Here is a 144,179-nt window from a genome sequence, read left to right as displayed (position 1 = left end):
AATGGAACATTGAAGACTTTTTTGCATCACAGTGCCTTCAGAGGTGTTAAAATGATGCTGATCACAGGTGATGATTTAGTTCCATTTCAATTTTTCTCTGATTAATGTATGTGTAATAATTATCTATGGCAGAGATCTCCATGAAACAGACTTTATTTGCTTCCCTAGACTTAATGAAAATCATGTGCATGGTATGTTTTGCTGATATCTTGTCCTTTATAATTTGGAATTTATACAGGTAATGGTGCATAATAGAGCAGAACAGATTGATGTATGGATCACAAAACTGTAATGGCCTATTCCCTGGAGAATATAGAGGTCATCTGCTCTTCCAATTTATATATCAAATAATTGAGAAAATAGATTGTTCTATATTGAGAAATTAGTATGTAGTGAATGGACAATATAAGATGAGATTAGTGGGTCATGTGAATTGAATACATTTTTTTGACGCTGAGCAGCGTGTCTTCATGCTTTTGTTGCACTCTTCAGCCTCTGGCCTGTAAAACTTGTGGTTTCAATCTTTGTTTTCACAGTGAAAGGGCCAGTTAGGAGAACAAATTCAGAACTGATAAGGTGGTTTTGACAATTTTAAATAAATGTAAGTAGGATTAATAGAACCTCATATTACTTGGAAAAGGGTCTAGTAGGTAATTCTGATGCACGGATCTGTCCTACTTTTTAAGATTTTTCTGAATTTATATGGGGTAACTGAGTACAAAGATCACAGATTGCAGCCATGAGACAGGGAGCTTGCTATCTGGCAGAGTTGTCTGTAGCCTCTGCTTCCCAAATGACAGGCACAATGATTAGGCAAAAGGAATAGGATGAATTTTGTAGGAAAGAAGGCACTGTAAGTTATGTAAAGAGCAACTGATTAATGTAAACTTATTTTAAATAAATGATTGATTAATAAGCATGACTAATACATGAATTAAGTAATATTTTTCAGTTGCAAACACTATGGTCTCACATTTTAAAACTGTATAATTACAGTGATTATTCATGCAAATCAGATAATGACACAAGTAGCCACTTAGATGCACAACTGGCCATTTGCATATAAAATTTGCATGCAATCACATTATAGACTCACTAAGTACAGAACTTTGATTAATTCTGTGGGCACTGTCATTCTTTGAATGAGGTAGATCCTCAGAGAAAACTGATATATGACCATACAGTTTAATAAGGTGCCTAGACATATGAAAACAAATTTAGAGTTATACAGGCAACCCTCAATGGTAACATTTTCTAATCTCTGCAATGGTTAATTTTGCAGACTTCATGTTTTTGAGTTTCTTTAACATTGCTTTTAAATAGTGTAATTAGCATTCAGATTGAGCCATATGAAGAGGACACTGAGGGGAGACCTCATTGCAGTCTACAACTTCCTCATGAGGGAAAGAGGAGGGGCAGGCACTGATCTCTTCTCTATGATGACCAGTGATGGGACCTGAGGGACTGACCTGAAGCTGTGTTAGGGAGGTTTAGGCTAGATGTTAGAAAAAGGTTCTTCAACCAGAGAGTGTTTGGGTACTGAAAGAGGCTCCCCAGGGAAGTGGTCACAGCACCAAGCCTGACAGAGTTCAAATGTCTAGACAATATTCTCAGACACATGGTGTGAATCTTGGGAATGGTCCTCTGCAGGACCAGGAGTTGGACTCGGTGATCCTTGTAGGTGCCTTCCAACTCAGCATATTCTGTGATTCTGTGATGTAAACATTAATTTTTATATCTAAACAGATTTTTAAGGTAAGATCACTGTCCTTGTGATTTTGAAATCTAATGTTCTTCAGGCTACTGTAACCAGACTGGGTTAATTAATTAATTAATTAATTAATTTTCAAAAAGGGTGGCCTTCTCAAAAAAAATTTGAAGCCTGTTCGATTTTCACAAGGTGACTTAGTAATTTAAAATCATAGTCCCATAGACTGTCACTGGAGTTAAGAATCTTCAATCACTTGCGCGGATCTGGATGTACTATCCAAACCTCTGTTCCAAAAATGTTTAAGGAGCATATTTTAATAGTTGAATAGTTACCTAAAATATTTCTGGGTGGTAAATGATAATTTAATATTATTTTCTTATTTGATGTATAAGTTGCTTATGGCTACCTCTGTCTCTATCTAAATGTCTTTGCAAATCTGGCCAAATCACTTCTGAGAAAATTGTGGTTTAATATTCCAATTAACTTGGGTACTTTACAATGTTGACTCAATATATTAACTCTCCAGATTTTAGTGTTTTTCATCAATCATCCATCAAAAAAATAAATAACAAATTAGTTTGAAATCTTGATCTTTAATCCTCACAGTAACCATCAAGACCTTTGGGGAAAGTCTGGAGAACCAAGAACTGAGTTTCTAATTGATTTTTCTTTAATCCATAAATATTCCCCATTGTCTTTGATTGCAAAGTGTTATTGTAGAATGTAAAGTGTTATTGAAGAAGAGCACTCCCTAGGTTCTCAAAGACACCTGCAACTCCCACAAATAATAATCTGTAGGTTAATCAAGTGCCACTTTCTCTTTTTAAGTACTTTTATGACAGATTTGATTTTCTCTCATGCTTGTAATAAAATTTTTTAGTCTACAGTAAAGTGAAAATCTGTGAGACTTCTACAGGTGCCTGCAGCTATTAGTTTTAGTGTCATGTCGGTTTAGATATCTGTGCCTCTGTTAACAATTAGAAGAGGCTACTGGATCAATAGTCTTTCAGGGTTCACAGCTGTGATATATAATGTCTGAAGCTCAGTGAACCCTAAACCCTCTTTGCCAGCTGTTGCTCTTAAAAAGCCTTCAAAAAGAACATCACATTTAAAATCTGAACAGGCAGCTTTGTTACCTTTTAACGGTAGAATAAGACTGAGAAGAATAGAACAAATTGTCTCTGTGAACTTTTTTCTTTAAGTATATCCCTGGTGAATGTCTCATCTTTTCACAAAGAAGAGCACTCACATCCCTTTGTTTTAGTCCATGAAATATTCAGACAGACCATATAGTTTGGTTTTCTTTCAGACTTGAAAGACTGATTGCCTTTGAAAGGAGGCTCAGTATTTGTAAATATCACTGAGTCACAGTACAGCTGAGGTTGCAAGGGACCTCTGGAGATCATCTAGCCCAACAGGGGTCATCTAGATCAGGTTGCTCAGGGCCATCTCCAGTCAGGCTTTGAGTATCTCCAAGGATGAAGACTCCAAAACCTTTCTCGGTAACCTGTGCCAGTACTTGGCCACATTCATAATAAAAAAATCTCTTCCATAAGTTTGAGTGGAATTAATTTGTGCCCATTGCCTCTTGTCTTGTCACTGTGCACCACTGAGAAGAATCTGACTCTGTCTTTTTTACTATCCCCCCATCAAGTCCATGTAAATGTGGACAAGATTCTCAATGAATACCCTCTTCTAGAATTTAAACATCCTTTCTCAGTCAGTTGACTGTTAGATGCTTCAATTTCTTAAATCCCTGCAATTGTCTTCATGGTCCTTCATTGGACTCACTCTAGTCTGGCCTTATCTTTTTTGTACTGGAGACCCCAGAGGTGGACACAGCAATCCAGAGGTGGCCTCACCAGTGCTCAGCTTGGCAACATTCTCCCTAATGGCAGCCAGGATGCCTCTTGTTTTCTCTGATGAAAAGATGCACCAATGGCCCATTTCTCCTGCCTGTTGAGGTCCCTCTGAATAGCAGCACAACCATCCGGTGTATCAGCATTTCCTTCCAGTTTTATATCTGAGCATGTACTCTGTCCTGCTGTCCAGTTCATTAATGAAGCTGTTAAACAACATTGACTCAGCACTGACCCTCAGGGTAGTCTGTTAGTGGCTGGCATCCAGATGGATGAATAGATACAGTTTTGGAATTAAACATTATTGTTAGCAATGACTTTTAAGCTTATAAAAATTCATATTATCCCCATATGCAGTACAGGAAGAAAATACCTGAAGCTTTTAAAGGAGACATAGATGGTTATTTTACTTCTTATAGATATCAGCCCTTAACAGAAAACAAATGAGAATCATTTGAAATGCATTTCATATAAGGGTAAAATACATGTATAATAAAGAAGATCTCTTCTGTAATAAGCTCTTTGGAACAGGACTCTAAATATGTTTGAGGTCATACAAGACGTTGGATATTTTAATGGCAAAATAGAAACTAAAAATGTTGGCAGTAATTAACACTAAACATCCACGTTAATGCGTGAACTGAGGAAAATCTTGAAAGCTCCATAGTGATCTCCTCCAAGTCATTTCCTTGTGCTCCACATACATATGTACACGCAACCTACATTCAATATGTAAACTACACTTACATATATCTTTATGCTCAGTTCCAATGACTTATGAAACCTATTTTTCCCTTTCCTATGTGTACGGAACTCATACATTCCTGAAGTGTTCTAATAGTTCCTCAATTTATTTAAATGACAAGGTTTTATTTAAAGGTATCCATTGTATAATAAAGGCTAATTTGCATTAATATAATGAGGTATTTAGTCTGAATTATTCTAGTGAGAGTAGCTATGAAAATTGTTTTGAAGGATTTATTTTCCCCTTACAAGTTTCTTTCAAATGAGGATTACATACTCAGAGGAGAACAAGTAATTGATAAAAATAGCTTTTTGCCTTTCAATAATATTTTCACTTCCATTATCTTGTTCTAGAATAAGATGTTAAATCTTTACAATTTGAGACAATGAAATAATAACCATCCCTAAATCCTTACTCTACAGTCAAAGAGTTTTAAATTGTACTATAAAAGTCACCTAACCTAGTTGTTCAAGGTTTCAGAATTTTCTTTTCTGCTTTGTTCAATTGTATGGAAGCAGTTCCCTTTGATTACAGTATACAATGAAAACAAATCTCTGGATTTGCCACATGCTAGTGCCTTTGTTAATATTGTAATAAAGTAATGTACAACCCAGTGGTGGAGCTTGACTACTGATGAAGAGTCATAAATCTGAAGCAAACACAAAAAGCAGGTGTTTTCTGAATGTATGTAGTGCTCCTTGAGTGCCTCCATGTGCAGTTTCGCCCACATCAGAGCTGGAGTGCATACTCTACTTTTTCTGCCATCCACCCTGCAGGTACCACACAGGAAGAAAACTCTGGATGAGATTAGTGGTGCAGGTTAGAGAGGAGAAAAAATATTTTCATATTTTACCCCCCTCCCCCTTAACCATAAAATGTAACAGTATTTCTTTTGTCTTAGTATAAGTGAAGGTGAAACATAAATTGTTCACATCTGAAATTCAGAATAATGAAATTGGTTTAATGCTACATTGTATCTGGTGTTATGAGCTAATTAACATTAGCATTTAGAGAAATAATTTATTTTGGGTCAAGCTTTCTAAAATGAAGTGGCCAATTAAAGAGTGCAAATAGGAAAACTTCTTTGCCCAGATTGTGTTTTGCTTTAGTCTCCAATCAAAGAAACACTTTCTTTTTTTTCATTAATTGTCATCTATTTACGGGAAAAAAGCAATTAAATGCCATCAGCAGCAAGAATATATGAACTTGGAAAAAACTTTTTTTTATTATTATAATGATGTTTTTCGCGTAGTTTATGAGCTACCTGTGACTGTTTGGCCTTGGCGTACAATTTTGTCAGCTGGAATCACGCTTGGTTGGTACATGACCTAGGAACATATGTATCCATCATGGAAAATTTCTGTTTCCAAATAGGTCGATATTAATCACCCAGTAGGCAGTAGCCTTTTGTCTGAATTTAATGTGGAAGAAATCACTGTGATGTCCAGGTTTTCAACCTTCTAATTAGTAGAGAAGTAGAAGCTCAACTCTAGGTAAAAAATAAAGTTTTATATTATTCTGGCAAGAGTTCAGTTCTAAACAATCTAGAAACACATAAACTAACTTATAATATCTTCCTAAACTTTGCATTCCTACACTGAGTATGTAAAATACTGTTATGTTGATTTTTTCTTTTATTTAAACCAATGCTTCAAATTTGAATGTTTTCTAATGGGAAGCAAAGAAAGTTCCTCAGACTTCAAAACATATGCTTAGAAAGAGTACAGCTTTCCATTTAAAACTCAGAAGAGTTTAGCAAAAAATCTTCAACTTCTCAGGACCTTTTTAGATAACTTATATACATGCATATATAAAAATACTGTATATTTTTCAGGAAAACTGTTTGCAAAGAAGTATTTTATTATTGTGCATCTAAGTTGGATTAAATAGGCTATTTATTGTAATCCAGAAGTTTCTTGGGTATTTCAAATTTAACATTATTGCTAAGAATTCTTTTCTTGGTATCCTTGGAAAAACTGCAAAATTTTCTGTGGAATCTAGGTTATACTTCATCTCAGTTTTGTAGAAGGAACAACAGATACAGTTCTGGGAAGGGCTAAATAAAGTGAAGAGTTTTGAAGACAAATAGAATGTCCATTTTGGAGAAAGGGATTTCTGAACTTTGGATGAAATCCAAACATAAACCATTTATTAAGTGTCCTAGGGATATGTAACAGGAAATTACAAACTGCTTAGTTTATCGTCAGTTGTAAGAAAAATTGAATCTGACTCCATTACTCTAAATATGACTATTTTTATCTAACAACTAAAAAGATTAATATAGAGGATCTTCTTTAAATATAGTTTTATTGCCATCGAATGGCCAATATTGCACAAGGAAAACAGTCACAGCTTTTCCATTTAGAAGAAGATTTTATGTGGATAGAGTCCAAAACAGAAAAAAAAAAAAAAAGCTTTTTTCCTTCAGAAATGATTCTGTATAATCTTAATATTATGTTAGTATTTGAGTACAAAGTGTTAATTTTACCACGGAAAAGAAACAGAAATAGAGGCTGTAATAGTTTCTGACTGTTGTGTGAGCAGAGCTGTAGTGGGAATCTGGGGAAGATTTCTAGCTTTGTTGATGATACCTATCAGAGCCATGGTTCTGCTGCCAGGAGGTCAGACAGGGCCATCATCCAGATCTCTTCAGCATCATTGGTAAGCAATTCTCTTTCCCTCAATGGAACAGTTCCCAAGTCCGTACAAGGAACTGAATGAGGAAAAGTACTACTTCTTCCTTCGTGACCTTCTCTACATATGCTCGTCAGATTCTTCAGGGCCCAGATATTTCCAAATAACAAGAAAATTCTGTAAAACTATCAATCAGTAATGGTCTTAAAATATTCCTATTTTTTTATGTTTTATAATATTTCATTCAATCATTTTCTGATTATCTGACTGCCAGATTTATTCAAAGGCTTTGTCTGCAGTACTCGAGAATCATCAGAACAATGTCGTAGCTCTTCTTTTTTTCCTGAAAATTATTTTTTCTTAGTGGAATATACTGTAATTTTACATAATAACTTTACTGTAGTCTGTATAATTTAAAATGATAAAAAAGTCCTTTGTCCGAAAATATTCTTTGAAGAGAAAATTGACTTAATTGTGGAGCTTTGGGTCCATTGTGAGTCCAACTTCAAGAGAAACTTTTACATTGAATCATGTCTATGTAAGTGTGCTAGCTACACATCAAAACCAAAATGATTCATAGTAATAGGTCTGTTGCTTAGAGGCTTTAGGTATGATCATGTAGGTGACTAAAACTGGAGAGAAGATAATTGTGATATTATTATGTAATAAAACAGTTGTTAAATGTATGCATTTTTTTTTCCTCTGAGCATGTTTGAAAAGGTGGCTTGAGTGCCTGAGCTGTAGTCTTAAGTAGCAGAGGAGTAGTGTTTCACAGTACCATTATAAAACTACAGTGGGAGAGAGTGTTGCCAGTAGGGATACTCTGAGGACCTGACTGACAAAATTGGAAAGAGTCCTTGTTGTGAGTACATTGCTGAATTAGGAGCTGGGATACACCAACTAAATTGAGGTCAGTCCACTGGTGTTCCAGGCAATCGTCTTTCACAGTTCTACTCAGAAAACTTATCTAGACACGTCTATTTAGAAGCTTAAGTGTTGATTTTTTTTTAGCTAACGAGAGGTTCACTCCCACCAAAGCTTCCTCTAGTATAGTCCCAGTGCAGCTACTTTTACTCCCCTTTGTGGTCTAATTCATCAAATTACCAACACATTTCTGACAGAACTGGCTTTTTGCTTCTATGCTGTGTATCTGCAGGTCACCTAACATATGTGACTGTAGACAAATAATAGATTTTTGGGGGGATATTTTTGCTCCTTTTTATTAGACCCAGTGCATTTTTCTACACTGCTTGCATTAATTCTAAATCCTAACTAATCGATGTTAAAATATTTCTGGGTGAAAGTCACACTTTTGCCAAAGCAATCCTATTTTGAGTATTTTAACATTGTGTGTGGATTTTAGCTGGCCTTCAACAGAAAAGATCTCTGTATTTAGAAAGGGTGTTCTACACATAGATAAGTTACCAAAACACCCAATGTGTGAATATGTGGTCACCTAAAACCAGCTGGGTTTTGCAATTTCCATTGGGAATTCAAACTAAGTATCTGTAATTGAGTAGCGTGAGAGCTACTAATGTTCTGTGGGATTTAAACTTGAAGGTTATGAATGTGCTTGAAAAATTTGCTAAGAGTTCCATGAAATATGCTGTCACTAAATAGAATAAAGTAACTAATTATCAAGAGCATTTTTTTTCTGGAATATGAAGCATTGTATAATAAACTGCTAATCCAAGTGAAAACTGTAATTACTTAAAACTGTTAGCTTCCAAATTTCAAATGTCATCATAGCCCATCTTTGACCATATACTTGGTTATCTGGTATTTTTGCCACAGAATGATGGTCAAGGCTTATGAAAAGATGACTCATTTACCAAAGGGAAAATTAAATTAAAAAAGTAGGAATTCATACAGTCCCTTATACTTCAAAGATGAAGTGAAACTATTTCAGTGCTTTTAAATAGCTAAATTATTCTCACCTCAGTTTTTACTGATTCTTTATAATTTCATTTGTGAGGTTTACATTAATCATAGCTAGAGAGTTAAGTTCTGAGATGTAGCTATGCGTGGAAGCATAGAGTTCTGAGGCCAGTTCTTCAAACATTTAATTCTACCCTGAAATAGTTGACTAGCCTCTTTCTGTAGAGTTGAAATGCTGCAGTGGGAATCCATTTGACATATTTTAGGTAGCTGTTGGGGGTGGAATGTAAGGACTGGGACATGTAGTACCTGTCCCTTCCTACTGACCTGGAGAGAGTCCAGGAAGTTTGCTTATAATATAACTTACAGTTACTGCAGATTTAGCATGAAATAGTTATACAAAGTTATAATAATCCCTCACAATTTGAATAACATTCACCTTAGCATCTCCAAAGGGCCTTTGGCTATGCTTCTGCAGATGAAACATATTTTCTTACTTATATTTATCCCCTGTTCTGCTTATATATATATATATATATATATATATATATATATACACGGATAGCAGTATAACTTCAAGTCCACACAAAGAGATGTGGTATTTTTGTCTGCTAAAGGATCAGTAGAATACAAGAGAAGATTTCCCTGAACCTGGCTTGTCACCTCTCTTTCTCCCTGTTTTCTTGAGTCAAAGCCACACTTGAGTCATCATTCTGCTTACATAGGGGTTAGAAGGATAAATAGCTTTTGCTATTCCTTAAGAAACAGAGTGTGGATACAGACAGGATATATTAAACACTGCATGTCCTTGTTCTCAAGGAGAAAGTGATAACTCTTTTTGCAGGAAGGTGTGGCTTAGATTGCTTGATGTCATGAAATATGTAACCTGAGTCAGTACTGAATTCCACAGAATTGTGGAAAATAATGCTAATTCAGTACAAGTCTTTTCTTTAAAAGCTGGTGGGTTGCTCAGCGATAAGGAGAAGACTGCCTGCTGGACAAGGAAAATATTGCCAGAAATATCAAAGTATTTGTAAACAAAACAGAACTAATGAGTTATAGAAGATATAGAATTTAAAAGATACATTTACCCTGAATAGCTCATCTCTTTCTGTGAAGGTAACGAATAATATTTCACATTGACATGGAAAAGATTTTTTAAAAAAAGCAAGTAAGAAAGCATAGCATTTTCTCTACCTCTACAAGGGGAGATTTTTAAACTACTGCTCCTGTCCTGCTTAGTTTCTTTCTGGGCTTACAGAGATGAAGAATCTGTGTAAGTGAAAATTTTCTTGAATGGAAGAAAATGACCTGGATGTCAGAGTCCTCTGACCTATGACTCAGTGTTCTTTCTGTGACACTGACTGGAATTTGAAACAGATAATTATGATTTTTCTATGGTTTAAAAATTTTATAAACCTATGAGACTGCGCTCACATGATAACCTGCTGCAGTGTGGGTTTGTCATCCTGTATTTACAGTAGAGAGGTAGCACAGCTAGGTATTAAACATGAGTAGCCATAGGCAGTATGGTAATTTTTCCATCTATCCTGTGAAAATGCTGCTGTGAACAGCAGTTACACTATGTCAGGAACAGAGAAATTCTCCTGGACTTACTGTGTGTTAGAGGATCATGTTTTGTATATTGCGATCTATCTGCTAAACAAGATGCTTCCTATTTCTGCTATTTAGTTTTTCATGGACAGTATAGACAAATTTAGGAGGTGGGGAAAGGTCTGTGGAGTTATCTCTGCATGCATTTGCTTTGACGATTAGTCTGGCTGTTCAAGAGCTGTGAGCAGGCTGCTTGCTGCCTCTCCTGGTGACTGGATCAGTGACAAATCAGTCACTGCTTGACTTCACTGGACTGTTTAGTATAAAGTGTTTCTTGTGCTTCTTCAGTACTTCTGTACAAAAAAAGCAAAAAAAAAAAAAGCAGCAACTGAAATCTATAGACAATTTTTTTAAAAGATAAAGATGTGTCATCCTATTCGTAAGACACTAATGTATATCATAAAAAAGCAAATACAAACATAATAATGAATTATTAAAATGGAATATAGAGACAAATGGCTATTTTTAACCTATGCATACCATGTATTTCTCATTGCGTAGTGGGCAGCCTGAAAATCCTAGGCAAGGACTTCTGACTTCATGTCTGAGTTTGGTGCTTGTTTTCACATCTCTGCTTAGAAGGTATACAGTTGCTGTCTATGCCAGCAGCCAAGCTGTTAATTCATCCCAGTGGCTCTGCTCTATTAGCTGGAAATCTAGGAGGAAGGCAGAAATTTTGCTAGTAAGGAAATTCACACACCAGAAGACATCTGTACTGTCTTTTCCTGACGCATAGATGAACAGAGCTTTTCTCCTGCCTTCTCCAGGTTCTTTCTAGCCCCCACATGGTCGCCTTTCAGTTGATAGAGAAATCCAGAAATCCATGTGACCTAACAAACACTTTGGGGTCATCTTCTTGGTTGCAGACCAAGCAATCTTAACAGCAGCATCTGCACAGGTCTCCTACCAGAAACTATAGAGCACTATGCTGAAATCTCAAAAACAATAGAAATTTAGTTGCCAAAGGATGTGACTTGGAGTTTTAGATGTGACTAAGAGTTTTAAATGGATTTAAAACAAAGTAAAAGTGACAGAGCAGGACAGATTCATGTGATAAAATGCAGATGGCTTCAGCTGAGCTAGTCACAGAGGTCTTTTTTCACTGTCAGAAAAGAGATATGGACCTGGCTGATCTGGGGCGATCTAAAAGCCTTTAGTTCTTCCTCATGACTTTAAATTATCTGAAAACAAGTAGCTCAGAAGGAAGTGTGTATGTTTTAGTAATCTAAAGTTAGGCAATGTGAATGTCACACACTCTGTCCCACCTACAGTAAATTCTAGTCTGCTTACCACAAACTTGGGCATCTCAGACTTTCTGGGCTGATGGCTGTTGTGACAGAGGAGTCCCTCAAAATCATTCCCTTTTGTAGTTGCCATATGGAAACTAACAGTCTTCTCCTTTAAAATAATTTACTTATCAAAACAACATATGTCCGTCTGGATAAATGAGGCATTTTCTAATTAACAGGTTCTCCTTTTTTCTTTTTTTCTCCAAGAACTTTCATATGCAGTATAGTTTTGTCTCCTTCTTGACCTCTTCTACCTGTTCTCCTTCTTGACCTCTAGATATGGCTCTGTTACAAATTTGTTAGTTTTCTAATAAAAAACCCCATACGGATGGGTAATGCAACTTTAGTTTGAGAAAATTTTCCCACCTGGATCCACAAACCAGAAAAATATATTTCCTATTTTTGACTGAGTAGTCTATGGCATACTTAATTGTAAGCAATTTAAATTCCCAGTATACCATTGTAAATATATTTTGCTTTCTTGTCACCTTTCCAGTTATCTTTTTATACTTTAGCAATAAAGAAAAATTTTAGTGCCCCTGCATAACTGGTTCCCCTCACACATTTTCAACCACTGGGAGCAATTACCGATACTAAAATTATTAAGGAGTGGGTGCAATATGTGTTATAATTACTGCAACAGTTTTACTGCTTTTAAAATAAAAAAGCCAACATAATAAACTTGTTACATTTCCTTTTCTCTTATATCTGTTTGCAAACTATTACATGTAGTTGTTTTAAAATCTCTTTAGTCCTATATTTTTTGGCCTACTTGTCATCCACTGTTTTTAATACTATATCAGTTTATATGTCATTATCTCCATTTTTGAAAACAACTCTGGCAGCACTAAATGATAATTAGCAATTAGGAAAATCTTTCTCATAAGCTAGGACACAGAGGTTCCTTTTTAATATCTTTGCTGGATAAGAAAAGGACCAGAGTCTTAATTTGTTTTCTTTGGTGTCCATTTGTGTGGAATTTTTCTTTCTAAGTATTTCCATAAGCAGAAGTGATGTCTCAGTGCACATAGGTCTTGTCATCATCTTTCCTTTTTACAAGTTTTATTTAGAGCGGCTTGTTCAAGCTGGTGTTAGTGAAACTTGCTGGAATGCCTCTTCTCAGAATTATATATATATAAAAAAATGTATATCTGAGCTCCATCTTTCGAGAGACTGTGACTTAAACCCTGCTTCATTTTAGCAATTAACTCTGTGTTTTCTCCAAGTGCAGAAAGCAGTAGAAAACATGTGCCTCTGAAGATAATACTTCTAGAGAATGTAGTGATGGGAGAACAGAGAACCTGCCTTCCTCTCATGAGAGTTTCCTTTTTAGCTTGTGAAACGGGCAATTTGGAAAGAAGTTGTTCATTAAAATCATGAAAGAATTACTTGATATTGAGTATTTTTTTTAATCCTCTGTATTACTTTTATTTCTATAGCACTTAGTATCTGTATCCATAAACAGACACCTGCATATATGAAAACCTGCACAAACACAAATTAAAAAAAATTAAATGTCTCCTTCACCCACATATTTCTATATCAGAGTAGAAGGAAAGGCAGCAGATGACTGCAAACAAAGGTATAGTGCAGAAACAAAGTCTCTCTTGCTCAGCATCACAGACTTTAGCAGAGGTTGAAACACACTGGCAGTCTAATTAGTGTCAGGCACGTCTAATGTATAAAAATCCCAGTAAAGGAAGGATTCGTTGGAGAATAAGGAGGTGGTTTTGTGGCTTTTTACACGGAGCTCCTTCCAAGTATGGTGTGTAGAGTAGGAGAACGCAAGATGCTGTTTGACTTGCAAAAAGCTGCAGCCAGTTTAAGACGTTGATCAGCACAAGGCTATTGTGCCTGTCCTATGAAATATTTAAAGTATGTTCTAAGATGCATAAATAGTCACAGACTTTGCAAAAGCATGTGTAAATCAGATGGTTTATTGAGCATATTGAGTTTAACAGGAATTTTTCTGTCCTTGATTGGAAGGTCAAATCTGTTTAAAGGGAGATGTTGAACTGATCTGTCATTATTTAAGTACTGATAGGGAGAAAGATTGCAGTTGTTCTGATTCATCTGTTAACATATAAACCAAATGTTGTATTATTACTTCCAAAAAAGCATGTATATTTAACTGAACGTTTTAAAAGAAACCATTAAATACTTTGACCCCATTATGTTGTGCTGACCTGGTTTTTCTCCTTGCCTTGGTCCACTCTGGTGCAGTGGTACTGCTGTCTGCCATTTACTTCAGGTTCTTAGCACCCCAGTCCCAAAGCAGTACAGAGCTGCTGGGAGGCAGCAGCTCCCTTCTCTGGCAGCAGTGGGTGGCTGGCTAAAGTAGAAGCTTTCTCCATGATATCTCTGTTCTTCTTGTCATGTCCCTGCTGATGTGCCATGTTTTCTTTTGCACTGGGAAACCAAATGGACTTGTGAGGGAGACACGCTATTTGAATTGTGCTCTTGTGCTGTGCTCATGCCTCATTTCATTTGTACTGGTCATGCTGAGCAAGACAAAGTCTTAGGCACAGGGTAATTCTTCAGCAGGATTTTGAAAATAAATAGTGCTTTCTATGCCGCAAAGATATATTTATGGTCTCCTCTATAATGTTTCTTAAATAACACAGAATTTGGAGAAATTCACTCATGTCCCTGGACTATCTGAAGCTACTGATGAGGAAAGATAAAATGAATGTATTTGCATGTTTCAAAATGTCTCCATTAAAACAACTCTGCAAAGGTTTTCCTTCTGAGGAACACAACACTCCAACAGAACAATGGTTCCAGAGAGAAAAAAAAAATAGTTTTTCATATTTTGTCCTTGCTGATGTTTCAATTCTATTACAGTGGCAGTTGTTAATTGCTAAATAATACAAGTCACTTGTCAGGAGTTTCTATTAGCATGTTATTATCTCTGCAGAAAAAGGGAGATTAGCTTGGCACTTCAGCTACAGGACCTAGGCAGGATTTCATACAGAAAAACAACAATGTTCAGAGCACAAAGTTTTCTCATAAGGCCAGATAAGTATGGGAATTTTTGTTCTGAGTGGTAATATGAAACAGCATCATAATATAAATACAAAGTCTTCAGTGCCAGAACATTAGCTATAAAATTATCAAATTCACAAATTAGAGATCTTTATTTTCTTTTAAATAAACTTCAATAGAATATTTTGTTTACTCTTTTTAAAATGTTCGATCATGCAATGAAAGCTCTCCATTTTCTGATACTATCTGGTTACTAGATGAAATTAATGTTTGAATAAAATTTCTTGTCAGACACACAGTACCAACATTATGTTCAAAGCAACATGTAATTAGAGTGTGTCCCTTAATGGTAATGGAAGATTTCATGGATCATGAAGTCATAATAAAAGAACTGTTGTCTGTGCTATTTATTTGGCAGGTATGAAGTTTTCTGCTATTTTTCCACATTTTGTAAACATTCAATTACTCTGATTGAAAAAAAAAAAACCTGACTGCAACACTGGAAACACAAAGTCCTGCCCTGAAGACTTTATAGTCTCAAAGGTAGAACACTAGAAAGAAGATTAAAGCACACAGTTTTCTGTGTGAGTAATTATGGTTCATGTCTTTAATGATGGTGTCTTTTTTAGATTCCTATCCATCAGGTTTTCCTATTTTTTTCTGTGTATCCTCAGTCTTTTTTACTGCATCTCTCATCTACCTGTTCATTCTCTACTAAGACAGACTTAATCTCCGTGATGTATCCCCAGCTTTCCAATCCTTTAATCCCCAACTTCCCTACCTTGTCCTGCTTTTTGAATAAAACATAACCAAAACCAAAACATACCATTAGAGGGAGACCAATTTTGATTCTGAACATGAAAATGTTTTTTTTTTTTTACCTAATAATTCAAACGAATGTCTTTTCTTCACTTGATAGCTGTATGCAATGAAGATTTGTTTTGGGGCAAAAGCTATGGGAAGCAGAGAGGGGCTGTCCATAGTGAGTGAGACTGCTTGTTGACCCAAGGTTATGAGACTCATTTCCCAGAGACCAAAGAATCTGAAGTTTCTTCCTGGTATGCACTTCTGCAAAGGTGGACCACAGACTGGCCATCTGACAGTGACATTGCCACAATGGCATGATAAATGGCTTCTGTTCCCAAGTCTGAATGAGAGGCAGCCCTCAGAATAGCAAATCCATACAGAAATCATGAACTTCATATACAAGAGGTTTTACACTTTTTACTGTCACTTTGTCTGTCACTTTTGTCACTTTTATTCAATATCAAAAAACATACAAGGCTTTAATTTTTAAACTGCAGTCTCCTTTTTAAAATAAACTCACCAACTCAGCTGGAATAGATTTCCTAGATATTTCAGCAACCAGCAACTCTCATTCTCATGCTCACTGACAGTCAGAAGAGCTTAGCACTGAAGATAAGATCTCTTTAGTCATTGCAGCCAGTTCTCTGCCCTTGCAGGTAAACCAGATACACAGATTTCCTTCATAAAATTCTTTATTTCAATTCTAAGCATGTGAAAATATTTTGTTCATGTTACTCTTTCTGGAAAGTTGTTCCAAACAGGTTTGTGGATAGATTTATATTGGTAGCTTCAGTGTTAAAAGATACTTGTGTTCAGTTTATTAATCCCAGTTGTTCTTGTTCAAGCATTGTTCTTTAGCACAAACAGTTTTATTTGCTCTTAGCATTTAACCCAACATGTATTTATTAACAACCATAAATTTTCTTAGCCTGCATTTTGCCAAACCAAGCAAACAAAGCCTTTCACACTCTGGCTGATCCTGGTGGTGCTATTCTGCACCTTTTCCAAGTCAGAAGTCACTCTTCTTGAGCACTGGTGACAAGCATTATGTGTCATACTGAAGATGAGGTGCCATGAGCACCTTCTACAACAGCAGTGATGCTTCACTATCTTTACAGCAAACATTGCCTAGTGTTGTATTTTATTGTTTCATAAACAAAAAATGAGCTATTGTTACTTCTCCTCGTGATCATTTTCATTCATTACTTTTTAACTTACAGCACAAGTTCCTGTTACCTATTTTTCTTAGGGCTATGTGCTCCTTATGTAGTCCATAAAGAGATGTAATTGCTTCCAGCAAGGAACAGAGCAGGATCACCCTGTTAACATGCCTTTTTCTGTTCTCCTTTCATTGGCTTCTGGGTAACAGACCTCCTAAGTAGCAGAAGTGAGATGCCTGAATTAAAGGTGATACATACATATCTCCATATGTGGCACCTAATTCATTCCCTGAGATCCTTGTCACAGAATCACAGAATCAATTAGGTTTGAAAAGACCTCTGAGATCATCAAGTCCAAGCTATGACCAAACATCACCATGTCAATTAGACCATGCCACTAAGGGCCACGTCCAGTCTTTCCTTAAATGCCTCCAGGGATGGTGATTCCATCACATCCCCGGGCAGCCTGTTCCAGTATCTAAACACTGTATCTGTGACAAATTTCTTCCTGATGTCCAACCTAAACCTCCCCTGCGCAGTTTGAGGCTATCTCCTCTTGTCCCATTGCTAGTTGCCTTGGAGAAGAGACTGATACCCACCTGGCGACAATCTTGTTCCAATCCACTTAGATGCAGAGGGGAACCATTCCCATAAGCAAGATTAAGGCAAAAATGAGGCCAGATGCTGGATCCCAAAATGATAATTCAACTTTATTTTGTAATACAACAGAGCAGAGAGAAAGAAGGAAGATAGAAAAGTAGAGAAAGCTAAGCATAACTGTTAAAAGCACTGGAGTTACCACCATGAAGTGCTGCTGGCTTGCAAGCTGGTAGATCTCTACAAGGCTTCTTCCCTGGTCTCCTTGTAGCCTCCAAGGAGCGAACCGGCAGGCGGAGTAACAGAGTGGCAGCAGCTCCTCCAGTAGTCCTTCACGTCCCCTAGCAGTCCCCTCAGCAGTCACCCCATTCACCCTGGCCACTGCCTTAAATATCCTTGCTGTGGTAGATCCTGAGTGTCCATTGGCTGGTTCCCCAGTATCCAAGTAAGATCTGCCTGACATACCTTACGGAAGAGTAAGTCCTTGCGTTCCTGATTGTAACAACTCTTTATCTTTTGTACTAAGAATAGCTTGTCTCCCGACTTATAGTTTGCCAGGTACCTCCTGGGGCTTTTGCAAGTAGCTCAGCTCCTGCAGCAGCCTAGCTGGTGCATCAAGAGCTTTTAGCTCCATGCTCAAGGCACTGGCGAAGCAGACTCCACCTTTAATCAGTTCATTACAAACCTCCTTTCATGTAGGTAGAAAGGGAAAAGGTCCCACTCAGCCTCCTTTTCTCCAGGCTAAACAACCCTAGATCGCTCAGCCACTCCTCACAGGACGTGTGCTTCAGACCCTTCACCTGTTCCATTGCCCTTCTCCGGACACACTTCAGGACCTCAATGTCCTTTGTGTAGTGAGGGGTCCAAAACTGAACACAAGTACTATGAGGCGTGGCCTCACCAGTGCCAAGTACAGGGAGACTGTCATTGCCCTTGCCCTATTGCTGACTCAGGCCAGGATGCCATTGGCCTTCTTGGCCACCTGGGCATACTGCTGGCTCCTGTTCAGCCACTGCTGACTGACACGGCCAGGTCCTTTTCTGTTGGGCCACTTCCTAGTCACATTCCCCCAGGCTGTAGTGCTGCATGGGGTTGTCATGGCCAAAGTGTGGGAGCTGGAACTCGGTCTGGTTGAACCTCATGCCGTTGGTCTTGGCCCATCTATCCAGCCTGTCTAGATCCTCCTGCAAAGCCTTCCTGCCCTTCAGCAGGTTGACATTCCAGCCCAACTTGGTGTCCTCTGTGAATTTGCTACTGGTAGATTCAATGCCAACCTGCAGATCATCAATAAAGTTGTTAAACAGGACTAGACCCAACACTGATCCCTGGGGGACACCACTAGTGATCAGAAGCCAACTGGATGCAGCCCCGTTCACCACCACTCTCCAGGCCCGGCCATCCAGCTAGTTCCTAACCCAGCAGAGAGTGCCCCTGTCCAAGATGTGGGCTGCTAATTTTCCCAGGAGAATGCTGTGGAAACAGTGTCAAAGGCTTTGCTGAAGTCCAGGTAGATTACATCCACAGCCTTCCCTCATCCACCAGGCGAGTTACCTGGTCATAAAAGGAGATCAGATTGATCAGGCCCTTCCTAAACCATTGCTGACTGGAGTTGTCCTGTATGTGCCATGTGATTGCACTTTGAATGATCTGTTGCATAACCTTACCAGGCACCAAGGTCAGGTCTGACAGACCTGTAGTATCCTGGACACTTCTTCCAGTCCTTATGCAAGGCCATAACACTCGCCAACTTACAGTTGTCTGAGACCTCCCTACTTAGCCAGGATTGGTGATAAATGATGGAGAATGGCTTCATAAGCTCTTCCACCAGCTCCACCATCAACCTAGGATGGATCCCATCCTGGCCCCATAGATTTCTAGCATCTAAGTGGCTCAGCAGGTCACTAGCTACTTCCTCCTGGGTCCTGCTGTAAGTGGTGAAGAAACCCTTGGTATCAGCTGCACCCCTTCATTTTACATCATTCAGCATAAAATGTGCTGTTTAATTCATAGAAACAAAATTGATAAGGCTGAGATGTAATCAACAGCAGTGTCAAGGATTCTGTTTGCATATTCCCTTTCAACACTTTCCTGCTGCCACCTCCTCTTAACATGTGCCCTTGATATCATCCAGCTCTTCATCCCACAGTGACCCAGATTATGTTTTTCAGTCCTCTTAAGTATGGGTAGTACTTTTAGTACCCTCTAGACATGTGGGACACCACTCTCCAGACAATGGATATGAAACACTGGGTAACACTATCTAGTACTTTTAATTTTCAGAAGCAGCATGTAAGATGTTTATTTCAGAAGGACTTGCAGAACAGCTACTACACATGTGACCATGCCAACTGTACCATAGAAAGCATAGAATGATTTCTTATTACAACTCTAAGACCTGCAGTAAAAGATAAAAGTCAGTGTTTTTTAAGTGCAACAAAACAAATCAGAGGAAACAAACTACCAAAATCAGAGGAAACAAACTACTAAAGTCCTGGGTTTTCCTTTTTGTTCAACATGGTAAACATTTGTTAAACAAGGTATTAACAGCAAGCAATATAATGTTAGAAAACCTGACTTCAGAATCTGCAAGTTGATATGGCAGTTCTTACAAAGCTTTAGTCAAAATTCACCAATATCTTGGGGATTTGCTTCTGCTTAAGTTGAGATAATTTACATTCGCATTATCGGTCCTGCTTTGACCCCAAATTCAACATCATTAACTGTATTGACAAGTGAAGCAAGTGCTCATTTAGTTTTGAGGACCTTTCAAGATTGTCTTTAATCTTGACCTTCTCAACAAATTTCTTTTTCCTTGCTTTATTTTAATTAAAATGTTTGAGAAATGTTTGCTACTATGTCAAATAACCTTTGAAAGCTCTAGCAGAGCTTGACTGCTGTCCTCTTGAACTCTTGATATATGGCTGTTTATTCTAGCATTTCAGTGGGAGTTGAATGCTAACCTCTTCTGAAAATCTAGCTCCAGGAATGAGTTCCAAACTCATAAAAATTCTAGTCTGAATCCTTAAGTATTTTAAAAAGCATGCAAGAAATGAAGAAGGTTAATTACCGGTGACTTCATGTAAGTAATTTAGATACTTTTGAAATTCTTTTCAAGGGTGTAAAAAGTGTCAGTCACGTAATACAAATCTTTTGTAGTTGGCTCATTTTGTGAACAATGAAGAACAACTAATTTATAATTCTGTATTTTCTAGTGTGAAAAGAAGCAGGTTGCCACATTGTACTATGATCAGTATCAGTTCACTGCATAAGTTCCTTATTTACTATTTCACACTTTTGTTTTGTGTTAATACAAAAATTATGACATATCAGCTTGTAACATTTTCACTTGATGGTTTATTTAAAATTTGTTAACATTTGTTTATTACAAATTAGTAAAAATTATGATCTTTTAGAATCAAGAGCTGAAAAGATCAAAACTTCCTAATAAATCTTTTCAGAATTTGTGCTAACCATTATATTGTTCCATCAAACTATTTTGAGGCATTGTGTAAGGTAAGTTACTGTTTCATGATTCTATATTCTGGATTATTACTTGGAAACCAGCTGCAAATGCCCTGTCCCTTTCAATACAGACAGTATTTTTTACTTCTGTTTCATACATGAACTCTGGAGATTTAAAATGCTTTTTAAAAAGAAGTCTCTTGGTATTTGTCATAGAGTTTATACAATTAATGATTCTGACAGCTGGATAAACACTAAATAGACTCTTTCCTAAAATACAATAACCTTATAGAAATTAGAAAGTGAGAATCTGACATACTCTTAAGGTTATATAAAGACAAAGCAATTACCTACTGGGATTATACACGTAAAAGAAAGACTTCCTGGTCCTAGACACAACCTGCATATACTGGAATGAAGAGAACAGATGATTATTCTGCCACTACCAACACACATGCAGGAGATACAAATGATAAAGTATTACCCTTATGGCAGGAACAAATCATTACAGTTTGGGTCACTGATCCTCCACCCATTGACATAAAACAAGAGTGGCACAGAAGACAAGATGTTAGTTCAAGAGCTTCCATGTTGTCTGGGAGTCAAACTCAGGACTGTAATGGTTATTCTATGAAAAACTAACCATTTCTGCACAAGCAGAGAAAAGTTTCCTGTGCAGTTCTGTTTTTATTTGGCAGTATGTGACAATTATATTTGTCATCTATGACATATGAGAAAACTGCCCTGTGCTGCATTTGGGAGATGCCCTGTCATTCCCAAGCCATGGGATATGTTTTTTGTGTGTTTATACTCCTGACACCTCAGTCTGCTTGGTGAAGATACAGCATGCTAGTCTGGCACATGACAGGAGTGGCTGTCCCTGCTTTGGCTGTCCTGTAGTTCTTGTGCCATGACTATACTGATTCCTTTTAACATACTCTACCCTGTGAAATCGTGAGATCTGATTATTTATCCAGGTTGAAAATTTAATTGTGATACCTACAGTTAGCCCCATGAACACCACTGAATTCAAGTAGTGTCCTTCTGTTTCCTATGTCCACACAGGAACTTGAAGTTTGGTAGCAGTATAATTATTGGTTTTATTCTTTATTTTATGTAAAATTCTAGGCACTTCATGCAATTCAAACAAGTGTTATTGTCTTGGTTATCCAATACCACAGAAGTTCCTTCTAATATTCTCGTGTTAATAATTTAAAATTTTTTAGGGATGCAAAAAGCTTTCAATTTTACCGCTTTTTATACTCTTTAAGAATGTGGCTAACAAATTTGTGCTATGAAATAACCACGAAAAGAAAGAAAACCAGCAATGGAATAAGTGTTTCATTCCTTCTGGTATTTTACTCCGAAAAAATAATATGAACCACTGGAAAATGTTATAGTGTCTAACCTCACTGAATAGTAATTTACAATGCAAATATATGTAATTTTCCTTAAGCATAGTAGACTCGGGGAAAAAAAAAGGTATACAGTCCTGCTCTGTAAAAACATGAAGAAAACTGCCCCTGAAGCTGCTATTCCAGTCTTGGTTTTCTTTATCAACTCTATTTTCATTAAGTTTTTATTACATTGTTGGTTTTTAATGACTGTTCTGGCATTCTAAACAGTCACAAACACTAACAACTCTTAAAGTAGATCTCGAAAAGCAGAAAATAATTGCTTCCTTTCAACAGACCTTTCAGTCTCGGTTCCAAAGGAATAGGCTTATATTGTCTCCCGTGTTTTAAGCCCTGGTGAGGAACATACGCGCAGATAGTTGAAGGTCTCAATGTCTATCCCAGCAGAATGACAGCTCTAGGCTCTTTTGTGTGTTTGCTATGAAGTGGTAGAAGGAAGGACGAAGGATGAGAGGAGAAGTGGTTAGGTCCGTGTTTGTGCTTCCCTGATATCATGTGAAAGAAACATGGCTGTAGGAGTAAACTGTGAAATATATTTTTTTACCAGCCTCCTTTCCCTGCACATGGAGCATTCCTCATCTCTAGCTGGCTGTATGGAAGAAATTGGGAAGCATTTCAGCAAAAATATTGCAGTCTCTGAAATTTTTCTTGGTGATCGGGTTAATTTTTCCCTTTCACCGTTCACTCATCATTAGTGCTAGCATATATCTTGACTGTGGCATCTCTCAGACTTTAGAGATTTACAGAGTGATGTGAAACCTAGTATTGGCACACTGAGTAATAACCCAATAAAGCTTCTCTTTGTTCTTTTCAAACCTAAGGCAGATACTACCAGTGGCCTTCGTCCCATTCAAAGCCTGTGGCTTCATCTCCGTTAGGGCTTTGGGTTGCAACAACAATGTGAACTTGAAGGAAAGTCCTGAGTGTCCTCATTCCCCTTGTGTTAGAACCTGTAAAGCAGTTCTGGGAGTTGGAAGTGAATTTCTTTTGGAGGAAACTCAATGGGAAGCTCCCCTCCTGAGTGCATTGCATGCACTGCAGTCACAAAGGCACACAGGTATAGGAAGCAGACTGGCTCTTCAAACAGCTTCAAGCTGTGTGTTTGATGACCAGATTAGATACAGGATATCAGACTATATCTAAGCAGATTATATCCATGAGCCACAGGTTATGTGGGGTTAGGGGGCCCAGTATTACCTCTTTTGGTCTACTAATCCACACATTTAGTGTAAAATTAGGTGCTTGCATAGATATACCCTGAGTTTTTACAGCTAGATTCCCCTCTTCTTAGAGGAGCCATCATTTATATATATGTATACATATATATATGTATACAAAAAAATACCGAGTGTAAGCACAGGGACTATCAACAAAATTAAAATAAAATATTTTTCTACTTCCTAAAAATACTTTAGTTTTATCAATGGAAATACAATGCTTACAGAGTGTGATTTTCAGTGAGAATGTTATTCACTGTTTTCCAGAGGAACTGATTGATGGTGAGTGGGTGGCAATCAAGTCCCTTGCCATGGGCACACATTGAGTCATTGCTTTTCCTAAGACTGCGGCCCAGCATCTTGCTGACTAGCAGTCCTGCTTAGTAGAAGCATACTCCACCTGTTAAAAATTACTAGAAATGACCATATAACTTCCAGCCACTGAAGGAAAATGTAACAGAATTACCTGGTCCTCACATTAATGAATCTAGTTTTCAGGTGAATACTACACAAAGGCAAAACCAGTTCTGTCAGCTGGGTTACTGAAGGGCATTTTCTTCTGTGATGATCACAGACACGTTATTTTGTTGGCCAATTCAACGTGCCCAATGCATATTTAGGGTACATTCTAAAATACTTTTAAAAAATATTAATAAGTATCGAAAATTGAAAACATAACCTTGTGCTTTTTTTAGTCCTGACCTGCTTTGGAAAAGAAGAAGATTTAAGTTGCCCTTTGTACATTATAATATATAGAAGAGCAACTGTCTTTAATCATTGCTTTTTGTCATGAAATTGTTTCTTAATGCTGCCTCATCTCCTGCTGTTCAGGTATGCTCTTTTGCTCCATATGAAATCTATATGTGAAGAAAATTATATTCTTTGCCATTCAGACCAGAGTAACTGAAGTGTTTTTCTTTTCAGTCAGAATTACGGGAAATATTTCACGCCACTTAAGTCTTCCTTGTGTTCAGAATCATGAACTAAGTGGATGAGAAAAGGGTGGAAGCCTGTAAACATGTTAAGAGAAAATAATTATGAAATGCTTGATTATGTCACTCAGTGGCAGTGCAAGCATACTTCGAAGGTAAGTATCAGCCTAAGGTTCCAAAATCAGGGAGGATGCATAAAAAAATGAAATGATCTCTTTCAAAGGTAGAAGAAAACCATGAAAATAAAAAGTACTTGACACAGCTTATAATTGTTAAATAGTTTAGATTAAAAAAAATGTTGACAGAAAAAGCTTTCCCATGTTAAAAAAACTTAGTTCAAGCATAGAATAAAGTAGCCACTTAAAGTGTTAAAAATATTAGTATTACTTTTACCTACATGATATACATTTTTTGTTTACTAATTAAAACCAATGTTTTCAAATGCAAATATGCATGTAAGCAATGTATCTCTCAATTAAATTAACAAAATATGGTGTTCAGTCAATGATCTTTGGAAATGCTAACTGTAAAACATCCATTTGCCTGATACTCAAATCACTGCACTGTGTAGTCACAGCGAGGTGAGTTGACTCTGGCTGGACACCAGGAGTCCACCAGAGCCAATATGTCACTGCCCTCGTCAGATGGACAGATGAGAGAAAATATAACAAAAGGCTTATGGGTCAAGATAAAGGCAGAAGGAGATCACTCTCCAATAACCATATTGGGCCGAACTGGGGAAAATTTATTTAGTTTATTACCGATCAAGTCAGAGTAGGATAATGAGAAATAAAACCACATCTTAAAAACCCTTTCCTCTACCCCTCCCATTTTCACAGACTCCTGAATTCTCTACCTCCTCCCCATGAGTGGTGCAGGGGGACAGAGAATGGGGACTGCAGTAAGTTCATCACATGTTGTCTCTGCTGCTCCTTCCTCATCAGCAGAGGACCCCTCACACTCCTTCCCTGCTCCAGCCTGGGGTCCCTGTCACATGGAGACAGTTCTCCATGAACTTCTCCTCCATGAGTCCTTCCCACAGGCTTCAGATCTTCACTAACTGCTCCAAGCATGGATCTTTTCCACGGGACAAACAATTCCAGTGTGAGTCCCTCATGGGGTCACAAGTTCTGCTAGGAAATCTGCTCCAGCATGGGCCCCTCCCTTCATGGGGCAACAGGCCAGTCAGGAGCCTTCTCCATTGAGGGCTTCCCACGTTGTCACAGCTTCCTTCAGGCATCCAATTGCTCCAGCTTGGGATCCTCCATGGGCTGCAGGTGGATCTCTGCACTCCTATAGACCTCCATGGCTTCAGGGGCACAGCTGCCTCACCATGGTCTGCACTACGGGCTGCAGGGGAATGTCTGCTCAGGCACCTGGAGCGCCTCCTGCCCCTCCTTCCTCACTGACACTGGTGTCTGCAGAGCTGTTTCTCTCACATATTCTCCCAGCTTCTCCAGCTCTCTCCAGCTTCTGGTGCTTCTTTCCCCTGTCCTTTCTTTTGTCTGTTATCCCAGACGGCTGGGCTGGGGCTTGGCCATCAGGGCATCCACCTTGGACCCAGCTGGCATTGGCTCTGTTGAACATGGAGGAAGCTTCTGGCAGCTTCTCACAGAAGTCACCCCTGTAGCCTCCCCGCTACCCAAACACACATAAAAAAATCATTCACAAAGGAACAGGTTGTGCTTGACTGGTTTTGAACATCTACCTGATAAGTAAATCCCTACTAATAAGCATCTCTTTTCTCAGTGTTCTATTTTAAATTCAAATTACTGAGAGATATTTTCTCAGAACAAGTGTTCTAAGTAACTAATATCTCTCCTGTTCCCAACCAAGAACAAAGTATTTTCTCATTACTCCAAGAGATCTCTAGCACATCTTTGAAACAGATGATTTAATGTTAGCTATTATGCAGACTCTTCTTTTGCATCACTCCTGAAATTTACTTTGCTTATTCCTAAGGAGAATTCTTATGCATTGAACAGTTTTCACAATTCAAGACACGCTCTGTAAGTAACATCGTCACTTTAGAAATGCCACCAAAAACCAACCAAAATTTAGAAGAATATGGTAATGCAAGCAGTGCAGGAAAACCTACACAAGTTTCAGACTAGCTTCATCCAAGGGATCTTTCAGACACTACAATGGAGTGTTCCTAAACAGCTGTGAATGTATGCAGTTTTATCAGTTTCAGCTAAAGCTAATCATCTGAGAGACTATCCTCTTAGGAAGATGAAAACATAAAACCAGACTTCCCCCCCCCACAAACCTCTCTCTCTTGGGCTGCCTATCCGTACAGGAACTACAGAGATGTCTCTAGCTCCACAGTCAAGAGAAGGATCAATATAGCTGCTTTACCAGGAAATCTTTGTACCTGCTGTGAAGAGCCATGCATTTTCCTCATCATTCACACCAGTGCTTCACCTACTGAAAGTCTGGGGTGCTTTCAACTCATAGCAAATGTGTTGCTGTATTCAGAACTGCTTTGTGTGGACAAAGAGCAGACTCAGATGCATCAGAGAAAAGCAAAAGTGAGGAGGCCAAGAATTTTCAGTACTGTTTGGGAATATTCTGCTAGTCATCTGTAGTCTAACCAATCCAAAAAACAGTGTACCTAGTGTGCCAAAGCATTGTGTGCTTTGCTGCAGCCAGGTACCTAAATCTGTAACAGGATGCTTTACAGTTTTTACTGGAGCCTTTGTTTCTTTTCCCACAAATAGATAAACTAAAACCCGTTCCTATTAGCAAGTACAGATAATTTATTCATTACTGTAGCTAATAAATATGAATAAGTTCATGTAAAGAGTTAGCAATGAGAACCTCACCCCCAAAGAATATTTCAGTAGAGCAAAAGTAGCCTGTCGTGTGTGAATTAAATAATCTCCCAAAACCAAGCATATCAAAACAGCTAGTGAGAAGCAAGAAGTTTGGTTTAAGTGATACTTTTCACTGAAGATCTGTGATATAATCTTGCATCATGCCTAAAAGACTAGTAGTCTCATAAATCTGAGGCAAATAATATCATTTACCAAACACATAGTTATTAGGTACAGCCTAATGGGATGCTCTGAAGAACACCTGAAAATGCATTATTGTTAATGTAGATAATGTTGAAAAATAGTTTAAATGAACCAAGTTGCTTGAAAAAGATATATTCAGATTCTGAAAACTTTCCAGAGCTTTGTTCGTTCGAAGACAATAGTTGGCAGGCTGCCTAAGAAAGGGAATGTGATAAAGAGAAAACTATTATATCTGGCACTTCTGCAGGAAACTGTAACTCCTATGTCTCATTTTTCTGCTCTGCTTGATAATGTAATAATTCTCATGAAGGGAATGCACAGAAATATAATGAAAAATGATATTATTGCTCGGTGAAAGATAAAGCAATTCGAATGGTTGTTTCAAACTACTGCACAGTGCTTTAGCTTGTCCATTGAAATCAACACAACTCATTTGCCTCTAAGTATTCACACTACCTTGAATATTGAGTTGAGTTCGTTTGAGTCTTAGTCTCTGTCTACCTGGACATATCTCTAGGTCAGTCATTTCTGCCTCTGTGCATGCATGGAGCAAGTGCCATGGAACTGCATCTAAATTTTACTTTTAATTGCAGGCAAGGCCCATTGTGTGTGATGCTCCATGCTCAACTCCTCTTTCCTTTACCTCAATAAATTTGTGCCACATCTGATTCTCTTTTTAAAAAAAGAAATATGAACATATACAAAATATTTTAAATAATATAAAAATACAATCTGCAAATGATATTGGGCTATTGTCACTAATGCTGTTGTCATTAATCAATCAATCAACTATAGGCAAACTGCTCATTTACTTGTAGTTATTTCTGGGGAATAATTCATTCAAAACTTAATCCAGATTGTACTAAGATCACCAGCAGGTTTTTTTTTTATTCACTACAGCAGCCAGCTTTTAAACAAACCCTTGACATGTCCCATTAGGTGAGTACACTGAGAATTTGATCTACCTGATTTCTTAAAAGAACCGCTGAGCAATTTATTCTGACACTGTATCAGCAAGTAGCATTCAAATCTGGAAAATATCATCACATGTCATGATATCTCTATCTCTCAAAACACAGAAGCATTTGGAAACACTTGAAAGCCTCTATACTAATGAGGACAGAGTGCTCTTTGCAGGCAAAGTGTCACTGTGGGGGAACTGAGCCTCCTGCGTGCTCCACAGTGGGATGTGCTGCCCAGTCTCCTCCTGTGGGTAAATAAAATTCTCCCACTGGTTTGCAGGGCTGTGTGATGAGTGAGGTGCTGCAGAGTCAGAGATAAACAGAAGGAAGTCTGAGAGCTGCATTGTACTCCTGCCATAACAGAGCACAGGACCTATGTTCAAGTGTCAAAGATTGATTTCATTTAGACACATCTTCGTAGTACTCAGAATACAGAGCAGCCTCAGGGTAAAGCCCTTCAAAACAAGTGCTATCTGCCACTGCACCCAAACAATGCTCTTCAGGAGATAAACCAAGTGTCTGTATTGTTGTGTCATTATAGCTACTAGATTCATTTTAAGCTATTATGGAAAGTTCTGAAAACAATAACAAGGAGAAAAGATCAAAGTCATTTAAAGGCATTCCTGAATCCATAAATAACAGTACAGATAGATGGCACTTAGGACCTAAGTTAAAAAGATCAAATCAGCATCACTAATATATGACCCCAGGGAGTAACAACTCAAGAACTTATCCTTGCGGGACTGGTTCAAGGCTATAAGCAGCTTCAGATCACCCATCTTCAAAAAACAGTTGCTTTATGAGGACCTGATTAATAACACTTCAGCCAGGCTAAGGCCTGTTCTTATACATGCTTATCCTATTGCTGTCAGCTGAGCATCATAAAGCAATCAAATAAAGAAATATGTTTCTCTGTGAACATCTGTTATCTTAGGATGAAAAACGTCAGTCAGAAGGAGCGGCAAAGATAATGCAATGTGGAGATGTAAGTCAAAATGTTGGAACATTAGAATCACATTGGTATTTGTATTAGCAGTACAGTAAGTTATAGTATGGAAGCACTTTACAACTGCCAGTAGAAAAGAGAGAGAGAGATCATTGCAACAGAAACAACAGCCTGACCTGGGACAGCACATCCATCAGCATCAGCTGGACAAGTAAATAGGACAACTGGGAAACTACAGTTATATGAATAACTTTATTTTAAAGCTTAAGGTTAAAGAAATTTGTGTTTTTTGTAGAGGTAGAGATTTAGAAAAAACACCTCAGTTCAGAGGAAAGGTAAAGACACAGTATGTAATGACTAGGAGTTACAAAAAAATCTCACTGAATAAGGAACTCTTAGTCATAAAATGAGTGAGAGTTGTGGAATCCAGCTTCATGTAAAGCAGTGGAATCATCTTAAAAATTATAATTCACAATTTCATCGTAACTATAATGAAATGTGAGCTTGCAGATCAAACAAACTCCTCATTAAAAGCCATGAATCAAAGAAGCAATAAAGCAAAGATATATTTGATAATCTGTTGGAGATACAGAAATTGGTATTGGGCTAATTAAAATGTTCACTGTAATACAGAACATTTCAGATATAGAAATGTTATCATAAGCTACCAAAAAGAAAGATTTAAAAAACTGATAAAGCAGTTCCATAAATGACTCAAATCTCCCACAGTATCCTTGTAGGGTTTTGGGGTTTACTTCAAACTCTGCATACTGTTTAGAACAGAATAAGAAGCTGCTTGAAAGAAGATGTTTATTACAGATATTGGTTTCAATAAATCATAAAGTGGTACAGTTGGAAGGGATCTCTTGAGATTGCCTAGACGGGAGCAGAGTCAGATAGATTAGGTTGCCCAGGATTGTGTCCAGTAGAGTTTTGAATATCTCTACAGATGGAGAAGGCACAACCTCTCTGGCAACCTGTTCCAGTGCTTAATCATCCTTACAGTAAACAAAGAAGTTTTCTTGTGTTTGGATGGAATTTAATGTTGTAATTTGTGTACTCTTTTCCTGTCACTGGGCACTACTGAGTAAATTCCAACTCCCTTATCTTAATTCCCTCCCAACAGTTATTAATACGCATTGGTAGGATCACTCTCTGTTCTCTGGGTTTCCTTTTAAGCTGAGAAGAAGAAAATTTTTTTTTTTTTTTTTTTTTTTTAAATTCATCAGGACACTGGGTAAATCACAAAAAACTTTGTGACCCCACTGCCCTGCCCCCGCCCCCCCCCATTGTTGATCCACATGGGATTCCCAGAGTTTGTTCCATCCCAGATTTTATAGGGCATTTTGAGAAATCTCTGAGAAACTTTCTGCTCTTGGCTCTTTAAATGAAATAAATTCTAGTGAAAAACTGTGAGCATCGTTAAATTCAAAAGGGTTGGTTTCCTTTGCTGAAGAGAAGATCCCAAATAATGTCTCTTTTTAGTGATGTGTCTGTCAGCAGAGCAACATTCTACTCTGAAATACTGGGACAGATCTAAAAACATAAGTCTATAAATAAATGAGGTTATAAGCTAATTTACCAGAGAGGCGATAACTTGGCCTTTGATTATACTCCCACAAAAAAAATCTAGTATCAATCATTTGAAGGAAAAAGTGGATACTGCTGTGTATAATATGAAGGAGCAATTTATCTTTTGTTCTGTAGTTCAGAGATTGGGAGTTGTACCACATTTAAATTCCAACATTTATGTCCTCAAATAACTGCTTGAAAAGTGATACGTGCAATTAATTTCAAGGCTTGCAAACGTTTTGGACCCATGCGGCCATTTCCCAAGTGCAGCCATGAGCTGAATGAGCTCCTAGTTCACAGGAGAACTGAAAGGGGAAGGCTGTCCACAGGGATCTGGGTGGTCTCCAGACGGTCTTGTATCCCGAGGATCTCCCTTGCAGCTGACCCTACTCAAAGTATATAGTCAAGTGTCTTCTACTGCAAAATGTTGTGTGGGAGTCATGTTCAGAAAGGTAACACAATGCCCCAGAACCCTTATATAATTTTGGAGATACCTTGGACACCCATTCAGAGTCCTCTTAATAAGTAGTACTTAATTGTCACTTGAAATTATCTTGATTTGAAAACTGAAGAATTCTAGGAAAAAAAGAAGTATAGTAGCCTTCTTCAGTGATTAGAAAGCAATTAATATTCTGCAGATCTCAGCACTGAATATATGCTGTGTTTTCTCTGTTTTCATAAGAAATTTAAAAAAGTGAACATCCTGATGAAAAGATGAAGCAGTGTGTGCTGGAAATACCCTTTTGTTGGAGAATTTACCTAACAGTTTATTCAGCTGCTTTCTTGGCAGGCAGAATACAATGATGATATTTCAAGGTGGCTGAAAAACAGTCAGAGCAATATTGCATAGCTGAGTATTCAGAACGAGAAAACAGAAATCTTGACATTTAAATCTGTGAGCATATTGATTGTTTTTATTTTTGACTGCATTATTATACGTAAAGCGGCCAAAGCTAATAATTGTAAGAAACAAAGAAGATCTGTTTTGGACAAAATTAAAGACTTAGGAACACTGAATACATTCTTCTGTATGCCTACACACCTGTGTAGGCAGCAAACAGTTTAATAATTATTAGGAATAGTACATGGTCACTTAGTACATTAACTACAATGTCTACTCAGTGTGAATATAGTTTGCATCAACTGCAGACATACCAGGGAAGATTACCCAGGGAATAGAAATCACATTAATTAAATGTGAAGATGATACCAATCTCAGAGCTGTTCTTAATATTAGAGAAGAAAGCAAAAATGACATGAAAATACAGAAGTATTAATATATTCAGTAAATGAGAATTCCTAATTCCTATTAGAGAAAGGCAAGCTAACAGATCTGCTTGAAAATCATCTGTGATAATCAATATGAGAGAAACGTGAAAAGCAGAGGAAATAGTGGGCATCAAATGATATGTTAATTTGTAACACGATACAACAAGAAAATAGATTAAAACTGCCTGTGCAGTTGCCTTAAGCCTGCAGTAAGCTGGTGATAGTTTCATGCTACACAGCTCTATCAGAGATGTTTCTGAAATATTATCTTTATTTTAGAGACTATCTTTAAAAGAATAAAGTAAACAAAACAAAAAAAGAGTTCAGAAACAACTGCGAGGAAAGACTGTTCCAACAAGAGCTACTGAAAGACATCCCTACACTCCTTCTGGACAGGTGGTTACTGAAACAGGGTCTGCAGTGTTGTGTTAGGTCATGGCTTGGCAGAGTAAAACCATGCATGGTCATTGTAAGATGAGGGTGTGTCTGTGTGTGTGGTTTTATAAGTGCTACAGACGGCTATATACGGTAAAAGCACCTTTTGGTTCTTGCGCAACATTGATTTCTTTTCCTTTTTCCATATACCCGACATGGATAGACAAGCTGGAAAGTTGAATGCAGTACATGGTGTTGTAGAGGGCAGGATTCAGCACCTCTCCAACTAGGGACAGCATAAGGAAGGCATCAAAGACTGTATGAGTTTTAATTGTTCTGCCAAGAACTGAGGGATGCCTTGCTACAAACTGCTTACCCTGGTAAGACGAGCTCTCATCTGATAAAGGGCACAACTCTTGCTTTGATTTACAAAAACTTAGATGGGGTTGAGGAATAATCTGAGGTTTTCTGCCCTGGTAAACCCTTAACAACTCTCTGAGCTCTGGGAAGCACTTTGAGCTCTCTAAGGAAGGCAAAGGTTTTTCAAAAGGACATGTGAAAAAAAAAAGACAAGTAATAAATATGAAAGGGAAAATACATTTTGGGAAGTAAAACATGGATCTACTATACTGTAGATGGGACTAAAATCGATAGTTTGAGATTTCCAAACCATCTGGAGAGATCAGATGCAATACTGCAAATGGAATGCTGTTGATAATCACTGATGTCAATACCTAGTCTTTGTAAATTGAATATTTTGTATCATCATTGTTACCATTATTGCTGGTATTGGTATGACAAAATTCTGATGCAACATGATTTTTAAACAGACAGGAGACAGTGAACCTAAAGTCCAATCTTCCTCAAAGTACTCAAAGTACCTACGTATGTATCAGTAAAGTCAATGTCATGTTTTATAGTCAAGTACTTTGGACTTTACGTATTGGGTCTGACTGAGATGAACCTAATTTTCCCCACAGCAGCCCTCATAATGTGGTGCTAGAAGTGCACCCGGTGCACAGTGCATCAGTAACTAGAAAACTGTTGATAGCACTCCTGTTTTGGCTACTGCTGAGCAATGCTAGCACAGCATCAGTACTGTCTCTCCACTGTTTCCTCCTCACTAGCAGATTAGGGATGGACAAGACCTTCGGAGGAGACCTAGCCAGGGCAGCTGACCCAAACTGACCAAAGGGATAGTATGTACCATATAAGATTTGCCTAGCATTAAAATCTAAGAAAAAGGAGGAAGGGGGGGCCAAGAGGAAAGCATTTCTTACAATGCTTATTTTCCAGAGGAAGGTAGATTAAAATTGTTTAATTTCTTTTTGCATAAATTTCTAAATAAGCATCAAATTGAAGAGACAAGAATATGTGTTACAAGGGATTGATTCTGTAGTAACTTTTCAAAAGGCTGGTTCTAAAAAATCTGTTGAAAGAAAATGTGGACAGTTTCTCTACTAGGCTGCCCCTTGGTAACCATGGAAACTGCAGACTTGCCCAGGACATAAAAGAGAACTATATGGCATTGGACACATTTATTTGTTTAGATTTGAAGTTTTACAGCAATGAAAGTCGTATAACATTGCACAGTGGCTCTGTCAGGACCATGACCTCCACGCTGCAGAAATACTCCTTGGAAATAAGGAACTCTCTAAATCTCTGGTGATCTGGTACAACAACTGCTGTTACTGCTGTCAGGTCTGTGTTCCTGTGAAGCAGAAAATCATTACAGATCAATAAATCAGACTTCTAAGGAAATATTGGAAGATGATGGTATCACCTCTCTCTCTTCCACCCTTGTAGTGAAGAGAGATACAGTCAACACAGGAGCTCTCCCAACAGCATCTTGTCCCCCCAGAGATGCACGAGAGAAGTAGACCTCAAGCACTTGCGCCCTCTTTATCAAAATGATATGTTTCATTCAAGAATTATTAGCTCATAAAAACAGCCCACATCCCCACTGTCTGGAAACACAGAGTCACATCTATGCTGTAGGTACTACTATGATACACAACGATTTTGCTTTGCTTCAGTGTAAAGATGATAGAAAGTGCAGAATAGTGAAAACCTGACCAGCTGAAATTCAACATGTTAAGAAAGCTGTTCCTACTGAGGGGAAGGAAAGTTAAAAATTAATTTTAATACAATTTTTTCTGTGAATTCTTCACTGCAGAGTTCAGTGATGAGGCAGCTGCACAATTTTTTTTTCCCAAATAACCTCATAGCAAGAAGGAATACTATTTTAATTACCAATTTTGAGCAATGTCATTTGGAAAAAATACTTAAAAGAAGGTCTTACAAGAATTTTTGGTTAAGTGTAATTTATACATGTACACCCCACTATTAGATTGCTAGCTAATTGCTAGCATTCACCCAAAAATCCTGAATGTATTGAGGATTATTGAAATGGAGGGTTAAATTTAATATTTCTTCTTATTTTAACTTAAATAATTTTTTAATGTGCTCTAGGGAGAATAATATTTATTCTCTGGGAAATAAATTGGACTGAATGCTTCTGTGCAGGCTTTTTATCAAATATGTGCCCTATGCACATATCAAACCAAAGTTTTTCTGAATTGGAGATGCTGCTGAGTTTAGTTTCAAACATTCTCTACTGCTTTAGGCAACATGTGACCAAAGCTATGTAGACAACTGAATTTTCAACTCTGTGACCAAACAAAACAAAGGAACAATAGACAACCCCCAAAAAAACCCAAACAAACAAAACCACAACAAAAATCAACAAAGAAAATAAAATAGTTTAGAAATCGAAGTAAAACTTTTAGCCTAAAATCCTTATCTTTAAAGACTATTTCTAAGTCAGGTTGATTTCAAAACTGTACACTTCATACAAAACAAAATAAGAGAGCTAAGATTTTTAAAGTATCTGTTTTACCTTTTCATGTATCTGAATGTTATAAAAATCCTACTATTTGTAGCATGAGCAGTTTTGGGTATGCTTTGTATATTTGTATGGAATTGTTAGTTGTGTACTTCATACTTCATGTTTTGCTGAGATCTGTTGAGGACTTGGTAATATCAAAAAAGTCTTTACACAGAGCACAGGGCTGTAAGGTATTAGTTTCAAAGCAGCAGATTTGTTTCCTTGGTGTGATTCTACACTGAAAGTTTTTTTTGTGATTTCTTTTATTTTTTTTTCATTAAAAATAATGAGTATTAATTTGGAAAATAAATGCTATCCCTTCTTCATCATCAAAGTTACTTTTCTTTTAAATTCCAGCTTTTCAGAATACAATGTTCCAAAGGGGTGCAGGGAACACCTTTCCACATAGTTTTGTGACTTCATTTTCCTTTTCAATTATTTAAACGGATTTTCATTTTTTTCATATTTTAAGTGAAAATATATTTCATAATATTATTTATAAAATACGTACATAAACAGAGAATATTGGTGCTGGAAACTTATTTATGTCTTGAAGAGTTTTGATGTAATATTTAAAATCTTATTCCAGCAATCCTTTCTTAGCTTAAATGTGAGTTTGGCTTCAATACGAATTTGGGCAAAGGTCCAAGGAGGAGGAAAGAAAGAGTGAACTTTCTGCTGTTATGGAGCGTTAGAAAGAAAATTAATAAAATTATCTGGAAAGCTGCCAGTGTTTGAGAGGTGTATTTATTAATCTTGAATAACTTTGAAAGAAAACAAAATAAATACAAAATAAATAACAAGATTGTCAAAGAGCAAACTCACACAGAATCTCACTGTGAAAAATAAATTAAAACTATATTTAAATTTCAGATATGACAAATAAATGGAATCTTTGATCACACTGGACAAACAGAATTCTTTTGGTATTTAGGGTCTTTCAGGTAATTTGAGAAAAATAATAAATGCATGTTCTAAAAAGCTAAGACAAAAGAGAAATATTTTGTGAAGATTGTAAAAAGTAATTAAATTCCAACTCCCTTGGCAATTAGCAATATGAAAACTCTGTAAACATGCTCTTAGGATTATAGGATTAATATAATTTACTAGCTCAATGCATTCCTTTGTCTTTTACATGCAGGAAAAGCATTTGACAAGGTTGAGTGGTCAGTTTCTAATCAAGTAAATATTTTTAAAGTATTTCAAGGATACAGAAGAGCAAAATGCTTTTTAAAAAACAGTGGCCTTGACAAGTTTAGAAAGAAATTTACTTTCAAAGAGAAAGTAAAATTTTTCAGAATTTCACAGCTGTTTTGAGAGTTATATTTCATTGAATTTCCTGTATCTTCTACTGTCCTCCAAAGTAATCATAGCAAAAATAAAGCATTCCATTACAAAATTCTTGATGTCTACAAGGCCCATTTACATTGTGAATTCTATTACTTTGAGGATATACATTATATAAGGTAATTTAAATTGTGATATATGAGCTGAAACCCTATTAAAACTACCAAACATATGGACTGTACTTGTCAGAGGACAGGAACATACCTGTAACAGAGCTGCTAGAGAGCTGAGCATCAGCAAGTGCCACCATGCCAGGCAATCAAGTCTTTGCTGGGATGAGCTGTAGGATGGGAACTGTGATGATTCTGACCTTCACTCAGAGTGTAACTTGTTGAATTATTGGTATTAGGGGAAAGTGGGAAAAATCCTGATTGAATAATCAATCCTGTTCTCATCAGGCATTAGGAAACAAAGAAACATTGAATTAAATTCTCTGCTGCTTCTCATGAGAGGGAGAGCACAGGATGCACAGCTTGGGTTTGGGGGGTGTTTAACAAAAGGGATGTTTAAGGAAACCCTCTAGTGCAGATTAAGTGAATTATGTGGGAACACAATGCTGCACACCTGATGCTGCCCAAATGTTGAAAGGACTTCTACCTACCCTATTGGCAAACCTAACACAAGGATAGGACTGTGTAAAGGGTTGGATTAGGAAACAGTATCTGGCCTATTTATTCTAACTATGGACTTTACTCCTCTTTATTTTTTAGTTTTTCAAGGAAATTTGTTGTTGTAAGAATTCAGTATAGTTTTATTTTAAAAGCTTCATTGAGTTCCATTATAACTGAGAATACTGGAAGAGAAAAAGAATAGTAAGTCCTATGTTATTATTATTATGCATTTATTGTTCACTTATTTAAATTTTTGCAGAGCTTGTTATAGATTAAAATAATTTATTTCCACTAAACTGGAAGCTGAAGTAGTGTGTGATTCCTCTGAGATTTGGGATTGCCGTTGGTTTGGATATGTCATTCTCTTTGTGAGTGAATGAGAACATCACATTGTGCTGCTCATAAATATGCCATTGTGATATACAGTAAACTTTAAGTCTCTGAATGCAGCAACACATCCACGTCTTTTTCTTAATCATGAGCTGAAATTAAACTTGTTCAGCTCATCTCTTAGCATAATAGAGGCATCCTCCCCTCTAATTGCAGCAAAGGTTTCAAAGCATCTCCTTTGCTTAAAAGACTTTATTAGGCTTTTCAAGGTGTATTAAATGGAATGAGGGTTATGTCAAGTGATTTTTCACTCTCAGCAAGCCGGCACGGGAGGAATAGTAGATTTATTCAGTGTATTTTTCCAGTCAATGTATTTACACCCTCCACATTTTCTTGAGATAAAGCTAAGCCAATTTCTAAAGGCTTTTTGGGGTTTTTTTAGATGATTTACAGCAGAGACCTCCTACATATTTTCATATTTTCTTTCTTCATGTCTTTGTCTCTACGTCTTCTTATAATTGAAAAGTCATCCCCAGGTGGGTGGAACGGGTTCCTCTGAGAACATCTCCTGTTTTTTTGTGCACTTTAGAGGACAAAGGTGCTATGTTTGGGGCAGCAAATTAAGATGCATTGGGCTTGCATTTGCCTTTTGTCTCTTATTCCAGCACAGCCATATTGCCAGGACAGTAGGTATGTTTTTATCTTTATATGAAGAGTGGTTGGGTGAGTTTTCTTCTGCTGCCGCAGCTGACCATTTCCACACAGCTGTGTATGTTCAGAAATGCCAGCTGATGGGAGGTAGTATGAAAGTCTGTGACTGCACAGTGTAGTGGCTTGAGTACAAATGAGGTCAAATGCCATCTGATATGAGAGGCTGTTGGTAGACTTGGGTCATGCCTATAATGCTGGAAAAACAGTGGTGGTGATTCAGATACATTGGTTATAAAATGCAAAGGATGGGGAGTAATGAGCAGAGAAGTACATGTGCTGCTCCATCTACTACTTTGATTTAAGGCTTTACTATTTTTCTCTCAATACCAAATGAGAGTATTTGGTTGATAGTGACTTCCAAAAAGAAAAAGAAAAGAAAAAGGAAAAAAAAAGAAAAAATGGCTATTATCTTGTAACTAGCCTTATTACTCTGCTATTTTCTGCTTTTTGCTATTAACTTTCATTACTATTCCAAGTTACAGTATATAACAGGTTTCCATTATATCTCTTTTCAGTGAGGCTTACGTACACCACAAAATTATCATTGCAGTGATAGACCCATTGCATACTTTCAGAGTGGATTTTGCCTCCATGGACAAGTTTGCAGAGAAAGCACTGGCTCAGGTTGAACATCAAAAGTGTCATGGGGGAGAAATTAGATTATCTACAGAGTACATCTACCAGCATTGTTTAAATTTTTGGGGGGCGAGGGGGTTTCCCTGAATGGGAACAACAGGGCAGGTTGGTATGCATCCATAGGCAGTCCAGTCATTCCTCTTTGCCTGTATATCTTTTTCTTTTGCATGGGAGAGGTTCAGAATGGACACAAGGAGAAGCTTCTTCCCCATGAGGACAATTGCACCTAGACATAGGTTTCCTAGAGAAGTTGTACACTCTACATCTTCAGGGCATTTTCCAGATCTGTTTCTTCCAGCCTAGATTGTTCTGTTATCCTGCAAAAAGGGAGAAAGTGCTTCTTCCCTGTCAGAATACTGGAGGAGCTTTAAGTGAAGATTATTCTCCTTGTATACATGGACACACAGGTAATATAAACACCATTCCTCAAGGAATTGCTTTATAGTGTAAACACTGATTCAGCTTACAATAAAAATCAAATACTGGATGTATTTATGGTGAACTAGTAACACAGCTAAGATTACTCAAAGAAACAGCTTTTCCAGTATTTTCCTTTCACAGCACAATAGGCTGGTATTACCATGTAATTTCACAGTAAATCTAAGTGATAGTCTTGCTAGCTGGCAGCTGAAGGTCCTGAAAATTTGAGGCTCTGGGTGATGTGTATGTTTCTATATTCACAGTCATAATACTGTAAAATTCACATTTACGCTGAGATAAATGAGCAGCCAAAGTTGCCAGCTTTTGTGCAGCAGAAAGATATAAAGCTGAGGGTGACTGTAGTGAAATACAAAAGACCCATTAGGTAATGTGGTCTCGTCTTGGTATAGCACCACTACTTAGAGTAGTAGACCAGGTGGCTAAGAAAGAATAGAAAGATGGTATGGCCTTGAGACAAGTCCTTCTTTAAAATTTTCTCAGAGGGTTCCAAGTCCAGGGCACTCATACCAGAAAAAGTCACAGCTGTCCATATTCCTAAACCTTAAGGATAAGAACATACTTAGATATTCTGCTGGATCAGGACTGAATTACCTGTAACATGTTCAGTCTGATCCCACTGGAATCTGAATGAACGTTGTCTCCATCATTTCAAAATTTTTCCTTATCAGCCCATTGTGAGTCTCTACCAACATGGCTATACCAGGTTATAAAGCATATTATGCTCAATAAACTGAAAACCCACAAGGAACTTCTTCATCACAGACCTTGAAATGCTGGGCCCATTAAAGCTCACAAGAACAATACATTTTCATTATGTGAACACTTTATGTTCTGTTTCACATGAACTGTACAAAATCTTTCTGAAATCTAGCTCAATTCCAATGTGTTCTTCGTCAGGTTTTCTTTTTGTCTGGAAATGTTGCAATAACATGGACTGAAAAGGCTGGACATTAGTCTCACAATGCCTGTGGAGAATAGTGGCACTGCTCTGTTACAAGAGAAGCATTACCCATTGTTCTGCATATAATCCTACTGAAACACTTCGGACACTTGATTATGAAAAGATTGCATTTTGGACATGTTCCTCCAGCTCTCTTCTGGGAAAATGAAATGATCAGTGGAGTTTTTTCATCTTATATTTGCTCAAGGCAAGACATAAAGAGAAAAAAAAAGTATTTGCATACATGTATGTATCTGATAAGAATTAAACCTCTATTAATAATTGCTCCTGCACATTGCATTTCCAAGCCAAATATTAAACCCCTTTCAGTTTAATTTATGTCTAGGGTAGTCCCATTTTACCTATTTGCATACCAGTCAGAGTACCACAGATCCTGATTGTGAGAGCTGTGAATGTCCTATAAGAGTCCTATTGAAGTCAGTGGTAATTGAGAACCCTCAGCATAATAGAGAATCAGGCTGCATAGAGGGTACATTATAATGTAACTCCTCTATACTTATTTCTTTGTTGTTCTGCTAATAGAAAGCTTTATTTCATCATTTCTTATTAGTTATTTGCTGGATCCAGTTCTGTCTCTCTAGACTGTGAGCAAAATTCTTTGCTGATGCAGATGGGTACCTCTGCTTTCATTGATGTTGTGCTTGTCTGCACCAGCAAATCATTGACCCCAACCTCAAGAATAATAGTAATTGCAATGAATGAATAGGCTGTATTATATTTCCCCCAAATATGTGAATAAGGAACTGAGAAACACCTGCATTGTTTCTGTGACTTGTGGCACACTGTTTCTCTTCCTGCTGAAGTGGTTGCTGTGGTGTTACGCAGAAGAGGCTGCTAAAAGGAGAAAGCAGGATGGGTGAAACAATGACCCTGCTATGGGGCAGGCAACCAAGTGCAGCCAGGTACAGACTTGGCACAGGAAAACCCCAAGCCAGGTGACAGTGGCACACTGAAAAGAAGTAGATGTGAACTGAAAGACCGGAGTTTCCTTACAGCCCTAGGAAATGCTATTGGGCCACTTTTACCCCAGGAGATCATGTTGTGGGCAGCTACAGACTCTGTTCTGCCAGGTACGGCTACATGAATGGCAAAAATAAGAAGAAATTCAGATTTGTTTCTGTGCAGATTGTTTGCTGTCTTGAGAGTCCAACATGTAAGACACCTTGCAACCACAAGACAAACAAAAATATTAACTTGTGAGCTTGTGAGTAGATGCCTGGTCACACATGGTGAGAAGGGGAGCACCTGGCTGTCCTGCATCACTCTCTCAACACAGCAACACTAGGGGACAATTCTTTTTCCTTTATTTTGGCCATGCCAAGTGAAATTCAACTAGTCAGATAGACCTCAGAAACTCAGATAAGGACAGGGAATAGTAACCGAAGTTTAGCAACAGCAAAATGATTCCTCTGTAGCACACTTAATTGTTTTGCTCCCAGTATTCCTCCTGAAAGTGCTGACAAACCCATGCTATTCAATGTCCTGCTTTCATTTTTAAATACTGGGATTATAGCTTGTGGTAAACCACTTGGAATAATACCTGATATCTCTACTTCTTGCTAACATCTGAAAGATAATATTTGTCTAATAATGTGTTAATATATTTGAAGAATCCATTTTTAAAAAATAAAATTCATATTTCAAGTTTTACATAATCTTTCTTTTCTTGGAAATTTAAGAGATGAATTAAAGTACTTTCAATTCACTATTGCTGTAAAGTGGTTGATTTGATAATGTCAGATAGTATTTAAATCCTCTTTTCTATTCAATCAGTGTCAGTTTTATTTTAAGCAGCCCAATGGCATCCTTTGCTTTTTCTGGAATAATTATGGAGAGACTGTAAATGCAAAAAATGTCCTTGATAAAACACCATTATTATTATCTCTGTTCACTGAACAAAAGTTATTTCTGTTTGGTCTGTCAGTCTGCAGGTTTCTAATAACCCTTCAATGTGATCTCGTCTTTGCTGATCCTCAACGATTCTGGTTCAGTCATGGTCTCTGCACTCTGGAAGTGTGATTTAAATCAGTTTAGAGAACTTCCAGACCAATCAATTGATTTGCATGAACCCTGTCTTTTACAATCCAACAATAGCAAGACCAGAAGAGATAGCTGTGTATAAGGTTGATCACACTAAAATCTCCTAACCCAAAGTAGGTCTCCTTGTCTTTGGACAGAGAGATTAATTAAATGACCTTTTCAAGTAGTCTTTCAGGCTTTTCCCAGTAGCCTGAGGAGTCCAAAATGGTAGGTTCTCATAATAAGTTATTCACTTTTTCCCCCCAGTATAATATCATCACAACAATTTACAGACTAAGTTTTACTTTGGATAGCTTAAAATGCTCTTAGAAAGCAAATGCTTTTCTGGATTTTTACCAGGGTGTGTTTTGAATCCTCCCTTGAGGTTTCCTTGGTTAGCCTATTGCTCAACAACAGTGAAAACATCAAGTGGTAAGATGATAGTTACTGGTAGTGGAAGTAGAGAGGAGGAAACAAGGATGATCAAAGTTATGAAGAAGTTTCTATAGAGGAAACAATACAGACAAAGACTCTTCAGCTTGGAAAAAGGTCAGCCAAGGAAAAATATAATACAGTTCTATAAAATTGTAAGTGTCAAAGATGAGATAAATAGAAAAAAATATTTGTTGTGCTTTTGAAGAAAAATAAAATGAAGTCCGAAGGTGAATTTTTCAAGATAGATAGAATGGCAAAGCTGTGAGACCCCTCTGTCCAAGAGAGAGTGGAACACAACTGGCAGAGGTTTACACTGAGTAAAAAAAAAAAAAAGGTAAGACAAATGCACAGCAGAAGAAGTTACACAGGACTATTAAATAAAAACAACAATAAAATATGTCAAACCTTTGGCTCTGGAAATCTCCAATCCATTACTTTTGGATGTGAGAAGAATATGTACAAGAGCTATCACTATTTGTTTGTCCTCTTTTTTTCTCTTTCTTAAGCATTCACCATTAGTCATTGCCAGGGACAAGAAACTGGGCTAGAGGAATATTTAGTCTTACTCAGTAGAGCTTCTTTTTGTGTTACTCCTTTACAAGTTTCACTTTGATTTAGCAAGTTTTCTATTTCTAGAATTTTCTTATTTCTTAGAGGAATGATGTATAGAATTTTCTTCATAAAAAGCTACAAAAGTAGCATATTGTAAATAACCCTTACCAGTTGGTTTTGTACATAAAATAAGAGATAGTTCCCTAGTTGTGTTAAGCTTTAGAGTCAATAACTTGCAAATTTAATTTCCTTTTTCAGAAAATGCTTTGTATGCCTCAGGGTTTTTTTAATGGTTTCTGTCATCATATGCTGTTTCCCTCTAGTATGAGTGACTTCTCAATATACTGTTTTGCATCAGTATTCTTGTGAACCACCTCGACATTTTATCTTTTGTCCTAGTTTTAACTTTTCTTCAGCTCTGTTTATCAGCTGACTGTCAAAGACTGTTTTATGACATGCTTTAGAAGATCTTTCTCTTCTCTTCTTTCTCTTCTTATTACAATTCATTTGAAAGCAATGACCTCTAGTTTTGTATGTGAATCGAATCTCAGTTTTGGAGAAGACTGAGTTTCTTAAACATGTGATCTCACTTCCACTGCAATGTGATCCAACCATGCTAAAATAGCAGAATCTTTACCACTTCATTAATGAATTCAGTTAGTTTGGTATAAATGTGTAATGTGATTAAATTACACAGTTTTATAGGAGAAACAATTGATTAAGCTGTGAAAATAAAAAGGCTAAATACGTCATTATCTATATATTTTAATTTCCTGTCTTTTTATAATAAAATAATATATAACTGAAGATCTTCTATAGACGTAATTTTTTTTTCCCAGAGTATTGCAACAATTCAAGGAAACACCCAGTATAAGAGTTTCTTTTTGATTTGAAATATACTTTATTGTCACTAATAACTAAAAAATGTCCCTATTAATATGACCAATTACATCTTCTATTTCTTAAACATATATTTGCTTTCAAAAATATAAATTTGGCAGTGTTTTTATTTTTTTTCTAAAGCAATAAATGTCTGCTAAAAAAAGCTGTCTTCCACCCCCCTGGAAAAATGGTAAAATATTTTAAGTAAGGATATTTTAGTGTTTCCAGTGTGTTCTTCCATTTAATAGTGCTAATTAGAAGCTGTTCATTCAAAGTGATACATTCAATAATTTATCAAAAAGACGGAAAGTCTTTGGAATTTTGATAGGATTAGGCCTTATTGGCAAAGGATTTGTTTAGTTTTTGGCAGATTGGGGTTTTTTTCTGTTTGTTTGGTTTTTTGTTTGTTTCTGTGTGTGTGTGTATGGATCTATGGAATATGCCTGAATATGGCTTGGTTTTAAACTTGAAATAAAAAAAATTTATCCCAACCCCTGCATCTCTGCAGCCACTTCAAGTTAGAAATGAAAAAAAAAAAAAAAATCTAAAGAATCTCTAAATGGCTGAAGACTGCTGAACTATACCTTTTAGCCAATATGCCTGGATGTGAGAACTCTCTCTTTTGCAGTATAGAAGAGGTACATTTCCCACCTATGGTGTTGCCTGTGTTAGGGACAAATTACCTCCAGGTTGTGCTGAGCCCTTTGTCCCCTCTTTGCTCTTATACCAGAGGGCACTATGGTTCTTTCTTTCTTTCTAGCCTATATTTACTCTGTTTTAACACACAGAGACTTGTTTAAACAAGCTGCAAGCTTGTATAAAGTCACAATTAGTATGCAATCAGTAGAGTTTGACTGTCACTCCAAACCTGCAAGATTTTGGGCAGAAAAAACACAGTTATTGCAGCACTACCATTCCACTATTAAATCAAAATTCCTACAGGTTTCTTCACAGCTTTACTCTAATTTTGATTCAAGTGTTTGACATGTGACATGACATTGATCATGCCGATCTCTCTCTGTCTAGACTCTGGGTGTTTAATATAAGCGGGCTGTCTCAGTCCTCTTCATAGGAGATATCTCCTCAGGATGATTCATCCCAAGTGTGTTACTGTATTGGATCTGGCTGAGATTGAGTTCCTTTCCCCACAGTAGCCCTCACAGTGCTGTGCTTTGCATTGGTAGCTAGTAGGGTGTTGAAAACACACTGGTGTTTTGGCTACTGCTGAGCACAGCATCAGCACTGTAACATTTCTTCCTCAGTCGAGGGCAAGATCCTGGGAGGGGACCCAAGTAGGCCAGCTGATCCAAACTGACCAAAGGGATATTCCATACCATATGAAGTCAGCACAGATATAAAAGCTAAGGAAAGCAGCAGGAAGGCAAGCGTTCATTGTCTCCAATGGCTGTCTGCTGAGAAACCGTAACACATGCTGAAGCCCTGCTTCTTGGAAGTGGTTGGACATTGTTGTTGACGGGAAGTAGAGACTAAACCATGTTATCTGTCACTTCTCTTTGCCTTATCCCAACCCACAAGTTATTTTCCACTTTACTCTCTCCCCTGTCTGGCTGGAAAGGGGAGTGATAGAGTGGCTGGGTGGGCACCTGACATCCAGCCAAGGTCAACCCGCCACAGTTATATATTATCTTAAAAGAGTGTGAATTTCTTCTGTCAAGTCTCTGTCCTTTGAAACAGAGAAACACCTGAGAAAACTACAGATGACAAAACAAGTCTTTATATTGCCCCATATTAGTGACCCTGACCAGAAGACTGTTGCACATGAAGAAGTTAGAGATGCACACAGCAGTTAATCTTTGCAGCCACATACAGCATAGCTTTCAGCCCTATGCTGAGGTGTCAGATCCCTAGGCTGTGGAATGAACTCAAGCAGCTTACTGTGACAGAGCGTCCTGCAGGCAGCTCACACCTCCTACCTGCAATTATGCCACCTGCTTGACCTTGCCTTGATCTAAAAGTTAGCAAGAAGTTCTCAGCTGAACATCGTTTGTCCGTAGAAAAGATAGAGTTGTTTACTTTTAAGAAAATCCAACAAATAGCTTGAATGACAGGGAGAGAGAATCTCTGCTATGGGGAGGATCTGTGTGGGGTGTCACACAGGGGTTAGAGCGCTCTTAGATGCTACATCACTGGGGTCCCCAGGTGGGTCCCTATCTAAAGTGGTGTAGATGATCTATAATGTTCACTTCTTATGGTGCTATCTCTAATAAATAATAGCATTGTTATGCCTTACAGAGCCTTAGTGCCCTTCTTAAAGTTATCAAAAGGGACAGAACTTCCTGGTGTGAAACACCTGTGATAGACTATATTAATACAGGAGGGCAATAGCTGCTTCTACTGCAGTGTAAAGAACACTAATACTATTTTTCAGACTGTTGTTGTGTATGTAGACCAAAGCTGTTAGGATTTTGGTGCTTACACTTCTATTCTTCCTTTTAATAGAGAATTCTACACAAATGTAACAGGATTAGGTCCATGGTTAAAGAGAGTTGTGTACATGCGTGTGAGGATGCTATCTTTTAATTACTGAAGTACAAATATAGCATCTGAAAGTTCTTAAAACCTGGAAGAGATTTTTGTTTTCTTTTTCTCATCTATCGCAATCAGTCAAATGATGTTGACTGATACTTCCAAACCCATTATTTGGCCAAGAAAAAAAATATGAGAAACTTCAGCCTAAATATACTTTGATTCAGGAAGGAACTTTTACTTTGAAATAGAAAGACATTTCCAGAAGCTCAAGGCCGCCCTGTGGTAGATGAGATCAGGAAATTAATTCAACCATGAAAAATTATTGCACAGATTGACCAAAGGCATTTACCAAAATGGACCACATGGGATTTTTTTTGAACCACTGAAGATCTACTCTTGCCCTTAAACACAGTGAACAGAACACTGATATGGCAGGAAACAGATACCCTAATTTCCTAGTAGTGAATCCTTTACATTGTAATTTAAGAACTCTGAGTTCTAGAATAACAGAAGAGATTGGTCCACTAGTCCCTAAGTTCTATCTTTTATAATATAGTATGTATTAAATTTAGCAGGGTTTGTCCTCAGGGCCAGCTACTTCTCCAGAATGAAATCTGAGAAAGGTACAGATGGCTAGGCTAGTCCTGTTGAAATTATTAAAAATTTAACTCTTGCCAAACTGAAGAGGGAAGTAATTAGTTTTATATTTCTAAAACATCATGTTATATAGTGCAGAATAAAATCAGACTAAGTCTCAATAGTGCTGAATACTGCAGCAAGATGATCACATTATCTATTACACAGGTTTTTCCTAGACACACAATGACAAATCTGTGAGATGACTGTAGGTGTTCAGCCACCATGACACCAAAAGGCAGTGTTCCTGTACACTTAGGCACCTCTGAGTGGCATGTTTTTTTAGGCAATCATGTTAAATTTTGAAAGCTGCCTGGAACAGGTATTGGCCTTAGAAAGACAGATGGTTTTACTCCAGCATGCCTTTGAAGTGAGCTTTGGCTTTGAACCAAGCTCATATCACCACAATCTGGAAACATCTGTGGTAACCGCTAACCAAGCTGAGTTGCTCAGTTTTAGTACAGTAATTGAAAATGAGTATGAAATAAATAAAGATATGCTAGCACTAATATGAAATGTGTGCCTGACCTACCTTGATCTTTGTTAAGATTTTTTTCCTGTAATTTAAATTTGCTTTACCTGCAGTCCCTCAAGAATTTTCAGGTGAGACTCTGAAGTCAGGAAAGCAAAACTGTCAAAAGCAAAACTCAGTAGGAGAGAGGAGTTGACTTTGAAGCCTTCTGATGTCATACTGACACAGTTGAAAAATGCCCTTTCAACTTTTAAAATGAAAATTTCAATACATTTCCAAATTTTATCTAATACTTTCTTGAAGATTTGAAGGCCTTTTTTAGTAAAGGGAAAATGAAAAAGAATTTTTCAGATATATTAAGACAGACTTTTCTGTAGCTGAGCTTTATTGTTCTTTCAATATAAAGTCTTGTAAAGTGTCAACATTTCAACTTTTTGTTTGATTTAGTTAGAGAAAAAATTTCCGAAACCTTAGAAGATCTCACAAAATAGAAAGACCAACCTGCTAGACTCAGGCCTAGTTTTGAAGATATTTTGCATAGATTTACTTTGAACAAATTTGATCAACCTGTTCTGGAACTCCTGGTCTTCTTACTTTGGAAATAAATGTTAGAAACATTCAGAAAAACAAGGTCTCTGGTGGCAATTAGAACTTGATTAGATGCAGAAGCTAGGGTTAACCTAAGCAAGAAATAGACACTTCTGAGGCATGGGACACTTCATCCTTAAATAGATACTTAAAATAGGTCAGATAAAGGCTACCCTGAAAGCGCCTGTTTATTTTAGCTGGCTATAAAAAAGGTGACTGGACTGACTCCAGACAGCTACTCTTTAGACACAGAGATGAGACAAATCCCACTCAGAGAGACTAAAGTGAATTAAAATAGCTAGTATCATCTACTTTGTCACAAAGTGCCATCTGAAATGTCTGAAATTTTGTTATTGTCCATTCACGACAATTGGTGTGGGAGATGGAATAAAAATACACTAGTAGACTATTCACTAGTAGAATGGTCAGAGAAGTTTGAGAAATGTATGGGGAAATGAAACCAGAGATATTGACTGATTTATGGGTAACATTTTAATAAATGGAGAAACAATGGTGAGGTTTAAATTTTAACAAATAGAGAACAATGGGGAGGCTTAAGTTTAATAAAATCATAGAATCATTTAGAGAAGGTTTCAGGATGACCTAATTGCAACCTTCCAGTATCTGAAGGGAGTCTACAAGAAAGATGGAGAAGGGCATTTAGAAGGGCATATAATGACAGGACAAGGGAGAATGGCCTCAAACTGGGAGTAGGTTTAGATTAGATGTTTGGAAGAAATTCTTTACTGTGAGGGTGGTTAGGCACTGGTACAGGTTGCTGAGAGAAGCTGTGGATGCCCCATCCCTGGAAGTGTTCAAGGCCAGGTTGGATGGAGCTCTGAGCAATCTGGTCTAGTGAAAGGTGTCCTGGCCCACAGCAGGGGAGTTGGAACTAGATGATCTTTGAGGTCCCTTCAAACCAAGCTATTCTATGATTCAAGATCATCTAGTCTCCATCCGTTCTCCCCTCCCCCCTGCTATGGACAGGGACATCTTCAACTGGAAAAGGTTGCTCAAATGTCTGTCCAACCTGACCTTGAACACTTCAAATGATGGACATCCAGAAGCTCTTTTTCAGCAGTTTTGATTTTAAAAAGATGTTTATCCTTTCCAAAAAAGGTAGAGGAGAGGCAGAGAGAGGTGGCACCACTTTTATAAGCTTTTATGGAGCAGTGATCTGATTTGGCATTTCTCTTTAAAATATTTAGAACAAAGTTCACATAAGAAAATGCCCAGATGTATTTAGCCAGTCATTTAGATAAGGTAACACCACATTTTTTTAAAAAAGGGTTAAGTTACTCCATTTCAGCTTTGGAGAATTTATTGTGCATTCACTTTTTTGTATCTGCAGTTCAACACCCTCAGTGTAGATGGTTTCCTCCATGGACAGTACTCTAGACACTAAAGCAACAATTGTTTTCCTTGCAATGTAGTGCACTGAGCATAATTAGAGTGCTTGAAACATATCTAAAAATAATTTGTAGGACAACAGTGTCTAATTAGGATGGACGCAGAAGTCTGGCAAGTAGCACTAGCTACTGTCAATTGTAGCATTGAAAAAATTCTAAATGAAAAAGAAATGTAATTTAAATGGCAACATCAGGATGATAAAACCAGTTTATATAACTGAAGGAAAACAGGAACTAATTAAAAAAATTGTGGACTGTCCCTCTATAAATTAACATAAAAGTTAATTTTCACACTTGTTGTGGCTATTGACGTGTTTTGGCTTTTTGAAACAAGACTGATTAGTTCATGTGAATTTCTGTGCTTAGATAAAAATTACTGTTCTCTGTGGTCCTTTGGTTTCCCAGCACAATGTGTTTCATAGGACTAATCTTTTCTACTGTCTGTCACATAATTAGTGCTGATGCATGTCTGCATTGACATTTTGAGAAACTGGTGTATAATTTTATCTGGAAACATTTACTGGGACAAAGAAGTTATACAGTGATTGCTTGCTGGATTTTTTTTTTGCTGTATTTCCCATTTGCAAAATTCTTAATGAGCCCTGAGAAGATGCTCCCCCTCCCCCAACCAGAGATTCCCTGTATTTCCAAATTACTTTGAGAAAGCACTCTCCTAAGAACAAGAACAGGTGGCTGCTTGGGGCAGCCAGCTTCTAGGGGCAACAGAATTCACTGGTACTGTTTCCACAAGCTAGCAAGGTTGACTGGGCATTCAGTAACAGACTGGTTGGGATGGGCAGTTTGCCTAGGGCAGCAGACTCCTCTGGAGCTTACTCTGTTTGATTTGACCAGGCAAATAAGGACTAATGCTCATTGAACATATGGCTGTACTGCTTAATGTGTAGGCCCTCCTCTGATAGGAAGTAATTTTGAGCAGCTGTGTAGTCATGGATTTAGTAAGTGGTTGATTTCTTTCTTAGACAAGAAAAATGAGTCGGTACTGAATAAATAAATTATCCCAATTAAGCTTTATTTTTAGCATAATATTGGGTAAACATGGATGTTAAGACCAAATTTCAAGTATAAACTCAAGATTATACAGGAATGTTCAGTAGGGTACAGTCAAAAAAACCACTCTGCCTCTGTGGAGTAGACAAAAGGCCACCTTGTAGTTTCTTCAGCTACATATTAAGTGTGGGATCCTGATGGTTGCCCAGGTCCTGTCATTTGTCAAGAAAGTCAGTTTATCAAATTAGTGTAGGAATCTCCCTTCCCACCCAAGGATTTTTGGCTCATAGTCTTTATGATTATGAAGAAAAATTCATCGACCCCACTCTTTCCTCTTTCGTAGGAGGGATTGATGACTTGTTCATGTCATAAATTATTGTGAGCTAAGACACCGGGGAATTTTTAACAATGCAAAAACTACTATATTATTATTTTACTTACTCACCAGACAGGGTATATTGCTCACAAATAGAATAAATTATCAGGGTTGGTTTCATTTTTTTGATTAGGTGGTTTTTTGATTTGGTTTGGTTTTTTGTTTGTTTGTTTTTTGTTTGTTTTGGTGTTTTGTGTTTTGTGGTGTTGTTGTTGTTTGGTTGGTTTTTTGTTGTTGTTGGTTTTGGTTTTAGTTTTGGTTTGGTTTGGTCTGGTTTGTTGTTTTTTTTTTCTGGTGGAAGGTAAGACAGAACTCAGCGTTGCTCTGTACAACAGGTATATCCTCCAGGGAAAGAAGAGTGAAAATTCATGACAAGACTGAAATAGCAATTTAACTGGATGATTGGTTCCCACAAAGAATGGAGATAAAAGAGGAATATCAGGCCAATTACCTGGTGTTGAGGTAACAATGCTTGTTATCTGAAATACTGTGTTTAGCATAGCCTTAGTGGCAGGTGGAAAGGTCTGCAACCTCTGACTGGTAGACAATGCTAAACTGATAATTTTACAGCACTGAAATGAGCAGGAATGTCAACAATATTTAGACAGTTTGGCTGTTGAGGTAGACAAGATAAAACAGAAGGAAATTTTGATATTAAGAAATTAAGACTGCAAGTGACAAAACCAGAGGAATGAGCTGCTTCAGCATAGTGTTAAGAAACAAGGGGAATGTGAAAAAAAGTCAGAAGTGGAATTTTCCCTGGTGGTATTAGGATTTACTGAGCTTGAAAAAATCTGTAGAGAGAAGATTTGTTCAAATGCAAACAAGATAGAAATGTCTTAGTGATGATATTTTCAGTAACACCTCTGTGGATTTAAATATAGAACATTTATAGAAGCAAAAGAACTACAGTTGCTTATACAGCGCATGGGTTGAACACTTTGCCAGATATAAATACTAGGCATCACTAAATTATCAGTAACTGGTTCTCAAGAGTAAATGTCTTGATTGTAAACTGAATGTCAGGAGTAAAAGTATGGTGGACATGAGAAGATGTAAAAAGATCACAGTTCTTCAGAAGAACATCAGGTAAGAGAAGGTCAAGAAGCCTCATACAAATAGCTTTGTATGAAACCACCACTGTCCAAGAAACAGCTTCTCTGTTTTTCTACTTCTGCTGAAAAAGAAATTCTGCAAAATGGTGTCATCATACGAAAATGCTCTGTGCAAGAATCATCATCTTGGAGACTTGTCACAGGGCAGAAAAGGAAATCCCAACTCCTAAAAACACCTTATAGTTAGAGGAAAGGAGAAAGATAATACTGAAATTCTCAAAAGCCTTATATTTCATATTTTTAACTACTACCTTCTCTTTTCACTGTATCTTTAAGGAAAAACTCTAAAGGTTTATTGACATATATTAGGCAGGTATTAAGAAAGAGAAGAATTTTTTTTGAGACTTCAAATATGGTTTGAAAATGTATGATACAGAGAGGAAGGCACATATCGTATCCATGGCTCTCATTTGCTCTCATTTATTCTCATTTATTATTTAGCATAACCTATTAAATATATTGCTGTAGAAATTGCCTAACTGATGCCAACGTATGTTAATTAAAAATCAAAGCAACAAGAACTTTCCTCTTTTCTTTCCAGTAATATTATGGAACTAAGAAAAAAAAATCTTTTAGAAGGGCTTTCATTGAAGAAATGTCATTAGCTACAAAACCTCTACTAGTAAGTCACAACTTATTTTAGAAAAATGTCTATCATAAAAAAGTGCTTTTATTAGACTTCAGTTAGATTCTGGAATTTCATAGTTATACTCACAGGAAATTTTCAGATAACTTCAAGGTGAGCTTTTGTATCTTGGATTGTAACTTCAAAAAACCATAAAGTGAATGATTGTGCATTTTATTTCCACAAAGTTAGGCAGCTGGGAACTTAATGTTATATTTTGTTGGGTCTTGAGTAGATGTCAAGGGATCTGTAAACAGGGTAAAATAAACCACTACTGAGGTAGTATAAATTAGGAACCAGGACTGTTGACAGTGCAAGTACTTTTAATATGTTTTTAACAGAAGGACTGTTTAGCTAATGAGGTACAATCTTAATAGTGTATTTTACAGTACTAACTTATAATGCTCATGTATTTGTTAAACAATATTAACAGGGGGACTGTTTAAGTAATGAGGTACAACGTCAATAGTGTATTTTAAAGTATTAATATATAATGCTCACATATTTGTTAAACCATAATATCCAATGAACATTCTCTTGCTATTTAATTAGGCATTTAGCTGGGTTACAGTAAACAGGCTATTTAATCTCGCAGTTTATATTTAATCAAATAGCTACATTCTTGTAAACATTTGCCATCAACATTAAAATAATATAATTACTGTCTTGTAAATACCAAGTTAGGTGCCTCATAAAAGTACAAATGGATAAGGTCACAGCCCTATGCTTCTATAAATTTTCCTCCTTTTTTAGTGACTTAAAGCCAAATGCAGGATGTGTGGCTGTTTGGTCTGGAGCAGGAGGCACCTATCCAGTGCTCTGTGTGAGAAAGGTCAGTGTCCTCTAACAACAGTGAGTCACCGCCTGACCAGCAGCTAAACACAGATCTGCTGGTCAAAAGATTCCTGGCTGGAGCAGCTGTGTCCCCAGGTGGAGAAGCCTTCAATAGTTCCATGTCCCACCATGCTCTACTGTGGCTCCAGTCCCTTGGTGCTGGCACTACCAGTGGCTCCCTGTGAGTGCAGATGCTTCATGGGGTTGGGGAACACCGCAGTAACCCTTCACAACCTGCCTGAGGCAGCTGGGAGGGCTCACTGTGCTTCTCCACTTCCCACTTTCATAACAGTTTTGGGAAATTATGTGCATTCTCTGAATGAATTCCAGGGACTAGACTGTCTTTTATCATACAGCTCCTGATCCCTTCTTCAGACATTCCAGATTAGATTGAAAAAGATGTTGTTGTGGTTTACAACCATCTGGCAACCAAGGCCCACATAGCCACGCACTTACTAACCCCTGGGTGGGATGAGGGAGAGAACTGGAAGGGTAAAAGGGAGAAAATTCAATGCTAATGTATAACTAATGCTTCTTAAATTACTTGGAAGCATAGTTTCAAAGTGAAATTAAAAAATGAAACATATAGTTGCAAAATTACATATTACCTATCAAAATGTGATAGACCACAGCAAAAAAGATAAAAAATAATTTACTTCTTCAATTTAGCATGGAAAATATTTGCGAAAGAATGCAGTAAAGATTGGATTACTTCTTAACCTAGCCTTTTCTCCTCATCTGCTGACTTCTTTGTAATTTCCCCTACTTACTTTCTTTTGACTAATTTAAAAGGAAATAATTTTTACTGCAGATAATTTTACTTAACCTTTTATTGAAGTCACTAGTTTAAAACAATATAAAGATTACCTCTGGATATTTCATAAAATTTAACATGTATAAAAGTCTTCTAAACACAAAAAGTATTTTCAGTATATTTTATATTTATTTTTTCTATGCTATCAATTGTTTTCAGATTTGCATTTAGGAACAAAACTCTGGGTACAATTTGAAAAAAAAGAAGTGAGCATTTCACATGGTGCTTCCCTGGTCTACCTTTTATCCTTCAAGCTACAGCTTGTTCTCCAAAAATATTTCTTCCTAAAAACTGTTGATAGAAAACCCTATCTCAAACTTTATGAAAGTTTAATGTAATTTTTTAATTATCTGATGCAGTTTAAGAATCACAATGGATAATTTCATTGCATGTTCTGTTTTTCCTCTCTTTGCAAAAATTGCCAGTGACAGCCATAGTAATTCCACAAACAAAATAAATGCCCTATTTAACAGATGCCTTCTGAGACAGACTGTGTCTTGAAGGGAAAGAGGGGATCATCTAGGTGCTCTCTTTGTTTAGGTTGCAATTATATCTGGACATATATGGCCTAGAAATTACCTAGAATATTAATTTTGAATTTCAAAATTTCTTTTGGTTCAGTCCTTGATCATATTGTATTTGTTTCTGTAAAAAACAAATTTATACCTTGTGCCCAGTTGAAAAGCTTTTATTCTGATTTACAGCAGCAGACACTGAATGTTTTGCAAACGAGACACACAAATGATTAATTGGAGATTTTGGGACTTTTATTAGAAAACAATATAATTTTATCAAATGCAATTTTTTGGGGAAGTTATTTGCAGAAAACAAGATATTTTACCAAATATGTGATTTTCTATCAATTATTCACCTGGTGTTAACTCTTAGAAAAAAAGGAAGTACAGGCTTTTGCCTTGTTTGTACATTATGTTCCCTCTGCAAGGTCAGGCACTGCCAGAGCTCAGATGAAACTTTCAGAACAAGTAATATGATCAATATGAGAACTAAGGATGCCTGGTTCCCCACAGATTTCTTTTGAGGTTGGTTGACTTTGATGTCTAAGCAGGCAAGATCTATGAATGAAGCTTTTCACTTCTTGACAATATTAATAATGGCTCACTCCACGTGGATCCTCTGATGTCTAATCAAGGTTAAACCTCCACTTTCATCAGTGGAGGCCCTGAACAGGCTGCCTCAGCTGCCTTGTTTTTTTTTGCTTGACACTTGCAAGAAGCAGATTGCATTAGGAACCAGAAAACTTCTACCAGTTTGGATCACTGGCCAGTGTTTTTTGGAGAGGTAGGTTATTTGGAAGGCAAGGCAGACGAGCAGAACTAGAATAGGATCACCTACGTTTTCCCTGGTAAACAAAGTAAAAACCACGGTGCTTAGGCAGTGGTACTGAAGCTGAGGCCCCCCTTTTCAATCTTAGTTAAATCTAAGGCTTCTTACTGTTACAAGGAGGGAAAATGTCCCTGTGTGTCTCATGACAGGCAAGCCTAAGCGCTCACTTTTGATAACTTGCTTTGCTCGTGTAAGAGGAACTATTACGGATTTCCCATTCAAAGCAGAGGAGTCTCTGCCCACGATTAACCTACGTGGTTTCCTACACAGGACACTGGCATCCAGTAATGATTAGCCATTTTGTAGCAGATGACTGAGTCTTTTTCAGCAGGATGTAGGTAGAGTCACTAATAGAAAGACTTGAAAACACAATTACAGGAACATTCCCAATGTCAGTCCGTATTTCCAAAGGTAGTGGCATCCTTGCAGAGTCAGAAAGTGAACAAACACAGAGTGTTAATACAGCTTATGAAAACTCAGGTTACTGCTAGCACAAGATGGAACTATCCTTATCAGGCATGAGCAGGAGCTAAGAAACCGCTCCCATTTATGACAGCCCTTATCGATATACTGAATAGATCAAGCTCTGGCATCCTTCTGATTTTTGCTGAAAAACTTCTGAACTGCTCACTTAAAATCATGGGTTTTTTCAACTTCAGACAGGTGAACTCTTTTTTATAAAAATATATCAATATTTCAGTGATAAAAATAAACTTCCTTTTGTGCTGCAAAATTTAACTGAGAGGTTAAAAGAAGCTGTTTCTTTATTTTTATTTCATTTTCGTGGTCTTGAAAATTTGTCATTTCTCTCTTACTTTTCAAGATCGAGCAACCTTCATAGGGAGCAAAAGTTGCTGTTGGAGCTTTACTTTGTTTTGGCTTGCAGAGTAGAACCATGAGATCCTGGTGTCATCCAAAGTAAGCTGAAGACCATTAGCATCTTTCCACTGACTTCAGGGAGCACTAGATCAAGCTTTAAATTCTTATGGCCAAGGGATATGATGCTATATTCAGATCTAATACTCCAGGTTGCAAAAGATCTAAATTCTTTTTAAGGTCTCTGGAAATTAGGCTTTCTGCATATGTAGAATCCAGTCTTGGTGTAAGCTACCTTTTCAGCTGTTCAAGTGGAAACAGATCCTGTGCTTCAGAAGCTGAAATAGGTATTGACTTAAGATGTTGCTGCTGTTTTTTGTATTCCAGAGAGCGAAAAGGCAACAAGGACATTAATTTGTATCAGTGATGACAGGAGTGAGAAAAACACAAGACACAAGAATGTCTAAATTCTTCCTGCTAATTGGAAAATTAGATAACCATACCTTCCAATCTCTAACAATACCAAGTGATTGTTCACTGTTTATCAAATGAGTCAGTTTTAAACAAATGAACTAGCTAAGTGGAAAATGAGAGAAAAGTTTCAAAAAAGTTTCTCTGACTTGTTAACAAAGGGAAAAGGACATTACACAGACTCGTGATTTTGCTGTAGTCAGCAACATCTAAAAGAAGAAAGCTGTTTGGCTAAAAAAGAGAGCTTGTTATATTTATACAGCTGCATGTGGGGCAGTGTATTTTATTTGACTTTCAATTGCAGCTGTTGCAATTGGTCTCTGTAATCCTATAGGCAGGTATAAAAATAGTACTTGACTTTAATTTGCAGTTTGCTCGTGCACTGAGGAAAATCCACCAGAGCTCTATTTCTTCTATTTTAAAGTGTAGTAACTCACCTGCACATTTTCAACAGAGAAAGTCTTTATAAGGCATCTGCTAGTTGTCATGGAATCACACACTACCTTTTTAAATAGTATATTGCTCCTGGGCACAAGCAGCAATGATCATAAATTACATATAGGCTAGAAGAAATGACACTGTGATTGATAAGAAAAGTATGATCTAAATTTTTAGGATTATATGCTCTTCCTGCTCAGATTGAAGAATTTGAGTCTTTGCTTTGCTTGTTCTCTTATAAAGAAAAGAAAGAGGTACTCTCGGAACAAATTTCTTCTTTCTTCCTCACAGAAAAAATAAAAGCAGAAGGCATTCTTTATGGGTGTGAATTTCCACTTGTTGACATCATAAACATCTTTCAGTATAACATACATTTATAAATATCATTTATAACCCACAAAATCCCAGCAAACATGAAACATCTTTTAAGCTTCCCACATGAAAAATCTTTAAAAATGAACGTGTGGGAAGTGGTAGCCAAATGTTTAGGTCCTAAAAACTGGAAACATGGTGTAAAAGAACCAGCCTTAAGAGTATTTCAGAATACTCAGCTGAGTATCTCAGTGATGTAGTAGAATGAATGAAATGCCATAACAGGTTTAAGGAAAAATAGGTTATTTCAAAATTCTACAGTGCTACTAGTAAACTAGCAATAGATTAAAGTCTTGTATATAGGTTTAAGGAATAACGTCATCCATACTGTTGCATCTCCCTTACTCTATCTGAGAAACTAAACTATCTAAGGCAAGAGTGTGCAAGCAAATTGAGAGGTATATTTTTGGTGTATTGAGCATGAGAAGTGAATATATCTTGCAAAATTAAAGACTTTTTTTGTTGCATACATGTGACAAACATTGAAGGTGGATAGGGAAGGGGGCCCCAGGAAAGGGGCTTTTCATTTTACCCCTTGCTCCGGAGGGGAGCAGTGCTCCCTCCTTTCCCCCTACCCACGTGGAGCCCAGTGGCCCCCAGAGAGACCACAGAACACCAGCAGCTAGCAGGGAGAGCAGGCAGAGAGAGACTTCATTGTTCTTCAAATAGCTCTTGGGGGGATTACAAAGTGACCACTGGGAGTTCAGGAGGTCTTACAAACAACCAATGATAACAAAGGGTTAATAACCAATAGGTAAGCTTTCCGTTACCTCTTAGACACTCCAATGGTATAGATAAGACTGAGGAACCTTGGGAAGAAGAAGGATGAGTTTACACAAAGAGTTACAAAGCCATTTTGGAAGCATGTTCACTTTAACAACATTAAAACTTCTGCATTCTTTTATATACTGCAACACATACATATAACATATAATAGATGCAGTGTTTAAACATATATTTTTAATTCTAAAAAAATGTAACCAATGCCAAAGAGTAAATCATCAGAAGCACCTCTCAAAACTAAAATGTTCCAAACTAAATTAGGTATTTTACTTCTTACGTAATAGTTCCTCACAGATAAAGATAGGCAGGAAACTTCCATAGAAATATTTTAATATTCAAGAGAGCAACCCTTAATACTTGGTAGCATAAGATGTCATTATTATCTATACTCAGAGCCATCCATATTTGGCAAAACTTTAAAATAGACAGTAGAGGAGATAAGGAATCTTCCACCTGGAAGACTCAGAAATTCATTATGCAGTTTTTCAAACCAACAACCTTTAAAGTCCAATACTTGTTTCCTTCAGGTCTTGATAGCTAGCAGAAGCAGTATCTGCATTCTCAAAGAAAAGAACAAAATATTATTCAGTTCACTGGACCTATTTGAAATTAAAAGATGTGTTACTAACAGTGTATTGAAATTACTGAGACCTGATTCTGATGTAAATCAGCATCATCAGGACTTGCCTTTATTTACAATGACCTCTTTGTTTTAAAACTGAGTGATGACATTTACTCTAGTAGTGTTATTCATTATTCACAACGAAGTAGCTTAGAGCAGAAATACACCTTACTGAGATTCCCCATTTTAGCCATCCATTCTTTGCCAACTTTATTTCTAAAAAATGTAGTAGGTAGAAAATAAAATCTTCCATCTGGTACTTTGATTTGACCAAAGGGGAAAACAATTGCTTCTTTCTGCTCATTCCTTTTGCAGGTGCCATGAAGAGATACCTTTGGTCAGCTGAAGCAGTATTATTTGTCTCACAGTACTGACTCACAGTGTCTTTGTTAGCTGAAAAACAAAGGGAACCTGTGTGATAACCCTGAGACTAGCTCAGCTGGTTAGAGCATGGTGTTAATAACACCAAGGTTGTGGGTTTAATCCCCATATGTGCCATTTGCATAAGAGTTGGACTGGATGATTCTTGTGGGTCCCTTCCAACTCAGAATATTCTGTAAAAAGTGAACAACTATAGAAATAGGCTGTGAAATGGAGGAATCTTAAGAAAACAGTATTACTCAGAAATGGTTTAAGTCTTGATTCCTTACAGGGCTGCTCATTTTTGTTACTGCTTTTCAGATCTTTCTGTTAAGTGTAGCTGCCCAGTCTTAAAGCAAGAATGAAACATCTCCACTCTGTTCCTGGATGGCTGGGCGGCCCACAAAAAATTGTAAGAAAATGGGGGTCAAATGAAAGGGACTCCTGCTGGATGTAAAATATGTTCAGCTTTGTTACCTGAGAGACATTTCAGTTAAAGGAAACATAAAAGAAGTGTAGAAAAGTTTCTTACTGCAATAGTGTAAGGAAATTCACATCAGCTACCTTTGCTTAAATGAATCTGCCATAGGTTATCACAGACAAAAGCACTTGGGTCCAAAAACTATAGCCTGCGAGTAAAACCAAGGGTCATCTGTCATCTTTAAAGCAGGTGAAGCTGTTTAAGTGTCTTCTTTATGCAAGCCATGCACAAGTCCTCAGTGATATAAGCATGCTTGCCAAGCACTGAAATCACAAGAACAGTCAATACAGGAGCAGGATGTACCAAAAAAAAGGCTCACAGGACCAAAGCAGGGAGAAACAAGCCTTGCTACGTGACAGGCAGCGGCAGTCCCAAGGTGGCCTTTGGGATCGCAGGGCTGAGGCAACTTTGTCTGTGAGAATAAGGCATGACTATGCAATTCTTACAGCTCTGCCTTGGGCAATGATTAATGGAATGAAATTTAAGAAGTCCAAATGCCAGATTCTGCACATAGGATGGAGTAACACAAGGCACAAGTTTAAATTTTGAGAGGAGTGGCTGGAGAGCAGCCCTGCAGAGAGGGATCTGGAGGGGCTGGTGGGCAGCAGCTCAGTGTGAGTTAGGCAGCAGTGTGAGCTAGCCTGGAGGGCAAACCCTATCCCAGGGTGCATCAAACAGCATCACCAGTTGGGTAAAAGAGGGGATTGTCCTGCTGTATTCAGCATTGCATTGGTATGGCCTCGCCTTGACCAATTCATGCAGTTCTGGGCCTTTGAATGCATCCAGAGGAGGGAAACAAAGCTGGTGAAATGGCTGGAAGAGATGCCCTGAGAGGAGTAACTCAGGACTTTGAGCTTTTCTGGTTTGGAGAAAAGTAGGGTGAATGTTGATCTTGTTGTTCTCTGCAGCTTCCCGAGGTGGGGAAATGGAGAGAGAAGTACTGAACACTTCTCCTGGGACACAGTGACAGAACATGTGGGAACGCCTTAAACTTGAAGCAGGGTGGTTTCAGCCTGGACATTAAGAAGCATTTCTTTACTGCGAAGGAGGTCAAGCACTGGAACGAGAGTTCTAGAGAGGTGACAGATGCCCCAAGCCTGATAGTGTTTAAGAGGCATTTGGACGAAGCACTTAACAATATGCTTTAATTTTTGGTCAGCCCTGAAGTGGTCTAGAAGGTCCCTTCCGAGTGAAATTATGCTATTCTGTTCTATTCTATTCTATTCTATATTCTATATTCTATATTCTATATTCTATATTCTATATTCTATATTCTATATTCTATATTCTATTCTATTTATTCTATTCTATCTTAAAAATTAACTATTAAGCTTGCCCTGTTTTTATAACTTACTTTTCATGCATAAAATACTATTTGTAAAGCCAGTTGATTCCCATTTGGAAAAGAGAAAAATTATTTTATTTAGTTTAATTTATACAGCATTACACAGAGTTTACCCCTCAGTTTACTCTAATCTGACCCTGACTTCGCTGATGCCAGTCACATCCTGGAAGAAAATTTACATGTATATATATTTTACTTTACCACTACTGGTCTTAGAAGAGTAGCCTAATCAAGTGATTAATTATGTTTAGGAAAACCAAACCAAGTGATGTTCACGTTAAATTAGAGTGTTTCTAAAAAGAACTCAAAACAGGTTGCCATTTAAGTAGCATGGGTGAGATTTCATGGTCAAAAGCACTCATCAAAATAAGACTTCCTGTACTGAGTAGGAATATAGTCTCTGAGATACACTTCTTTGTTCTTACTCTAGAAACACACATCCTACCTGGCAATAAAGAGGCAGTGCCATGGTCAGCAACATGCAAACTCAGGCTGATGTTGGGCAAAGGGTAAAATATCCTCCCTTCCTTGCAAACAGTTGCTCTCCCTTCTGTTATCTTTGGAACTGAGGGTAAGGAGCCGCTCTGCCCCAGGACAGCAATGTGAGCTTTCCATCAGTTACCACCTCTGGCTCTTCTAGCCTCCTCATAGCCTCTCTCCTGGGAAGTATCTCAGCTTCTCTTCTCTGTGCTGCTGCTTCTACGATTCAGTCTTTTCTTGCTTAATCCAGGGTTATCAGGAAGTTGATTTGAGACAGCATTAGGAAAGTCTTCACCAAGGTCACACTTTGGAAAACTGTCCTGTACTTTTATCTTCTTTTAGTAAAGTTTTAGTCATCAGGGGTCTGATATGCAGAAATTATTAAAATTGTCTTAATTTTCATGCTATGCATTCCATGAAATGCTTAAGGTATCATTTGTTTCAGAATATCTGACAATTATAATAATGATTATCAGTTTAACTATATTATGGTGCACACAGGGAACAATGAAGGAAGATTCTGTTAGGTGTGCTGAAGCCTGTCAGAAAAAGACATCCTGTATCAGTCTGGCTAACTCAAGGTTCCAAACCTTGAGTATGTCCTTTCATCACCACCTAAAGTTATGACATTAAAAAAAAAAAAAAGGACAATATTTTTATTGCATGATTCTGAATTTTTAATTTTAGATTAAGAGATTTCAAGTTTTTCTTTGACATGTCTTCTGACGAGTAAATGCTATTCTTGACAGACCACATATTAGTGAATGAGGAGTTTCATGGGTTTCTACTTTCATTGAAATTTAAATTGGCAATTTTGTCCTGTGTCTGAAAACGTTTTCTGTGCTTTAAACCACTGCAGGATTCCCATTCCTGCTGCACCCTGAATCCCACTGGGATCCCATGCTGTTCACAGAATGGTTAAAATTGGAAAGGACCTTTGAGGGTCATCTTGTCTTGTCATCTTGAAGATCTTAAACAGGACTGAACCCAGTACTGACCCCTAGGATGCACTGCTAGTTACTGACCTCCAACAAGACTTTATGCCACAGGTCACCAACACCTGGGTGTCTCCATTCAGCCAGTTTTCAATCCAACTGTCATCTCAACCAGCCTATACTTTGTCAGCTTCTCCATGAGGATCTTAGAGTAGTCAATATCCATTATCTGGACTTCAGTTTTTACTGGCTTGTTTTCAGTAAAGTCCTGATAGACAACATCCACTGCTCTCTCCACGTGTTCCAAGACAGTCATTTCATGAGGGAAGGTTGTCAGTTTGTTTGGGCATGACTTCCCCTCTGTTCATGCCAGTCTGTTGCTGGTTGTTACTGGACTGTCTCAGCTGTGCTGAAGCTGACTGGAGGGAGATAACAGCAAGCTGTTGCAATCCCTGTCATCTGCTCATTCTGGTCAAGGACCATCCGAAGCTTGCACAGGTCGCTTTGCCCTCTGACCATCTGCTTTAATTCCCGTACAAGTGACACCCAAGGTGATGCAGCCAGTGGTACATGCTGGTGCAGGTGAGCTTTTACTCAGTGTGGAGCAGGTATACGAACCGATGAACACAGACCTGGAAAATCAGAAATCTGAATAATCTGAATAGCTCCTTTGAAGAAAGGGAATGTGTGTGTTTTCAGAGGTTAATCCAAAAAGGCCAAAATGGCCTGAAAAGAAACCTCTTTCTGTAATGAGCAACTGAAGAGGTGCAATAGTGCATTACAATTTACAAATTTCAGATGACACATTTGTGACAATTTCTTTTGCTCACACAGTATTTTTGAGTAACTGCATTTTTAGTAACTTACATTGGAAAAAAAAATTCATCTGAAACAGAGAATTCATCTGAAACATTTAGAGGGAGAAAGAAATAACTAGTCTTTCCCATGCTTTCTTTTCTCATCTTCTTGTGGTTTTAGTGACCATAGAAGAGGAGACAGATGAGGGGGTAAGAAAGCTTTTCATTTGCACACCTGTTTTTAGGAATCAGGAAGAATACATTTACTATGTGATGAGAACAAAAGATGTTCATGTGGTGTGATTAATATATGGCCAACAGTACAAGTAGGACAAGGGTTTTTTTGTTCTAAAAAAGAAAATAAAGTCCCTAAACCAAAGTATTTTCAATGAGGAAATAAAATGATGGATGATTTGGTGTGTACCAAGGAAAAGTTTCGGACTAACATAGTACTACATGAAAAAAAAACCTCTCTCAGCAAAATCAGGACAAGAAATGATGTCTCTAGTCCAAAGCCACACAATCATTATGGAGATAGACTTCTGGTACTCTTACAGTCTACAGGAGTAGTCACATCTGAGAGATGTGCATATTGATGATGCAAAACCATGAAAAAGAGGTTGCAAAACGCAGTCTCAGGCTACCTAGACTGCAACATGTTGCAGTAAATGTATTGCTTTGAAATAGAGCAGATGTATTCTTTTGAGGTAAGTCTTACAAAAAGGAAACGAATGAAACAAATCCATCTAAACCAATGCTTCTAATTTTCAATAAATGTGAAAAAGAAAGAACATGTGAAGTGTAGCTGTTTGTCATGAGAATGATATTCATTCAAGAAAGCATGCATGATGCTAGATACAGTTGAAATCATCTTTGGGAAAGCCCAGTGGTCTAATCATTGCTCTGGTTCTGGTTTGGTTGAAACTGAGTCACACTTTTGCTGCACTAACCAAAAACATGCCTTGGAGATGACTCTGTGCAGTTTTCATAAATTAGGAGCATTTGATTGTGGTTTTGATTTTCTTCCTACCACGAAAGTATAACAGTCCAGGGAATTTCCCAGGTCAAACTGAGGCAGATGGTCAGTGTTGTCACAGTGACTAGTCAGTGCTTTGCAGAAATGGACCTTCAAAGCACTCATTTTAATGGAGGCTTCACTTGTGGTCAAATCTATCGAGAGCCATTTTTATTTACAAAATGTTGAATGATTGGGTCATTGCCCTGAAAAATGATTGCATTTCTGTAATACTTCCATCAAAGAAAGCAAATAAACTCTTACGAATCACAGCTTTAACGACAGTCGTGCAATTCATACATTTTAAATAAAGTCCCTAATTGGTTACCTGTGAAGTAGAAAGAGAACTGGTGCAGTGAATGGCTTAAATGCAGCAATTACAATATTTCTTATTCTTTGCCAATCTAAAACTAATGAAAACCTTTCTTGCTGTGACCTTGACAAATGGTGGTGTAACCTTTCTCAGTTCTCAGAGGGTGCTGAATTATACCCTGTGAGAAAGTGATGTGAAGGAATTGCAGCTGAACATTTATAATTAGTAAACTGAAACTCTGTGACAGTGAAGAAAGCTAAAAGGTGCTGATTGGATTTAATATACATTAGACACCGTCCCCAAGGAAGAGAATTTCAAGATAGCTCTGAAGATTTTAATTTTTGCATACCTGATTATCTCTGGGCACCACTGAATCGTATATTATTGAAATGTCTGCAGAATTCATGCAAACCTGTTAGTTTTCACTCAAGGTTAAGTCTGATCCTGTAAAATGTTGTGTATGTTCAATTCCTACAGCTTTGAAGAGGTGATTAACTCATCAGCGAATAGGATGCAGAGTGCAACTTCCCAATTAAAGGTCTAAGATTTGCACTTGAGACATTTCACCTATTACTGTCACATTTCACCTATTAGGGGTTTTGACATGGAAGTACAGTCTTTAAACACTTTTACACTTCTAAGGTGGTATGAGGGAATCTTCACACTTAAATCTAGTATATTTAAGTATCATTTTCATGTAGATGTTCAATAGTGCTGGATTAGTAAAAGTGATTTTTTGATTTGACACCACTAATATTCCTAGAAGACATAAAAAGCCCAAGAATATTCTTTTCTTTTCCTGGCTAGGTCACAGCTCTGATACATAATTATTCAAGTTATGTTGTGTTTCATCAGCTCTATTATTATTCCTCCTAAGAGGCAAAGAATCTTTGGCTGATAGATAAAGGAGTATGAGTTTTTGCTCTGTCACACTTACTTGAACAAAAGGATATTTCTGACCTCCACCGTGCTAGAGTGATCTGAAGAAAAAGTGAAGTATATTTATTTTACATATAGCATTAGGTTTCAGAAATTCCAGGATATTCCATGGGCTGGATCATGTAGTTCCTTCTGCTAATGGTAAGCCATGCATCACAGTGCCCATGGGCACAATCCATTACTAGTGGGAAGTAAAGGTTCATAACAAGAGTAGTCTTGAAGAGCACTAACTGTGGCCCTTAAGATCAAAGGAAATAGCATCTAAAAAAAATTACTTTTTGCATTCTGCTTTTCCTGACATTTATGGTGGGCGCAGAACAGAATAACACTGCTAAAGTCATTGGGCCGTAAGAACAAGAGAATAAAAACACAAACCTTCCCCTTCATATTTTTTTGTGTTGCTAAATCCTATTTTCAAGCACCAGACTGTCTAAAATCTCTAGGGTGTGTTACAAATGCTGGTATGATTTTTTGGACAGTTCAGAAAAATTATTAATACTTTCTGAGAAGCTAAACATCTCATGTTTTATTTAGCAATTCATATCCTGACAATGCTTCCTTATTATGAGTCCCACCTCCCTGACTCCTTTCTGCTAAGCAAACCAAGTGCAAATGTAGGTCAGGAGAACTAATACCCAAATTCCCTTCCTGTCCTGAATGGAGCATATTAAAATTTTCAGTGTAATTAAAGAGACTCTGCAAGGTTAGTGGAGCAGGTCTTTCTGACATTAATTTTTATTATGTGCTAACTATTTTGGAAGTTCACCTAATTTTTTAATTTTAAATTCAAAATAGGCACTTTTTCTTCCTAACAGCAACTAGCCATGTTGATCATTAGTTCTGTCACCAAAAATCAGCTCTATGACAACAAATGGTCATGTTTGTGTGAGAAAGAATAGAGGTTGAAAATAAATAGGAAAATTTAAGTGCTTTTTGAGAAGTTATCAGTGAAAATATATATATCAAATGGAATTATCTGTATTGTAACATATTCTTCAAAATTTATTCAGGTGACTTCTTTTCTTCTATATTTTCCTTAATTCTCAATTGAAGGATTGATTTTATTTGTCTAATTCAAATAGAAGTGATTTCAGACAGGGCTTTTAATTATGTTAACAATCCTTCACTGCAAGTGAAAATGACAGAAGTGGCTTGTGGTTCAATTTTATTTCCTTCAATCTTTGTTTTCTCTCTCATGTCCCCTTCCTTCACCCCTCCAATTTTGCTTAGTTTTGGTAATGTCTGATTTTTTGAGTGATGTAACACCAGTTTGTGCAATAATTACAAGTATGTGATTTGAAAATTATTTGTCCATGAAAAATGATATTCAAAATAATTGCATCTAGAAGTAGAAACATAAGAAAAATAATCATTCTGCTATTTGAAAACATTTTAACCTGTGTGGAATGAATTTTCCTATTGAGTATCTTTAATATTAATTGAGAAAACTTAAGAAAATGTCAGTTCAAAGTGTAAAATGAATAGAGACTAAATTATTGAATTGTAGTAACTGCAATTCTATATTATGTTAAAACTGATGAAGACATCTTTCAGATTACAGTTTAATATACATATTTACCTTCCAATATTGCATAGAAATCCAATTAAGTGTCAGTGTTACTACAACAAGATTATATAAAAGGGGCAAGTGGACAAGTTATTGTTCTTGTGTTCTTGTGTTTTTTATCATTAACTTCATTCTATAGGGCACTGAGTAACTGAAGCATTTCTACAGTTTTTGTAGAAGTATTTCATAATGTTTATTGAAATAGCTAGAGTAGTGAAACTGAGATAGAAACAAGGTCCATGAAGATCAAGCTGTTCTGTAGTCTCTGTTGTGCTACCTTCAGTATTCTTTGCTAGGATCTTGTTTCTGATCATTCAGCTTTTTTTTTTTTCCTTTCTTTTTTCTTGTTTTTAAACTGTTCCAACGTTTCCTATGCATAAATACATTCAATTGTACCAAGGAGTGCTCTCAGATAACTTCCTGTGAGATTATGTTCCCCAAAGCAATTGCTTGGTATTAATTTCATTGTGGTTAAACTGGTGACCTAGGAGTCAGATATAATTGACTCAAGGCCAGTTTGCTTTGTCTCCTTTTAAAAATGGAAAATTAGTTAAAGTTTCCATTCATATCACTTACCTTGTCATTGATATAGGTGGTGAATTTAAAGGTTTCAGAATCACAGAATAGAAATCTTCAACTGTGATTGATAGAAACTTGTTTGAACTAAAGTCTGAAGTGGTCATGAGGCACTGCTTTTAAAACTAGTGCTGGTGCCACTGCCAGCACTTCAAGCCAGCTTTGAATCCTAGCTAAGATCCTTCAACTTCCCTGCAGTTTTGATGGCAGTAAAATAATTCTATTATGTGGTACCAGCTGCTCATTCACAGATGTTTTTCACGTGCAAATTATTCATCATTTATTGATAATAATATTGATATTCATCATTATTATTTATGAATGTTGACATTCAGAAGGCAAAAAAGACGTTTTAAATTCATAAATTGAAACATAGGCCTTATTTTAAGTTAGTACAAAGTTGTACAAAAACTTTATGAAAAATTCAGCATTTAGCACAAAAAAACTTAACATAGTACTGGAATCAGGTCTTTGTTCTCAATTACAGCTTCCTGAGAAGAGGAAGGGGAAAGGGTGGTGTTGAGCTCTTCTCCTTGGTATCCAGTGACAGCATGTGTGGGTATGTTTCAAAGTGACACCTAGGGAGGTTCAGACTGGATATTAGGAAGCATTTATTTACCAAGAGGATGGTCAAACACTGGAACAGGCTTCCTAGAGAGGTGGTGGATGCCCCAAGCCTGTCAGTATTTAAGAGGCATCTGGATGATGCACTTAATGACATTCTTTAGCTTTTAGTCAGGTCTGGAGTGATCAGGAAGTTGGACCAGATGACTGCTGTAGGTCTATTCTATTCTATTCTATTCTATTCTATTCTATTCTATTCTATTCTATTCTATTCTATTGGGAAAATCTAGAAAAGTTCCACTGATGTGGGTTGTTTACTTTGTGTGTATTACAGAGATTAGGAGTTGGAGCCAACTCTCCACTTCTGCTGTCTCTTTCTTAGAAGTGGGATGCTGTGTCCAGGAAGGGACTGGGTAAAATTCATTGCTCCTTCTTGCATCTAAAATCTTAGGGAAATTATCAGACATTTCTAAAGCTCAGTAGTCTTAAGCCCCATGGAATGGTAAGTAATGCCACTTACTCTTTCCATAGTAAAATGAGTTTTTCCACTTCATTTCTCCACTGAAACTGTTTATATAATGCTGTGTTCTTTTATGCCTTGTACAAAAAACCAGTGCCATACTAAATTTGCATGGGCTTAGGGAGAAGACTAAAATAGGAAAAAACAATAAATTCATATGCCAATCATTTATCTTATTTTTAACCATCTCATGCATTATAAACTTCATAGGAGTTTTGAACTAATAATTTCTAACAACTGAAGAATGCCTATTTCCTCATGAACTTTCAATATACTTCCATTTAACATTTAGTGGCCCAATTTTCTTTGCATAGGTCAAGAGGATTTTTTCACATCTTGGTGCAGGGAAAAGGGTACTTGAGTGGAAAAGGTGCACTCTCTATTATTATCACAGAATTTCAAGTAGCTGAGCATATTCATTAGAAGCTGGAAGACTTTAGCACAGATACGAGATACTAGAACAAAACTTGCACGCTCTTATTCTAATAAGAATTGGTTATAGTTGAGCTGATATAAAGGGCAAAACTCACATGCCAAGTATGTCTGAGTTTTAGTTGAGCTTTGCATATCCCGTTTTATAGTATTTGCTAGTCTTTTAGGCAATTAACTGACTTGCCTTTAAGAAACAAAAATATGTCACAAAAATCCCAGTTACACTAATGTATTCCAGCTCTAGGCATATGTTACTGTGTAATGTCATGAATTAGCTCGTTCTTGTTGTCAGTGTAAAACCATTCAGGCCTCCGTCCTTGAATTTTAGAGTGCTGGGGAGAAATCTAGGGATGAAAGTAAGACAGAAAGCTGAGTCAAAAGGTAAATGAGCAAGATACCTGAAATAAATGTTGTAGAAGGTAAAGTTCCTTCCTTGAATTCTGGATCATTTGAGTAGTTTCAGAAGTAGCCGAAATAGTTTCTTTCAAAACTCCAAGTAAAACTCAGAGGTTTTGCCATCCACCTAATAGTTTTAATGCATTTTAGTATATTAAATAATTGATTTTAATGAAATTCAAATCCTACAGCCCGTAGAGATATTTTTTTTCCTTAAGTTTTGTCTAAGTTCGGCTTGAACAATTAAATTTCTCATTAGTTTTCCAAAGGATAGTTGACATTTAGGAATTAGTTAGAAATTACAGTTTTATTGCTCATGTTATTGCAATGTAATGTTCATTTGGAGAGAAGCACAATGTCCTATTTAAGCAGACTGCATTTAAATTATCCATTTTGTTTTATTCTGAAAAGTATTTGCATGATGATAAATGAATAAAGAATAATGATTTCCAAGGAGATGTTCTCTATCCTTTAGTTAGAGAAATGAAGGCCAAAGCTGGAACAAATGATCTGGAAAGATGCCATTTCTACAGTAAAAGAAAACACTGTTATCTGAAGGATGTCTCTTTAGATAACAAATCACTGTCTGAGAAGGGATGAAGAACAACATGACTTTAAAGGACTAAAATTCTAACCCAAATAAGTTTTTGGTTTTTTTTCCTGAACCTGAATTATTACAGATGCCACCACTTTCCTATTTGATCACTTAAGTCTTCATACATACTACTGACATTTTAATTTTCCATATTTTATCTTCATTTTCTTGTGCCAATTGAAGCAAGATAGAAAATACCTTTTAAAACTTCAGACACCGTACTGCTCAGTGGACAATACAGCTAAAGAGACTCAACACTGAATGTATTTAGCTGGAATTCAGCAAGAAAGACACCTACAGAAGTACCATTCCCTTCATCATTATGGTATGTGTACATCTATCCACATGCACAGGTTTTTCCAGCAATCCTAAGAGACAACTCTTCCACCATAATCACACCACCTTTTGATTTGAGCTCTCTAGAAGGGATCACTACCAACCAAATATAGATGAGGCCAGAAGCAAAAAACTTTCTTTGGAAAGGAAACCACTTTTCTTGAGAAGAAACACTGGGAAATTTAATATTTTTCATATTTTAATGTCTAGATTATAGTAAAATATCCAGAACACTGCTACCTGGGAAAATATAAATTTGGAGAAGGAAAGAATTAAGATGATAAATGTCACCTGACTGAAAGGAAGTCACTATTGGACTTTCTCAGGGATTAATCTTTGGACAAATATTTTGAATGTTGTCATTCATAATCTTGACTTAAAACCAAGAAGTGCGTGCATAAAATTTGCAGTAACATAAACACAAAAGGAAGAGTGAGATATCAAATGACTTAAGGTGTAGACAACTCCTGTGATTGAAAGAATACCAGAAGGGGGATCCAAGAAAAATGGACTTCAAGGACAGGTGTCTGAGGATTAATAACAAGAAAGTTGACAATTAGGTCATTGGAAGCGACTGAGGAAGATAAAAAACCTAGTATACTGTTTGCAAACCATCATCTGGAGAGTAAAATTAATCTGTGGAATCTCTCAATGCTGTTGGTGAGACTACACCTAGACTACTGGGTAAATTCTTCTCAGGTCCCTCCCTGAAGACTGAATTCACGTTTGAATGAGTATAGAAAAGGTACGCTGTGACACAGGCTGGAGTGGAAAATTTCAGGGTACAAAGGGAGAGAAAGAGCATGGATTAAGCAGAATGGCAAACTGGAATATAGTCTTCAAATACATTGGGAAATACATACAGAAAAGAAGAGTCCCCTAAATTTAAAAGAACAGGACTGGCATAAAAACTAGCTGGCATTTGACTAACCTGAGTGAGGCCAATTTGAGAGATATCTGGATGCTGTTCATTTCTGGGTCCTCCAACATAAGAAGGACATGCACCTGTTGAAATAAGTCCAGAGGAGGGCCATGGAGATGACCAGAGGGCTGGGACACTTCTGCTATGAGGAAAAGTTGAGAGAGTTGGGGCTGTTCAGCATGGAGAGAAGGCTTTGGGGTCACCATAGAGCAACCTTCCAGTACTTGAAGGGGGCCTAAAAAAAGCTGCAGAGGGACATTTTACAATGGCACGGAGTGATAGACAAGGGGAAATGGCTTTAAACTGAAGGAGGGCAGGTTTAGACTAGATATTAGGAAGAAATTCTTCACTCTGAGGGTAATGAGGCCCTGGGAGATGTTTCCCTGAGAAGCTGTGGATGCTCCATTCCTGGAAGTGTTCAAGGCCAGGTTGGATGGTGCTTTGAGCAAGCTGGTCTAGTGGAAGGTGTCTCTGCCCATGGCAGGGGAATTGGAGTTAGACCACCTTTAAGGTCCCTTTCAACCCTAATCTTTTTATGATTCTATGATTTTATGATAACTGGGATTGCACAACAAGATCCTTTTGAGTCCTATCCTCCTCATCACTGTATAGTTTTACAAAGGGACAAGTCTTTTAAATCATAAATCATGAAAAGTGCCTTCTTCAGTGGATTTACATTTTAAAGGGAAAAAAACCCCAAAAAACTGGCGAATCTGTTCCCAAAACAGGTTCACCTTCTACGTTTTCAGCTGTTTGCCTTTTTCTGTTATTGACATTCTTTAAAGAGAGACGATACACAAGAATACAGATGTGGTACATCAGACTACTAGAGTTATCTGAGGCTAAAGAATCAGAAATATAATAAAAATAACAGTGGATATTTGTATTTATTATGGCTTTCTATGTTATTTCCTTCAATTGCATATCTGTCTAATGATAGATAACGCTCCAAAGCAATTTTAGATTTGCTTTAATTTAGATTTTAGTATGGACACTTATCTGAATTATCCAAGGTACTTGGATATGCATTACTGGACTGGAAAATTCATGTAAACATAATCTAATAAGATTTCAGATGCTTTTTGTTTCCAGGAACAAGAGATTCTATGTAGTGCGTCTGGGAGCAAGGGTGACCAGAGATAGATAGAAGAGTGGTGAGACAAACAAGTGACTGCTGTTCCCTGAAGTCATAGGAAGCTTCGTAAAGGTTGAAATTCTCATTGTTTATCTAACAAACTTCTTAGGTGACTAAAGTCACAATGTGTTTTAAAATGGAGGTACATCAACCTTGTCACCCATTCCTTTAGCTAACAGAATGTCTAGGCTTTTTAACACAGATGGTACTTTGCTCTTAGCATCTTTAATCAAAAGGCAATGTCAGACAATTACCTCTTTCCAAAGGGATGCTGCCCAGTGAAGGGAAGTCAGGACCACTTACCTGGAAATGAAGCTTCAGACTTCAAATATATAGATTCCTACACCTCAGTGAGAGACTGTGAGCTCCTTATACTTTCAGTACAGAGAAACAGGCACTTATTCAGACACCTACTTAATGAAGAGAGAGGCATCACTTCAAAAGTGAGAATTACCCTGCACTGTGGACAGATGAATTTCTATGCTGTGAATGACAGTTCACCCAAGAGTACAGTGGTGAGCTGTGTTTCATGCCCTCAGGCCTCAGAGGTACAGCTGGTCAGATGTTAGGAACTGAGGAGTGACTGCTTTAAGCAAAGTACAATAAACAGTTTTTATTGCACTGCACTCTTTAACATTTGTGAAGCACTTGATGCAATGGGAAAAGCCCTTCAGAATTAAAATTAGAATAAATAAATGTAGTGTTCAGATTAATTTTAATAAATATGTCTTTCCCATTCTGTAAGAGTCTCCTAAAATTTCTGGCATGAAAAGGTAAGGAAATGAAAAAGGTAAGGAACATGAGAGTTCCAGATTTCCAGAAACTTTTATTAAGCCTGTGTCTCAAGGTTGGTGCCTTGCTAATGTGGTCATGGACTAAAATTACATTAAGAGCTTCTCAAACTATTTGCTTAACATGTGATTTTAACAGCCTTTACAATGTTGTATTCTAAATTAATGTATCTTTTCCAACTTGGTGGTCTTTTCTACTTACAACAAAAGATGAAATTCATTAAAAAATCCCAAGGAGTGAGAGATAGATGGAGTTCAGACACAGAGTCCACAGGGAAAAGAAATAGAAATATCTTTTTGTAGGATTTAATAATTGTTTCTCTAGATATTAGTTAATTATTAATTAATTAATAAAGGATTTATCTGGCTAAATACAGATTTGTCCTAGATAACAGAGCCAGGAAATAACATGAACTTAAGAGCGAACCATAATCCACCGCGGATGGAGAAAGAGTGATAACAAACTGCTGTAAGTAGCCCTGGGGAGAAGATTGAAAGGAAAAGAGAGCAGTTAAGACACAGGACTGGCTTGCTAATGACTGAGAAACTGTAAATCATAAAAGAGTTAGTTCTGTGAAGTGATGCTAAGAATTTGCTTGAACTCTCAGTAAAAGTTACTGTGACACATGCTGAAACAAAAAAGAAGGACTAGGGACAAGATTTAGAGAGGACCTGATTAGGTATTTTTTATTTTTCCCTTTTGTAGCTTTGATTACAGTTTTGGGATTAAGCACTAACCCTCAGTTTTTCTACAAAAAACTTCATTTATTGTTTTCTACAACCCCATCCATTTATATATAGCACCAAGTTGAAAGGAGAGCACTGAGTACACTATCCTCAAGGAATGGCAAAATTAGGAGCATTTTTTTGATGCTTCATTCCTGTGAAGGGTTTTGGGGTTTCACAGAAGCTGGGGTGTATTGTTTCTACTGAGCTGAAAGGATCGGAAAAGCTGAAAGTTTAGGAACTGTTGGTCCCATAAGTTAGGTTGGTGGAATAGGCTCCCCCACATCACAAGCACATCAATGAGTTTTGTGGTAGGCAAACAGCTTGTGACTTCAGAGACTGCAGACAAGGCATCAGCTTATTCCTACTTTTTAGACACAGTAGGATGATGCACCAGGTTAATGGGCTCCTCTGAATTTGTGGTTTCAATCAGAAGCAATGACTGTAGCACTGTAGACCTGTATGGTTCCTTTGTGGTACCTGATATGTGAAACTGTGCTAAGACTTCTGCTTTGCATCTAAGATGGAAGCTTCTATAAAATTCCTCCTCTGAGCAATATGTTAGTTTGGCAGAACATTACATGGAACCGATTTTGTACTGAATCTTTCTATACTAAGATCTACGTTTCTTAGTGATTAAATATTTGTCATTTTAATGATTGAATATGAACAGATGTGTTTAACTTTCATGGTTAATGATCTCTTTGTTTCTGCTTTTAATCCCTGCCTATTACACTAATGGACTCAAATTACTACAGTGTTGAAGAGGCCATTAAACTCTTTCCTAGGACATCAAATGCTAATGGAAATTTGGTATGAAAATTCAAGCATTTTGCACTTTTACTGAAACTGTAGTCTTCACTTCTGAATCAAAAAAAAAAAAGTTTCTGTTTTAGAAAAGTTCATAGACTAAATGATACCTTTTAAAAATTGTCACTCAGCATATTCTGTCATGTCTGCAAGTATTGATTTATGAAATGTTCTCCTCTGCATGTTTTCTGGACCACAATACTAACCTTTAAGTGGAAATTAGAAACTCTGGGCGTCTTGCCTAAAGAACCCTAACAATTCCCTCGGACCTGCGCAACATTATTGCTATCATAAATAATCACTGTAGGTAAAACCAATCCTAAACAGGAAAGGTAAAATCTGACAATAAATATAATAAACCTTACTGAGCTGTCAAGTGTTAAACAACTTGCAAACTATTTTAATGAAACTCAAGATGATGAAGGATCACATCTCTTAACTAGTAGCTCTATGTCCACTAGTCCTTTGGTTATCCATTTGGTGTCAGCCTGTTTAATACTTGGAAAGGTTATCAGTATTTCTTTACAATTATCTAGGGTGAATTTATATATATGTTTACCAGCAGATGGTCTCACAATAATTACTAGAGTTGCCAAGCCATTTATGCATAACTCCTTTCCTAAGCCACTGACCAGAAAAGACATTTTTTAGGTTTTACCTTGTATGTTTTAGTCAGAAGATGAAAAAAGAGAGTTATAAAATTAAAGAAAAACCCACAAAAAAGAAAATCTGGATAAAATTAAATAATTAAATAAAAGCCCAAACTAATGGCAGTATACAGCCATTGTTGAAATTCAAGAAGGAGAGAAGAACGAGACCCTTTCTGGGCAAGTGAAGATTCATGAAATATCTGGTCCCCATAGGAGATGATAGGTTCTTTCTGGTCCTGCATCATATATGCTACATTTACCCAGATTTCATGGGTCCTAAGACCCATAAATGATAAAAGAAAAAATGGGTTTGGATTTGGGTCAATACAATAAAAACACATGGAAAGGTTTCTATAGGAGAACAGTAAATACAGTTCAGCTTAGAAGTCTATAAAAGCTTTTACGTTATGAAAAAGGAGAATAGGTAATGTTTATTCATCACAGCAGAGGAACTCAGTGACAGGTAGTGACATTATGAGACCCAAACCAAAAGCTTTTTCATAGAACATCTTGCTAAATTATGGAGATTATTGTCAAAGAACAGTGGTGATTTATGGAGAATGTGTCTGTCAGTGGGCATTAAACACAACCAGTTGGAGGAAATCATTGCCTGTAGCACTGTCTGGATCTCTGATTGACAAAAACTATGAAGGTTTCTAATGGTGAGCTTTGTCCTCGACAGATCTATTAGAGATATCTTTTCTCTAAGCTAGACATTCTCAGATTTTCTCATAGAGGTGGTAGCTTGAAACGAAAGGCAATAGCTTGAAACGAAAGGCAGTGCTTGCTAAGGGGAGCTAAGAAGCAGACCTAGCACCTAACACATAATGATGAATCAAAATGGTTCTAAAGAGGAACCAGTAAAAAAAAGAAACAGATTGAAAGAGCGTATTAAAAATGAGGAAACTGTGAAAGAGTTATTTAGCGCTCATGTTACTTAGAGACAAAAGACTAGTGGAATGACTTTGAACATGTCTGAGGGGATATGAATCAATATTTCTGAACCCCTGAAGGAGAGCAGAGAGAAGTGAGGAAGAGGAAAGATGTAATCGCAACCTTATATGAGGCCTGGACAAACCTGATAGCAGTAGAAGGACCTGAGAAGAGGTCCAATGCCCCACAAAGGCTAATGCGTGGCATGGCTCAAGCTGACTGGGCTTTCTGTGTCATGGAACAGAGACTGAAGAAATATCTCAGAGAAGGGCTGAGGCCAGAAATGTGTTATACAAGAGTTAGCCATGATTCATCCCTTCAAACATCTTCTGCTGGTTCAGGGGCAGCAGATGTTTCCTAACCCACCAGGTGGAAAAGTCTCCAGGTCTGAAAGCAGTTGGTGACACTGTGGGCAAAGAGCAGAACTCAGCTCACCAGGGCTGGTAACATTTGCCCTAGTGGGAGGATCTTTATTGTGCGCTTATGATTTTTGCTAAGAAGAGACAATGAGTGGCACTTCCTCAAACTATGCATATTTGTCTCCTCAGGCAGCTGTAGAAGCCACCCACCCATGGGAGAACCTGGCCTGCGTGAGACCATGTGAGTTCAGGAGGCCACCAAGTATGGCTAAACTCCACTGCTGGGGCTGGACTGGAAACAGGTTGGCAGGTGCCCTATGGGTCCCTTCTGAGAATTCACCCAAGTTAGAGGGAACTCCAGCTGAACCTGCCCTCTAGCTCCCGCCTGTCAAAGCCTATCCACAGGACCCAGCAGAACTGGACAGATTTAGGAGACAAGAGATGCCCAAACACCATGGACCCCATAGGTAGGGGCCTGAAGACTTTATAAAGTGACTAGTGATTTTAGTTTCACAGCTCACTGAAGGTGATGTATAGTTGGACACAGGTTTTGCAGGCCCTATGGCCACTCCAGAGACCTTTGTCCATTCAAATACTTCTAGTATTTGCAGGGGAAGACATCACCATCAGAAGTCTCTTTTTCAAATCTTTTGCTGTAAGCATCCCTTCTCACTTAGTGACACTGGCAGAGATGCAATTTTTTGGACTAAGGGGCTGGATCTGTGGAATCCTCCAAGCGCAAAGTGAACTGACTCCCTCTTTTACCTTCGGCAGTGAAATAATCAAGTTCCTTTCTAGTTTAGGGAGGCTGGCAAGTACAGCCTGCAGCCTGTACTCACCACTGAGAGGACAGACCTGTCTTTGCTACATTGGTTGTTGCTCTAGCCCACTAGTTTAACATTTTTCTTAAAGTTTACAAGATAAAGCAGTGAAATGAGGTAAAATCAAGATTATTGGCAGCACTAGTCCTTGTCCTGTAAATCAGGGCATATAACATCATTCCCCAGCAAAGATACAGGAACTTGGATGGACAATAGGCACATATCTTCCTTAAGTATATACGAAGGATATTGGTCTTCATGTTCCCAAGGAAACCTAAGGAAACTCTTCGGTAGTGGCATTGTTGAGAAACTATTATTTCTCCCTAACATATGTGTCTGCCTAAGCTCCTGCTTTCAGCCAGGATATGAGAATTTGACACCAAGAACATCTTCTAATGCCTAAAAATATACTTTGCTTAAAAAATAAGCATTTTTTCCATGGATGTTTCATGATTTATTTTAGGCTTGTAAATATGTGTTATATTCCAATGAATTCAACATGGGAAACTTTCATATTTGAAGATGTTCAAACAGTTGTGTATTGGGTTTTTGTGGCAAAGTTTTGGTTGTGAGAGACTGCAGGGTGGATTCTGTGAGAAGCTTCCTCTGTGTCAGGTAGAGCCAATGCAGTCATCTCCAAGACAGACCCACTGCTAGTCAAGACTGAGCCAATCAGTGATGCTGGTGGTACCACTGGAATAACAGGTTTAAGAGCAGGGGGGGAAAATTGGTGTGACCCTTCCCATGTTCCAGCCACTGGGGACATCTTTTGCAGTCACTGGGGACTGATATGTTCATAAACAGGTAATCCAAGGAGATGTAATACCAAAGGACATAAATTCAGTCAATACCTTAAATGAATGTACTCTAAATTAATCTATAGAATTCTTCAATCAGAATTCTCAGATCTGGGCTAAACTTCTAGATGCTGTAGCACCATTTGCATAAAAGTTTTAAAGTAAAATGAAGTGCACTCTCTCTCTCTATATATATGCTGATACTTTTTCAACAGACTAAAAACTGCTGGTAAGACAACTAAAGAGATGATAAAAACTAATAGGGTACTACTGAGAATGGATAATCTGAGCTATGCCAGGTAAAGGCTCATTTCCCCAGTAGGTTTTTGGGGTTGTATTTACTGCTTCAGTGCATTACCTGCTGTGTTCTGTGACTAGGGCAATAACAGATCCTGCACGACTCTACTATAAACACTTCCAATCAATCAACACAGGCATCTTACTGTAGCTTTGCCATTAAAAAGCAGAGTCATTCATGTAATTAAATAATACTAAAAATTTGTAATGAGCAGAATTTAAGGCAAGTTACTTAAAAGCTTATTTTCCTTCAAAAGTTTGGGATAATGGGATGCTACTAATTGATACATTTTTATGCCTTCCAGGTTCATTTGCAGAAGTGGCCTTCTTTAATGTTGTGTGTTACCAATATGTTGGCAATGCATACAAGGCAGAAAAACACATGCATTAAATGGATTCTTTTTGCTTCACATCAGTGAGTTCATCTGTGCAGGAAAAAAATATTCTGAACATCATTAGTGGTGCATATTAGGGACTGGAGATAACTACTGTAAAAAGCAACTTGTTCAAAATATGACATCACCTTCACTAAAAGAACACAGTCTCAAGTTCAGAAACTGGTGTGACAGACTATATCAGGCACAAAATGTTTATAGAAGATTGCCTTTGAAAGACACAAATAAACCTAAGAATACCCATGTTTTTATTTTTATTTATTTATTTATTTTTAAACTGCAAGAATTTGTGCTGGTTCTCTAACAGTCATGATTTTGTAGAAAAAAAGTGTTTTTATGTGACCAGTCTGATCAATCTTGAAACAAGCAGTGCTGCTGACGTGTATCTGTGTAATTACATAGATTATATTTGCAAAACGTGAACTACTGAAGGATTCCACAGTCAGCTTGTGCTTTTGAATGTGCTGCAAGAGGTGAATTACTATAATGATATACTCTGAGTTATCTGCTTGGTTACAAATTCTAATCTGAGTTGCATGTTCCTTTTGCTTTACATTTTGCCATAAGTACAGTGTCATGGGTTTGCTCTGGGTCAATTTTTTCTCACCCCTCACACAATTACTACAAGTTGAGAGAAGGTTTATGCAGACAAAAGAGACTTGATTGGGGAGAATAATATTAGGATTTACTACTAGCAAGATAAAAACTGAAGAACTATATCTATAACAATTCTAATTAGGTAAAAGTATTATGTATTTACAAAAATACCCCTCCCACCTTTGTATTGGTTCAGGAGGAGAAGTAGTCTCTTTCTCTCCTTCAGGAGCTCCAGGTCTTTCAAATAATTTTGCAGCACTCTAAAGTCCTTCTTCTGTTATCTCTAGGACGACAACTTCGATTCGTTGCAGCTGGAACTGTTTCTCTATCTCTCTCTCTTTTATGTCAGGTCTGGGCATACTCCCCTCCTGGGCTAAGACCGGAGGCTGAGGGGTTTGCCCAGGCCCTGAAGGTCTTCCATGGACTGCAAGGGGACACTTGCCCAGCATGGATCTTCACCACAGAGTCACAGGGGATAATGGCTTTTGAGTCCACCCCTGTTTCCCGTGGGGTCCCTTCCCATGGGAGAACAGTCCTTGACAGACCTCTCCAAAATGGGTCTAACGTGGATCTCTCACTTGGATCCCAAGCCTACTCGGGCCATCTTGCTTCAGCGTAGGTCTCTCAGAGTCACAAATTTCCAGCAGGCCTCCGCCTCACCTCAGGTCTCTCATAAAGTTTCAGCCTCCTCGTACATCAACCTACTCCAGTGTAGGCTCCTCCACGAGCTGCATGGAGGTCTCCTCACCCCAACAAACTTCCACAGGTGGCAGGGATTTATTTTTCAGTCTTTTCCCTGCTGAAGGGAGAGAGAGTGAGAGGGGGGAGAAGCAGCCCCCCCCTTTGAATTTCTCTTCTTTCTCCTGATGCTGCTAGCTTTGACTTTGGATACTTCGTTATCTCTCTGCCGAGAATTCCTTCTGCAGTGTTTCTTGTCCAAACAGTCAGTCCTTTTCTAAGTTATTTTTTTCTCTACTCTCTTACAGGAGAGAAGAGGGGCTTCAGTGCCACACCTGCCCCCGGCCTTTTTTTGGCTTTTTCTCCGGAAATCCACCTGAACAAAACCACCCTCAGCTCCAGGGCTGGCTGGTGGGCAAACCCATGACAGTACATTTAAAATGTACAGAACAGATACATTTCTCTTGCACTTCTGGATGAATTATCTGAATATTTGCAACTGATTGCTAGATGACTCAATGCTGAAGTTTCTCATGTTGATAGACTTGAAATTTTTCTATGTACTTTCTATGTAATTTTCTTTAGAAAGAAACTCATAGCAGGAAGGAGATGGCATAATAACAGAGTGAATTCCAAATAAGGGAGTGAGCACTACAAAGTGTTTTTTGAAGGTGTCCCTGCCCATGCCAGGAGAACTGGAACTGGATGAAAGTCTCTTCCAACCCAAACCATTCTAATTCTATGATTTTCTTCATCTATCTTCAGTAAATACTACTGCAAATGAGAAGTGTGAGTGTGGTAACGAAGACAATTTACCAGAATTAGCAACTCATCTAAAGCAATTTGAGCTGTCTTTCCCAACCTATACCTGTACCTTCTGTATCTATAAAACTCTGAATCCGTGAATGCAGGTCGATAAATATGTTATTAGTCTTCTTTAGATACTTATATTACATGTATAGAGACACTCTTCACTACAGCTCAGCAGGCTTAATAGTTGCCTTTGAAAATTTTTCTGTGTGAATTTAAATGCCTTAAAAGGAAAACGTGAAGATCTGAGCGACAGTGATTATCGAGAACATATGACTCACCTAGTAAGTATACTCAGCAATTTAATCAAAACAATAATTTCGGCCCTTTCTAGTTGGTCAGTCAACATACATTGCCTGAGAAGATGTGCACCCAGGTTAGCCTTACTGACAACTGGCTTTCTTTTTTTTAACCTATATTTTGCATACCTTTCAGAAGTAATCCATGGTTCCCAACACTATGTGGTTTACAGATTGAAAATCCTTCATAAAATCCATTTCTTCAGACTCAGTGAACAAATGTAACTTTTTTTCTTCAGTAACAGAATGGCAAACATTGATAAAACATTGTGAAATAATTGACTAGTTTTTTGTCTGTTTTTTGTGTGGTTTTTTGTGTTTGGGTTTTTTGATTGTTGTTGTTGGGTTTTTTTTTTTTAGGATAGGCTTTTTCTAGAAGGGGCTGCTGCTATCTGTTGATTAGGTTGCGTGAAATCACTCTGATTGGAAAAGCTAATTGAACGTGACTAAATGATGAGTCAGACCCAATACGAATCAATGGTAAGATACACTTGTCAGAAAAGAAAATCACATTCTGGGAAGTATTAATGACAGTGTCATATGTGAGACATTGGAGGTAATTATTCTGCTCTGTTTGGTTTAGGTGAGGATGCAGGCGATGGTGGCCTGCCTGGTTTGGTCACCTTATGTAGTGAATGGTAACAAATTGAAGGATCTGGAAGAAACAGACAAGAGCAATAAAAGGTTTAAGAAGTATTATCTCAGACTGAAAAAAGGAAGGGAAAAGGGAAAAACATAATTTCATGAAAAACATAATTTTTAATAAAGGTTTGAATTTTATACTTGAATTTAAAAATTATTGACAACAATGGAGTTTCAGTTATGAAGTTAAACTTTAGGGATTAAAACTCTTTCAAATAATTTATGCTAAAACTTACATACTGTCCTCTCACCCCCTAGACCTTTATCTCAGGTTAGATACCTTTAATACTTACTTTTTTCTTGTAATAAAATATTCTGGGCTATTGAGTTACAATTGTAACTGTTATGGCAAGTTGGGAAGGTTGAATTGGTCTGGAAAATAATGATGAATGTGGGGAAGTTTACAGTTCTCCATGTGAACAAATGATGTAATAAAAGCAACACATCAAAGAAATAAATACATCTGAAGAGAGAAAAAAGTAGTTAGCCAAGGACCAAAGTCTTACACAGTACAAAATGGCATCAGTTGTCTCACTTTGTTGAGGTAACTACAATTTATACTTGATGAGATTACTAAGCGCTACTGAAAACATGGAAAGAAAGGAGATCAGAGACTCTTCCATCAAAACCTGATATTTAATACTCACTTTTTTCTTACAGAAAATTTACAGGGGAAAAACATATAGACAGTATTTTACATGATGATAAAGGTAATTAAAATATCTCTTAAAATATTCTAACCTCTTCTTGAAAGTGTAAATATTGTTCATGAATTTCATTTTCTGCAGACTTTCATAGCAATTTTTCACTTACAGTGAAGTCTTCTTGAATCAGTAAGTTTTAAAGTAATAAAGCTGTGTAGGAACAGATTTAATGTACACAGTACACTGCAAATAAAGATGCTTCACTATATTAAAATTACTATTCTACTAACTTAGTCATATCTAATAAAAAACTTTTCCCTTAACCCATCAAACCATCTTTTCTTAAGCAAATTGACTCCAAGTGAATACACAGCTTAATGAAAGATATGGCTATACTTTTTTAGTCCTTATATAAGTTTTTAAGTGAAGCATTTATTTTTTCTCTTAACAACTTCAGTTTTCCCTTAGTCAATTCTCACAGCCTGAATAAGGTACTAATTTCTACTGGGAGTAAGAAGAAAGCGCAGATATAGCTTTCAATAACCAAATATGAGCCATATACATTGTCTTCTAGAGAACAATTGATTTTTCCTGTTTGTTTCTATACCTAGCTTTCTCTATTATACATGTTGCCTTTAGGAGTATGACATCTAATGATATTTCAATAAAATTTCAAAGATGAGTTTCAGAAAGCAGGTGTAAAAGAGAAGACACTTTCCAGAACACATTTTGTTTTCCCAGTGTTCCTTTCTTAGCAACAGTACTCAGGTCACTCTGCTAATTCACATTCTAGTTGCTTTGGAATCAGATTTGTATTTCTGTATGAATACAAACTGAACAGATTTGTTTCCTGAAATCTCTGAGAGTGATAGAGGGGACATAGTTGCATATTTACTGTCAACTCTAATAGCTCTTGAAGCTTGATAAGAAAAGAATGAAGTTTTCCCTGATATTTCTCGGGCTGTTCAGGTCAGATACTGTAGATTAGTTGTATGGAAAATATTCTTTGTGAAAATCCATGGAGAGGCAGTAGTTTTGCAACCACTTGAAAAAAACTTGTCTCTAGAGACATTAGATTTTTTAAATCCTTGTCAGTACCAAGGGGATCTTTTGAATCTTAAATGGGAGCAAGAAGAAATTATATGGAATGAAAATGGTTTCAAAGGAAAATAAAAAGCATGCCTAGTTCAGTGTCTTTCCCAGTGGATATCACAAAATACATGACAGAGACAAATCAAGTTAAAAAACTCCTCTATTTCACCTTGCAATACATTGCTAGGAGATATTTCAGGTTTTATGCTTTTAATAAAGTAGTTTCTTCTTTCCCTCTAAATGTTTGCAAAATGTAGAGGGTACCCAGACTTTTAAACTATATGTGCCAACAATTAATGATTATGGTCTCTGTTCTTACAGTTTAAATCTTTGAATTTTGCTTGTGCAGACTGTTGCCCATAAACTGTGGCTGAAACGGATACAACAATTCCATGGAAAGATTAGGGCCTGTCCAGTTGTAGTGCCTCATCCACAGAGGAAAGCTGTTCCTGTGAGCTAATGTGTTTACTTTTAGGTCTAGTATTGGAGACCTGCTTGTAATGTAGACCATTCTATATTGAGATCTTACTGAAAATCCAGATAAGACATTGCAGTTTCCCCATTTTATACTGCCTAGAGAATAGATCAAGTCTAGAGAATATATACAGATAAATACTCCCTTTTCAGTGATTTACTTAACTTCATTTACTGTTTCCACATTCTGTCTTCCTTGCTCTTTAAGCAATTGCTGTCTTCCTTGCTCTTTAAGCAATTGCTGACCAACAGAAGTTCAGTGAGTAGCATGTAATTTAGAACCTCTCAAAGTTGTCCTGGCCTCCAAAGAGCCAACCTGGTCTGGGACCTCGGATTAGACAGTACTACTTTTTGGCAGAAGAGGCTAGCCTGGAGATATGAAAGGAGTATTGCCCAGGTAAAAGCCTGACTTCAAGGACTATCTATAAACCAAACTTCTGAAAAGATTTCTTAGTTTAGGGAAATACTGATTTAGCTCTGTAGTTTAAAGAAGTATTTTTTATCATTTGTATACTTATAATACTTATCTATGATTTCTCTAAGCATTTACTAAAATTGCTATGTGTCCTAAGCATAATGTAGTTTTGCCTCTATTTTCTTTATTCTTTGACTTTAGTGGTTGTACTTTTTTGTTTACGTTTGTCTGGTTTGTGGGGGGTTTTGCCTGTTAATTTTGGATAATTGATTTTTGTTCAGCGCAGTACACATGTTTGATACACTGTGGGATCATTCATATTTGCTATAATCATTTTTACCAGAAGAAGGAGTCCAAGGCATCTAATGAACAGTTATACATGATACAACCATCATTACAATACCTTCATTAACCCTTCCCCTGGTCCCTTAAAAAAAAATAAAAAACCTATTTGGGAAAGGCAGAAAACTGAAAATATTATACAATGGATATTTAAATAATGAAAAAGCCTGTTAAAAGGCTTTCAGCAGGTCTGTGACATCAACATGTCCCTACCATCCTGATCTTTGTCTCCAGATTTTGACCCTCAATTGGATTTCGGGTTTTTTTGTAGCTGAAAGTCCATTTGCAGTCCAAAAAATGTGTTTCCACTTTCAGCTACTAATTATCAACAGTCTGGCTGAGCCAGTCTTTCCTTTAATTGTATCATCACAGTTTGCAAGGTTATAATTTCCATTTTCAGGTCACTCACTTTTATTTTGAAGATACTTGCAATGTAATTAGCTATTTCCCTTGCACCACTAACAGAATGTAATAATGAAAGTTGCCACTGGTTCATTTTCATCACGTCTAAGCTTCTAAACTGCTTATGGTTTGCACAGTTAGCTAATACACTTTGCCAGCATACTGAGTCCCATAATTGCTTTGTGGGCAAAAGAATTCAGCAATAACTGCTACTGAGTTATGGTGAAGCTTTTGTACAGCATGTTTTGGTTGCTAGTCCTCCACACTTCAGCCATCTAGTAGTTTTGCCGAAGTTAACTGTGGTGGTTTTCTGTGGTAGGTTGGCCCCAGCTAGCAACCTGGTTTATCTATGCAAATAACAATTCACAGGTTTCTTCAGGGAGAAGTTTCCCTGTCCTGTAGTACCTTCACTGGCTGGTGAAGACTTGCACATCTCATCGCATAGCAAGGCCTAGATCAAGTTGGTCAGCTAGTTTGTTCTTCTTCCTTCGGTTACATCTCATCTTTCTGACTATGCCTTGTAGCAGTCCTTACGCTGCCAGGTCTCCCTTACCCCTGCTTGCACCACTGGCTGTTCTAGCAACTTCTGTCCCTCCCACTCTTGGTAAGTGTGTGCAGCATGGCACACTGAACTGGTAGCTTTATTGCTTACCACATTTATTATGAGTTTATTTGAAATTCATAACACATAGAGCCTTCTACTCCTCTTTCTCTTGTCTTTGCACTATGAAGTTGGGGCATGTTTACATAGAGATAGTTTGCATATCTTTCCATCTGCTGTTTTCATTACAAACTTTCTCCTGATTTATGATATAGCTTCCTTTGTCAGCAATGCCATGAAAATGTGGAAGCATACCACAAGCTAAATAACCGCGTTCATATATGAACATGGGCTAAACAAGCATGATTCAGATGTGTTCATTTATTTTCCTTTCTCTCTGCCAGAAGGGACCTGAGCTCACCTGAGTTACAGGCTCCTCTTTTCTCTGGAGGTCTTGGAGAAGAAAGGATGGATAGGGATTTTTCCCTTCTCTGTCTATCTGGGTCACATAAGGGTATATGAAATGAAACCCATATATTAGGGCCTGAAAATCAGTTTATAATCAGTACCTTGCTACAGAGCAAATGCACTGTGAGTTCTGTGAGCCAGGAATTGACTTCTTTCTGCTCCAGAGAAGGCACCAAACTGCAGAGCACAGCCACACACAGAGCACTTGATGCTACACTTTTCTCTCCTGGTGAATGCTGAGTATGATCAGAAAATCTCCCACAGTGATTAAAGAAAAGTCTCCCACAGCTTGCACACCATTTGAAAATGATTCCACTTTTGTTGTTTGGCAAAATAATTCTGGCTAAGGTAGCACTGTCTTGTAAGACTTGGAATCAGCTGGAAAAACTAAATGTTAATTGGTTACAGCTGGAATTTGAATTCACAGTGGGAGAGAAAGTTGACCTTTAAGTTTTGTTACCCTTGGGTAGCTCTAAGCCTTGAAAAAATGTACCACTGTCAAAACGTTACTGTATTCTTAGAAGTTGTGAATTAAAAAGAACTGTTCAAAATGAGGCTAAAAGTATGCTATAATCATGGAGTAGCCTTATCACAGGCTGAATGAATAAAAGATCAGATACAGTCATGGTGTAGTTTAAAGAATATTAGGTGATCTTTGTAGAGAGTGAGATAATTACTCTAAGTGGTCAGATAGCAACCTCTGCTACTCAAATACTGTGCTTGTCTCGTTGAAACTTCATCTGGAAGAATCATGATACTCACTTTTTCATGATTTAAGGAAGGTACCATTTGACTTTCTATTGCATGGTCCATTAGTTGAGTCTCTCTGTTATCAGTAGTACCTCTGCTATATAAAATACATTACACCTAAAACCAATTCCCCAGAACTTTAAAGCACTATATTTATGTCTCTCATGCTGCTGTAACTGCAAGGCTTTATCTAGCACGTATATACATTTCCACATGACACAATAAAGATATTGATTTTAGGTTTATTCTAAACTGTCAAGTAAATAAGCTTGATCACAGCAAAGCACAGATCCTATTGACTTTGCTGGGGAGAGGGAAATAAAGCTCCTAAGTTTTACTTGGCCCAAAATAACCTTTCATAGTTCTAATCTGTAGTTAGAAGAAAAAAACTACACTGAATTCACACTGAATTTCACTTTAAATTTGCATTGAGGTTTTAGGTGTGGGGATTTTTTGTTTTGTTTTGTTTTTTCCCCAGTGATATCAATCAGCTACAAAGAGGGAAAGCTATCTACAAGGACAGTGGAAAACAAGGACACCTCTTTGGTCTATCTTGCTTTGCACCTTACCTTTCAGCAGTACCACCTCAGTTTCCCTGCTGTCCCACTCAATAATCATGACTGCAGGTCAAGAGGCTATTTAAAATGGGTAAGAGAGGCAGAACCTGGCCAAATGGCAAAAGTGATGCCCAGGCATTGTGAGCCTGATCCAATGACACCACCAAAAAAAGTGCTACTGCTACTGTGGCCCTTCCCCTCTGCAGCATCTTCTGATTATTCACACACCTGCTATGTATGTTTTGCAGCTGAATGATGGCCCATGTTTTATGCATCACCCAACGAATTGGGTCTAAATCCTGCCTACTGCCTAAGGCTAAAAGCACAGGAATAGAAGAAAATTGAAGGCAGAAACCTGGAGCAAACTGAACAGGAATAGCCATATACTAAACAAGCTGGCTGCACACTGCAAGACAGGTGTTTGAAACCTTGACAAATGCAGCCAGCCCTGCCTCACCTAAGGGTAAATTTGTCACCTTTGAGCTGGGCCTCAATAATTTTTAAACCTAGAGGAATGAGTCTGAAACTTTTTAATGACCAGACTCTTTCCTTGCCAAAAATTAACCCCTTGATATAAAAAATAGCAGCCAGCTGGAGATGCAGTCATTCATAGTTCTTATAATTGGATTTAAAACATATGATTGCTTTGTGTAAGATCTATTTCTTTAGCCTTTTTTTCATGCTCTTTATGCATCCTTCCTTATACATGCTTCCATCAAGTCCATAGGATCAGGAAGAGGTTGAAAGAGTTAAAAAAGGGGTGTTAGCCGATCTCTGCCTCAGAAAATTAAGATGTGGAACTGAAAAGCATTAAAATGAAGGTTTGCTTGAAGAGGTCTGGGATTACAGACTCAGTGAACAATCTCTGCTGACACGACATCTGTGTATGTGCTGGGCAGGAGCTGGGCAAGGACACAACTTGGAAGACTCTAGTGTGTCAGCATTTAGGGAAGGAAAAAGAGCCACTGTTGGTTGCATAAGGAAAACTTCACATTTATGTAACACTGTGATAACTTCTTCAGAAGTCCTTCAGAAGTGACATTTTTTTCATGATATGGCTGATGCATGGAGAGTGTCAGGCTAGTGCCAGCATCAATGGCTAAATTGTTAATTCTCTGGATCTGAGGACTTCTAATAGGCAAGGAGCCTGGACTATCACTTGAGTGTGTTAGAAGGAAGTTACTCATTCTACTTTAGTTCTTTGGGGAAGAAATTAAGAACTAAAAATGCATGTTCTGTCTTCCAGAAGGAAGTAATCATGAGTGTTCAGAAAGCACAGCAAGCTGCAGCAGTGACTCTGCACAACAAAGCCTGAGGATTTCCTCTTCCAGATGAAGTGGGTTGGAGGCTGGGAGGAGGAGCAGGCTGCCCTTCCCTGTCTATGATTCCAGGAGCAAAGACTGCCTAGGAATTGTTATTCTGCTGCTTTGCCTTTCACTGAGTGATAGGCATTGTCTCCTGCTGGTATGGTAACAGGTTTGCCCTCTGAAGGGGATGGATCACATGATTTAACAACTCTTTTTCTTTGACTACTTATATGAATCTGTACAATGAGTGTTTCAGAAGACAACCCACCACAAGTAAACAAAAAGTAAAAAACACCTAAAAATGCCCAAAACCAGGGAAAAAAAACACCTCTGAAAGAAAAGCGCTTTTTTTGTTATTATTTTTATCAATCCCTTAAATACACTTGTCATCTAGATAAAGTAGTAGAAAGCCTTTGATTCCAATTTCTTTGTCTGGTACCTGTATTTAATTTCAAATCTATTTCCTGCTCAGGGAGCTCACATGAACTGTGTTTGAATTGCGGATTTCTTGTAAGGTGAAAAGAACCCCTGAGGCTCTACATAGGTGCAATCCTCAACATAGTTTAAGAGGCATCTGTAATGCCTTGCTCAAAGGCTCATGATGCAGTCTGAGAGGTAAAATTCAGACTTCGCTGTCCTGCAGGAGAGAAGACAAGGTATCCTCATTCCTATTCTATGCCCTCCCTTCTCTGGTGGCTGAGGGAGACCCCAGGGAAACTCGGGCAGCCCAAGGCCCTAACTGACTATAGCACAGGCTGCTCAGACCTGATTCCAGGCAGAAACACTGTCAAGAATTATATTGATAGTGTACAAAACAAACTGAGGGGTATGTGGCAAACAAAACAATAGGAAAGTTGCAAATTTACATTAGGCACTCTGCTTTAACAGCATTAGGGAACATGCTGATAGAAACAAATAATCCAATTCAGTTTATCTCAGATTTTCTCAAAAGTCTATGAAGTTGAAATAAAGAGAGATTTTATTGCAGTAAAATGTGATTGTTCTTTCACAAATATACATCCTTCTAGAGGATGTATATAGCTAAAAGGTGCTGTCCAAACAACAGAAATTAATTAAATCATGACAGAAACCATAGGCAACCAAATATTAATAACATATTTCAGCTGGAATTAAGAACCTTTTTTTCTGGTTTAATAACAAGTTATAAAAATCAACACATGCAGAAAGAAGTACTTCAGAAGATTAATTAATTACAAATCCATTTGCCTTACTATCCACAGGATAGGTTGAATTCAAGTACCCAGTGTGTTTCTGTGGAATATTCTAGAGTGCATTGAAATTGCCAAAAATGTAAAGTTCACTGAAAGGAGAGTCTCAAGACAGAAGCAGCATGTGGGTTATTCTTACTTCCAAGATCTATCTACTGTGTTATGACAGCTTTCTTTAGACCTGCAAGAGACTTCCAAGACTGATGATTGAAACATACTTGTTCAGCTTTATTATACTTAGTCCAAATTTTTTGAATCTTTATAGTTTTTAATAGATAAACGGCTACAAACACATCTGTTCTTCAACAGCAAGGTGACAGAGAAGACAAGTTTGGAGCCCTGACATCCAGAAAATATTCAGATGTAAAAAATTCTGGAACTGTGGCCACAGGTGTCATACACTTAGCCAACCAATAGGATTGGAAAATAATATACAAATTCCAGGCAGAAAAAATGTTACCTAATTTTTTCCAGCTGCATCTGTTGCTCAGAGAAAAGGTATTGCCTATCCATACAAATTTTGCTGCATATGTTTCCCTTGTCATTTTTTTTGACTGAAATTATTGCCCAAATTCAATGTTATTTTAGAAAAACTCCTAGACCTCCCAAGTACTGATGGTTGTAAAATCAGTTTTCCTACTCCCCTTCGGCACAAAGCTCTTCCTTACCTCCTGTAATCATTCTCTACAACCTGAAAGATAATGTTCAGACTAGTTTTCAGATGAGACACTACCCAGTGCTCAGCCTTGTCACTGAAGACAAAAAAAGGGTGACCTGTGAGTTATTGCCAGCTTTAGGTGGCCAACTGTTTACTCCCCTTTAGACCATTAGACCTCTGCATCACCAGGCCAGCTTTGCATCTGTACTCATTCCTCATGCAGAGAACATCTCCAAAGTACATCTTGGAGAGGATTTCTGCACTGCAAAGACCCCTGAATAATAATGGAATGTTCCTGTGTCCTTGTGGTTGAAGAATCAACTCCCAGGTCTTGGCTGGTGACCTGTACATCCTCACAGCAACTTGGTGCACCACAGCTCCACATGTTATGGTATATGATTTACTATGAGATTTTAATCCTCAGACTCTAACCCTTCTTCTTAATTTCAATTCCATTTTTTCACAGGACCCTATGGTTTGTAGGCATTCCTGTTTCATGTTATGGAGGGTTGAGACATGCCCATTGGGTAAAATTTCCAGTTTGTTCATGAGCTCTGCTTTTATGTGCCTTTTGTCAAACATCAACACTCTACAATTTTATTTAATTTATGATTTATACTTTTTGTTTCTAGAAGATTGGATTTAGTGGAGAGAATGAAGAAGCAGCTTCAGCTTTTTTTCTGAAATGTTCACTATAATCCCAGAGATTATGTGGATTTTGCAGAGATGATCAGGATCTGTTTGAGAGGAGGTTGTGTTGCGAGGAGACACTAATAACAACGTACTATGAAAAATATGTGTTCTTTTTAAGTTGCACCTGGGCTAGGAAATGAATGAATAAAAAGTAGATTAATGAATGAGGGTATCAAAGACCATCAAACATTGCAAGAATATCTAATTTGTATAGTGGAAAGCCAGTGTCAAGTGTAAAACAACGCAGTTCCAACTAAAATGTGTCAAAAAGAGCAGAACAGGCACTGTGAATCATTAACAGCTTGATTAGAGGTACACAGATAGCCTGAGTGAAGAACATACAGGAAACAAGAGCAGAAAAAAAGACTGTGTAACTGCATGGTTGTTTCAACTTGCTGGTGTTAAACCAAGGTCAACAATATATACCTTGTGTATCTTTATCCAGTTAATTGATTAAGCTTATTATAAGAACTTACTCTCTTCTTCCCTATAGAATCAAAGAAAGTTCAACCAGAAAGGCCATGAAAAGGCATCTAATCCAAAGAGGACAGTTAAACATCAACCATCCCTGGCAGATATTTAATCAGGCCATTCCAAACCCCTCTAATAATAGAGGTTCCTCCTCCTCAGGCAATCTGATCCATTGCATCCCTTTTCCTGTTATTAGTAAGCTTTTCTTAATGTTTAACCTAAATCTCTCTTGTAGAATCATTTATGTTACAAAAGACCTTTAAGATAATAGAGTCCAACCATTAACCCAGCAGTGCTAGGTCCACCACTAAACCATGTCTCCAAGTGCCATATATATACATATGGAACAGTTATCATATGTCTTCTTAGTCTTTTTTCTCTAGACTAAATAATTCAAATTTTTTCAAAGTGCCTGTATCCATCATATTTTCAAAGCTCTGATCCCTTTTGGTATTTGCACTAGAAACTGTTAAATGCAAAGGTATTTTGTGTAAAGATTGGAAAACTTCTCCTGGACTTTGGAAATAAGTGAATGAGAAAGAGCACAGGTTTATTAATCCACAGCCAAGGAGACTTACTCAGAAAAACAGTGCATATTTTGTCAGCACAACCTTACATTTTTTTGGTCTGCAGTAAGTATTCAGTCTCACTCATCTGTGATTGCCCATCACAAAAAAAAAAAAAAAAAAAGCCTGAAAATGTCAAACAGAAAATAAGAGATACCTGAAAATGTCAAATGGTTTCTCACATGCCAAAAACTCCAGAGAAAACCAGTCTTTTTTCTAGAAATAACTAGGGTGGTAAATGGTGGTAAACATCTTTCCATTTTTCTATGTTCTCAGTTTTGCTGAGGATCTATACCTGTAAAAGTTTTGTAAATTAATTTCTATCCTGGTTGTGTTGTCATGTCTGGAAAATGGTGATATTACAGTTTTAAGAGTTTAATTAAATAAGATGCAGATTCATAATATCGCAGTACAGGTTCATATATTTTATGCTTAATGATACCACATCAGCAGCTCTACAGATGTGATACTGTGGCTGAAAGGGCCTCTGATACAATGGTGCGACAAGAGTACAGACCTATCTTCCTCATTTTCTTTTAAATTTTCTCATTAAATATGAAGTCAATTAAGAAAGAGAAAAATGATGGTCAAATAACATCAAGTGACTAAGAAAGCCACAAAATTAAATTCAGAGTTCAAGCTGAAGCACAGCAGGAATGAACCAGTTATGACTGTGTAATATCAGAGTGTTTGTCCAGAGGGAAAGCTGAATTGTATTCATGGATGGCAGTGTGTGATGGCCCTGCAAATCCACAGGTGTCCAATGATTCACAGCTCAGAATCTAGATTTCTATCTGCTGTCCCATTCCATGAATATTGAATTACAGTTTAAGTGGCAGTTTTACTTCAGAAGTTATTTCCCAATTCATGTTAGTAGCAAAGGCAGGCTTTATAGTATCTAAACATGTCTCAACTCCCAGTATTTTAACTTCTTCTTATTTCCACAGTGATGAATTCTTCAGTATCCAGACTGGCTAGAGCATTAGGAAGTGGTACATGACTTTAATGGCTTCCGTTTTATAATGCAGGATGTGGTTGAAAAAGTTTAAAAATTATTCAGGACAGGCAGATTTCTAGCAAACCCAGTTAAAAACAAAACTCGAAAATGACCTTGTTCTTTTGCTCTAAGTTGAAAATCTGCACTCTTTTTTTCCAAAGAATCAGTTTCCATTTAAATTTAATTTCTTTATAATCAGTGTATATTCCTCCATGTTGAGTATCACAGAGTTCTGGGAACTATAATAGAAACCATGCAGTAGCTTACCTGTAAGTGTCCTTAGATACTGCCTCAAGAAGCCCTTGCATTTTAAGAAGTACCCTCAGACCCACCACTCAGACACATTTCATACACTCCTGTTCTCACATTGCAGAACTAGCATGCCTGGAGAGCTGTGAATAATCCTTCTCATGTCCAAGTATTATATTATTATGTCAGGAACAACAACAACAAAAAAACCACACAAAACAAAACAGCAAAAGCCAATCAACCAAACAAAAAACCACCACCAAAAATTAGAAGTGTATTTGAGTATTAGGAGGCTGTCATCTGTGAGCCTGAAAAGACCTCAGCCTTTATAACCTCACAAATGAGTTGCTGGCCCAGGAGCAGGGTGGTTTTGGAACTGGCAGCACTCCCAGAGGCAGGACCTTGACCAGAGCAGATATTTCTGTGTAAGTCTTTAACATAGGCTAAAACCTGGCTCACACATCTGGACTGCAAGGAGGACAAGAGATGATGTGTCATCTTTGCTCAGCAGCAATGTCAGATTTTATTGGCTGGCCCATGACAGTATGTTGTGTTCGCATGGAAAGGTTTTAGTATTGGGGAGCTCTAGGGAGAAGCTACCAGAATCTTCTCCCATGTCCAATAGAGCCAATGCCAGACAGTTCCAAGACAGATCCTCCGCTGCCAAGGCCAAGCCCATCAGCGATGGTGGTAGCACTCCTGGGATAACAGATTTAAGAAGGACTGCTGTGAATTCTGGTTTAGGCTGACTACACCAATTTGGCCTAGATGAGTGTTTAGGTGACTTAAATAAATCACCAGCAAATGTATCAGTAAGAGCAGGTTTAATATAAATTCGAAGAAGCGCAATAAAGTTTAATGTCAAGGTTCAATTTGCTACTTACTACATGGATGAAACATATTAAGAAAAATCAAATTAGAATCAATTTAGAATTATTTTCAGAGGTAAGGGTGCAAGTGGGTTTAGCAGCACTTAATCATAAAGTAAGAAGTGCTTCAATAGGATTTACTACAATTATAACAGTCTCTTAATTATAGATTTGAGTTAGTAACACTCATAGTACACTTGCTAGAGGGTATGTGAATCCATTCACATACACACACAGACACAAAGAAGTATGTACAAAGGTGCTTGTTAAAAATTCCCCTTGAATGTCAGTGAAACATTCGTGTATTGGATACAGGTTGAGTCTCAAGAGCTGTGGGTATCAGCCCAGGTCCTATGTTTCTGTGATGATCCTCTGAGTCCTGCAAACCTGAGAGTTTGCGAGCTCTGAGAGGCATCCTTCTCAGAGGGATATGTTGGTGCAGTCCACTGCAGTTCTGGACAGCTCAAAGGCCATCACTTAGGATTGCTCTTACGACTGCAAGATGATCGGCTTCAGTTATCTGTAAAATTTCTATCCTAAGGTCAGTAATTAATGGAGTTTAAAAAACAATTGGAAATTGTTTCCAATGCAATTGGATATTGTTTTCAAAACTCCAGCAACAAAACTCCAGCAACAAAGAATGGTACCATTCTCCTCTGGCTGTGGTTTTGGTAGGGAATGTTCCAAGGCTTTATCAGACTATAGCTGCTCTCTGCTTGGCACTTTGTCACTTTAATGCTGTACTGCTAATAAAGCACAAAATATTTCACAACTTAACAACACTGATAACTTTCTACACAATATTAGATTTTTTTTTAATAGGAATACTCTATTGCTTTTTTACTTTTGACATGGAACTCCTGAACTTGGACATGAATGGTAATTTTATGACCACTCTTCACTGCACAGGAGTCCTTGATATTTTGCAAGAGTACCAATGCATTAAAATACAAGTAGAATGAATTAAAATCTAAGTATACTAATAATTCCTGTAAAAGGACTTACACCATACTTTCTTTTAGCTATAGTCCTAATGTGGATGTATCAAATCATATGTTGAACAAGACTTTAACCTGCATTTATAATGCTTTATGTTTTCTTTTCTCCATGATGTAGTTCCAAGTACAAGTGTTGGAACCCCATAATAAATTTTTTCTCCTCTACTCTCACATAATCACAACATTGTGTTTCTGCAAATTGTTTTCCTTAGCCTCACTCCCACATCACGTATGTTTCAAATAGTTATATGGTAGTATGAAAAACTGATTAAGGGTGTAACTTGCCTTTATGATTTCATTCACCATTATATAATGCAAAAAGATACAGCTTCATCTTATCAGTGTGTTAAAGTGATTTGCCTTGTAACCCAAAAAAAAGCATCTCAACCCATTTCTTTGGGTTCTTCCTGTCTTTGAAAATTGAATTTAAAATGCAGTTACAATAATTATTTTCTGCAGTAATTATCTCACAGTTAGGAGCAAGGGGAGTGAGTACATGACATTCTTTAGCTTTTTCTTCTGTCCAAATTTTAAAACTTATTAAATAGAAGGTGTATCCTCTCTGGTTTATGTCACCTGCAGTTTCACTGATTCATAGCTGGCTGGAGCCAGTGTGTGTCTGCCAGCACCACCTGCAGTTAAAACACGGATTAGACACTAACACCAGAAATAAGCAGCAGAGGCCAAAGTTCCTGTCAGGGATATGATATAATCCATAAAGTCGATGTTAAAGCTCTAGACACTCTTTGAAGCAATGAAAGTGTAATTATTGTTGTTCACTTTCCTTCTCCCGTGAAAGTAAAAGAATAGTGTGGCATAAGAAACAACTTTCCCTAAGCTGTTTTTGTAAAGGCAGCATTTAATTATTAAAATTCCAAGAGTGATCTTTCTAGATTAATCTCTAAACATAAAGGCTGACTCTCCAGTGGAGTACTGAGGTTAAATGAAGAGGGAAGAGCAGCCAGCAGGAAGCTGATTGCAGATCCTTGATATCTAACAGGTAGCCCCTAGAGTATGTTAAAAAGTCATAAGGGCTATCTTTAAATGTTAAACTACAGGTGTAAGCCCAGCATGATGCCACAGTGCAGCTCTGCCTTCCCTTGTATCAGATACCAGAAATGTGTCTGGAGAGCCAGCAAAGCTGAGGTGTGGCCATGAAGGACAGTCTGTTCACCACAAGAGGATGGGAGATGTCTGCTTCTCTCCCCCAATTAATTGCCTTGGCATCAGGGAACTGTTCCACCTATATGTATCTACCAGTTCAACTCTTAAAAGTTTTCTGTAACCACTTAACTACTTTTCACCTGAGTGTCAGAAGCTATTTAGCAGTCATATGTGCTTACACAAGCATAGTTATGAAGATAGAAATAAATCAGTCTGATCTTATTAATGATGTTAGTTACTAACCCTAATCAGGGCAGGGAAGCAGAAAGACTTACTCAGTTCACATAGTAAATGATGGGAAAGAGGCAGGACCTTCACACCTAGCAGAAGAAACAGAGCTAGAAATCATCACTTGCTCCCTATCCCTGGGCGATTTTCATGAGCTGTGCAGAGAGTTCACACAACCGGCAAATGAATCCATTTTGACATGGCTGCTCTGAATCTGGGATGCCACAGCTAATAATACAGGTCTAGATGGGAATGAAGTAAGGTAACTGGGACCCCTGTCTTGAGATGTGGTCAATGATCTCGGATTGGAAAGAGGCAGCAAACTCTCAAGTGTGGGTATTTCAAAGACCTGAAAGGACATTGTTGGGCTTTTGGGATAGCTACTGTAGAGAGAGAGGAAATTAGACAGTTGAACACTTTACCTGGTCTCTTAAAGGACCCTTCTGCTGTGGGACTGCTGAGGGTTCAAGAACAATGGGTATCGATGGCCACAGCAAGAGTGAACTGTTGGCAATTGATGCCCGAAAAGGCGCCTTGAAAACTGCTCAGAGATAGTTTTGAGTCTTTAAGCAGCAAAAGGTATTTATTTTAGGCAACGTTGGGGGCTAGCTAACTCACGCTGGACAAAACTAGCCCAAAGTTATCAGTGTAAAGTCAGGTATTTTTACAGTTTTTAGTGAGACATTACATAATTTTTCATGCATATTCATATTATTGCAACATTTCATTATAATATTCATAGCAGGCGGAGCCTGGGCGGAGTCTGGGCGGAGTTGTCCTTTTGGGGTGCTGTTTTGGGGGTCGTTCCTGTGTCTTCATCCTCAGGGGGTCTCATTCCAGAAGTCTTCCTCACTTTGAAATTTTCAACTTTCTTAGTTGGCTGTCTTCCTGATAGTGAATTTTGCAAGATTTTGGATTGGTGCCCCTATTTTGCCACTTAGTCCATAAGGAGCCCTTCCTTATGTCTATTTAAGTATGTGTGTTAGCATTTTTGGTGTTCTTTATTTCCCTGTGTTCTTACTTTATGTTCTTTGTGCTAGTGTGTTAGCATTCTTTGGCCAGGTGTTATCTTTCACTAGCTTTGAATTCTGGTTTCTTTAGTTCTTTACCCAAAGTATGCATTCTGAGTTAACTCCTTCGGGTCTTGCTCTGTTTCACAACAACGCACTGACCGAGACTCTGTGATTCCCATACAAAAGATGATTCATGAACTGGAGACCCATGGGTGGTCAACAAGGCAAGCTCACCCTTTATAGCCCCATATGACCAGTGCGTAAATCCAGTGGAGAGTGGAGACTGACAGAAGATTACTATGGCCTGAATGAAGTCACACCACCCCTGAGTGCTGCTGTGCTGGACATGCTGGAGCTTCAGTATGAGCTGGAGTGGAAGGCAGCCAAGTGATATGCCACCACTGACATTGCCAATGCCTTCTCCTCCATTCCTTTGGCAGCAGAGTGCAGGACACAATTTGCTTTCACCTGGAGGGGTGTGCAGTAAACCTCAAATCGACTACCCCAGGGGTGGAAGCACAGCCCCACCATTTGCCACAGACTGATCCAGGCTGCACTGGAAAAAGGTGAGGCTCCAGAATATATACAGTACATTGATGACATCACTGTATGATGCAACATAGCAGGGATAATCCAGATTCTCCTGAAAACCGGTTTTGCCATTAAACAAAGTAAGGTCAAGGGACCTGCTCAGGAAATCCAGTCCCTGCGAGTAAATTGGCAAGATGGAAGTCGCGAGATTCCAACAGAAGTGATTAATAAAATAGCAGCTATGTTAAATAAAAATGGGTCTATGAATTTATTAGGATTCTGATGCATAGGGACTTCTTAATTGATTTTAAACCAATTTCATTACTTTTTATACTATTTACTTCATAAGCGGAGATTGAAACTTACAGCAGCAAGGTTTCTTGTCCAATACTTCAGCAGCCTTATAGTCAAAGATTTCTCTGAGTTCAAAAGGATTGAGAGACAGAAAGAGAACACAAGTTATCTCCCAGGTTTTTTTGTGTGCAACAGCTCAGGTTTGTGGAAGTATGGTCAAGATGGCACTATATACTGGTCAACTCAGTACTAGGTATTTATATGGAAAATTTTGTCATTGAGAAAGAAAAGGAATAGCAAGAGAAACTACTAGGTTTCAAGAAACTAAGATACACAAAATGGTTAAAACTTTGTTTTATCTTCAGATATAAAGAGACTTTGTAGTTTCTTATGTAGAAAGAGAAACCTCCTGAGCCACTTGACAGAAGTTTTCTTTATTTCAATATATATATGAGTTTGTTGAAATTTACATTCCTTCGCTGTGTTATATGGACTAGTAGGAACCTAGAAATTAGGGATAATGAAGGATTCTGGAATAATGCTGGATACAAATGATGACAAGGATTTCAGTTTGAAGGAGGGTATATGCTTGAGGAGGAAGGGAAAATGCAGCCCTCCTTAGAGACTCATAGGGAAAACAAACTATGTATTTCAGGAGACAAGAGGGAAAGTTGCTTTTCTTAATTTTATATCATTCAAGTCTTGATCATATCAAACATAACAGGCACTTTACCAGAGCTAGCAACTGAAACAAGTTAAAGAAAGATTCACATAAAATATCTTCCTGACTTTCAGTAAGTTAATGCAGATTTGTTATCATCTGTGAATACTCGTCACAAATAGGACAAGGGAGAAGACACTCCTGCTGTGAAAGGATTATTGAAATAGGCTGCTCAAAGAGAGGAAGAAAATATCCAACTAAGCACACTCCAAAGAGAAGAAAGATCCCGCAGGTCAACAACTGGCATCAACAACAGCTGCTGTCGACAGCAGGAATTCATTTTTTATGACCATGGGAGGCTCCTTGAGGACTGAGGAATGGTTGGAATAGACTGGATACACCTGAAAAAGTGCAGCAAAAGCATCTTTGCTGACACAGCTTTAAACTGAGGGATTGCTGGGAGACTGGAATCAAGTGAAAAAGAGGTGCATAGGGCAAGCTGAGTGATGGGGACAACAGAGTCCTGGTCATCAGCTGTCCAGGTTGAAGGGGGACCATCTCAGGAGTATGCATATAAATAAGAAAAGGTTGAAAGAACAGCATGATGAGTGCAGATCTCACCCACTTTCTATGAAATCAACCTTAGGGGGTTAAACTCTGAAGTGTCTGTGAGCTAAAACATGCAGCATAGGGGGTTGACAAGAGGAGTTAGTGATGTGTTAGTGTGTGCAGTTGCAGGGTGATGGTTTTGTTGCGATCACAGCAATGAGGTGGGATAACCCACACAGCTCAAGTGTAGCAATGAATGGATATAGGCTCCTTAGGAACAGCAGGTGAGGACGACAGTGTGGAGAGTCAGCCTTTATGTGAGAGAGAATTTATGAGGGAATGCATGAAGCTTGGCAGTACAACGGGTGATGAGCCAGCTGAGAGTTTATAGGTCAGGATTAGAAGGTAAATTAACAGGAGTGATGCAATTCATTATGGTTTGCTATCTATCTGAATTGATGTATAAGAACATGTAGATTGTGAAGAAAATATAAAAAAGATGCTGTGTTTCTTTCCTGGCCTGAGGATCTGCTGCAGTTATGTTACTGGTTGCGTCACTCATGGTGAAAGCAGTGTGGAAAGTAGGAAGAAATGAGGAACATGGTCTTGCTTATAAAATTATAAAATTATCTCACTGAGATCAATACTCAGAACTGGGAGCTAAAAACACAAGTCAGCTGGGAGGCTTATGAAAAGCTTGAAAAGATCTTCAAACTTATTCAGCAACTTAGGTCTCACTAGACATCTGTATTAATATAAAAACTGCAAATTAAAGAATACCATTTTCCAGTTGCTGTTGCCACTCAGCAGCAACATGTCAGTGGAAGTTTAGTTTTACAGTACAATAAAGCAAGTCAGCTTTATTAGCTTTACAGTACAAATTGCAAGTTAGCAATTAGACAAAGGGGTAATTGCATTGTCTGTCTGGTGCTGCCCCACATAACTGAAGCAAAGTGCAAAATATCTATCTCTGTAGAACTAGATCCATGCAAGGAAAAAATACACGTTTTGTGAGCAATGGCCAAAGCTGTGTGGAAGTGAACAGGGGGATGGTGAGTGGTGCCATAGTGCTCTCTGGTGGAGGAAGCACACCGGGTAAACTACTAGGCAAAATGGATTCTGTGTTTATGTGAAGTGTTTTCATCTGCAATGACGTAAAAATGGGAGGGCAGGGGAGGGTGAGGAGATTTAGTAAAATTCCTTTCAGGAAAAAGAAAACTTTTACACTACCCTTCCCCAAAATCTATGCTGGGAGCATGGCAGGAAAATTATAGGGCAAGTGCTTAAGATGGGAAGCATACCACAAAATGGTAACTGATGATTCTGCTGCCAGAGTGCCACTGTTTGGGTCAACATTTGCTGTACAAGTTAACGTTGGCTGAGCATTAACATGAAATAAATCCATCTTGCACTGATATTTGCCTATATGTAACAGGGAGTTCATACAAACATTTCTCCCTTGACCTTTCATTAACTGTTTCGAGGACCTGTGTCCCTGAATAGACAAGACTCAGGAAAATGAAAACTGAGGCATGTCTTCTTCATTTTCTTGGAATTGAGGAAGAAAACAATAAGCCAACACGAAGCAGAAATGTTACCCCTTTCTTTCAGAGTACACTGAAAGCCCAGAGGAAGTTTGCTGGTGCAACAAAGCCCATCTGTACTTAGAGGACAAAACCAGACTTAGCATTTCTAAATATAACTGGAGTAATTAAGGTCCAGGTTATTTTTTTTATATGATTTCTAAAAATTATCTCTAAAGGTAAATCATCTTTATGGAGTCAATGCAATATCACTGAAGAAGTGTGAACTTTGAGAAGAAAGAAAATAGTTCCAAAATTCCGGTTATCTTTGTGATGTTATTTCTAACTAGACATTCTGACAAATTCCCTCCTGTTGTGTCTAGATGAATTTTATTGCCTGTGTGTTCGGTGGTACTGATGTCTTGGAGAACCAGGTCATGCACAATCACTGCAGGATGAACCAGTACCTCTTCACCTTTTAACTCTTGCAAGACCCTTATCTACTTTCTTTCCCAGATTTCCAGTTGTTGAACATTAAAGATGACTATGTCACTGGAAATAGGGGAAAAAAAAATAAAAATTATCATTTATATCCTTAACATCACTACTTGCGTTCATCCAAAGAAATTTAGAACATGGAATTTTCAATATATGCAAATAAAATTAACGAAGAAGTTGTTTCCTGGATCTGAAGGAACTGCTTCTTGAAGGCCCGTCTGTTACTCCTGAGAGATATATAACAGCTCTCCATTAAACTATACTGTCATTCAGATTCAAACAGATGTTTTCTATATCTTTTCAATGTCATAATTTTCTGTCTATTAATTAATGTACAGATATTGGCTTTTTCTCGTTAATCATCAGTAGTTTTGGAAGCTAAATGGGAAGTACTTTTTTCCCCTAAAAGAGTTGCCTTCCAGGCAGACAGACGAAATTCTATTGCAATGGTAATTCCTGTGCTGTGACTCAGGTTCTGCAATGTAAATTACCTATTTTTTTATTAATTTAATTCTGTAAATGAAGAAATTGTTCAAGAAATATCCTTGAGCAAATGAATGTGTGCACTTCTGCAAGTCATTTGCAGAAAAATTAGATGCAAAGTAAAAAATCTGTTTAACTTTTCCCTATGTTACCACATGGTGGCCACATAACCCCAACAATGTGGGCTGCTGCTGCTGGAACACCAAGAAACGCTTGATAATAACAGTACCTGTTTTCCTTGCACCCCACACGAAAAGATTTAATCTACACTTATGTCTTCTGTGCAAGTCCTACAAACTCACTAACCTCTCCTGAAAACTCAGGCAGTATAATTCCACAAATTATGCGGTCTGATTATTGGACTGGTAACCTAGACAGAAACTAGATATAACCAAAATACCAGAAGTACAATCATCAGTGAATGAGAATTGAAAAAAAAAGTTGTAGAAATGGTCATATTCCATTTTTTCAATTTCTTCTGAAAATGAATGGATTTTCTGCAGGAAACTACCATCTTTTAGCAGTACGTACATTTCTCTTTTAATGAAGACAACACATAATGTGAAATTCATAAACATATTAACAATGCATTCATTACATGAGTTTCTCTATTAAAATTGGTTTACTTTAAGAAAAATACCATATTTGATCTGTGAAAATATTTCTACAAAAAACTAAGCTCAACTCTAATGCAGGATTAGAGAGGACAAACTTTTATCATTCCCACAGTGTTTCCCTGGTTCAGTCCTCAGTATAACATGCAATGTCTCCCTGGCAGCTGGGGTTGCTATTCAGGTGAATTTGTGTGCCATATTCCTGAAGTTTAGATTTGACTGCCTTTTCAAGGCAATAGACTTTTAGCAAGAACATTCCATTGGATTCTGTTGGGACATGCACTGGACCAGAATAACATGAGATATGGTAGAAAAAACGAGATAAAAGACTCAAGACTCTTGGAGGGGCTCCATTAGGGCAGTTCTGAGGGTGGTACCAGGGCAAAAGGGGTTTTAGGGTTGGATGTCCCCATTAGATATGATAATCAGCAAAAGATATAAAAGTGTAAGAGTTCTGTATGTGGGCCTTTGTACTCCGTGAGCCAGAAGGCCTTCATTAAAAAAGCTGCTCTCTATCTTATCTGTACTAATATTACCTGGAGAATTTTTTCTCCCAGTTTTTAGGCAACAGGGTACTCCAAACACTTCTCACAAGAATGGGACCAAAAGGGTTTGATACACATCACCTGCTCCCCTGGGATGCCTGGGAAATGCTCAAGAACCTGACCTCAATGAGTTGTCAAAACACATGTCAAAATTCATAAAGGATTACATATACAGGCCAAACACATAGAAAATAGGGGAAGTCCACCTGTCAGACTTTTAACTAGAACTGATTGGAGATTGTTTCTATTTCCCCCAGGAATTTTTTGGCATTCTTGGAAAAAAAATCAAATTCTGAACTTTCCAGTGAACACACCAAATACATTGCCAGGGAACCTTGTAAGAACTGTGACTATAATGCCACATACACCAACCATCAGCTGTGAGCAGGGTGTCCAGCAAAGTGGGGCTTTAGCTGAGAGAAAAGAGTTTGCTAGTAGTCATCCTCCCTGCATTGTGAAAGGTGTCCTTTGGTCAGGACCCTGTCCCTTAAACTGTGTGGAGACATGAGGCAACAGAACCACAGCTCTCATGAGGCACTGTGGCATGATCTCCAAAAAAAATTTTGTATTTTTTGCAAAAAACTCAGAATCTTTTCAGGTTTAGACCTTTTCCTTTTTGGGTTTAATTAAGTAATAAAATTTTCAATGTAAAGCAAATACTTCTCTCAAAGTACTTTCTGTCTCAGTCTGAGCCATCATCTGATAAAACTGGAAAATGTGCCATTTTAAAGCGATTTTATTTAAACTTATTAAAACCCTTTAGACTCTAACACTGTATGTCATAAAAAACATCTGTAGAAATAGCTTTCAAAAGGGCTGTCCAGCTTTGTCTTAACTTGGGAAACCTGTTGAGATGATCCTGCTTTTACAGAAATGCCTCTTACAGATTCCCAAATCAAGCCATACATAGACAAATCAGTGCATACCCTGAACTTCACAGTTCATAGAATGATAAAATCATAGAATCATTAAGGTTGGAAAAGATGCCCAAGATCATCGAGTCCAATCTTTGACCAATCACCATCTTGTCAACTGAACCATAGCACCAAATGCTATGTTCAGTCATTTCTTGAACACTTCCAGGGATGGTTATTCCACCGTATTCTTGGGCAGTCTGTTCCAGTGCTTAGCCACCCTTTCGGTGAAAAAATTCTTCCTGGTGTCCAGTTTGAACTCCCACTGGCACAGCATAAAGTTATGTCCTCTTATCCTGTCTCTAGTTGCCTGGGAGAAGAGACTGACCCCCATCTTGCTATATAAACTCCTTTCAGGGAGCTGTAGAGAGCAATAAGATTCCCTCTGAGCCTCCTTTTCTCCAGGCTAAACATCCCCAGTTCTTTCAGCTGCTTCTCATATGACTTACTCTCTAGACTCTTCAACAGCTCCGTTGCCCTTCTCTGGATGTGCTCCAGTGCCTTAATATCTTTGTGATATTAAGTGAGATTAAGTGAGAGGACCAAAACCGAACACAGGATTTGAGGTGTGGACTTACCAAGGCCAAGTACAGGGGGACATCACTGCCCTGGTCCTGCCACCCACACTATTGCTGATACAGGCCAGGATGCCATTTGTATTCTTGGCCCCCTGGGCACACTGATGGCTCATATTCAGGCATAGCTGACTAACACCCCCAGGTCCTTTTCTGCTGGGCTGCTCTCCAGCCACTCTTTCCCCAGCCTGTAGTGCTACATGGGGTTGTTGTGACCCAAGTGAAGGACCCAGCACTTGACCTTGTTGAACCTCATGCAGTTGGCCTTTGCCCATCAATCCAGCAAGTCCAGATCCTGCTGCAGAGCCTTCCTGCCCTCCAACAGATCAACACTCCTGCCTAATTCAATGTTTCAACCGATCTGCAAACTGGCTAAGAAGGCACTTTATCCCCTCGTCCAGATCAACATTAAAGATATGAAATGGCCCAAATACTGAGTCCTGGGGAACACCACTGGTAACTGGCCATCAGCTGGGTGTAACTCCATTCACCATCAGCCTCTGGGCCCAGCTGTCTGGCCAGTTTTCAACCCAGGGAAGAGCCATGGGCTGCAACCTTTTCCAGCAGTATGCTATGGGAGATGGTGTCAAAGGCTTTACTAAAGTCCAGCCTTTCGCTCATCTACTAGGTAGGTCACCTGCTCATAAAAGAAGATTAGGTTGGTCAAGCAGGACCTGCCTTTTCCAAATCCATGCTGGCTGGGCCCAATCCCCTGGTTGTCCTATGTGTGCTGTAATGGCACTCAAGATGATCTGTTCCAAAACCTTCCCCAGTAATAAGAAAGTTGTGGGAGCAGGATGTAGACTTGACAAGCCAAGTCTTCTCCATGGCAAAGTCTCATCCCAACTGATCCATAACACATTGCATGGTACAAGTCTGCTGACAAGGAACTGCCATTTTGTGCTACAGTTCCTCCTGGGTGATTGCAGTTTTTGGAGGAGAATACAATCAACACTGACACGGTAAAATCTCTTTCCTCATTGCAAAGAGGACAAATTCCTGACTAGCCTAAAGTGGAACGTGGGATCAGCCCAAGTCCCTAAGTGAGTGAGCTAACCCAAAATTCAAATACCTAGAGAACCAGCTGGTAGGGACACACTAAATTCTCTGAATGTATTTTTCTGTGGAGAAGCCCAGAACTAAAATACCATGTTTAAAAATCTGCTGGTAGCTGCCCAGGGAAAAGAGATCATGCACAGAACAAATTCCCTGATGGATGTCATTATTCAACCAAGGGAATGAAGACAGGGAGCATACAGTCAGGATGGGGACACTGTGGACAATTTCTGCCATGTCACAGAGCCAAATCCATGATGCCAGACAACATCACTGAGGAACTATCATTCCACGGCTTCTCATACCTTTTCCCCAGGATTTTTGCAGGAGGTCATAAAGTCATGGGATTTAGAGTAATGAGAAATTAAAGTCCTTTCTGAAATGTCTTTGTAATAGCAGACATTGTCTCAGAAAACTGGAATCATGTCTTGCATATTCCTAAGAAAATGCCTTCATTGAGAAGAGATGCATTTCAGGGAAATACCATTATTGTTGCCCCTTTGTGTGTTCTGTAAATCTTCAAAGTGGTTGTGACTATAATTCATCTGGGCCGTGGGCAGAAGGAGACATTTCTTCCAAGAGGGGGACAGAGTACATGTGTGTGTGGTCCAAGGGAAAGCAGCTTTAATCATGTGCTGAGAGTAATAGGCATTGTACTGTGACTAAATTTACTGTGCTTTCTGGCAGACTCTTTCTGCAGGGAGAAGTGGCGCATTTCAAACTCTAATCTTTGTTTTGTCTGTAGATTTTCACTCTTTCTATACTAACTTGATACTAAGGGTCTGATCTTCACAAAATGGGGCCCAAAGTCAGCATCTACTTTTGCAAACTCAAGTACCTAGCACATGTGCGTCTCAGTGCAACTCAGAAGTGACTCACAAAGAGCTCTGGACACGTAGCTCCACATAGTCCCTTTTTGCTTTCGTGCATGCTAAAGATTTTACACAACTGTAGTTACATTTCTGAGAATAAGATACTGGCTGTTAGTTCAGAGATACATTTTATTCTCGTATCATTGCCAAAGGCAACTGAAGTATTGAAATACAAGCACGGTGCCAACTGTGTGGTTGAATTGAAGTCACCAGCTCAGCTTTTTTGCAGACTTAGTTGGCAAGACTGCAGTCTTTTCAGATCTTTTCAGATTTGGTCATCCTCTTTGTATAAAATTAAGAGAATTAAGGCCAAATCCAAGCATAAAATAACACATAAGACCCTCATTGTCCTTGTGAAATGGACAAACATGACGTGTTTTCTTTGAGTTTGATTTACACCACCAGCATTTGGAAGCTCAGTCATTGTTTAGCCAAACCTGCCAAATGTTTTCTGTTTAATTACACAATGCAACCACAGAGTCTCATAGGAAAATATTTCTTGTTTATTTATTTACTTAAGTTAATGAGATACTACCAGATGACTAGACATAATTCTCAGGGAAAAAAATATTGAAGAAGCAGCATTTATAAACAATGTAAGAAAAAAGCACTTGTATGGTTTCTCTGTTTTGTTTTGTTTAAATTTATCTGAGAACAAGAAAGAAGGAAGCTCAAAAACAGGACTGAGACTTTATTGATTTATTCATCGTAAGTAAAAAAATCTACAGAAGAAAAGGGATATTACAGTCATTTTATGCTGTGGAGAGCAAGGGGTGTGTTACACACTTCCTCAGTCTTTCTTCTCTCCATCTGTCCTGCCCTGCTCACTGTCTGTCACAGCCAGTCCATTCTGTCAATCTGGAGTTTGGCTTTACTTAGTTACAAAGAGAAGGTGCCTCATTGTCACGAGATGCAACTAGAGTGAGTAGATCCAATTATTTCAAAGGTAGATTGTACTTTTATGAATAAAAATATCATCTAAAGTTGCATTATCTTGAGTCATAAGTAAATCCTTTAGGGCATAAACTGATCACCAACAGGCTTGACAAAGGAATGTCTTCAGGCAGTGTATTATTGTTAGTGATGAGTGATAAGTTATGTTATTTTCTATACAGAAGTACTGACTTGCAGTCAAAATGATCTTTGAATTTATTAGAGCACAACAAGGAAGAAAAAAATGCAATGTTTTTCCAAGGAAGACAGGTTCTTGTATACGAAGAATCCACTCAGCGCGGACAAGGCAATGGGCACACTGCTGGAGTGACTTTTCGGACAGCAGACAGTTTTCAGATTTAAAGGAACATTAAGAAGTAACCTTAAATTTATCACTAAAAAAAGCAAACCTGCTGATAGGAAAAATGAACTCTTTCCTCCTTCAGAAATACTTCCTTTGAACTCTCTAGCTCATACCTTCTGAAGGTATGGGGTGTATTTCCTTTTGCTTTCCACTGCTTTTGTGGTGAGAAAAGCAGCTTGACTCTATTAATTCCTTCTCTCACACTTTGTTTTTCATGGGTTTTGAGGATTTTGGGGTGAGCAATTCTGCTCCTCACCATCACTCATCCATATTGCCTCTTGTCAAACAAAACATTTCTCAGGGGACAGAGGGTGCTTGTCTCCCCTTGAAACTCCTGACAAGAATAAAATGGACTAACCCGTTGGCAACTGGAGGCTACTGAGTACCCACACTCACTCTGGGACAGCTGGGTAAAAAGAGAAAACGTATTTTCAAAGCAAAAATAATGGGCTGTAATACACTGTAGCATGGCTACTATCCCAGAGGGATAGGCTGCTGGACATCACCAGGGAGAGGGTAGCTAGTCCTCAGTGACTGGAGTGATGCACCACTGGAGGTAGTGGTGGTGAGGAGAGACCTTGTGCCCTCAGCCCCCAGGAACTCTCCCCACTCGTAATGGTGAGAGTACACATAGGTGTGTCCTCCAACAGCAAAGAGGGGATAAAGTCCCCACTGCAGTTGGAGAACTGAGGGTTGACAGAGGAGTTTTTTAGGCATCCCAACAAACAATATGTGTGGGGTATGCTCAAAGCCTGCAGGGAGAGCTCACCAAGACCCCAAAACACAGACTCATGTGTTCAAATTTCCCCAATTTCTCTCCTTCGTGTGCAATTTCCTGAAAATGGGTGTATCATCCAAAGTGTTTTTAAATAGCTTATATATCCCTCGTCGTTATTTTAATTTTAAAATGTTCTGCAGAACTAATTATTTTTAATGTGGTTGAAAAAAAAAAAAAGGTGTGGTAGAATAATATTTTTAACTCTAGCAATTTAAATTCAGAACTGTTATAAAATTACCCACTGTCTTTCGAATTGCAGTTCAGAAAGAGATATTTCCTTTTATGACACTCACTCCCTTCTTTATATAATATTTAACCCATGGTGCTGTAAAGGTTATACGAGCTGCATACTTTGGAAGGCTGATTCCTCATCCCACTGTTATGACACACAAATAAGTGACCAAGTAAGTAAGTAAAACTAAATAAATGAAGCTGGAGAAACACAAGCCAAAGTGAAGCATTGCTTATTCTTAATCCTGACCCTCTTGGGGCACTTCTTTGTGAGAATCCTGAAGTAGCTGAAGATCCCTTCAAAGAAAAGCTAGTTATAGAAAACTTATCCCCAGCGCTCATGTGATCAGGTAATGTACTCGATTCACACAAACAGGTAATCCACAGGGCCACACTCCAGACAGTTAAGTGGCTGTAACGTAAACTCCTATTGCAGAGGGCTGGAAAGCAGATAAAAGCTTCATTTGTCTTCTGAACCCTCAACGAAAATCTGCCCATTATACAATGCAGACCTGTATGAAGGCTCCTGGTGCCTTTTTGATGTGGGGGTCGCTGTGCTTTCAGTGAGGAGTCAATGCCTGGCACGCTGCTGGCTTAACTCACCCACTCCCCATGTCAGGATCAGACCGTGGGCAGGGGCTTTGCTCCACTGTGGAGTGTCAGCCAGGCCAAAGGCATCACCATGGGAGGACACATCCCTTGGTTCACAGATAGGGAGGGCAACAAAGGTTTACTTATGGCTCCTGTGAAAAATAGTTTTTTTGTGTAAGATTATTTATCATGCACTCATGTCATCATTCCTGGGTTTCTGGTGACAGTTGTGGCATGGATAGCGTACAAAGTCTTTTATCTGTGACTGTTAACATTTCTTTGAAGACTAAGCATGAAATATATTACAACAAGTTTACTGATAGAAGAGCTGGAATGACTTCATAAGAGGAGAGGATCACAGAAACAGACACATAACTGTTTGTGACCTCCGTTTAGAAAATAAAGCAATGTTCAAAAGCACAAAACTAAACAAATTTTGCATTTGTTTCAGAGGTCTGAAGTTGGGATACAATCCTCCCCTCAGAGAAGCCAGCAGGAATCTTCCCATTGCCTTCAATAAGCTTTTCATCCAGCCTCGACTTGGTTTTAAGTTATTTGTGATTAAACTCCTTTCCTTCTTTCCTGATGATGCAGACAGGTTTCGATGAAGCTGACATGCAATACATGGCCATCTTGAGACATGAGCTTCTAGAAGGGATGCAGGTACCCAGAGCCACTTCTCTGGGAGCAAGGACAGCTGTCCTTCCTCACAGAACATTGCAAAGTGGTAGGATACTGTCAGCCTCTGCATCTACTCTGCCTTCCTGCTGCTTCTCATGCTCTTATGGTTCATGGGAAATTTTATTTCAAAGCTTGAATTTCTGCAAGTCTTGTTGATATTTTCTCTTTTCTTGGAATGCCAGATGTTCTAGGATTAAGTAAGTAAAACATCAGATTGGAACACCCCACCACTAGTCTTGAACTCAGCATTTTGGGTGTGTCTTTTAAGCTGTGTGCCATAAACCAATTAGTGAGTAACAAATGCCCATGTCATCTATCTGAACTGAATATGGCAGTGTGATGTTAATATCTAAATACTAGTGATAAAAAAAATATTTCCTTTCCACCAGGGCTACTTGTTAAAGTTTGAGGCAATATGTGCTGTTGCTGATGCCATTAAAATACTGAAAATATGTTTCTAAATGAAGTTAGTTCATTACTTTGCAATTCTGAGCTCCTGGAAGCAAACACCCATGTGGACTGCATGTCAGTGAGATATGCTACCCCAGTGCTGCAGTCCTCAAACCCCCCATAATCTTTTGTTTGTTGATAGCGGCAGCCCACCCAGCATAAAAAGGCATGCAAATGATTTTAGCAGACAAGTATTGTGTTGACCAAGATTTCTAGTGTTAAACTATCCAGAAAGATTTAGACAAATTTTTCCCCATGGTAAAATGCATGTGTTAGTTTAAAGATGAAGTAAAATGAAATGTGTTATTTATAGCCTGAAATATCCTTAATATTACACACATGTGTATTTCACTTAATCGTTGTTTTGATAAATGCCCACACTGCTAAACACCTAATGTACAACAGGATGTGGTTCCCTCTTAAATTAGCAGATGCTGTAGTTTCTGATTGTTAATGATGGACCTGTTTGCCAATAAAAACAACTGATGGATCAGCATGTGTGAGCTACTGAACCTCAGCAAAAGCCCAAACTAATAAGAGAGAAAAATGCTTCAGGTCACAGTCAGCAGATGGGAAATGGCCAGATGTCTGTCTAGGGCAGGGAAAGTGCGGCATGTATTTAAATATATATCTGTGTTTTTATATGGCAGCAGCTACTGGGAAGTTCAAATACTTGGACTAACCAAAGCAATGGGTTTGAAGTTTACTTTTGCAGTTGAGGGACAAAAATAAACTAAAAGGACAGACACATCTCTAAACCTGAAACTTCAGCTATCAGATGGCACAGAAATGCTTATTACATGCAATTTGGAACTCAAGAAATAAACTCAGGATTTTGCAAGCAGATGAAAGCTACATTACGTGATTTTGGCAATACAAGATGCCATCTGTGAGCTACTGAAAATGAAATTGTATTTTAATTTTCTCTTATATTATCAAGCAAGGCATGCTATAAAATATAACATCTAAACAACATGTTTTGCAAAACTGTGAAACATGTCAACAAATGGAGAATATTAGTTAAAAAAAAAAAAAAAGATTAAATCATGCCATGTCTAGTAAAGAACCAAGTTATATGTTTACATAATAAAAGCTAAGCTAACTAATTTCCTAAACATGCAGGCAGTATTTTTTTAAATTATATACTACTGCAAAATTGCACGTCATCTGTCTCTAAGTAAAATAAACAAATCCTGCTTATTTTTCACTGAAAAACCTTGCCCTTCTGCACAGATTAAGTAGCCTGGTAACATTGTCTCTGAGAGAATTACTCATCAGCTAAAAGATACACAGGTGCTTAAGAGCCTGGCTGGACTGAGGCCTAAGAGGTAAAATTAATTATAAGTAGAAATGCAATTTGTTCCTGAATTGAAGCAATGTGAGATTTTCATTTAACTCCTTTATAAATGGAATTTCCCTGTATGCAGTTCACAGCAAGAATATTTTTCCACAGGGATCTGATCCAGACCTCACCGTAGTCAATGAACATCTTTCCACTTGCTTTGGTGGGTTCTGGATTGGTCTCAAGACACCTGAGAGCTGGGTACGTCTGCCTGCCAGCATCAGCCCCTTGCTTCCTCCTAGGTCAGGATGTTCTCAACTGGAGTGCTTCACAGTTATGTTGGGGCCTATAGCACTCGAAAAGGAAGTTGCCATGAAGAAAATAGTAGTGTTGTGCTTTTTGATATCTAAACTTAGCAGGAAATACAGGAATTTTCCTTTGGAGGAGATCCTCTAACACCTTAGGACATTTGGGTGCATAAAGGCCCTAGCAAGGGCAAGATGCAGCAGGGGACGAATGGTGGCGTTTTTGCCAAAACCTAGATTTCTGCTGTTGTACCTGGACAATGGGCTCAAATATGTCATAGCAGTGGTAAGAAAGTGTCAATGGGAAGTAGCGACAGTTCACGAGGGCAAGGAAAAGGAGGAAAATGGGAGATATCTGTCTGCAAATATCTTCCTTGGCCGGTACAAACAACATTGGATGCAACACGAATATACTCTCAGTGTGGGAAGATTGTTGTCAGACAAACACCCACTTCTGTGGGTTTTCTCCTGCCTTCACACCTTCTTTAACAATGTAATATCCTTTTTAATCAGAATCTACAGCTAAGACATCTCATCTGTAGGACAGGAGTCTGTATATTGACCTTCAAAAAATTTCAAAAAAACCCACCCCATGAATACTGTAGTGTCTGTCACGGTGTGTATGCTTTGTGTCATGCACAATATTCTGTCTAAAACATGCAGCTCACTCATTAAAGTGTCGGAAAGAAAGGTAGAGGTTATTCTAGCACAAGAGAGCTCCTGTTCGATGGTTTGACTGAACAACAATAGAAATCTGCACCTGCACAAGTTTCTGCCAAAACTGATCTCACACAACTGTTGATCTTGATTAAATTCATTAGGCTGGGAGAGATGGATTTCTATACATCTTATTATGCATGTTTTATGGGTTATGCTCCTGGGTGGAATATAAGGTGGTTTTTGTTCAGGAGACAGTAGGAAAATCATGCTGAGACCCAGGCCTGCTTTAGAATTCAACATATTCAGCAAAAAACTTTGGCCAGGACTTATTTTGGACTTCAGTAAAATTCTATTATAGGAGTTTCCGTAAGTTTAAAGGAGCTGTCTGAGAGTTTGTATATATTATAAATCCTATTCTGTACAGATTTTGCCTGCAGTAGCAAAGCAGCAACATTTTTCAACGATTCTGGTTTAAGTTATAAAGCTCTATCCTGGAGCGATGAAATTAGAAAAATATTTTACAAAATCAGAGCACAGGTCACATATTTGCAATATCTTTCTTTAGCATTAACCCTCTTTGAAAGAAGTTTTATGTCACAGCTGCACAGCACACATTGAGTGGTTTCATCCAAAATATGGAAAATAAATCACAGGTTTGTCTACACATTTGATAACATAAGGAAAACCAACAGGCTTTCCTCACTGATACTTATTCCTCCCTTCTGCCTGTGCTGTGGAGTTGTGTCTTTGTGTATGGATATACAGACATACAGAAACATACAGATCTAATTTCTGCCTTTCCTCTTTCCTTTGATTTACTGTTGTGCAAACAAAAGGCTTGAGAACTGATTATAATCTTACTTAGTTAATCAGGCTGTTTATGTCAGTAATTAATCAATGCTGCCTGTAAAGCCTCACAACGTGCCCCAAGGTACATAATTTACCCTTGTCTTTCACTTTGCATCATCATTTGCATCAGTACAAAGAGAGTGCAGACACATGTGCTGCCGTATTCTTTACGCACCCTTCACTCATTTTCCGCAGAGCTACATGATAAGGGAAATCAGTGTCAGTAAAATCATGAAACTGAAACAATATAGCAGCATAAGGAATTTGGCGTTGTCTGCTGTGGAATGGGAGAGCGGCTTTGCCCATGTTCTGGTGAGCAGAATCCACATCCTACCAAGCTCCTCTGTCAGAGGAGCACCAGGCAATGCTCCTGTCAGCATGAGTTCCCCTCTTATCCCTGTGGCTCATACGGCTGTGTACTGTCAGATATAACAGTCTACAGTGGCACACCTTTTGGGGAGCCCTGTCATATTGCAACTATGTTGAAGTGCATCTACAGAAAAACAAAACAGCTCTCCAGGGCTGATGTTCTGGCACTGAGATTCACAGACATGTTTCATAAATGTGTGTGCCGAAGTGTGCCAATGTTTGTGTACACACTGGTGTAAGCTTACAGACCTAGAAACAAGATGTCACAACAGCAGATTAACAGAGTACATTGCTGAATATATAACTTAGAGCTGCTGAGCTCAATGCAAACTGTTTATAAAGAAATTATTTTAATGTAAGGCAACCCTCTCTGAGATAGAACACGGGTATTGTTTGAGAGTAAGCAATATTATTCAACACTCCATACCAAAACAGTACCCTCCCTGCTATAACAATGTCTTTTAAAGCTGGATTAATATGTTCATTCAAACTGAAATTTGGACAGAGTGGGTCAAGTGGGAAGGAATAAGATCTGTAGTGAACCTATATTTCTTTAAATGATGGGGCATCAGTATTAGCCTACACAAGGTTACTGCATTCCTGGGTTTTGCAAAATCTGAGAAATTGGTGAATATATGTTTTAAAAGAACTGTTTCCTGCTAATGTTTTTATATGAGAATCAGGTAGGGAGAACAAAATTAAAGCACTATTTGCAAGTGTGAATTATTAAACAGCTTCTCAAACTCTGCTTTGCTATGGCCTTTTCTAAGGCAGGATCTGAAGTAATTTCCTAACTGAATAATTGTATGAACAGATGAAAATTTCTTTGCTACATTCTGTTATTCCTAGCTAAAGGTGGGATGACTAACCCTGAGATGGGGCTTATATCTCCTCACTCAATGCAGGGAGGGTTATACAAATGATCTATGCAAGGTGCTTAACTTTCAGACTGCAAAAGTGGTGTGAGATAATTCCTATATTGTTATGCAGTGAATTGCATTTCCTGGGCTGTACCTGCTCAAGCATTCAAGAAAGGCTTCACCCCAAATCTTAATGTACTTGCTGGGAAATGTGAAGAGGTTGTGGACAAGACAAATGACAGCATTATTTTGAGGTCTTTCCAGCTAGATGAGGAGGACTCTCCCCTGGAGACATCTGACCTGAGAAGAGACCCACAGGACTGTGCGCAACCCCCTTGGTCAGAGGAATCAGAGGCAGCTCAGAGCAGCCCATGAAAACATCCTCTCATTTTACTCAGAGACAAAACTTCCACCGACTCCAGTGGTGCAGTTTTATGCATTTGCAAGAGACCATCCAGCAGTGACAGCCACACTGTGGTTATGATGGGGGTATGGAAAATCAACATATTCTCAAGGCAATTTCCATATTCTTAGCATATGGTCCATGCACTGAGCCCTTATTTGGGTCAATGAGAGTTTCTCATGCAGAACAAGCACAGAAAACACGTACAGACTGTGCTTGAGAGGGGGCATATGCCTGCAAAAGCTAAATATTTTAACGGGAGAAACACACTTGAACAACGGAGCTAACTGCAAAAGCCTAAGCAAATTTCATTGAGAGCATTAATTTACACAAGCTGTATGATTGTGTTCTCATGAAATGTGCCATACATAATTACTAACAATGTTAATAAACAGCCAGCAAATCAGAACAGCTGGTTATGATGATATCCAGCTTTTCTAAGAAAAAACAGGCTTTAACCTCACCACCAACCTCACCATTAATGCTGTGAAACATACTCTGGCCAGTGCATGTGATGGGATATCCTAAATAGATGAATATCTATTGCACTCCCTGTCCTGGATAGTGCAAAAAGGCCTAAGGTTGGCATTTTCTTTGATGTGGACCTTCCAACATAATTGCTTCTAGTTGAAAAAATAAAACCCAAAGCAAATCCCTATAAATGATGCAAAGGCAGGAAGGGTTTATGTTTTCCTTTGAAGTCATGTGAGATGTTCAGATACGGAGATTGATGCTGCTTGAGAATGTGGCCAGTATGTAGCTGCAGTCAGTTTTCACCACTTCTTTGATAAGAGTGATCTGTTGAGCCAGTATTAAAACCACAGTTGGGCACACAGAAGCTATTCTTTTTTCCATACATGATATCAAATTGTGTTCATGACTTATTTAGCTAAAAGCCATCTCTCTTCCATTCACCTTTTGCCAGTTCCAGCTAACAGTTTTGGAATTCAGTCCAGCAAAATGTTTGTATTGCAAAGACCAGCATACCCACTATCTGCATTCCTTGTTTTATTAATTACTGATGTATTTATTCTGAATTTCCTCCCATCCAATGACATTTCTGCAGAGTTCTCTGTGAACCTGCTTAGCACACTAATGAAGTGAGGCTGCTTATATGCTGCTCAGGAAGTTGTGCTTGTCAATGTATATTATGTGTCAGAAACCTGCTAGTTTGGAGCAGAACCAAAACTGGGGATAACGTATTTTTATGGCTGGTTGGCAGCTTGGCACCTGGCAAGGACTTAAATTTCCTCAGCAAATAAGCGCTGACATTAAATTCAGAGGCTAACATTCACATAAGTATCCCACAGAGCTCTTCTTCTGACAGGTTGTCTTTCCCAATAGCTGCATTCCACTCTCAGCCCACAAATCCAAAAGCTTACACTTCCCTTAATGCTGTTGATGGTATGCTGTTAATTTCCTCTACACATAAAAATAGGTCTGATGAATTGTCTGTTAAGTGTTTATTCCTCTCTACTGGTTAATACAGAAACATTAGCTCTGATACAGATGCCCATGTAGTATAAGAAAACGCCCATCTCCTTAGACCAGTGGAAAATTACACTGACATGGCAAAACACACCCAGCAGGACCATTTATTGTGTCCCTCCCAGATCCAGGTGAGAGACTGACCTGCTTCAGCCAGCTGCAGATGTGGTGTTGGGTGTCCCAAAGGCAGGAGAAAGCTCTACCTGTGGTACACTCTTTACCCTGGCAAGCTCTCCCTGCTGTCCTCTATTACTATTCAGCCCTGAGGAAATACCACTAAGGACACCAGAAGGGAGTCCACAACCCCTTATCTTCCTAATTCTCCCACGCTGTAGCCTTTCTTTAAGGTTTCCTCTATTCTATGAAGTACTTGATTGCCCAGCCTACCTCAACTCTTGAGAGAGTGCCCATTGCTCCAGACCCCTTGCAGACACTTACCTCACCCTCTTCCTCTCACTGACAATATCTTCAGCTTTGTCATGGTCAGAACAGAGCTGATGATTTTGGTGGCAGCTGCCACTCCAAGGAATGAAAAGCCCCAGTCCCATCACGCATGCCATCTGCTGTCCCACACCACCACCAGTAGTCCTGGCCCCTGGACAATGGCCTGTGACAGCAGCTGCCCTACAGCTGGCCTCTGGGGAGTACTGACATCATCTGGAATAAAACCCAGTCCCCAAATCTCAGGTATGACAGATTGCAGCAATTAACTGTGAAAGTATCCAGCCTCCTTTGTCACTGACAGCCACAGCATCAGGTTTGGAGTAAACAGCAGGCTCCTTTGATAAAAGTCCCTTCCAAATGTCAGCCTGTCACTTCCTGGTGGGAGATGAACTAAAGGCATTTCAAGGGAAGGAAAGTGGCAGTGGGCACATTGCATACTTCAGGAAGCTTATTGTAAGATGCTGCTTTTATAGTGTAGCGTTTTATTGTTTGTGTTTATATATACAACCTGAAAGGTAAAAACCTGCATTGTAGTATTTGACTTTAAAAGCACAATTTTCTCTTTTCCTGTAGCAGTTCAGTTTGCGCCCAATGATCTACTGAAAAAGCCACAGGAACAGTTCATACTTGAAACAGAACTTCACAATTTTCCCTGGATGATAATCAGAATTAAGAATCAAGTCCCTTTGACTTAGAATTAGATAGGTTAAGTTACAAATACATAGATCGGTCTTTTCCACCAATTGGCTAGTGCTTTCCCTTTTTGTCTCAGTTCCCTAGGTTTTTCAATACTCAGACTATGAATATTTTAAATATGCTCTTCAATATATTGCAGCATTCCAGCACTGCAGATGCAGTCACCTGTAAACAGTTAATCAAATGTAAAATCCTGACTTCATATAAATCTTATCTGCAAAAATAAAACATATTTTGTATGTTCTGTTTTGTCTCACTTTTTCATTTTTTAATGGCTCCAAAATATTTTCTAATGTCAGAGTCTGCATTACATTTTTCATTTTAAAATCTGGAGAGAAACTATGAAAAATAAAATACATTTGTGACCATCTTCCCACCTGCAATACTGCTTAAAACTTTCCAAATGTTGAACAACAAGACAGGCAGTGTCTTTTTTTCTTCTTAAATCTGTGCTGACTGCTGAGAATTTTATCAAGGATGGATGTGAAGAATGATTGGACTGAAAAGTTTCATGGTTTCCACCCATGGACTGCAAAGAAATAAAGTAAAGGGGCTCATTATTTCTCTTCCCACATCCATCATAGTGATTACTGTACTCTGAAAATTGGACAGCCATGCCAAGTTATGAAGTTTCTTTTTTTTTAAACCCTCTCCATATTATATATAATTTTATGTCGTGCCAGAACAGGACTAAACAAAACCAATACAAATAAATTGTTCGTTATAAAGACTATGAGATAAAATTTTACTGTGATATCAGTAATTATTTTTTTATTTTACAAAGCAGTGGGCAGATAGAATATCAAAGGACATAGAATGCAATGTGGAAAACCATGGGGAAGCTCAGAACAAAATGCTAAAGGGAAGTAATTTGATTTGAAAGCAAAAAACACAAAATGAAGTATGGAACTTGGAATAAAAAGACACTTTGTAAAAAAATAAACCTCAGGATTTGATCTGGATCCAATAGTGACAACTTTTAGTGGAACTAGAATAATTTTATGCTTTTCTTGATACTGACAAGTTCAAATTATTAGTTTTTAAAATGTCAGTGTTTTGTGGCCATTCCATTGCTGTGTCCTTATCTCCAGACCTGGAAGCACACCCACCTTCACTACTGCGGGTGTGCTTTCCTTCTTCACCTCCCATGGGGCAGGCTTTCCTGCACTATCTTAAAGTAAATATTGGTTAAGTTTATGAGGCTGTTTATTTCATGGTAACTTGTGAATGATTAGTCAATGAAAAATCACTGCCTAGAGAACAGATGACTGTTGAACGAGTTGAAAAACTGTGTCCAGGAAAGTCTAATACTTCTAAAAGTCAAGAGAGTAACAATCAAAACCCAGTATCCTGCATAGTCTTGCAATTTTCCCCATGTCCTGCCTCCCAGACACCCTGCCCTGCTTTTATGCAGGCACATGAGCATACAGATTTTTCTTGCTGAGATGTGGATTCTGGTATTTTCTGCCTTGCATTAGATAAATCTAGAAATCCTAATCTTCCCTGTCTTCTCTGGTAAGACTATGTTACTTAAAACACTAGCTCCATACACTGTCTCTCATAAATCTAGTGCCAGAAATAGCTGGAGAAATTTCATGTATAACAATCTGAATAAATAAAGTCAGCTCTAAATTTGAAAAATTACTTAGAATGGACTTTCTGACATTATATTAAAAATGCAGAGCTATTAAAAAAAAAAAAAAAAAGCCATGGAAGACCAGTATGTAAATGTGATTCAGTTTTAAAATACTTTTTTAAAGAATATCATACTTCATGAGCTAGAATAGCGCCAGGTGAACAAAGACCAGAAGCAGCCCTGCTGAAACTTCTGTACTTAGCAAGTTAGAAGTTTGCAGCTACTGGACAATAATTTGACAGTTACTGTTGCTGCCATGAGATATTTGAAAAGCAAAACTTGAAAAAGATGGTAACTCAGTCAGCTCCAGTTTCTACTTATGATGATTATACCACTCCTCGTTTTGAGTCCATTTCATCACATGCTTTACACACTAATTAGCTACATGTCCCTAAGTAGTGTTTCCAAATGAATCAAATATAACCATTCCATAGATATAGATACCAAGGAACACATGTAAGACTAACATTTACAAACACAGGTACTGGAGCAGTACCATTGTACAAACTTTTTTTCTTTCACTTTTGTAAATGGAAGGAAAAGTCTAGTCCACTCATTTGTCTGACAGTTTGTCGTGTGCCAATCAAGGCTATTTGTATTCTGAATAAGGGATTTAATGCTTTAAATATTTTCCGCGAGATAAAGTCATCTGTCTTCTGCACTAAGAACCTCTTCTCTCATGGAGGCAATGGATATTGTTTGTGTGTACCTCAAAAGAGCCCAGATACATGGTGTGAAGTTTACCTCCAGAGAGAGTGAAACAAGAAAAGACATGGCTAGTGGTGGGCTCATGGCAAAGCAGTGGGGTAACCTTGTAGCACCACAGCTTCCCTGTGGACTTGTTTATCTGTCCCTGGAGCCAGGGAATTTTCTGACGTTATGGTCGTGTAGGGGAGTTCCAAGAAGAAATCAATCTCTACTGTCCTACACACAAGAAAGAAAAATGTAGTTTTCTCACTGCAGAGTGAGATAGCTTTTCATCTAAATAGGACTGTTTGCTCTGGTAGGCCATGAGTTACTGTCTTACCAAGTCCCTTTTTTGGTGTTCACATGTGCCTTTGGCACAGTTTTGTTCTCTGGGATCCCCCTACTGAGAAGAGTCTGTTGAAAAAAATGGAGGCACCCTAAGATTTTGGATGTAAATTTTCCTCTTTCTAGCAAGTGAACTGTAAATTACTCCTTTGCCATGTGGTGGAGCTGGTAGACAGCGGTTCCTGAATTTCATTTTTTTCACTGTGGAGGTTGTTGCTACATTTGGAATCTTTCTTTTTTAAGTTTTCACAATTATGTTTAGTCTGGTAAACTACCTATAAAACTTAATCTTCGCTTTTGTATTTATATCATAAGCCCTCAACATTAAGGAAAACTTCAAAGCTTGATTTTTGGAATGAGAACTGCCAAGTCTGACAGCAACTTTCCACACCAAAGTGTAATGACAACTCATCTATTATTCCCTGAAGAGCAATGTTTCTTTGCTAGATCTCATTTTTCAATTTCTAGACGACAGAGGAACTTCTAGACCACTGCCGAGGATAGTCATCTGGATTAATGCACACAGATAGAACTGGATACACATACCAGAAATAAAATATAGTATAGTGGTTTTGTCTCAGCAAAATTCCTACTTTTCAGCACATGAGAGGGTTTCGTGGATACCGAGTGGATCTAGAGTGTATAAATTGAATGTTGTGTTCTTAAACTAGACAGTATCTCAGTGATGTGCTGGTGTAGAAACAAGTTCTGGGGTTCTTCAGTTCTGTTTGGCTTTGCAAGGCTCAGATCCAGATGCTGTCACAGTGACTTAGGATTCAAACTGCTCCTGAAACTGCACAGAGTTTTATAGTCCTTATAGGTTTCTTCCTGCAACTTTTCATATAAGTCTTTTCAAATCTGGTCCTAAATGCATAAGAAGTATGTCAGAGAGAAAAAGGTATTATGATTAAAATAATACAGTATAATACAGAATTACTAGTTATATTTTCTGCATTCCTAATTACCATCTGAGTTGCCTAAAGAAAGTGGTGCAAATTTGCTATGGCTTAGTTTACTCTGTTACACTGGCATAATATTTGTCTCTATTATAGCACTACATGTATAAAAGTTAAATTGAAATTCTCAGATAAAAAGTACTTTGAAAGTATATTGTAAGAATATTGAAAGTATATAGTAGTATGGCCATTATTACTTTCAGTCTTCCCCTCACATTATTTTCTAGACTGTTTATTATTTTACACTTCTCTCACCTCTCAGTACAGTAGTCAACTGTTTCATTCCTGAGAAACTGCATTTTAGGGACGTTAATAGAGGTGTTGGTGGCATATGGTCAAATTCCAGTATGACCAGTTTGCCAACTGAAACTCTCCCTATAGTTTTAAGAGGATTAAGTATTTCTCTCTTCTTCTAATGTGTTCAGAAAGGCTATCCACCATGAAATACCCCTTGGATTTCATTCCCATGTAGCTGTGCAGTAATGAACCAAGTTTATGTTTCTGACTGTTTTGACTACAAAGTAGTTTGAATTATTTGGGGAAATGCAAGACAAAATTAATAATACTGACACTGTGTATAAAATACCAGTGTTTGAAACCACATTTGTGAATAACTGTTTTATTTCAAGTTTCTTATGGGCTGGTCCTTGCACATTAAAAGAAGACTTATAACCTTTCCAACCTCATGTGTGCATTTTAAATTATGGAATGAAACAGAAAATCACCTATTTCTTTTTGTTTCCTGCATTTCCACTGCCTGAAAACAGTCCTATTTGTTAAAAAGACATTATGAAGAGTTTATAATGTGGATTGACTCAAACAATGAGAATCTGCTGGATGCTAGGTTTGTTTGGGCTATTACTGAATGCTCTTTCAAAGCTCATTAAGAAAACTACACTCAGCTATGTTAACTTGTAATGGGTCACTTACATTTTTGTGTCTGGAGAAAAACAGGGTACTTACTTGCATTTAAAATCCCCAGACAAAACCATACCACAAAACCCAGCAATGCTCTATGTCTACTTGTGGTCAGTTGTAAGATAAATGATGACAGCAAAATTCAGATTTAAAACTGAAGTCTGAGTTTGAACTATCTAAGAGTTCATTTGGGTCTGGAAGTACTAGCTGATCTCATGTTTATACAAACTGCAATGACAAAGTATATCTGTGGATTAAAGAATCGGGGCCAGATTTTCAACTAGTGCAAATTGCGGTAGGTCCAGTGAACCCAACAGAAATAAACTGATTTATGCCTCTTATAACAAAGAAATTATCTGCATTATTTTTTTAGAGAAAAAAAATTAAACTCTTCACACATACCTTTGCATGGATTCAATTGTAACACTAAGGATTAAGAAATACGGATAGCAGCTTCAAGGTCACCTTTGAAAATACGTTTATTGTATATGAATCAACGTATAAAAAGAGGACATATTCTTACTGTATAAGAACAAATTGCAGTAAGCTGCATATTTCTATACTCCTTTGATATATATTTAAATGGCTTTATCCCAGTATGACCTTGAAAGGTTAATTTAAAACAAGACTCGATTTTTTCCCCCCTTATTGCTTTAAAAAAGGGTTTATGTAGAACATGTTGTTCACTTGATGTTAAATTTCATCTTACAAGGGTGTTTTGGAATGTGTTGGAATAAATCTCAACAGTCATATTCCCTGAATAATAGCTAAATGTTTGTGAGAGCAATAGGAGGTATAGCTCAAAATATTTCACGACTAGAAAAAGCAGAGTTATTTAAAGACTCAGATACTTAGTGCTTTCCTGTTTTTTCTCAGCATTGTATCAGTAGGTGCATTCTTTATAAGCAATCGCGTCTTGGTTTCTTTAATCTGCAGAAACCCCATCTGTGTATGCTTCTGATAGAAACCAGATTCTGCATGGTGGAATCCACTGGAGCAATGTCTCTGCAGCTCGTTTGTGCATATTCTCCACCTCATTTACATATAAATTACATAACGTATGGCATAGGGACCGCATCATCCCCTCAGTGAAGAGGTCATCCTGGGAAAAGGGGGTGCAGTGATGAAAGCTGCCTCTGGCCTGTGCTCTCCCTGGGGAGGCACATGGTGCAAATGAGCCCCGAAAAGTGGGCAAGGTCTGAAGAGGCAGGCTTGGCACCAGCTCGGTGGGCCACATTTTCCCTTGGATGTATGTGCTGGCAGCTTGTGCAGGACATGGACAGAGCTGCAGCCTGGTTGGGAAGGCAGCAGCCACTGCCTGCTGTTGTTCAGGCATGAATTCCTCAGCTGGTACGGTTGCCCTAGAGCCCTTTATATCTGTTTGATCCCCATCTCTCTTCTTTGCTTTAAAAGTACTTCCTTGAGTGGTGTAATCATGGGGCAATTTTCCTCTCATGCCAAGTTTAGATATTGTATATACTACTTACATATTGACTTGGGTGACATTGTTTCCCAGTTCCCAGTGAGATAGGGATCAGACCACCTCTGTGCAGCTCAAAGACCAAAGCGTTGCACCAGACAGCATGGGATTTCTTCAGAACATTTTGGAAGTGGAAATTGAAGTCATTTGAGGATTAGCATTTTGTTAGATGGGGAGATGAACCCCGAAACACAACATCCTGAAATTGCTCGGATGCTGTTCATTGCTGAAGGTTTGAAGGCAGAGATTGCAATCTGTTCCTGTTCTATCTGCCTGCTGCTCAGTTAGCAGAACAACAAGCAAGACAGGTCAGCACTGGCCCCCCTTTTCTCTCTCTGTGTAACCTGGTATTAAGGAAAGAAAGCAAAAAGGTTTGAAATCCTACTTGAAGCGGATACTGGTTACTTAAGTCAGCATTATGTTCAGCAACAACAGACACAGCTGTCTTGACCACACACAGACCATTTTAGCAATTGCCAAAGTGCAACGCTCGTTATGCAGCCAAGTCTTAAATTATGGTAAGCAATGAAATAACCAAAGATGTTTTAAGAGAAAGCACATTAGTTCCATTAATATGAAATTTACCTTTCAGATAATTCTTGATTTGTAACAAATGTACATTTGCCAGTTTTGTGAGCTGCAGGACTAGGGAAAGTAAAAATTACTTCATAAAAATAAGCTAGCCAGGATTTTATGTGAACAGGAATTAATGACTATGTAATTAAACTTTTTAAGTGCATATAATTATTAAAAAAAGAAACAGACACTCAGTCTTCTGCTTTCTGTTGCTTTTCATAGCCTTTTTTTTTTTTTTTTAATCAGATTGACAATGCAATTGTGTAACAATCACAAAGCACAAATTCAGGCTTCAGTTCAGCAGAGAGGGAACTTGAGCATGTGCATATAACTGAGCATAGATTTAAGCTCTTTGATGAGTTTGAATCCTGAGAAAGATACACAGACGTTTTCAGGAAATTTTGGCATTTTCAAATATTTTGACCTGGGCAGGGAAAAGATGAATTTGGATTTACCCAAACTGCTTTAGTTGCATGGAGTTTTTCCAGACAAGCTTTGTGGGTGGGGGCAAGTTATTCTCCAGGTTCCTTCTACACAAGCTGATTAAACTTAAAACTGTAATAACAATTTCTTGTTTGTCTTTGAAATTCAATCAGTCCTGGGGATAAAACCGAGAATAAAACGTTGCACAACATCACATCACTACCAGAGAAATCAATAATGGAGAGAATTACAATTCAATGATTTCATAGATGCATGTGAAATCTGTGTGGTGTTTGATCTTGTCCAAGCTCCTGGAAGTACACAAGACCCTAACTGGTTTTTTAAGTGGCTTTCCTGATTTTCCTTTCCCTGCAGCCCTTACAATTCGCTCCTTCAAGGTAAATCCAGAAGCTACAGAGCATCAAAGGACAGCACTGTATCTCTGTCTGCATAAGAAGGATATTGTAACTGCTTCACTTCTGCACCGTCAACAGAAAGTCCATCCCCCGTTTTCATCTGCATGCCTGCACTAGTCTTATCTGCCAGTGTTAAGCTCAAAGCCCAGTCTAACAGCCCACAGGGGAAGTAAACTTCACCAAGGTGGGCTGAGTTTGCATTCTGCCTGTGGCCACTGGATGGAATGAAAGTGAAGCAAAATAATAACTCATCTTTTGTGGTCAATAATTTTCTTCTTCTCATGGTGGACTTCCCATAGGTAGCAGCACAATGGCAGGAACGAAGAAGATGGCAAATCCTGGCAGACTTCAGCTGCATCTCAGCTGCTGCCTTGATTTGGGATTATTTGTGAAAAAGGAATTTCTTTTGCGGTGGCATGAACTGGATGATGGATGAATCTCTTCTTTTTGCCCACAGCAATGAGCTGTACTTGCATTGTGCACGGTGGACAGTTGTTACCAGCATTGCTGAAGACCAACAAAATCATGGTTGCTGTTGAAAGGAATAATGATAAGATAATCTTGTTTCAAACCCCTGCCATGGGCAGAGGCATCTTCCACTAGACGAGATTGCTCAAAGTCACATCCAGCCTCACCTTGAACCCTTCCAGGAATGGGGCATCCACAGCTCCTCTGGGCAACATGTTTCAGTGCCTCACAACCCTCATAGTAAAGAATTTCTTCCTAATATCTAATCTAAACCTACCCTTTTTTAATTTAAAGCTGTTTCCCCTTGTTCTAAGTCCAAAGTCCCTCTCCAGCTCTCTTTAGGTAAACAGAAGGCTCCTATGAAGTATCCCCAGAGCCTTCCCCTCTCCAGGCTGAACAATTCCAGCTCTCTCAACCTGTCTTCATAGGAGAGATTTATTAAGCTACTCTGTAGTCCTGCTCACCTTAAAGAGGGACAGTCACTCCACACTGCTATCTCCCTCTTTCATTACCCTTAAAAGTCTCTATAATTAATTTCCATTATTATTCCCCCCAAGTGATTAATTTCTTTTCTAAATAAAATTTTCATTAATGAAAGGCAGAACCACAAATGCGGTATCCTATCAATACTGAAAAACAAAGTATTAGCTTCTTTATATACTGCTAACAACTATTGCAAAACTGCAAAGGAAAAAAATATGTGTCATCATGATGTGTCTGTACCTGCAAGAAGTACAGCTTGTTTAAAAATGTTCACTATTATGTATTGTGATAGTTGCTATAGTAATAATTCTTTTTCCCCTTGTATACAAATGTAATTGGTTATGAAAACCTATGGAAATTTTTATTAGGTGGGGCCTTGCTGGCATTTTGAGCTTCAGGTTTTGTTTTTCCCAAGGTATGCATATTTACTGCACAAAGTATGGTCAGTCCTGAGCAATCTGAGAGGTGATTTGAGAGGAGATGTGGGGAGGTCCAGGAAACAGCACACTCAAGAGACAAACACAGCCTTTTATTTTTCCATATTTTCCATGGAGAAGTGTTCATGGAGCAGATCCTGTGTCATGTAGGACAATGAATCTCAGCAAAGGTTTTCAACTTGAAGATGTCTGGGAAAAGGTGTCCAGAGTTCTGTGCTTGTGGCCTTCTGGCAGAGTTTTCTCAAATGCCTTTCTACCCTCAGTAGTGTATAAAACCTAGAGCAAAATTGACCCAGAAGCAAATTATTTCAGAATATTATTTTACTAGTGCAGTGGGAACTTACACTATGGCTTTTCTATGATAACTGGACCTGAATGCATAAATAAGCTTCGGAGGAAACTTCTAAAGGCATGTGGTCTGTACAGTTGCACCATCCAAGCACATATATTTGAGGTCCTATGTGCTGGTCACTGTGCTTGGAACTTTCATTTGTCCCTGAAGGCTGCAGTAGCATCTCTGCTGAGAGGCTGTCTGGGATGCTTCCTGGGCACAGGCTGTTTGCTCTCCACTGGTGGCCCTGAGACCCTGTGGTATGGCAGCCCCAGGTCACTGCACTGGTGCTGAGCCCAAGAACGCTGCTGTACCTCCATTACACTTTCTTCCCAGCTCCAGTTATGTGGTCCTGTAGGTCTGCAGCTTGGTTTTTCAAGGATGTTTGTCAGTGGAAATACGACAAGAGTAAGATTATGATTTTCTGTAAGCAATAACTCATGGCTTCATTTATTATAGCAAATTCTCAACTGTAGACAAAATTGTATGTTTAGGCGCATTTCACTGCCTCATGTCTGGCAGTCTTAGAGGCCCCTGCATTGCCCAAGATCCTTCATCTCTCCCCACCTTTTGCATGCTTCCTCTTTCTCCAGAGCACGGGAGTCTGTTTCTGTGTCTCTTTTCTTCAATTCACTCCCTAAAGGAGCCAATTAAGGACCTCGTCAAAAAATAAACAAATATGTTCTACTCTCATTTGTCAGGCAACCTTCTGTTTCACCTCAACGTGCAACGAAATCCAGATGATCTGTCGAATACTACCTTCCCTGGTTTGGTTCAGACTTGAAAAGTTAAGTTTGCCCTGAACTCCAGCCAACTGTGAGTCCATTAGTAGCTTTCATGTGAAGTGCCTAGAATCAAACAGAACTCACAAATTACATGTAGCTTTCCCCGTAATTAAAGTTCTTCACTCTTCCTCTTAAGTGTCTGGAAAAATATGAGGAAACTTTCTTAATTTTTCCTTGATCTTGAAGAGTTGATAAAATATGGAGCACTCACATTAAAAACATGGAAAATACTTAGTTTTTGTTGAGTTGAAAGATACAGTGGGCCACACAGTAGCACCAAAAAGGGACAGGATGGTTGAGACACTAACACAGAGCAGGTGAACCACTGTTGTCGGCAGGAAGAAGTGGAAGAAAACTTATCAGGTTGCTGTGAGGAACAGATGGGTGTAAACGCACTGGTGCCTAAGAAAGAAAAGAGGGCCCTCCATCGTGGAGGAGGACAGTGCAGAGCCCATGGGCAGGGACTGAGGAGAGGCATTGGCAGGAGTGAGAGCAGACTGGGAGCAGCCCACAATCGTTAGAGCACCAGGCCAGGATGATATGGCTGTGCCTCACCTGCCAGCCTCTGAAAGTAAAATTGTTACTTACTCACCCCTCAAATTACCCCTTATACTGTATTTTTCACCCTGCCATTTTAAATTAGAGTATGTTAATGTTGCAGGCATAGTGTAAAGTTTTCAGTGGCATACAGAGGTGACTCTTTGACACATACATGTATAAAATCACTCCAAGGGATTGGTAATATGGCAGGATTTAATCTCAACATGAGTCAAATGCCCAGCTGGTGTAGATAGACACAGTCACACCCACTGCAGCAGGATTTGGTATATTTATATGAGTGGGGAATTTCCTTTTATGTAGTGAGCTTTTAAACTAAAGAATAGACAAGAAAAAAATTACAATTTTTTCTCTTTTTATCTGTTTCTAAACATAAACTAATTTCCTCTTATGCTGTAGTATTTTAAAACCAAGAACAAAGAGCCAGTGAGAGTAAGCACAGCTATGTGCTAATTTATAACTACTCAGAGTAAAAAGCAGCTCCAGCTGACAGTAGCTTCAAAAAAATTGTGCCTCCTGTAAATTAGGGTAAGGGAACTGATCACTAAAGGTAAACAGGTGATGAAATACTTCATTAGTACCTCATTTGTAATTTATGTCTGCTGAAGTAGTTGACAAAGAATCAAAACGTAAGTGGTAGATTTCTCAGAAGTGCAGCCTTTGAGGTCACTGAAGTGGATTAATTATAACCCAGTGTAAAGCACAGCCTGTCTCTGTGTCAATTACCAGTATTTGATAACTGAAATTATGTCAAGCTCTGTTCTTCTTCAAGATGCAGCCACACATTTTAAAATCATTATGACTGTAAGCATGAGCTTCACATAGCTAATGAGTTCAGCTCATTTATTAAAGTTCATTTTGGCTTAGCAGATAGTAGTTGAGATTCCAAGGGGAGTGGGTGACAAGAGATCCAGTTCTGCAAAAATAAATGCCTTTCCTTATCCCCCATCTCCCAGACCTATGCAGGAGAAACAAAGCTGATTCACTTGCCAAAGAATCATTTAAATGTACTGTAGGAGAAAGAGTTGAGGGAGTCAACTACTATTAAATATGACCTGCTTCTAATGGCTATCAGACCTCCAATTGTTCAGTGAAAAGCCTGGGCTTAATGGACTACCTGCTGTTCATATTCATCGTAGCAGAATGACTGATAATGTACCTCTACTACATCCTGGGATTTTCTTTCCCCTTTTTCTCCCTTTTGACACTCTTCTCTGGAACTGCACAAGCATTGGGTAGGGCTTGATAGCATCTGTTCACATGTTATCAAAACCTACCATAGGCTCTTTGGTGGGTAACTCTATCTCACTGTGGCTGTGCAATCTGCTGCCAGGGCAGTGGACAGACAGCATACACTCCTGCACCCTGACACCCAGGAGCACTGCCTGCACATAGTAAGGAAATTTTGAAAGCAATAGCTTTGGCTTTGGTTTGGCTTTCTGATGCAAAAGCCACTAATGCACTGTATTGGTGTCACTAAACTCATCACCAGGACACCAGCTTTGCCACATGTTTCATACATAATTTATGTTTAGTGTAGCTGCCATGCCAGGAACCACGAGCAGTCGTAGCTGGTACTGTGGATTCTCACCTCTGGGGGAAATGATTCCAGATCTCTGCTATGCTGCCAAACAGAATGGCTCCAACTTCAGCTGAGTTCAGACCTTGACCAGAGGCTTACAAACAGCATTTGGTCTAGTGAGTTATTCTCTCACCCTGTGTTCACCTGAAGAATCTCAGTTGTAACTGTCTCTCACTGGAGTAAGTAGTAACATATGATCCTGCTGCATACCTAATTCCTTTTTAATTTTGCTCTCTTTGCTGTCTAGGGTCAGACAGTGCTTTCGGTAGAATATCGCATTTATCGCAGCTGTACCTTTATATGAAGCCATATTCCAATATTCATTAACAATCTTTTAAAAAGGTAACAAGATGATACTTTGAGGCGTACATAGCATAGTCAGAAGATTTGCTGCTAAAGAATAAATTTCTTTTTAAGATTAACAACATGTGGTGCTAATGTTTAAAATACAAATTTTATTTTGTCAGCGCAACTCATCATTCCTTATTACATATTGTGAAATCGTTTTAAGATTCTTTGTGCTTTTTTTAAGCCAAAAGAATCTCTGACAACCACCCAAGACCTTTAGTGCAGAGCCCAGAGAAAGTATACAGCTGTGAGCTAAACCATAGATATCTAATCTGAACTTCATGAAAATAATTGAGAAAAAGATTTATTTGTGTCTTTGGTTTAATAATACACCATTCTCCGATGAAATAAAACATTCCAACTTGCATCAGATTGCTGTTCACATATTTAGTACCAAGATAATACTGTTGCTAACTTCAGAAGCACCTAAATAGATTAGATATGTAGAGAGAGAACCTGAGCAGAATATTCACCACAGGGTGGCTTTGTGGCCCTATTCAAACCAGGAGAAGTTATAGCATCTACGTCAACACATATGGGATTTCAAATCTCATATTTTAACCTCCACTGTTTCATGGAAAATATTTTATTGGATAAACAGCCAGAATGTTGAAGCAATCCCTCCCTAAATATTTTGCAGCAATAATGACACTGATTTCTCCATGGCATCAATCAAACTGGAACACTTAAAATTACTGATTTCAATATAAGTAAGTAAAAATGTGCTACAGATTGGAAATGAGGGAACAGAACTGGTATGAAGGGTATTATAAGCTATGTCTAGACTTACCTGCTAGGAAAAATGATGGCTTGTGTCCAGTCCACACCTTCAGTTTTCTTAACTGTGAAAACCAGATTGTGGGAAGATAGGAGGGAAGAAGAATGGACAGCTGGTGCATGCCTGGGTTTTGTCCCAGTAGGGAGCAGGAATGTGAGAATACGCAACTGTAAAGTGGAAAATTCTCCCCAAGTCCCTCATCTAGATACAACTAACAGCCCATGGTGACCAAGGAAATGGCTTTTTCATAGGAATTCAAAAGTGTTTTTATTTTTTCCAATCACTTGGTTAAATATAGTTTTGTAGACTGAGACTTTCCAAAAAGCTGGGGAGTAGATGGGTTTATTTCCCTGTGTGCCACCAACTTAATGGTACGGCATTGCAGTTACGTTTAATAACTCTTAAGACTCAAAGCCAGGCTCTTACGAAGGTACAGGAACAGATTTGAAAACTTGTGTTCCCAGATGAGCTCCTACACAGCACCAGAGTAACATTGCAAAACCAATTACTACTGTCTCCCAGTACCAATTCCACCACTTGGGCTGAGTTTCAATAAAATGCCAGTGCTGGAACTGATGAGGACTTGCAAAAAAGCTTTCATGGTGAAACCTCAACTAGACACTGATTAAGAAATGTACACAGAACAAACTGATTTTTTTTTTAGGCTGTTGCTCCTGCTTTCTGTCCCTTTTAGTAGATATTTATTCATGACTAATAGGAATTTGTACCTCCAGACAAGGTGTGTGGCTGCACCAGCTTGAAAAAGGGGTGAGACAGCTGGCCCCATGGGATGGAACAGGCAGAAACAGATGGCCCTGACCGGCCGGGCTGGCGTGGGGACAGATGGCAACATGGGACAGCTCAGAAAGGGGGACATATGGCAACATGGGATTGGCAGGAGCACAAGTTCTTATGCTGGGCCAAATTAGAGGCCTGGTGAGTCTGAATTTGCTTGGGAGAAAGTAAAAGGGTTTTTACATCTTCCAGTCCATCCTCAGACACTGGTAGGGATCCCATGGACTGGAGGATGTGGCAATGGCTTGTGTGCTGTAATGTCTGAACAGGGATGTCAGCCACTGCAGGCTGCTGAATCTTTCTGAATGTTTTTTCTGCTCTAATTTCAACATTTAACAAGTTTTCACCATTCTTACACACACTTACATGTTCTGATTTTCATCAGCACATGGTTCATCAGAGGTAGAAAAGGATAAAAGGCAACATGTGCACCACTGAGACTTAATGGGCTGATTCATCATGCTGTTATGTCCTTTGAGACATAGATGACAAATGAATTTGCCTGCTCATCATCTAAGAAAACTGACACATAAGTATCAAAAATACTTAACAGACACAAAAGCATAACACTGTAATCTATCCATTGAATATTCCCCCTCCCAACTTCCTTATTTTAGGGATGATAAAGATGCTAATCTAGACATTTTTTTAGAAATAAATATTTTTTTCACCACTAACCACTAACTACCATATTACACATGTAGAGCATAATTAAGAAGAAGAACAAATTAGGATCTGGGTATCTTCCCACGTCATTTTCATTATGGGAAGCAAAATGAAAAAGCTTTACATGCTGAACATTATGGAGTGTGCTTATATACATGAGACATATTTTTCGGCATTCCTCCTGTACTTCTTTGTCTTAATACAAGCTGTCTACCCTGAAATGACATCATTTGGGCACATTTTAAATAGATGCAGGGGAAGTAATTTAGTTTGGTCACATTAAAGTGCAGAGGGCCTCCATAGATCAAGCATACAGCACAGCCTGCTTCCCTGGTGAGAACAGGATCAGGTTTTTTATAGATAATATTAAATGTATTAGTTGCATCCACCATATTACAGTGTACCTTTTATAACTACTGCCATGGCATTTTTTCACTTTTCCAGCATACTTCCTCATGCCTTGAATCACCTCTTTTATTTAATACACAGAATTAACAGAGCAACATCTATTACAGAGGTATATAAATTAGTTAATCAGCACCAAGTGATCGGGAATCTGAATATAACAGATTTGGTGGTCATATCACTGAGACCAATTTCCTGTTCATAGACATTAGTATGCAATCACAGATTACTATAGGTGCAAGCTCTTGTTAATAGGATTAATTTCCTCTTTGGGGAGGAGAGGCAAAAGGTGGTGATAAAGTAAAAAATTATATTTAATGTTTGTAAGAGTTTTAATTTATTCTAAAAGAGATACCTAATCTGTGAAATCCATGCACAGATATGCAACTGGATTGCTCAAAAAATGCAATAGTGTTCAGAAGCGATTCTATCTTAGCTAGATAAAAAGTTAATGTTAAGATGGTGATTTGCACTTTGTAATTCCCCTGAGCCAGGTTTACTGCTGCCTGCTATTTACTTTTACATTTTGTGAAAGAGGATTTTCACAGTTACAATAAGGGAATTGATTTTAGTCATTCAAGAAATACAAAAGGTTTTATAATGTTGTTTTTGTAAGTTTTATATATTTGCATGTTGACATCTTCAAAGGGCTAAAAGATAGTCTTGCTGTATGTGCTTTGCTGTGTTTATTGCCAGTTTCCTGGCAATAAATTACATGAAGAACCTTCTGTATCTATCCATCAAAAACATGATTTTGTCTGAAACTGTATATTACCTTTTAGATGATACATATCTGTTTGAATACTTCATTATCTTTCTTTATCAGTTGGTATCCAACCACTGAAAGGTCAGAGTCACTGATGCATATTGGGATAGTGACACTCAAACAGACTGAGCTATGATGATTGATAACCACTGAAGATTTAAGTTTGACAATTATTTTCTCTAATAAAATTTCCTTAAAAGTCAGATTTCTTTAAAAGGGTCCATTGTTATTGCCTGTATTTTCCATAGGTTTTAATTAAGGTCTCACCAAACTCAAAATATGATTTATTTCTTTTTTTTGCTTTCTATACAGGAATGTTTTCCTATAGTTTGGGAACTTTATCCTTGTATTCCATAGCTGTGAAACATCTCTTAGTATCACTATCCTACTTGTTACAAATGTATGTATTCTGCTCCATTCGAGTGACCTTTGGATGATACCAAGATGTTATAGAGTTTATAAGGTAGAAATCCCTCAGTAGAAACATCCTGAATCATTTTCCTGTGGGAAGAGGGCTTCCCCACCTGCAGTTTTGATAGGATGTTTGTTGCCTCAGGAGAATGGCAAAGAAGATCCACAATATATTTTGATAGTTTGAGGCAACATTCTGTCCACTGCATTCAAAAGGTTCAAAGTCCACAAAATATAAGAATGAAAATAAGTGTTTTTATAAGCAAAGTACTATGGTTAGTCATGATGCTTCCAATTTGTGACATCCCAGAAAGATGAATGATCTTGCTTATATTTGTTATTTTAGTTTTTCCGAGGGATGTATGATGAATGAGATTTTCCAAATGTATTCATGAATAATAATGTCACTTTAATGATATTGCATATTAGCATACAGCAGATTATTATAAAGAATACCAATAGGGACTGATAACCATGTCCTCTAATTGAAATCATGTCTAAAAGAAATACTACAGTGCGGCTTTGCGCGTTTCAGGACTACCAAGAAACCAATATCTCTCCTGAAAATGGTAGACTGCCTACAGCTATCATTCCAGCTATTTCTGAGTAATGGTAATAGCTCTGGAATGACATCTGACTTGAAGCAGTCAGGTATTAAAATACCAGACAAGCACAGCTGCCCATACCTGACTGTACTACAGGAGCAGTGATCTGTGGCAAACTGCCATGGTGTTATGTCCCTTTAAGATGCAACCCCTCCAAAAGGCAAAAGTTCAAGTAGGCTTAATATCCAGCTTGTACAGAGAATTCTACATTTCACAAGTAATGATGAATACTGGAAACTGGAATGCAAGAAATAATACACAAATTCTATTTAGAGCACATCTGAAGTAAATATGAACATCCCCAAAAGCTAATGTCGTGTGTTTCTTACATTAGAAGAGTAGATTAGGCTGAAAGCCTGACTTTTTGGAAGGTAATGGTAAAAATCCCATTGACATTTCATTAATTCAGTTCTATCTTCTTGGTTCTAGCATAACTACCAAGCTTCTTTACATGTCTATGGGATTTTTTTAGAAATAATGGAAATAATTTAGATGAAATTAAGTCCTCATTTTCTTGGGCATAATCCACAAGCCTCAGGAATAGCTGATGAAATATCCTTGTATTTTTAACCAATTGAGCTAATCCAGTCAACACCATAATTGCACTCAGAATCCCTTAGGCCTAATTTGAGTGTAAGGAAAAGCTACTGTGCTATTGTTAAACTACTTGGGTTTAATTTTTTTACCAGCCAATAATTAAAAAACACAGGAAATGACATGGTGACTGATGGAACTATTTTGAAGTGCAAATTTATGAAACAGCTGCATCAAATAAAGTGGTAATTTAATTATGCTTATGTCCTAAAGCTGAGGTGTAGTGAAGAACATTTCTGAGATACAAGCTAATGCAAATCTGGAATAGTAATCCCACATTTAGTAATTTCAGTACTACAGCTCACTTAATTACAGCATATTAGCAAAATAATGAGATAATTAATCTTCAAATGCAGTTCTTGTCTACATGCATATTACAGAAGAATTTGACTTATCCTTTCTTTGTATGTTTTTCCAAGAACAAGTTATGACTAATTTAACCTAGAGAAACCCTTGCTCACCAAAATACCTAGATTCTTTTCTTTTACAAACTTATCATATTTCGGACAACTCATTTTTTGTTTAAATAAGAAAATACTTTCACAATAGAATCTGTGAGAAGAATCTCAGAAGGCATTAAATTACTTTTATTCGTCAATTAAATATTATTGTATCTATTGCTTTTGCTTTTTTAAAGTAGAATATATGGACTATTCTCATGCTATTTAATCCAGTTTTATTTGTAGTACAGCAGTTTCTATCTGCATTTTGAAACCACAAGTTTTTACAAGAAGATAGGTGTTGGCACACTGCAAATTGTGTATTTTATACACTAAGAACAATACCAGTAACTAATACCTTTTCAGAAATGTTAATAGTCATAACTTCAGATGATTTCTCAGTGAATTATTAATTTAATATTTTATAAATATTCATATAAATATTCAATTTACATTTTGAGCTGTCTGTTTTTTCCCACAGAAAACTTAGCATCACCTGGAATATATACATATACATACATTTATTCTTGCTTATATGTATACTCAGCTATAAAAGGTGTCATATGATAGGTGTGCTTCAATATTTTCACAGCACTTCCAAAATTCTCTGCATTTTTTTATAACTTATCTAATGTGAAATTGCATCTCCCATTTGCTACATCACTTCTCTTCAAGTTTTTATCAGTTTGCTTTAACTGATGACTGCAACAGACTATTCTGCACTTTCAATATTTAACACTTTTGATTACTTTTATCACTGGATATAACTGAACCAGCTTTTCACATCCTGTCCTTATTTCCATGGGCAGTTTCTCTGGGCCTATAACCTATGAGCCTCAGGAATAGCTGATGAAATATCCTTGCATTTTTAAGCAATTGTACTAATCCAGTCAACACCATAATTGCACTTGGAATCCCTTAGGCCTAAATTGAATTTAAGGAAATGATGGGTTTTTTATGCTGGGCAGATAGTCACAAATATCACATTTAAATGCATTATTTTTACTGTCATGAAATCTAATGTGTTAAGTAACTGCATAAGACCAGATTTTATCCCCCATGGCAGGTGAGAAAATATGTAATGCTGGCAAAACAAAGGAAGGAAAAGACCTTCTGTTAAAGAGTAAGATTTTGTATCTTTTGTTCCATCTTCCACATTTGTTTAACTCCTCTTTGAGGAAGATGTGTATCTTTGATGAGATATACTGGTCCTAAAAATATGGTTGCTCAAATTCAACGGACTTGAAACTGTGTGCTTCCTCTCTAATAATAGGCAATGGCAATGGAAGCATGTTGCTTTAAAGCATTTTACTTAAATGAGAGTCGCATAGTGTTTGTCTCATGTAATTGTTGGCTTTATAAAGTCAATTGGAGAACTACTATCTGTAGGAAAAAACTAGTCCCAACAACACAGATGTTTGTATTCAAATTATACTTCAATGGAAATCTTGGAAGGTAATAAAGCTCCCTGTAGGCCTCTTAAAAATTCCTGTTTAACAACATAGAAAGACATGAATGAATATATACATATATTTTAAGATTAGGGAGAACATGGTAAAATAAGAATATTCTGTTGTATTTTCACTGTAGCCTTCTGGCCCATGTCACAGCAGGCCTCAATGAATCAAATGCTCTGCAGCTGCCACCGTGTTTGTACTTCCCTCTTTGCTGAACAAGCTACACAGGTTTAGACTCAGGGCATGACTCAACATTCAGAAGCTGTAGCTTTCCAGTGCAGTGAAGAGATCAGGAGACTTCATTCCACCACATGTTGTGCTCTCCTCCAATGCAGGAGGAAAGACCAAAACAAAACAACAGAGGTCAGCTAACCACATAACTTTACAGATATTTGAAGTGTTTTGTTTTATTTTAGTTGAGGTTTTTGTTTGGCGCTTTTTTTTTTTTCTTCTGAGCTCCTATATAATTATTTTCCTAAGCTTCACCTTTAAATTGGAGGGAATTGAATTCTCAGGTTTGTATTTAACTGTGACCATGTTTCATGATAAACAGAAGAATGTCTCCTATTTTTTTTTCTGTTGATGGCAATTTTTGCTCTGAAGCACTGAGAGATTGGAACCACAGTAACAGTCAGAAGTCCAGAGAAAGAGAAGTTGTCATCACCTATTTAGACAAAGAAAGTATCATATGTCAGGAACAACACCTATAAAATAATTCCCTAAAAAAAAATTGTTACTTAACTAAATTGCATAGTAATAGATCAATTGCAAAGAATCAGGTCCTCCCACAGTGCCCTTTTTCTGCCCTGTATCACCTGCTGGGGATGGGCAGAGGGAGTGCAGGACTGCCTCAACAGGCCTGCTACTCTTCAGGAGGATCAGCTATAAAACATGGTAGCCTTCATGTGGTAAGAAGCTTTCTCCATGAAGCTTTTTCATTGAAGGTAAAAATGGGAAATTGGAGCAGAAATTTCAACCTTCCACTGTCTTAAAATCCTATCTCCTTCTCATCCTTGCCTTGCCCAATCAGACCTATAGATCTGATGGGGAAAGGCAGCCTTTTGAGGACTGCTTCCCTTAGTTTATAATTTAGAAATAGCAGTGTGGGTTGTGCAAAGAGCCATCTGAGATCTCATGTCATTGTGGTAGGCTGAGGCAGTGTATGAGCACACCTAATTTATCACTTGTCTAAAGCTTAGTGGTTTATCTTGGTAAAGTGAAACCATTTAAGTTCAGTAGTGGACTATTTTAGCCCAAAGCCTAAAATTACTTCTCAAGAGAAAGCAATATTTTGTTTTCCTTTTACTTAAATGCTATGGAATTTAAAAATTTTTTTCTGTTATTTTGTTGAACCCAGAGATTGTCAGTAGATGCCACCGAGGTTATTTGCCCATGGGATGGCACTGACACAGGGTATTAGCTGAGGGATTTGTACAAACCCTTCCTCCTTGCAGCACCTTTCCCCTCAAAGTCAGAAGACATCTGAATCTCCTTCTCCCTTCCAGTAAAAGGGACACCATGTAGTAGAAACATTTAATATGTTTTTTCTCCAAATGTGTGCTGGTTAGATAGGTAATATTTGGTAACTAAGACCATAGTGACCAGGCAGGTGTCAAACTGTTGTAACTGACTTACAGGCACATGCTGTTTCTGAGCAAAAATTACTAGATCTTACAACACCACATACTCTTCTAATACTGGAACTACTTTTTCATTATAATTCCACTATTATGCACAGTGATTTTAATAATGGGAAACACTTAATGTAATTTTTCTTCAGTGCAGAGTATCATCTTCATTTTTGACTTTGCCTTAGAGATATTTAGTGCAATACTGCAATGTTCAAACTTTTCTGCTTTCCATTTCAAAAATGAGGAGTGTCTTTGATCTGGTTTACACCAACTGTCCAGGACTCTTGCTCTTGGTCACTGAGGCAGCCAAAGAGCAACATTAATGAAGAAAACTGTCTTATTGGAAAAGTGTTTACAAGAACTGTAACTTTGTGTCACTTAAATACATCCTTCCTCTCCAGAAGGTACTTCTCAAAATGCCATAATCCTTTTTGTTTTGTAAGTCTTTAAACTCTGGAATAATTTTCAATTCTTCCTTCTCATTGCAGCACACACCCAGTTCTCTGACCATTTCTCTTTTCTTTTTTTTCTTTTTTTTTTTTTTTTTACTTCATTGAACTTTCTACCTGATCTTAGTCACTCTCTTGAAGCTGCTGGCCCACAGGCAAAAGTTGTGACTTCAAGAAGAGAAACAAGATTCAATTTTGTGACTGAAAAAATGTTCAGTTATGCCATAGACTTGCTTTTATGATCACACTTGACATTTGTTTTGGAAGGACGCTTTGCAATCGTTGCCATTAAGTGGAAGAATACCTTTCATGGATTTCTGTGTTTCCCCACAGATACTTGAATGGAGTATAGCAGCTGAAATGATTCAGTCCCTCATGGTGTCCCCAGCCATTGTGTGCTCTCCAGGATGACTGGCCTTCATCAGAAGAAAGAAAAGATTTTGCACACAAAATCCAGGTGGTAGTATGATGGCAAAGACATAGAACGTTTATCCTGAAGTGGTGCATTTCCTTGGCAAAATGCATAACCAGCTGAAGCTAATGACATCTCATAGTGTTTTCCAGGATTTCTGAAGAAATACAGTGTGCTTCAATGCTAGACCTGGTTTCAAGATTACTGCTTCTGTCTCCCACCTTCATCTACCAGCCATGGCTCTAAGTCACACTACTTTCAGCTCTCTGTACCACCATTTCTCCACTAGCAAACATTAGGCAATGATTCATTTCCCTTTTAAAAACCATCTAAGAACTCTTGTTGCTGTTAATAATTGTAGTCAATGCACACAACAGCACACATAAGGAGACAAAAGGTACAGAATTCCTCCAGAAACCCCTCCCATAAATCATCCAGGAACACAAACCAAGACAAGCAATCAGATATAGAGGTATATTTTAAGGCTTTGTCTGCCTCATGATGTAGTTGAATTTTATCTTCTTAGAAACAACCTTTATTCAGAAATTAAAACATTTTTGGTCACATTTGGAGTAGGGATTAATTTTCATTCTGTAAATTGATTTTTCAGGGAGGCTGGGAATGGAAATCTGATACCAATGAGATTACAGTGAGCTATTTTTTTTCTCTGGGGTGAGGCAGCAATTCAGCAAAGTATTTAAGTATGTAGCTGAATTTAAGCCTTTAAAAAATCCTAAATCAATTTCCTTCAGAACCCCTCTTGAACACAAAGCTGTGGAGACCAAATATTATCAAACCATGCCATCCAACTCTGTTTTCCTTTCTTTTCTTTTTTTTTCTTTGCTTTTTTTCTCTTTTCTTTTTAACATTCAGCAACAGCTTTTTACTTTTATCTGTGCACAGTTAATTTTAAGTTGTCATACTAGCAGACAGGTTCAGCAGGAGATCATGATCAGTCCTAAAGCAATTATAGTTCACGTGAGACTGGGCATCATTTAACAGAGACAAAAAGATTCCTGAAAACTTCTTTCAAGTATGCCAGCAAAAAGGATGCTAAATTATATAGGAAACTACATTTTGCAGCAGCATTGTATTACTTCCAGCACAGGACTTTCTGTAAGTATGACCAGGAAAAATCCTGTGTCTATTTTCTCCAAGCAAGAGAAGACTTTGACAAGACTTGTGTGATAAGGAAAAAAAAAAAAAAAAGGCTACTGCGTTTTTTTAAATCTTTTATCTTTTCCCAAAAGATACAAGGTCCCAGTACCTCAAGTCACTCCCTCTTTTTTGTCTAATGCTACATTGGTTCTTTTCCCATCTCACCCCTAGAATTTAAATGTGTGACACTAGCAGGAATTGAGCAAGGGTACGTCATGATACATCTTACATTAAGTCCTCATGGGTCTATGTGCCCCTGAGTGGATTTTCCAGCACAGCCATTACTCTGTTAGTATAAGAGTCTGTATACCAAACCCTACTGCATGATTTAGAAATGGCTTAGGAGAGTTTACACATGAAATAACAAGTGCTATAAGCACCAAAAATGCCTGGACGGCAGCTGTGTAATGTGTCTTAAACCCTGATCCAGTCAATAACCACAATATTCTCATTAAAGTTTTGTTTATGCTGTTCATGTAGAAATCTGCTCACTTAAACAGAGAAGAAAATTCTCTACTGAAAGGGAATTAGAGTGTGAAAATGTACTATGCACGAGATTGGAGAATTTGGTTTCTATGTTCTTGCCCTTAAATAGTCAAATATGTTAATATATGGACTGTTTCTAACCATGTTTCCACATGCACTCCCTATTGTGTACCCTGAGCTGCTTCACTAAGACACATTACAACCTGACAGAGTCCCATAGAGGACAGGCAATGACAAAATGTCCCACATGGGCAAAAAAATTGAAACACATCCCTTAAAATGAGGGTCCAGCCCTGGGACAGGTTTTGGAGCAGCGATGAAGGCTCTACTCCTCAGCAATGCAGCACAAAACTGCAATACCTCAGCCAAAGAAATATCTCATTACATGGCAAGTGCAGAAGGCTGCTCTCCTCTGTCTGGACCAAACCACAGAGAAGATCTGATGCATGCTAAGACCGTGGCAAGAGCATACACTGAAAGAGAACATCCTGAAAGGCTTTGTTTATTAATATTTAAATGGAAGATTTTCTTTGATATTCAAAGTCTCCAAACTTGTGGAGTATTGCAGTCTGAGAGTCAGTAGAAAGGTGAAAAGTAATTTGTCAGGTAAATGAGCACATCAGTGTATAAAGAAAGCTGATTGGAGTTGGAAAGGGGCCTTTGGATTTGGTTTTACTTTCAATGATACAATAAGGTTTGGGCTTGTGCTGAAGTTGGCTGCCTTGCCAAAGGCTATTTTTACAGGGATTTACTGTGGAAAGAAGCCAACTAGACATAAAAGAATATTTAAAAGTGAAAAAAAATGCTTTCAATGGATACATGGAAAGGGTTCTCTTGGGAAAACAAAGCACATGCCTAATCATTTGAGCCATATTCTTCCCTCAGGTACCCAAGTGTAAAACCAGATTATTTCCAGTGACTTTGAACCAATTACTCTGCTTTTAATAGGGGAAGAATCAGGCCTATTTTGCTCATTGGATCTATTTAAAAATATTAAGAACATGAGCTTTTTTGTCAAACATGAGTCTGTGCTGGACCACCTCTATGTTGGCTTCATTTATGTAGACAGCAAAAACTATAATCTTTTTCTCTGTCTTGTTTTTTTTTTCTTTTTAATTAAAACATGAAAACCATAGGTATACAAAATCTGGTCATGAGTATGTGGTGGTGACTTTCTGTACATGTAAGGAATTGAATTTTCTTCTGTCTTTACAGTGTAATTGCTGCTGTCTTCACTGTTAATCATGTTCACTTTTGCTGTATTTGGAGCTGCATTTATTTAAT

Source organism: Myiozetetes cayanensis, unplaced genomic scaffold, assembly GCF_022539395.1.
Source record: "Myiozetetes cayanensis isolate MyiCay16 unplaced genomic scaffold, myiCay2020 scf5-8, whole genome shotgun sequence".
NCBI classification, from domain to species: domain Eukaryota; kingdom Metazoa; phylum Chordata; class Aves; order Passeriformes; family Tyrannidae; genus Myiozetetes; species Myiozetetes cayanensis.
This window is presented reverse-complemented; position numbering follows the sequence as displayed.